Source organism: Acomys russatus, chromosome 9, assembly GCF_903995435.1.
Source record: "Acomys russatus chromosome 9, mAcoRus1.1, whole genome shotgun sequence".
Classification (NCBI taxonomy): Eukaryota; Metazoa; Chordata; class Mammalia; order Rodentia; family Muridae; genus Acomys; species Acomys russatus.
In genome coordinates this window covers 37,977,521-38,121,699 of record NC_067145.1, presented here as the reverse complement: position 1 = coordinate 38,121,699, position 144,179 = coordinate 37,977,521, and the positions used below count along the sequence as shown (strand labels likewise).

The 144,179-nt window shown below is 41.3% G+C and overlaps 3 protein-coding genes and 1 pseudogene across 3 annotated transcripts; all 4 read left to right on the top strand.

Moving 5' to 3' along the window:
- Positions 1-11,841: 11,841 nt before the first annotated feature.
- LOC127193619 (ankyrin repeat domain-containing protein 26-like) lies at positions 11,842-25,974 on the top strand. The gene is made up of 6 exons (XM_051150861.1): positions 11,842-12,095; positions 18,896-19,010; positions 19,167-19,340; positions 22,352-22,458; positions 24,719-24,779; positions 25,864-25,974. The coding sequence occupies exons 1-6, from the start codon at positions 11,842-11,844 to the stop codon at positions 25,972-25,974; spliced, it is 822 nt and encodes a 273-aa protein (XP_051006818.1).
- A 41,642-nt stretch (positions 25,975-67,616) lies between these two features.
- On the top strand, positions 67,617-69,749 carry LOC127193618 (ral guanine nucleotide dissociation stimulator-like). The gene is made up of 5 exons (XM_051150860.1): positions 67,617-67,787; positions 67,949-68,136; positions 68,698-68,745; positions 69,204-69,412; positions 69,703-69,749. The coding sequence occupies exons 1-5, from the start codon at positions 67,617-67,619 to the stop codon at positions 69,747-69,749; spliced, it is 663 nt and encodes a 220-aa protein (XP_051006817.1).
- Positions 69,750-76,410: 6,661 nt separating this feature from the next.
- Positions 76,411-77,606, top strand: LOC127193893 (uncharacterized protein C11orf24 homolog; annotated as a pseudogene).
- A 1,512-nt stretch (positions 77,607-79,118) lies between these two features.
- On the top strand, positions 79,119-113,553 carry LOC127193617 (uncharacterized). Its single transcript, XM_051150859.1, has 12 exons — positions 79,119-79,146; positions 79,831-79,976; positions 82,286-82,338; positions 82,717-82,816; positions 87,674-87,882; positions 95,301-95,502; positions 96,490-96,602; positions 101,067-101,196; positions 102,568-102,775; positions 110,985-111,140; positions 112,707-112,814; positions 113,408-113,553. Exons 1-12 carry the CDS (start codon positions 79,119-79,121, stop codon positions 113,551-113,553), a joined length of 1,599 nt encoding a protein of 532 aa, XP_051006816.1.
- The last annotated feature ends 30,626 nt before the right edge of the window (positions 113,554-144,179 follow it).

The following is a 144,179-nucleotide window of genomic DNA, read 5'->3' as shown; positions in this document are numbered from 1 at the left end:
GAGTCACATGGAAAGGGTGGTCTCCTTCTCCTGTTGAGGGTCAATTAGAAAAACAATAGCCCAGTTGGGCTTCCCAGGTCTGCTTCCTGAATTCCAGGCCCAGGACGGCTCCACTCAGTCTGTCACAGGGTATTCATGGGGTGCCCCAAGGGTAAAGCCTGCCGAGACTGCTTCCACCTGTGACAAAGCTTAATCTTTCCCACAGTCTTGTCCATTGGCTAGATCTGGGTAGGGGTTCAATGTTTACTGCATGTATTGTCCTTGGTTGGTGCCATAGTGTGAGCAGAACCCCTGGGCCCAGATCTGCCTGTAATAATGTTCTTCTTGTAGGTTTCTAGGACCCTCTGGATCCTTCTATTTCCCCATTCTCCCATACCTCTTTCACTTAGAGTCCCAATAGGATGTCCTCACATCTATCCCACTTTCCTGGTAGGTGAAGACTTTCATGGGACATGCCCCTTGGGCTAGTGTCCAGATATAAGTGAGTATATACCATTTGAGTCTTTCTGCTTCTGGGTGAATTCACTCATTATGATCATTTCTAGTTCAATCCATTTATCCACAAATTTTGGAAATTGCTTGTTTTTAATAGCTAAGTAGTGTTCCATAGTATAAATGTACCACAGTTTCTTTAATAATTCTTCTACTGAGGGACACTTAGGCTGTTTCCATGTTCTGGCTATTATGAATAAGGCCACTATGAACATGGTTGAGCATATGTCCTTGTTGTGTGCTGGTGCATCTTATAGTATATTCCAAGGAGTGGAATAGCTGGGTCTTGAGGAAGCTCTATTCCCAGTTTTCTGAGATAGTGCCAGATAGATTTCCAAAATGGTTATACAAGTTTGCATTCCCACCAGCAATGAAGGAGTGTTCCTCTTTTTCCACATCTTTACCAGCATGTGGTGTCACTTGAATTTTTGATCTTAGCCATTCTGATGAATGGAAGATGGAATCTCAGTGTTGTTTTGATTTGCATTTCTCTGATGACTAAAGATGTTGAGCATTTCTTTAAGTGTTTCTCAGCCATTAACTATTTCTCTGTTGAGAGTTTTCTGTTTAGTTCTGAGCCCCATTTCTCAATTGGGTTATTTGGTTTGATGGTGTCTAATTTCTTGGGTTCTTTATATATTTTGGATATTAGACCTTTGTCAGATGTAGGGTTGGTGAAGATCATTTTCCAGTCAGTAGGCTGTCACTTTGTTCTGTTGACAGTGTCTCCAGCCTTACAGAAGCTTCTCAGCCTCATGAGGTCCCACTTATTAAGTGTTAACCTTAAGGCCTGGGCTGTTGGTGCTTTGTTCAGGAAATTGTCTCCTGTACCAATGTGTTCCAGGCTCTTCCCCACTTTTTCTCCTAACTGGTTTAGTGTTTCTGGTTTTATGCTCAAGTCTTTAATCAAGACTTGAGTTTTGTGCATGGTGACAAATATGGGTACAATTGCATTTTTCTACATGTAGACATCCAATTAGACCAGCACCATTTCTTGAATAAGCTATCCTTTTTCCATTGAATAGATTTGGCTTCTTTGTCAAAAATCAAGTGACCATAAATGTGTGGATTCATTTCTGGGTCTTCAATTTGATTCCATTGATCCACCTGCCTATTGCCGTGCCAGTACCATGCTGTTTTAATTACTGTTGCTCTATAGTACAGCTTGAGATCGGGTATGGAGATTCCTCTGGAGGATCTTTTATTGTATAGGATTGTTTTTGCTATTCTGGGTTTTTGTTTCTCCATATGAAGTTGAGAATTGATCTTTCAATGTCTTCAAAATATCTTGTAGGTATTTTGATAAGTATTGAATTTAATCTGTAAATTGCTTTTGGTGATATGGCGATTTTCACTATGTTAATTCTCCTGATCCACAAACAAGGTAGATCCCACCATCTTCTGATGTCATCTTCAATCTCTTCAGAGATTTAAAGTTTTTTCAAACAAGTCCTTCACTTGTTTGGTTAGAGTTACTCCTAGATATTTTATATTGCTTGTGGCTATTGTGAGGGGTATAGTTTTCCTAATTTCTTCCTCTGCATGTCTGTCATTTGTATATAGGAAAGCTACTGACTTTTTAAAGTTAATTTTGTATCCAGCCAATTTGCTGAAGGTGTTTATCAGCTATAGGAGTTCTCTGGTGGAATTTTGGGGGTCACTTATATACACTATTATATCATCTGCAAAAAGGGATAATTTGACTTCTTCCTTTCTCATTTGGAATCCCCTTGATCTCTTTTTGATGTCTTATTGCTCTGGCTAGAACTTCAAGAACTATATTGAAGAGATATAGGGACAGAGGGCAGCCTTGTCTGGTCCCTGATTTTAGAGGAATTTCCTTGAGTATCTCTCCATTTAATTTGGTATTGGCTATTGGCTTGCTGTATATAGCCTTTATTATGTGCCTTGTATTCCCAATCTCTCCAGAACTTTAAGTATGAATGGGTGTTGGATTTTGTCAAATGCTTTTTCTGCATCTAAGGAAATGATCATGTGGTTTTTTTTCTTTCAGTTTGTTTATATGGTGGATTAAATTGATGGTTTTCCATATATTAAACCATCCCTGCATGCCTGGAATGAAGCCTACCTGGTCATGGTGAATGATATCTCTAATACGTTCTTGTATTTGTTTTGTGAGTACTTTATTGAGCATTTTTTGCATCAATTTTCATAAGAGAAATTGGTCTGAAATTCTCCTTTTTTGTTGAGTCTTTGTGGGGTTTAGGTATCAATGTGACCTCATAGAATGAATTTGGTAATGTTTCATCTGTTTCTATCTTTTGGAGTTGCTTGAAGAGTATTTGTATTAGCTCTTCTTTAAAGGTCTGGTAGAATTCTGTGCTGAAACCATGTGGCCCTGGGCTCTTTTTTTGGTTGGGAGACTTTCAATGATTGCTTCTATTTCTATAGGACAAATAGGACTATTTAATTTGTTTATCTAATCTTGATTCAATTTTGGCAAGTGGAATCGATCAAGAAAATTGTCCATTTCCCTTAGATTTTCAAATTTTGTAGCATATATGCTTTTAAAGTAGGATCTTATAATTTTTTCTATTTCTTCAGTATCTGTTGTTATGTCTCCCTTTTCCTTTCTGATTTTGTTGATTTGGATAGTGTTGCTTTGCCTTTTAGTTAGTTTGACTAACGGTTTGTCTATCTCGATTTTCTCAAAGAACTAGCTCCTGATTTTGTTGATTCTTTGAATTGTTTTCTTTGTTTCTAATTTATTGATTTCAGCCCTGAGTTTGATTATTTCTAGATGTCTACTCCTCTTGGGTGTTTCTGCTTCTTTTTTCCCCCAGAGTTTTCAGATGTGTCGTTAAGTTGCTTATGTGGGAAATTGTTTTTCTTTTTTTTTAATTTATTTTTTTTCCATTTTCTTTATAAAGGCACTTAGGGCTATGAATTTTCCTCTTAGCACCACTTTCAGTGTGTTTCACAAATGTATGTTCTTTCTTCATTTTCACTGAATTTCAGGAAGTCCTTTATTTCTTTCTTTATCTCTTCCTTGACCCCTGTGTCATTAAGTAGAGAGTAATTTAGTTTCCATGTGTGTGTAGGCTGCTTGTTATTTCTGTTGTTGTTGAAGTCCAGCCTTAAGCCATGGTGATCTGATAGAATACAATGTATTATTTCAATCTTCTTGTATCTGTTGAGGTTTGCTTTGTGACCTACTATGTGATCAATTATGGAGAAGGTTCCATGGGGTGCTGAGAAGAAGGCATATTCCTTTGTGTTTGGGGGAAAAGTTCTGTAGATATCTGTTAGATCCAGTCGATTCACGACGTTGGTTAATGTCATTATTTCTCAGCTTAATTCCTGTCTCAATGACTTATCCTTCCGTGAAAGTGGGGTGTTGAAGTCTCCCACTATTAATGTGTGGGGATCATTGTATGGTTTAAATGTTGTTAATAGTTCTTTTACAAATGTGGGTGCACTTGTATTGGGAGCATAGATGTTCAGAATTGTGATGTCATCTTGGTTGACTTTACCTTTGATGAGTATGAAGTGTCCTTATCCCTTTTGATTAATTTTGGTTGAAAGTCTATTCTATTGGATATTAGAATGGCTACACCAGCTTGCTTCTTGTGACCATTTGCTTGGAATATTTTTTTCCAGCCTTTACCCTGAGGTAATGTCTATCCTTGTGGCTGAGATGTGTTTCTTGAATGCAGAATAATGTTGGATCTTGCTTATGCATCCATTCAGTTAATCTGTGTCTTTTTATTGGAGAATTTAGTCAATTGATGTTGATCGATATTAATGACCAATGATTGTTAAGATCTTTAATTTTGATGTTAGTTACAGTAGGGAGTTTGTGTGGTTGTATTTTTGCAATGGTGTAGTTATCTATTTCCTGTGTAGTTTTTGCTGTAGCTTGTCCCTTTGGGCTGGAATTTTCCTTCTATTGCTTTCTGTAAAGCCACATTTGTGGATATGTATTGTTTGAATTTGGTTATGTCATGGAATATCTTGTTTTCTCCATCAATGGTTATTGAAAGTTTTGCTGGGTATATTAGTCTGGCCTGGCATCTGTGGTCTCTTAGGGTTTGCAGCATCTCTGTCCAGGCCCTTCTGGCTTTTATGGTCCCTCTTGAGAAGTCAGATCTGATTCTGATAGGTTTGCCATTAAATGTCACTTGGCCCTTTTCTCTTACCGATTTTAATTTTTTTCTTTGTTCTGTATATTTTGTGTTTTGATTATTGTGTGATGGGAGGTTTTTCTTTTCTGATCTATTTGGTGTTCTGTAGGCCTCTTGAATGTTTATAGACATCTTTAAATTTGGGAATTTTTCTTTTGCGATTTTGTTGAAAATATTTTCTGGGCTTTGGAGTCTGGTGTCTTCTCTTTCCTCAATGCCTATTATCCTCAGGTTTTGTCTTTTCATGGTATCCTTGATTTCTTGGATGTTATGTGTCAGGAATTTTTCAGATTTAGCATCATCTTTGATGGTTGCTTCAAGACTTACAATTGTTATCTTCTAGACTCGAGATTCGTTCCTCCATCTCTTGGATTCTGTTAGAGAAACTCGTCTCTGTGTTGTTTGCTTTCCTCTCTAAGAATTCTCTTTCCCGTTTTTCTTCTGTCCAGGCCTTTACCATTGTTTCCATTTTCATCTTCAGATCTTGAATTTTTTTATTGATTTCCTTCAACTGGTTGAATTTTCCTAGATTCCTTCCAGTGACTGACTATAGGCCTCTTTTATATATTCTACCTGTTTGGCTGCCTCTTCCTGCATTTGTTTTTGGATTTTATTTGTTTCCTCCATTATCATATTTATTACTAGGGATTTGAGGTCTTTTTCTTGTATTTCAATTGCGCTTGAGTTCTTCAGGTTGTTTTATTTACAATAGTTGGGATCTGGAGATGCCATATTGTTTTGGGTTTTGTTGTGCATGTTTCTATGCTGGCCTTTAGTCATCTTGATGTGTCTGATTTTGGGAGGTGTCTTCTGGAGTCCTTCACTGGTCATTGAGAGCAGTTTGTTGGTAATTTCAGGTCGAGATCCTTTGCCCATGGTGGTCAGGTAACTATTCCCTGACAGAGGCAGGCATCTTGGTTTTGGCTCCTGAAGGCTTTACTTCACACCCTGGGTTCCCCACTGGGTCAGCCAAGGTAGGTGCTGGTGCTCTGCAGCTCCAGTATCAGTTTGAGGTAGAGTATGTAGAACCAGTTTTCCTATGTTTGCCTGATCTTTGAATATCCTGCCCTCAGGCCCTGGGGCTTTGGGTTCTAGGCTCAGGCCACTCTAGACTGCCTGAACCCCTGTTGGCTTCTAGAAATTATTTATGTTTCTGCCTGCTCCAACCAGGTAGTGGGGACTATGTTCTACCTGCCAAGGAGAAAGCAACCACTGCCTTTTGATTGTTGTTTGTTAGCTAGATATTTGCCCTATCTCCTCTGACCTGCCCAGCCACTAACAAGAGTGTGAGAATCCCAGGTAGGCTGTGGAACGTGGCTAGGCTGGGACAGTTGTGACCAGTTGTGCCAGGGTAGTCTTCTGGGACTAGCTGTTTGGTTTCTGCCCAGCTCTGGTCAGAGGGCTGTTGTGGTTCTTGACTCCTGGCAGTGTCTCTGGTCTCAGATCACTCTGCTGTGGCTATGTATCCCTGATTTCAGCAGCTTGCAGCTTGCAGGCAGGGTCCAGACCAGGCTCTGGGGCCTGGATTGCTCTTCATTGAGTTTCGTTCTCAAAGCTTGCAGCAGCTGGGGATTGTACCCACCGCTGACTGGGTGCCCGACTGGTGCCTAGGCTTTCTGTGGGCTTGTGTGTGTCAGGGGGCCCGTTCTAAGGCCCCAATCCACTCTCATAGCTTTCCCTAGTCCAGGAGGTTTGAGGCATCACCGTCATAGATTCAGTCCCAAAACTGAGTTTGCCCGCCAAGCAAGGTTGCCATGTTTCCTTCTCAGGGAGCACAGTGGCTGGGACTGTACCCACCACAGACTGGGTGCCCGACTGGCACCTAGGCTTTCTGTGGGATTGCATGGGTCAGGGGGTGGTCGGAGGCCCCAAACCACCCTTGTAACTTCCCTAGTCCAGAAGGATATAGGCACCCTCGCCCAGATTCAGTCCCAAATTCTTAGTTCATCTGCCAAGCAAGGCTGCCTTGTTTCCTTCTTGGGGGCACACAGCAGCTGGGACGGTACCCACTGCAGACTGGGTGCCCTACTGGTGCCTAGCCTTTCTGCTTGTGTGGGTCAGGGGGCACAGTCAGAGGTCCCAATCCACTCTTATAGCTTTCCCTAGTCTGAAGGAGAGAAACCTGTTCTTTAGGATCCCAAGTGTGGGATCGAAACGGTCTATTGAGAGAACAGGTGATGTTAATTCACTAGAAGAGCAGCCACCTCATGCAGGAGCTTAATTGCTGCCATCTGGAAAGATTCCATGAACAGACTTTGGGAGGAGATATACAAATTAGCCCAGAACTGGCTACGGGGCCGATAGGAGACTTCGGGTAGATTTGACTGTTCATCTCTGCCCTTCATGACACTCCTAGAGAAAACCGCTCAAGGGAAGGCTTCAGAACTCTGGCTCCTGCTGAGGCTTAGGGGTCTAGTTACCCCAAGTTCCAGTGGAAGAAATCCTGCGGCTCCTGACCAGAGAATTGTTCCTCGGAACCGACATCCTTAAGGTTTTGTTTTTGTGTCAATTAATCCTCATTTCCTACTGTTTTGGTTAATCAGGTTATAATTGATGTAGGCTTGGTCAATAAGTTGTTAATAAAATATTTTGATTAAGAAAATTGAATCTACACTAGTCCAGGAGGATTGAGGCACCCCTGCCGCAGATTTAGTCCTAAATTTTGAGTTTGCCTGCCAAGCAAGGCCGCCTCTCAGAGCTTGTCACTTTCAGTCTGGGTCCTGTCCAGGCACTGGGGTACAAGTCTGTCCTTCTTCCTTGGGTGCTGGATGACCAGAGTTCTGACTAACCCATGGTCCATTCTGTGTGGATCTCTCATGACCAGTTATCCACAGCACCCGCGGTCCATGGGTCCAGTTAGCGTCTGTGGCCTCTTTCCTGTAGATCAGGCAGCATGTGTCTTCGTGGCCGCCATCTTGGCTCCCTAGCTTTTGTTTTTCATCTCCTTAATTGTGGTTACTGTGTCCACTCAGCATGCTTTTAGAAGGACTAGCAGTGTACCCAACAGATCACACTGGTGCTGTGAGAGGTTACAAGGAGACAGACCATCCTAGAGGAATGGAGAGGAAAGCCCCTGCTTTAACAGAGACTGGGGCAATGCCCGAGAGTAAATATAGTGTCTGCCTTTACCTGAGGTCCTGATGGCTAAGGTCATGTGCTTTGACCTTAGTGCTGACCAGGTGTCCCTAAAAGGGGTTTCAGCTTCAGATTCAGGCTCCTGAATCTCAGTAGCAGTACTTTTCAAGGTCTGATGAGGACAAATTGGAATGTCACTGGATCCCTGCTTCCCATGAGCACAAGGCCCAAGCACACACACCATTGCCTGTGTTCAGTGCACAATTTGAAGGGAGGAGGGGCCAGAGTTTCAGAGTTTCATGTTTAAACCATTCTGACTTTCTTGAAGGAATCTTGCTTCTGTGCTGGGGGACAGTGTGTGAGTGGCAATGTCATGGTTTCTTTTGTGTTTGCTCCTTTGTTGGTGGATATGACTGGAAACTACCCAGATGCACTCTGCATGCTGTTGTGGCTCTCCTCAAGACAAGTGCACGGACGACACCACCCACTGGTGTCCAGCATATGTGACCTTGGTCAGCTAAGGTGCTTGTGTCCCCTGAAGCCAGGGAAATTGTGCAGGACCTCTAGTGGTCACAAATCTGCTCCTCATAGCTTCCTAGGAATGAAGGTCCCTACCCATGAGTTACCATGACATTGTGCATGGGAAAAGGTCATATAAGTCTCCGTTCCTATAAGTAGTCAGAGAGTCCACCTCACAGCGTGGGAGTTTAACTTCAGTAAGGGATGTGCAGGGTCAGATGGGGTGGTGCCAGGTTGTGCAGGAAGTCAGCTGAGAGACTCCCATCCTGACTTGGGTGGAATCAGGCTTCCTGGTGAAACAGCGAGTCAGAGTGTGCCAGTCCATCACAGCAGGGGCCAGAGCCAGGAGGATCTGTGGACTGACTGTGACAAGATATTAAAGGAAATACATGATGGATAAGATATCTGTGTCCACACATGAACAGCAATGGAAGCTGCTCCCACAAGTCACAGATTAATTAGGTATGAAGACAGTGAGTCTTCACATAGTCTCTTTAGAGGTAATGAGGGACTGAGACATCAGAAGTTAATTATAGATAAAAATGGCATCTTAGATTTTATAAATAAATGAGCTGAAAGTGAAATTAACCAAGATTGATATCAAATATACAAAGGTTTATACTTAAAATGAAGACAGAAAAAAATGGAAACATTTCCAAAATAAATTTAGGAGTATCTAAATTACAGTAAGGAGCTACTGTATTTCTCTGTTCATGGATTGAGAGGCTCAACAGTCTCTCCAAATGGGCAGTTCATCTTTAGTTGGCATCATCATTGTTGGTACTTGCCAGCAGCAAAGCAAGGAACACTGTATCTTGGTTGTCAATTTCAGAGGCTACAGTCCATTAGAGCGAGGAGGGCAAGGTGCAGTTGATCAGTTCACACTCCACTGAGTCAGGAAGCAGAAGAGAATCAGGCCGCTTGTCTGTCTTCTGTGAATGTGACCAGATGCCAGATGAAAGGGGACAGTGCACATGCATGTGTGTGTTCCTCATCAGTGAATCCTCCTCAGAAGCACCACTGCAGGACACACACTCACATGCTCCTCCCCAGCCTCCTGCGGTTTTCTTTTTTTAAATATTTTTTTATTTATCTATTTTATTTAATGTTTATGACTGCTCTATCTGCATGTACACCAGAAGAGGGCATCAGACCCCAGGATATATAGATGGTTGTGAACCACCGTGTTTGTTGGGAAATGAACTCTGGACCCTGGAAGAACAGACAGTGCTCTTAACAACTGAGACATCTCTCCAGTCCCACTCATGGAGTTTCCTAAGTGCCCTCAAGTCTACGGTAAACACTGAACATGAAAAATACAGAATAGTGAGTGTGGTAGAAGAAAGCAAAACAGGACAGAACGGTTGGTGATATGTTCCCTACCTGCTTATTTCCCTTTTCATATGTGCTGAAAATGCCTTTTAGCTATTTGCTATTTACTGCAGCTTGATGAAAGTTGGTGTGGGAAGCATTCACCAAGGAGGAGGCAGTGGATTCCAACCAGGGCGCAGATGTTCCATGCTACAGTGAGAAGGGCACGTGCTTCAGAGCTAACAGAAACATGTGTTTCTGTTCCATGGGGCTGTCTGAGTTGCAGAGTTCATGAGAGTGGGACAGCCTTACTGTGGCCTCCTGCCACTGCCTTCATCCTGGCCCCACTCAGCCTTGCTGACTGCCTCGTTTGTTTCTGTTACTTACTGGTGAGGAGCAAAATCCATACAAAGTATTCTATGCTTTAATGTCTATTCCCAGACAATTATCAAGGTTCAACTAGACAAAACCCAAGTCCTGCTCGGCCTAGATATTTATAAGAAGGCAGGAACCTGCCTTTGTCTGAGTGGCAGATGGTCCTCCCGGGGTCTGTCATCCAGAGAGACATGCAGTCATACCAGGTGGTATTCCTCCTTTCCAAGGCTAATTCTTTTTTTTGTTGTTGTTTGTTTGTTTGTTTGTTTGTTTTTATTAATTTATTCATATTACATCTTGATTGTTAGCCCTTCCCCTCTTTCCTCCCATTCTTCCCTCCCTCCATCTTCCCCCCTTCTCCCCTCCCCTATGTCTGTGTTTGAGGGAGACCTCCTCCCCCTATATATGCTCTTAGAATATCGAGTCTCTTCTTGGTAACTTGCTATCCTTCCTCTGAGTGCCGCCAGGCCTCCCCATCCAGGGGACGTGGTCAGAAAAGGGGTACCAGAGTTCATGTGAGAGTCAGATCTCACTCTCCACTCAACGGTAGAGAATATCATGTTTGTTGGCTAGGTCTTGGTAGGGGTTCGAAGCCTACTGCCCATATTCTCCTTGGCTGGTGCCTTAGTTTGAGGAGGACCCCAGGACCCAGATCTGCCTGTCATAAAGTTCTTCTTTACCATGGGTATCCGAGTGAGAGTGCTGATAGTAGCTCCCTGTCCTAGTTCCTGGCTCTGTTGCTGTTCTACAATACTGAGGATAAACAAGACAAAGGAGGAGATGGTTTCTTTGAGTTTACAAAGGAAGGTATTAGGTGAAAGCAGGAAAGTGGAGGCAGAGACTACCACTGTTTACTGACTCCTTTCCAGGCTAATGTTTACTCACATTTCAATCTGACAGAATTTCCTAGATAAAATAATGAGTTTTAGGCCCCATGTGGAATAAAGTAGTGAAAATTAAAATATTGAAAATGTTCCTCAGTAAAGAAGACACATGTGACATCATGGAACCAGCAAAGGCAAGATTGCTCCAAGGGGAGTAGAGGAGAGAGACAGGCACTACTGGGCACAGTGGCTTTGTATTTCATCAAGAAAGGAGGTGCATACATTCTTGCTGAAAAAATGGCAAAGATGGCTAAGGTATCATGGCGCATGCATTTAATCCCTGTTCTTGAGAGGCAGACACAGGCAGATGTCTGTGAGTTTGAGGCCAGCCTGGTCTAAGATATGAATCCAGGACAGCCAGTGCTCAGTTATACAAAAACAACAACACTAAAATCTGTCTCGAGAGACCACCAGCCAAACAAACAAAAACAAGCAAATACCAAAAACCCCAGAGATATCACTCTTGCTTCTGCTTCTGGAGTCACCAAAGTCATTGTCTTTGCCTTGTTGGCATCCACTAAGCTCCCATAGACAATAGTAGGGACTCGGTGGCATATGCCTTTGAATGGAAGTCAAACAAAGGCTAGCTTGACTGACACGTATTAGAAAACTACTCCTGGAGACTGAACCAGTTCAGCAAAAGTTTTGTTTGCCTCCCAGAGCCTCTGCTGTTTGAAGGCCCGGATGGGTTGAGCTAGTAAGTGGAGTGCCCAGATAACGTCTTGCGCGTGCGCATTAAGCACGATAAGAAGCCGTGGCGGATCAAAGCTGTTGGACCTAGGCTGCCCCATTGGTGGGAGTGCGCGTGTCTGTATTTAGATGTGTTGCTTGGCAACAGTTGATAGAAGTACCTGTGCTGCTTGGACTCTGTCTTACAAGCTCCACTGTGGGTGCTTTCTTGTGGTCCTGGTGGTGGTGGTGAGACTCAGGTGGCTTCCTTTCAGAACTGCATTACTGTGTTGGTTCTGAGGGTGGCAAAGAGCCTACAGAGAAAGCAAGGGATAGGGGCGGGGTGACAGAGCTTGGTGGGGAGCTCCACCATGGGGAGGAAGTTCTTGGGCTTCTGTAATCAAGGGCAGTCTTCCTCGAGCTCATCCACCAGCCAGAGAGAGTCCTTCCCAGGCGCTGGGAGGCAGTGTGGGAGTGCTAACAGCTTCCGCTCCCCGAGACAGCTCAAAAGCTACACAGCCTGCGGAAAGATCTACAAGGCTGCCTGCCGGGGTGATGATGCCACGGTTATGAGCAGACTCAAATTTGGGAAAAATGGCATCAATGAACCAGACAAGAAGAACAGGTGACTGGGGCTGGGAGTCAGGAGCAAGGGGCAGGCTGGGAGGCAGGTGGAGAAAGAAAAGTGTCAGCCTCGCTAACTAACCAAGAGGAGGACTGTGGGAGGAGGGAACTGCCAAGGCTTTCAGTGGTGCTGTCCAGTATGTCAACATTGACCATTGTTACTAAGATGTCTTGGTCATCAAAGGTGGTAATCTCTGTGCTTGGCAGTTATTCTACTGTTCCCTGAAGGCAAGCCATCAGGGCCTCTGACAGTAGAGAGGTTCACCACCCAACTTCCTTGACAACTTGAGTTTCTTCATGTTTTGATATCCAGCCCTCCTATTTTCTGTGACTGCTTGAGGCACATGTTTCTCACTCAGGCACTATAGTAGGTTGACCTCATGCTCACCCACTTGTCCTGTTATTGTCTTCTTTCAACCCTCCATAGAAACTCAGTTTAGAATAACAGCCACCCTTTCAGTTAGCGTCTGAGTACAGCCATTTGGAAAACACTGAGAACCAATGTGGACTGTTCCAGTGATAACTTGACTCTCTGGAGTCATTTTCAGTGGGACTCTCCAGCTGGATTTCAGGATTGTGGGAACTAAGGTCTTAATATGTGTCCCAGGGGGGACCTGGTATGCATGGCTTGTCTTTGAGAAGTTTTGGCTCATGGTGGCTTGGTGGCTGCTTCCTTGTCACTGTTAGCCACCCTTTCTATTTGTCCGTGTTTACCATCATCTGAAAACTATACTGTGGCTTCAGCGTATTCCCCTACCTTTTGCAAACAATCATTTATTCCCTTCATTTTCTCAATCTGGCTATTAGAAAGAAATCACTTCTAGTTGCCACTCTTGTAAGATGGCACCTTCCTTTTTTTCTTTTTTTTTTTTCCTTCCTTTTTTTCTTATCTGTGATTTCTGCCATGAACGCATGAAGAAGTATTGTTACACATTTAACGGAAAAAAAATGTTTCTTTGGAACAGCCAATTTGTGAATATTTTACACAAAGTAATTTCTTTTTAAATTTTTAAAAAATTTATTCACTTTACATCCCAATTGTACCCCCATCCCTCATCTCCTCTGGGTCCTGCCCTCCCTCCTCCCTCTTCATCTCCCCCATCCCCTAGTCCTCCGAAAGAGGGAGCCCTCCTCCCCTACCACCTAACCCCACCCTATCAAGTCTCATCTGGACTGCCTGTTCCCTCTTCCTCTGCAGCCTGGAAAGGCTGCCCTACCAGGAGGAAGTAATCAGTGAGTGGGCAACAGGGTCCATATTAGAGGTAGCCTCTACTCCCCATATTATGGGACCCACATGGAGACTGTGCTGCCAATTGGATACATCTGAGCATGGGGTCTAGGTCCTTTCTATGCACGGTCCTTGGTTGGTGCATCAGTCTCTGCAGGCCATCCTGGGCTGATATTTGTTGGCTCTGTTGGTCTCCTTGTGGAGTTCCTGTCCCTTATAGGTCTTTCTATCCCCCAACTCTTCCATAAGACTCCCTGAGCTCTGCCTCAAAGTTTGGCTGTGAGTCTCAGCATCTCCTTCCATCCCCTGCTGGGTGTGCTCTTTCAAAGGACCTCTATTCTAGGCTCAGTCCTGTTCCCTCTCTTCAAGCACTTCCAGTGTCTGTTCTAGTTACCCTTCTGAATGAGCATTCTTCCTAGGGTGGTCCTTGTTACTTAGCTTTGTTAGGTCTGTGGATTGTGGTATGTTTATCCTGTACCTCATAGCTAATATCCTCTTATAAGTGAGTATATACTATGTATGTTTGTCTAGGTCTGGGTTACCTTATCCAGGATCATCTTTTCTGGTTCCATCCTTTTGTCTGCAAATGTTAAGATTTCCCTTTTTAATAGCTGAGTAGTATTCCATTGTGCAAATGTACTACAGTTTCTTTATCCATATCCATTCTTTGGTTGAGGATTCTGGTTATTACAAATAAAGTTGCTATGAACATAGCTGAACAAATGTCTTTAGTGTATGATGAAGCATCTTTTGGACAAAATAATTTCTTATATCCTATTTGTTCCTATATATTGATATATTCTGTGGCCACTTAATCCCTTACAAGTAAAGAACAGCTTTTAGTATAAAGCTGTAGATTTATTGTATAATCATTACATTATATACATCTAAGATTTATTACATCAAAATATTAAATGTCATCATTGTAATTGCATTTTCCTAAAATTAGATGGCCAAGATGTTTTTCACAGATGCATATTTTCCTTCACCTTCTGTAACTTTTCCTTAATTATGATTAATAATGAGTGCATTCAAAGAGAGATAAGGAAACCATGGCTTCAACATGAAAATCTGTCTTAAATATGCCCATCACTTTTTTTAAACAATAAAAGAAAGAAGATATTTAATGCTAAAACTACTAAACATTTGTAGTGACTGGTCCCAGAACAAGAGGAAGACAAAAGCTTAGGTTTGAGACAAGGCAATGAGAGAATCGGAATTATTAACTGAAAAAAAAAAAAGAGCTTGTCAAGAAAAGTGAAACATAGAAATAAGAGGAGACTAACTATGATGTTTTTTAAAAAGTTTGTATTTGCACATTGGAAAATTTTGGACATGGTAGCCATATATATACATATATATATACACACATATATATCACCTCTGAGTGTGCCTGAGAAACACTGAATGATTAATGTAAGTCCATATAAGAAAAACCACAATTTGAAAATACAATTTGCATACTCTATTACAACTTTATTCTCTCTTGCAGAGTCTGCATATTACTGTATTTGTTTCTCATTAGTCATTGACATATTTATTTATATTTCTGGTAAATTTTGAAGTTTGTCCAGAAGATCAATTACTCATTATGAAACTTTATAAAGGTCACACACAAACAACAACACCCCTACAGAGAGAGAGAGAGACAGAGAGAGAGAGAGAGACAGAGACAGAGACAGAGAGAGACAGAGACACAGAGACACAGAGAGAGACAGACACAGAGCGAGACAGGGACACAGAGCGAGACAGACACAGAGGAGAGGAGAGAGATGAGACAGAGACAGAGACAGAGAGACACAGAGACACAGAGACACACAGAGAGAGACAGACACAGAGAGAGAGAGAGACAGAGACAGAGAGAGACAGACACACAGAGACACAGAGAGAGACAGACACAGAGAGAGACAGACACACACAGAGAGAGAGAGCACACTCATATACATATGGACACACAGACAGAAGCAGACGGAAATGACTTCTGTCCAAAAAATGATTCTAGAGTAAAAACAAATGCTAATGTTGAAGTTTTAAAGTTAAATTCATTGACTCTTTGTTTGATATCATTTCTTCACCTTAAGTGAAGAGAAGGATTACAGACAGTATGTCATTTTTTACCCCATATGCCATGCTGATAATATAATTCTAATTTTAACCTCAAATGTTACTTGACTTATGATTTTTGAGATAAAATTAATAAAATTAAAAGTAAAATTTCACAATCATTAAATGTAAAAATTTATCTATTCTTTTTATCAGATACAATTTTTCTACTGCCTATAAATGTCTCTCGCCCTTAAAGTGTCCAGATTTCCCTACCCTGTGTAGAAAGTTTAAATAATAGAACTCAGGTCCAACTGAACCTCTGCCTCTTGCCTTTCAAATAACAATATTTCTGAAATTAAATTGTAAGGAGTAGCCATTTTGAAAAACTCTAGCAGCACCATGTTCATATTAATTAAACATTGAAACAACAACTTATTTCTTCACATTGTATAAATGTAAATATTGAATGAAAGGGTGCATAGTTTCTCACTTGAGTCCTGATAATTCTTTAGCTGAAGATCATAGACATGAAAGAGTTATTTCTCTTTATATCATTTTGTTATTATTATTTCCTCTTTACCTACCACACTACTCACATCTTAAATTTATTTAAATATTAGGAGTAGAATTCCCAGAATCATTTAGAATATATCATATATGATTTAATATAGGTGCCATGGCTTGTGATGTCCACCTACACTATGCGTTATGAAATCTAAAAAACACTGTTAAGTAAGACTGAATACATCATGAATTATTAGTGGCACTCTAATGCAGAGTTGTCAGAGTGTGCAAAGAGGTCACAAGCATAGCACCTGTGCACACTTCCAGTGCCAGGTACCAGTTGCCTAAAGGTGGAAGAATGTTAGGTTAAAGGCTCTGAGATGTGTGGTGAATTCAAAGTCGGACTGAGCTCTGTAGCAAGACCATGTCTCAAAATGAAAAACCAAAACATCTAAATACTGAGCAATTTTGTGGTAGAAGCTGTTGTAAATGCTTTGCATGTCCGCGTGTTGGATCCTCCTGCTATGTCGTATCATCTGATATTTTGAACTACATTTTATGTGTGAGGGGGTTTAGGGATGGAGAGACTAAATAATGGTGGCAACAGAGTATATAAGGTAGGATTGGCATCAAAGTTGAGTTAAGTTCTAATTCAGAAAGGTTGCTTTGGCCAAGAGTGTTGGATAGTTTAGATCAACTTGACATGAGCTAAAGTCATCTGATAGGAGGGAATAGATAAAAGTTATTTTTATAAAACTGTTTTTGTTGCTGGAGTGCATAATACAGAGTAAATCCTTTAATTTGTTTTGCTTTTGGCTCTCTTTAATCTGGGACACAGCTGCTCATTTTTTTTCTGAGCTTTCTCAACGCACATGAGTTTCACAATGACAGTGGCAACTTCTAAATCTTGCTTCATTTTATACTCTCTATAAACCCAATTTTGTAAGATGTACTATTGATTTTATAAAGAAAAAGAAAGGAAGATTTTCTTTGATTTCTCCTGTTGTTGTGAAATATATTACTTTGTTTTAAGTAAAACGTAAAAATCCAATTGTTTTAAGTTGATAAAATTGAAATCATCTATACCTGTAGGCTCAAATTTTAAACTTTGAAAGCATATACACTATACATGTGCACATATAAACGAAATATATTTTCACCTGTTCAAAGAGATACATATTCTAGGAATATTTAATATCTTATCACTATGTTACAATAGGATATTCATGAAAAATCAATCATAAGAAATCAATTCAATAAGCCACATGAATAATACTAACATATTAAATTCCTGCCTGCAGAAAAACTCTTGTTATTAAAACTATGAGTTACATATAAATAGATACTAGTTTTAGACATACTAAAGAACACAGTATTTGGGGAAGGAGTAGAGACAATAAGCTTATTTTATCTTAGAAATTTTACTTTTTAAATAGTATGAGAAACTTAGTGACAGATACTAGTTTAAGTATTGACCTATGTTCTTTATACTTAAAATCTTTGTCAAGTACTCCATAAAAGACCAAGTAAGCAAGCATTGATTAGTCAATTAGACATACGTATATAAGTATATTGGTTGTGCGTATATGTATAACATATAGATATGTGACTATATGAAATTATTAACGGTATGCTTCTAACATTTTAACAGAATGAAAGTGCTGTGTTCAATTTCATTTTGATGTGGCAATTAAAATATAAATAGATATAAAAATAAAAAAACAAACTGTTTTTGTTTTCCAGTTCCTCTCTTAGCCCAGCTATCACATAAGTAGTTGAGAGTCTTTTATTTTTGTTTGATAATAAGATTCACAACACAGTAAGATTGCAGTTATTACTTTAGTCTAAACCCTCTAAACTAACCAGATTTCTTGCAAGCATACATCCCAGAGATGCTTAAGCTTTGTAGCTTTGCTTGCTGCGCTCTCTCTCCTGGTACATGCTGGAAATCTGAGAGTTGTTGAATCCCCCACTTCCTTCACTAAGTCCTGCTCTTCGTTATTGGCTGTAAGCTGTTTAGTTGGCATAGCAAACATTCGGAGAGCAGTGTCTATACAACACTGGGACAGGAGATTTTCAGAAAGAGGATTTCAACCATATATGAGGGGGCGGGGCAGAGAATTCAGCATTTGGATTACACAATGCCCATATGCCTATAAGGAAACTCAAGAATATGTCTCCATAAAGTCCTGCTGCACGCAAGCCTACAGGGAATCTTCTTAGTTACTGACTACAGACAGAGGACCCAGTCCGTTGAAGTTGATACAATCCCTACATTTGTTGTCCTGAGTTCTATAAGAGAATAGCTTGAGAGTGATATGAGAATGCCAGTCAGCAGGGCCTCTGCATGGAGAAGGCATCAGTTCCTTTCTCCAGGTTTCCTGCCCCGCTTGAGTTCCTGCTCTCGCTGCCTTTGGAAATAAACGGATATGTAGAACTGTGAGTAAAACTAACCCTTCCCTCCACAAGTTACTGTAGACATTGTGTTTCGTCACAGCGATGGAAATTCTAAGGCAAGTTGGTAACAGTATAGTGGCATATTGCTGTTTGTGGGAGGACTGAGGAAGGAATTTGGAACACTGTCCGCAAAAGGCACTGAGTGTTCAATGCTTTGTGAGCTGCTCCATAGGAGCTGGGAGGATGAGAATGGAGGCCTGGCCTGGGAAATTTCAGAGAGAAATGGAAAGACTATTAGGGTCATTTGTCATTTCCTCCCCGTGTTCCTTTGATCATGGCATTTCTTCACAGCATTTGAAACCTAAATGGACATCAGGCGTGCCACTCAACATGGGCATTCTTACTTCCCAGGCATAAATGTATGTATCATGTGTCTAGAACTGCAAGAAAAAAAATTCTCTGATGTGGCTGCCCTAACTAATTGAGATGTGTGATAAGGGCTGATAAATATTGTCCATACATCAGAAGAAAATTACTTACATGTTAATAATATTTACAATTAGATGAATACTTGTGCATTTTTACTTAGTCTTGTTAAAATTCTTAAAATGTCCTCATTTTCACAGAACTATTTTGCATTATGCTTGCGCATACGGCCATCCTGATGTAGTGATCCTCCTAATGGAATGGAAGTGTGACATTGACCTCCGTGACAGTGACAACAGCACGGCACTCATTAAGGTAGATTGTAGCCAAGAGTTTCAGTAGGACATGGATTTGATGTTGATGCTGAGGATAGAGATGATCTCAGTTAAATGCACATTATTAGTGAACTCCATGGACCGTTTGTCTTGCTTTCTCGTCTTTCCAATCTCTTTCTTGCTATAATACCCACAGGCTTCACAGCATGAGCAGGAAGAATGCATGGCCATTTTGTTAAGATGTGGTGCCGACCCAAACGCAGCGGACAGCCGTGGGAACACGGCTCTGCACTATGCCGTTTGGAGTAACAACACCTCGATGGCAAAAATACTGCTGGCACACGGTGCTAACGTCAGTATAAGGAACAAGGTAGTGACCACACAGCTTTGATTTCCAGATTACTTGCACTGGAGTTGCCTTATTTTGACTTCTCTGCATATGTGTAAGGTTTGATTCACAGAACCTACTAAGGTTTGCTTATGGATATTTGAAATTTTCATTGGGATTGTGATATACCTCTTACAGATCAATCTCTGAAAAGTTAAATTTAGTATGTGAATACTCAGATCTCACAAACTTAAGACATCTCTAGCAGAATTTGGATTGATGGGAGCTTCTTCCCCCAAACTCTGCTTCCTAAAGTCACTGCACTGTCTTTTCTTTCTTTACTTCCCTGATGAATGTTATACACAGAATTAATGCCTCGCTCAGTTCAGAAGATCTTTCCAATTTCCTCGTGGGTACTCTCAGAACTGTAGCCTTTCAGGATTCCATGTTGTCTCATACCTTCAGTGCATTAGATGAACCAGCATCACAAAGACACAGGGTTTCTACATTAGAAGTGTGCAAACCACCAATCTGTCAGTTTAAGCCACGTGGTATCCATCTCAGCTTGTCTGTTCAGTTCATAGAGCCTTGGCAACACCAGCTAGCATTTGTAAACAGATGAAATAGAGTTTATTTTTTCCCTTAGGGCATGAGGCAGAATCCCTTAGAATTCAGGGTGGCCTTGAACCTTTTACGTTCACGTGCATGGCACTGAACTTGAATGTTCCTTCCTTCACCTCTGAAATGATGAGCCTACGGATGTTCGGCACCACGCCTGCCTGTGAAACCTCATCGTTTAGTTTCCTTTGACACTCTTTTCCATCTAAATACTTACTGCATTGACATCCCAAGATAATTCAATAGCAGTGGAGTAAAAAGAAGTGCTGGATAAGTTGTTCAAGGGCATATTTGAAATTTACCACATTCCATGCTGTTTTTTTTTTTTATCATGGTATTATTGTAAAGAATATGACAGAAAAAAGTCAGACACTGAAAGTAGCCAGACCCCAAGTCTGAGCAGGTCAATGAACTCCTGTGTGGTGAAAATTGTTATTCTGAATTATGGAGCTTCACATTGGATTTAAACTTTTACTATAAAGCATATTTTATGCACTTATCTACCACTAAAAGATGAAAATAACCCTGTCATAGATTTTTTTTGTTCTGTGTAGTTTTGTTTATAATTAGTTAAAGATTTCATATGTGAATGCCTTGTAGCCAACCATTCAGAGACCGCACTGAATAGCAGAGCTCGTGTGTTCTGCACTCAGTGTGACCCATAGAGACATTTAAGAGTTCTCCGTGAATTGGATGTACATTCAAATTTCAGGAGACCTGGCAAGAAAACGACTCCGAACTGCTATAAAAAAGAACCCACTCACCTGTTGTCTGAGCCCCTGTACTTGAGACCGATGTGTGCTTCAGTTTGCTAGGTGCTGACCCCAGTATTCCTTCATGCCATCGGGTTTACTTCTGGGAGTTTTTAAACTCAGAATTGGTAATTTATACCAATATGATAAATTCCATTTTATTTTAATAGTTAGAAAATGTATTTTAAAGACTTTTAATTTTTTTTTTTTTGTTTATTTGTTTTTTTGAGACAGAGTCTCTCTGTGTGGCCTTGGCTGTTCTGGACTCACTTTGTAGACCAGGCTGGCCTTGAACTCACAGCGATGTGCCTGTTTCTGCCTCCTGAGTGCTGGGATTAAAGGCGTGCGCCACGACACCTGGCCAAGACTTTTAATTCTAAGAAGTCACACCCCATTTGAATATCTATAAGACTAATAAATTTAATTGTGGGAATATTTGGAAAGCTTATGATTATTGCAAAGATAATTATATTTATATCCAGCATTATTTCTTGAACACACAGGTAGCTTAGTAACTCTCTGTCTCTCTGTCTGTCTGTCTCTTTGTCTTTGTCTCTCTCACTCTGCTGTCTCTCCCCTCCCTCCGCCCCCCTCTCTGTAGCCTTTGTTGTTAAGGGAACTTTGTCTCTGCCTACCAAATGCTGGGACTAAAGGCATGCACTCCCACACACAGTAGGTTAATATTTTCATTGTCCTAAAATGACCCACATGGATGATTATAAGACTTTGTATTAATAAACAATTTTACTATAATTTCTGTTTTATAGTTTGCCTAAAAATATCTTTAAGTAGTAACTAAAAAGGACATTGCCTAAAAATAAATTTTAAATAGATGTCTACTAGAGTCACTGAGAATTTTTAATAAAGAGATTTATCTTCTTGTAAGTGGAAAAATCACACATCCTTTGTTCATAAGCTATCAGAGTACAATCCATTCCTGTGTCATTTAATCCACTACCTCTGTCTTAGTAAAAAATTTTAAAACAGAGTGTCTACCACAGGCTTCTAATACCATAAGTAGAGTCTAATGAGTTTCTTCCTTACCCTTGAGAGATCACAGAGAACACAGCTCTGTCAATGCTGAGTCACTGAAACTGTGAACGTTTTCCATGAAAGCACCTTGTAGGAATGATTAGACAAGCCATGATATTTCTTCCACACTTGACTTATTGTGCTCAGGTTTGTAATATTTCTCTAGCAGCTGAGTATGACACTTATGTGAGGCTTGGTATCCTGAGAAGTAAATATTCCTTAGAATATGGAGAATTAAAACCTGATCTAGAAATGCAATTCATCTCATCACTCAAGGGAAATACCGAAACCATTTACTACTATAATTTATTCTTTGTAGCTGTAGAGGCAAAAAGACATAGCTCCTATCCTCAAGAAGCTCGCAGCAATCACATGACTCAAACACCACGTGAATGCCAGGGTAGGAGCAATGTTGATACTTATGCTTGAATGAGTGTCAAGAAATGGCTTTCTCCGGCAGATCCTGGCAGGTCGAGACTGTGCGAAGGGAACAGTGTACATAAAAGCAACAGGGGTGGTGGTGGTGAGAAGTGCAAGGCTAGGGCTCACTTCACCTCAGAAGACATGAGCTCCACTGGATCATCCAGGCAACTTCCTGTTATCTGAAAGACTCAAATTCTGAGAGTTACAAGTTATTTTTTTTTTCTGCAGGATGGCATCTCACCACTTATACTGGCTTTAACAGAAAACAATAAGGACCTGGCAAAAATTCTAGTTAATCAGAGATCAAAGCTAAAGGAAGTTGATGAACTGGACAGGTACAGTTGTTAACTCTTTTGTTTTTATGTCTTTTGGTGTTCTCTATTGAGTACAATCACTCAAGCCTGAGTCATTAAATTGGTATCAAGGACAAATACATGTACTTATTAGAATATCAACACATAGTTCAAATTAGATTGAGAACCAATTATCCAGACTGGGCTACACAACAAAGAAAATAATAGAATTCATGTTACTTTTTAATAAAGTCCAAAGAGTATTACTCATAATCTTATGTTTTTACATTATTGTCTTAATATTACATGAAGATGTTTAATAGTGGAGTTTTTAAAGTACAGGCTTTGAAGTATACATTTTAATATTATATTGAAAATGAACAGTTTAAACGTTTTTTAATGTGTCGCCCTTTTTGCTTGTATTTTAATATGTTTCTTTTTTAACATATACATTTATAGTATTAGACATGAATAAAATAAACTACACTCAGCAGGAAGAACCACAAGACAATTGAGGATTATATAAATGCTACATTCATAGTGATTTGACTATTTGTATTTGGCAAATTTGGAGTAAACATCTTTCCTATCTTATTGGTTCTAAATTTCTGAATGAAAATTCATTATTTATCATATTTCATCTCTATTGACTTAAAACATCTATCTTGCTCTTTTAGTTAGTTTGGCTAAGGGATTGTCTATCTTGTTGATTTTCTCAAAAATCCAGCTCTTGGTTTTTGATAGCTCAGTAGTATTCCATTGTGTAAATGAACCATTTATCCACTCTTCAGTGGAGGGATATCTAGGCAGTTTAAGAGCTGCCTGCTAGGCAGGCATTTGGGGTCCTGTGGTTGCAATGTGGCTACTTAGGAACCCAGGAGCTCTTTCTGTGGTTTTTCTGGGAGACCTATGATTATATCTGCTTTTGATCCTGACTGTGGGGTTGTCTCAGTGCTAGATCCCACAGATGCTGGTGATTTGGCAGTCCCCAGCTAGTTCTGTGCCCTAGGGAATTCAAGAGCTGCCCACCAGGCAGGTGTGTGGTGCTAGCCTTTGGAGGCTGTGCATCCATTTCTGTGGTGACCAGGGACTTTGTGGATTTTCCAGGGGGCCAGAGGCCAGACACACCTGTGCTCTACAAAATTTGGATCCCTCTCACCTGTGGGTCACCAGTGTTAGTGTTTTGTGGTTCTCAGATCAGTCCTTAGGTTGTTGAATAGTCACTGTTGTCCTGCTCAAACAAGGTGTGTTAGGAAGAAGAAGAAGAAAAGAAAGCAGAAGACGATAGCGAAGAAGAAGAAGACGAAGAAAGAAGAAGAAGAAGAAGATAGCCAGAAAAAGCAAAAACGAGCACGATAGAAGACAACCGAAGAAGAAGAAGAAGAAGAAGAAGAAGAAGAAGAAGAAGAACAACAAACAACAACAACAACAACAACAACAACAACAAGAACAAGAACAAGAAGAAGGAGAAGAAGAAGAAGAAATCCTCTTGGTCATTTAACTTATCTTTATTTCAAGAATCTGTGCCTTTATAGATCATACAGGTTGAGAAGTTATATGTGAAAACCTCTAGAGAAACATTGGTTAAAAACAAGCAGGAGTCTGCTTCTCCTACACTCTCTCCCCTTTATTGCACACCTATGGATAGTTTAGTGTTTGCTAATTTATGTGGACCTCGGCCTGTAAGACCTATATAAAAAAGCTAAATGCTGTTCATAAATTTAAGGTTTTCATAACCCTTGAGACTTCTCTCAGAAAATATCATATCCATTTGTTCTTTTTCTACATTTTATCTTGAAAAACTTTCAACTGTTTCATGAGACTAACTGTACATCTTGGACAAAATGAACTTGTGAGTTATTTTTACAAGTATACTCTGAAGAATGAAGGTGGCTAATTCTGAATTGCATAGCTTAGATTTGCAGCGGGGGAACTAGGCGCTACCCCTCTCTGCCTTGTGTCTTATTCACAGGCTTGTTTCAGCTCAGGTAGCAAAATTCTGTGAGTCATTAATGTGGCATTAGTGTAGCCTTCATGACCATGATTTACAGATTTTTCTCTTAAGCTCTGCCAGTACATTGATGTCATTCTCTTAATTAGAATTGCGAGTGAGATTTTACTGAATATTTCATGTGTGGAGAGAAGTTCAAGCAGAACACAATAAACTAAAGCTCATTTATAGGAGTAATGAAATGAAATGACATCAGTGTAGAAACCTCGTTTAACACATAGTAGCACAGCGCACAACAGTATTTTAAAGAAAAAAGCTCAGTCCTGTCTGTTGCATATTTTTCCTCTGAAGGAAGTCCATTGGATCCAACTCTTGTGGTTTCAGTCATTCATCTAAAGAATATGAAGACAAGGTAAAGTTCTTTTTTATGAGTTAATTTTCTTACCTCTGAAAGATGTTTGTGTGGTATTTACTTACCTGTCACCATTTTATTTGGATACTTTGTATAGAAAAAGTATTTCATGAAACCTTGGTTGATTTTACTTTCCTGGCATAAGATTCTTGTGCTCTGAGAGACTTCTGTGGCTTTAACTACTTCCCCTGTGCTCTTCTGTTTCTTTTTATTTAGCATTTATTAATTCTGCCTTTTTTTGTCCAGAAATTATGAATAGTTGCTTCTATATCTGAATCTTTCTTTGATTCTTCTGATTCACTGTATTTTGTTTTTTCAATACTTATCTGCCTAAAACAATTTGGTTCTCAGCCAGGTGTGTTCATGCATCTCTTTAATCTCAGCACTCAGGAAGAAGAGGTTGGCAGATCTCTGAATTTTGAGGCCAAACTGGTTTACAGAGGAAGTGGCAGCAGAGCCAATGCGACACTCAAAAAACTATTGTCTCAAACAAACCACCCACCCAATACTCCAAACATTTTAGCCCTTAAATTTACATTGCCCTGGTTATTTGTACATGAGAGAAAACATTGTCCACATGTGAATTTGTACATGATGGCACGATGAGACGAATATCTTATGCAGATAGTACTTATCCTCAAACAGATTTTACTGAACAGTTGTTAGGGGAAATTATTTACTAAAAACACATTAATAAGTCATTCTTTGAGACATATATAATAATGGTTATATTTTTAATTATAGTCAGTGAAGTTGTGAGTGACATATAAAAGTATAGATGACTACTTTATGTAATTTACTATCTCTCCCCATTTTGTCCATTATGAAATTTTCAGTAACAGACAAAGCAAAAGATTTAAAATAGGAATAACATATTTTGAGAGTAAAATTGCCAGATAATCTCATTTTAGGGCTCAGAGCAAAAAGAGCTCAGTTGTAACGGCCGTTAAGTACAGATACTGAAGAGTCACAGTAAATCCACGCAGGGGAAGAAACGTGTATATTTCCTGAGAACACTTTAGCACAAAACAGGACTGCAAAGCTTTGTTCTGGTCTATGACTAACATCTTCATCTCTCTTTTAGTACCAGAGGGTAATTCAGCTACTTATAGAAGATGCAAGAACAGAAGAGATGCAAGATCAGTTACAGAGGTACAATTTAAAGGAATATGACAAGGAATTTGAGCACCCATAAAAGAAATAAGCAGTGTGGTCTGAAATGATGTCAGTTCTGATAAGTTCACTTGTGTGATGCCACTGAGAAATTTCTGCCTGAGTTTTTTGAATCATGTAGCTTTCTGCTGAGGTGGAGCTCAGCAGCATAGTGCATGCTTTGCATGTTCAAGGACCACATATACAAGAATAGACATGCATACCATTAACTTTAGCTCATACCTTGCTGTGTGGGTAACAGACCCCAGCTCAAACAATGACGCTTACCAAACCACTCAGTGTGACAATTTTTAGAAACAAGAGATTATATCAGAGACTCTGTGTTATTTTAAAAATTGATCTGTGAGAATAATTGTTTTAACATATAACTTGTAGACTCGAAATTGAAAGTCCCAAGGTAAAAAATAAAACAGAACATCACACAGAAGAAACAGAACAGCTTCAGCTGACCTTGCTTGACACAAGTTTGGTAAGTCAGCCATACAGATATACACATGCTAGCAAGATGTCAATACACTTAAAATATATGAAAAAAGTTAAAAATAATATCAAACTTTCATCAAAGGTCACAGAAAATGCTACAAAGCACCAAGCCAACATGGTGCATGCATCAAAAACACAAAATCACAGTACTGCATCTCCTGTTCAACAAAGACAGGATGGAAAAGCTGAAGAGCCACAGACTCCTGTTGAGGAGAGCCAGGTTCATGACGGGTAAGGCCCTGGTGATATTTACCAGCCCATGTTATTCTCCAGTGAAGCTCATTTGAATGACGTCTCATGTCATTACTTCTTAAACCTGGGACACCCAGTCTTTCACAATCATAAGATGCTAATAAACAATCAGATATTATAACTTCCAGTTCTGCTGACAGCTTTTATTACAAAGAAATCCGTGGTTGCAAACGTGAGGATAATGCACTGAAATCAATCTTAGTAACTGAAATCAATGAACAGAATTTGAAGGGTAATTCAGTGAAGTATGTGTCAAAACTTCAAATATTTAACTCTTTTACCTAATTCTTTACTCTTGAAGAAGATCATTCTTAGAAAAAATTACTTGTGAAGACATGTGCACATGATGTTAGAGACATTCATGTGCTTTACATCTAACATACTACAGATGAATGTACCTATCACATGGATATATCATGTGCATTTCAAGGATGTCTAATATATACATTAAATATATTAATTGCATTATGCTCCATATGCATATATGCTGAGTATATTACTATCCATGGTGAAATCATAAATATTGTTGGATCTCTAAATAGTCATCAAAGTGTTGAACTTGTCACATTCACAAAATAATGTATTTTAAAGTTTTTACACAAAAGTCTTTAGACTATGGTAACAAGTTGTCAGATTGACACAACAGAGAAGACCATATTTATTCAATTTATTGTGTGTTAATGTCTAAATATTAGAAATCTTATATTAGGAGATTTACAGTGGACAAGGAACCTATTCATATCTGTATCTCTGTGGTAAGAGGTTATTTTTCAGGTGGAATATTTTCATCTAATTCAATAAGAGAATTATAATGTAAAAGATGAACTGTCACTCATAACATTTAAAAATAAGAAAACTCTATGTTTTCAGATTGCTTATTATCCAAATTTGACAAAAATTTGTTTTATGTAAAAATAAAAATCATATTAACATTCATTGCAAAATTATGTAATAAAAGTAGAATTTAATTACTCATTAAAGGATTCCATAGTATCATCATGAGAACCTATAATTCAATCAGAAGTGAAAACTAATGGTCTAGATGCTACAGAAATGGGGAAGCTTTGATTGTAAATGATAGAAAAGCAGCTGATGTTTTACAGTGTGTTGACAATATAGCACAGAGTTATTGGTGGGGGTGTTATAAACTTCTTAAGTATAATGTCTTTGCCTCCTTGCATTAAATTTGTCATTGACATGTATCTTGTTTCATTATTTGTTGACAGTGTCAATGAAATTAAACAGAAAATGAGATCTATTGAATTACATTTACAAAATATGTTTAATTTACTGAGTGGGTGTCCAAAATTGCCTAGATAGGAAGTGTTCTTGTGGTTATCCATGTGTGTATATGCTCATGAATGTTGAGGCCAAATGACAATCAACTGTCAAACCTCAGGCTCATGCATCCTGTTGAGTCGGGGTCTCTCATTTGCTGTATTTGGCCAGGAAGCTCCAGGGCTTTTCCTACTTTTGTCCCAACAGAGCTGTGATTACAAGGGCTCATGGCCATACCCAAGTTTCTAAAAATATTACCCTTTAAAGCTTGTGTGCACATGTGTGTACATGATCATGCCACGGTGCATGTGTACATCAGAGCACAACTTGTGGAAGTCGCTTTTCTCTGTTTTCTGTGTACATGCTGAGTATTGAACTCGGGTCTTCAGGCTTGGCCATGGGAGCCTATAGAACTGAGCCATCTCACCCGGCCACACTTGGCATTTTAATTTCCATTGGAGGGTTGAATCTAGGGGCTCAGGCTTGCAAAAGGGAAAACATTATCAGCTGAACAACCATTGTCTCCAGCCTTTAGTTTTGGAAACAAAAAGTTCAAGATAAGCATGGTGGGTGTTTTCATTTTGGTTTTCTGAGCCAGTGTTTCTCTGTGCAGCCTTGGCCATCCTGGAACTCACTCTGTAGATCAGGCTTGCATTGAACTCAGAGATAAGCCTTCTTGTGCCTCCTGAGTGCTGGTTGGTTCATAAGCTGAGGCAGGAGAACTGGAAAATTTGGCTACACAGACACTTTCTCAGGAAAACAAAACAAAATAAGAAAAAACTTGGTTTATGGTCATCCTGCACTAACAGAGCATTTTATCTGATCTCAAAAACAAAGCAGGGTCACAGTGGGTTAATAGCTGGACAGGGCACACCCCCAAATTATCTGTGATCCTATGTTATTAGCTATAATTCTAATAAAATAAAATGATGGTATGGATTTATCTTCTATTATGTAATTTAAAGTAATGTGAAGATGTTTCTTTTCCTGTATACAGTTCAATTCCTTCATATTAAGTAATTGTCATTGAAATAGCCAATACATTTTAGGGATAGCAGAAAACAAACATAATTTATGTTTAATATATTTAATATTTTACTGAAAGGATTTTATGTTTTTGTAGGTCCTTAGAGAAAAGTTCCAATGTAAAGAACAAGGTATGGAAAGTAAATTTAAAATATAATTATTAAAATATAAAATCAAACCAATGCATCATTAAACTAAACTTATATTATCAAATTATATTTGATTTGATAAACTTATCACATTAAAAAGTTAGGGTTATTTTAGTTATGTTAAGACACTTCTAAAAATTCATGAAGAAAGAGTAGCCCCCGTAAAGCTATTTTCTATGAAACATGTTTATATGTTTTCATTGTTTGTATAAGGTCTTCCTATGAAGCCTGACTGTCCTAAGCCTCAATATGTAGACCAGGCTGGCCTTGAACTCATAGAGATCCAGCAGCTTCTCTCTCTTGAGTGCTCAGATTAAAGGTGTGCACAACCGTACCTGACAACCTTTGGGCTAACCTTAAACGTGGATATTTACCACATCTTAAAAGATTCAGTGTCTGGTATAAATAATGAGAGGATATCTGAAATTTCTTTTCCTCACTTCCTAGGTCAAAGAACAAGTCAATCACATGTTTGACCCAACTGAACTAAGCCCACCATTGGAAAGAAACATAGAGGACGGTGAGGTGTTCAGCTTTGACAGTCTTTTGGCTCTTACAGAATGTCTCGAGAGGCAGAGGGAAGGTAGGAGTATTGCGTGCAGCCTCTGCGTGTGCTCTAGTGATGGGTTCACACACTGCTTTGCACAGCCTGATAGGAGAAGGGAGTATTAGAGTGCTGTTCATGTCACAGATGTGTTTGACATCAAAGAAGAGAGAGACCTAGTCTCAGCAAGAGTTGCCACCGAGCTCCAGTGAGCATGTGCAGTACAGATAGTCTGCTCATTCACTTTGCTTCAGTCTTGTGCTCTTACTACGTCATCTCTTCATTGTCTCTGAGGATAGACTGACATTGGACCCGTTTTTCCTGCTACTGCAACTCAATTCTGGAAAGCATAGCATCCTTTGGGGCCATTATTAAAATTTCCTATGAGAATTCCATACACGAATACTACAGTTCCTTCATTGAACCCTGTCCCATTTCCCACCACCTGCCCATGCCACTGGTGTCCTCCACATGCATTGAAATGCAGACCTCCCCTTCTTTATTACTGTTCAACACACACACACACACACACACACACACACACACAGATGCATGCACGCACGCACGCACACACACTCTAAACTGAGTCCATTTGGTGAAGCTTGTATGCTCACGTGTAAAACTGATGAGTTTATATTGTATGACTAACAAAGGGGCTCGTCTCTAGAGAAAACTCATTTCCCCCTCTCTCAGAAGCCATTGATTTCCTTTAGCTCTTCCTTTAAGGGTGAGGCCTTGTGGGACTTCCCTGTCCATGTTGGCATGTCAACTAGTACTGTCCTTTTGCAGGTCTTGTTTAGGCAACTGTAATGCTGAGGTTTCATGGGGGGCAGCATTTCTGTGTTGCCTGGAAGACGTTATCTATCTTACAGCAGGCATCTTAGCCTTCTGGTTCTTACGTTTATGCTCCCTTTTTGGCAATTTTCTATGAACCTAAAGTGTAGCTGTTGCATTGTAGATATATCAGTTTGGAATGTATACTCCACAGTCCCTTATTCTCTGTATTTTTGCCAGTTGAGGATCTTTGTTAACAGTTACTATGTGCTGCAAATAAGCTTCTTTAATGAGGGGTGACAGCTAAACTTAACTGTGGGTAAAAAGGCACATATCTAGAAAACAATAGTAGCTCTCTTCTAAAGGATGACAACCAGTCTACCCAATGGGTAGTTATCTGTATTTCTATCTCCAGTCATAAATTCTATCTTATTGAGCAGGCTGAAGTTTAATCACACCCCTGTTTGATTATCCCTAGAAAGAGGTCTAGTATTGTATCATTGGGGCTGCCTTGGCAGGCTGTATTCCCTAAGCTTTGCAGCTAGGTGGGACTATCGATTGCTTTGCTCATTAGGTTGCTTGTGCAGGATACTCTGATACTATCAGAGCTATTCTTTAGGAAGGAGACCTTATAATTAGCTCCATCTCACTTTCTCCTCATAGTGTCTGAGTCTTCAGTAGGTTCTTACCTTCAGTCACTGGAAGGCAACAAGTCAAGGGTAATAGCCTATATTGTTTTAAGATCCTCTTGTATACTGACCAACAACTCAAGTGTATATTTTATTTTTCTGGTGCTATTTGTTAGGTTTTAGAGAGACTACAGTTTATTGGGGAAGCCTTTCATCCCATTCTCTCTCTCTCTCTCTCTCTCTCTCTCTCTCTCTCTCTCTCTCTCTCTCTCTCTCTCTCTCTCCCTCTCCCTCCCTCTCTCCATATATATACAGATATACATAAATAAATATAAACATATGTACATGTATTTAATATAGTGTATATTTTACTATATAATATATATGTATGTGTTTGTACACACGTAGAGTAACATATGTATATTTGTGCACTTTAAAATACATAAAAATGCTTATTCCTGTCTTTTTCAGACATCATTAGCATTATTTATCTCTCCTTCCTTTCTTCCCTGTGTTCCTTTGTTCCCCAGCCCATGGCTAAAGTAACCCTATGTTTTCCACCTATCTCTTTTCATAGCACCCACATATTACCATCACCTTCTACAGAACTTATTACAGCTCCATACCCTCATGGTCCTTCTACTCTTCTGTCTCTGGCAGGTACCTCATCTTGTACGCACACATTTTACAATCCTGGGTCAGGAGATGCCAGTAGGAGAGTACATGCTATGTAGGCCTTTCTGGTGTAGGTTACCTTAGTGGGTATGTTATCTGGTTCCTTTCATGACTTCAACTTACTAACAGCTTAATAGAATCTCACTGTGTATCTGTACCATGTTTCCACTCTCCAGTCATCAGTTGAAGGATATTTATGTTGTTTCCATTTCCTAACTATGGTGGATAGAACATCACTGAACACAGATGAGCATACATCTGTGGAGTTGGATATCGAAACTCTGCGCATATGCCAACCAGCCATTCATTCAGTCTTGATATTTGTCTTGTCCCAGTTTTCATTCAGTATTAAGTTTTTATTGTTGTTGATATCCAGCTTTAATCCATGGTGGTCAGTAAGGACGGGAGGAAAATTGCTTTGTGTAATAATGTGTAATCAATTTTGGAGAAAGTTCTATGGGCGGCTGAGAGAAAGTACACTCTTTCCTGTTATGGTGGAAGATTCCGTTGATGTGTGCTGTGTCCATTTATTTCTAATGCTATCCTACTCCAGAGTTGCTATGTTTAGTTTTTGTCTGTAGAATCTGTTTCTTGATGAAGGTATGGTATTGAAGTTACCCACTATCACTGTGTTATGGTTAGTATGTGGTTTTAGATGTAGTGTGTTTCTTTTATGAAGTTGGGTACACATGCGTTAGAATTACAATATCCTCTTGGTGGATTTTTTTTCCTTTAATGATCATGTAGTCTCCTTCCTGATATCCTCTGATTAGTTATTTAAATTTTTATTCTTTTAATTAAAATGTAATTACATCATTTCCCTTTTTCCCTTTCTCCCTCCAACCTCTCCTGAGTTCCCTCTCTCTTACCCTTCTTTCATGTCTTCTCTTAAGCCAATAGCCTCCTTTTCCCTGATTGTTATTTATATATATATATATATATATATATATATATATATATACAACTGTATATACTAATATATAAAAAAAAGTCTGAGTCCATTCATATTGTGTGTATATGGATTTGGGACTGACCACTTTGTACTGGATGGTTGAGGTGTTATTGCTGCAAGAAACTAACTCTCCCTCCCTCAGTAGTCATCAGTTGCCTATAGTTTTTTTGTCTAGAGATGTCACCCATGAGAAAATCCCCTTTCCACAGTAGTATGTCAACTGATAATGACCTTGTTCAGATCTCTTTCATGAACACATTTCCACAAGAGGATTTCTGTTGTTTCACCCCAAATTCCCTAATATTCTGGCTTATACAGTCTTTCCCCTACTCTTCTCTGATGTTTCCTGAACCACAAACCCAGTAGCTGTGATGTAGATGTATCAGTCGGGGTTGAGCTCCCCATAACTCATTCCTCTCTGCACTATGTTCAGTTCTGGTTTCTGTATTGCTATCCATTTGCTGTAAACAGATGCTTTTCTCATGTGGTGTGAAAGATACACTTACATGGTTACTTTTAATTTGAAGTCTCTTTTGTAAACTATGGCAATATCTTTGCCTTCTTGCTCTTGATTCTGTTTGCTTGGAATACATTTTTCCTTCCTTTTACTCTGAACTGTTTTCTGTTCCTGAAAGGTGAAGTATGTTTCCTAGAAGCAGCAGAAAGGTGAATCCTCTTTTCTTTCTTTCTTTTTCTCTTTCTTTTCTTTTCTTCTTCTTCTTCTTCTTCTTCTTCTTCTTCTTCTTCTTCTTCTTCTTCTTCTTCTTCTTCTACAAGGTTTCTCTGTGTAGCCTTTGCTTTCCTGGACTCACTTTGTAAAACAGATTGGACTTCAACTCACAGATATTCCCATGGCTCTGTTCCCAAGAGCTGGTAATAAAGGCTTGTGCCAATACCACTTTTCTTGAATTATTTTTCTAGTCCAATTTGTTAGTCTATGTCTTTTGATTGATGTATTGACATCATTCATACCAGTAATGTCAAGAGTTATTATTGAGCAGTGTTTAGTAATTCCTGTTATTTTGTGATTATAATATTTTTCCTCATTTGATTAGCTGTTCTGGGATTATTAATTCCTTGTTCCTTCTTATATTTCATTAACCCGCCATTTACAATAAAGTTTTCCTTCAGTATCTTCTGGTGTTGGATGAAAGGGTAGAAATTGCTTAAAGTTTTCTTTATCATGAAATATATTTTCTTCTCTTTTGATTGTGTGATAGTTCTGCTGGATATAATAATCTGGGCTGACATCTGTCACATTTCAGAGCTTGTTGAACAACCATTCAGGCCCTTCTGGCTTTCAGCATTTTCATTGATGAGCCATGTGTTATTCTAAGGGCATTGCTTTATTTGTGACTTGGTAGTTCCATTGCAACTTTTTAATTTCCTTTCTTTGTTTTGCATATTCAGTGGTTTAATTGCTACTACATGTTACAGAACTCTCAAATAATCTTTCTATTTCATTTATAAAATGGTTTACATTCTTACTGTCATACAATAATTATATGATTTTTATGAAGCACAGTATGACATGTAAATAACTGTGTTTAATATGTGTTGATTTATCACCTAAGGTTTTTACTGTTTATGCAGATCTTAATATCCTCCCAATAGTCTGGAATAGCATTGACTCATATAAAAGATCAGTGGAACTTCAAAATCACAACTTTGAACTGCTTTATGAGAAAACTAAAACAATAGAAAATCATGTCAGTATACTACAAAAGAAGCTTTTAGAATCAAAAGAAACAAAATTACAGCCAAAGTTTGTGAAGCCTCAACAGCCAGGAGAAATGTCCAATTTAAGGTATGGTATCCCCACATTAGAGGCACACTGGACCAGTTACCATGCTAAAACTCTTCTACATTCCTCTAAAATGTCAGTTTTATTGCTGCAATGGTGATTTGAACCATTTTTTCTAGTAGTTACTTTTCCCTTTGCTGAGAAAATATATCCCAGAACAACATGAGGGAAAATGATATACTTTGACTCCAGTTCTAGGAGATTTTAGGCCATTCTTGCAAGCAAAGTCTGACAGGCATCTCTGTCAGGGTCAAAAAGAACGTGAGACGGTTGGTTTCTAATATTGCTTTTAGAGGCAAGGATCATGGCATGGACATAAAGAGGCTGTGATGTAAAGTGATGGGATGTGTGATCAACTGTCATCACATATAGCTAAAGCACCAGCCTGAACAACTTGAGTATACAACAAAAAGTAGGGAAGTTTGTAGAATTATAAGTACATACAGTGAAACTAGTGAAACCCCTTCTGACAGCTAACTCCACATATTTAGTGCAGTGGATGGAATTGAGTTGAAATATGCATGCATCATATATTCCTGCATTTGATACAGAGCATCACAATGACACAAAAGGTGAAATGCGTGTTTGTTCCATGGCCTATGCATTTTGTGTGATTTCTACATAATGCCACTAGATGAAAGAAAGCTTACACATAATTAGTTTTCAAAATACACAGAATTTATGCAATTAATACTTCAAATATTTATTCAGAAACTATGTGATATTTAAATGTTTTAGTACTAATAGTTACTTTTCATGTGCCTTTTAGGACTATACATGAGAATTCAAGTTTAATAAATACAGTCAGACAGAAAGCAGAGAACACTGAACAGCTTCAGAGAAACTCAGTGAGTATACATTTGTTAATAATTTTCATTTCAGTGTTACTGAAAAGGAATTTCTCTTTCTCTAGAAGTAGTAATGACAATATTTTAGGCAATATGACTTATCTGGCTGATGGTAAATATAAAAATATATTTGCTGCACTCTGTTGTTTCTGCTCATTTGTGGCAGGGCAGATCCCATAAAAATCATAGAGGTTTCTTCTCAATCCACAGACTTGATAATTTAGTAGTAGGATTTGACATTAGATAATGACTCAGAGCAACAAAAGCTAAATAAGTGTTCACCTGACTTTACAGAGTTCCCCTGCTATTCACAGATTCTTTCATAGAAGTTGAGATTACAGACTGCATTGTAAACATGGAATTGTAACAGTGATAAAGCCATTGTTTAGACAAGGTTTCCATAAGCCACCAAAATTCAGCTTCTTCAGTTAAGTTAGACAGATACACCTATCAGGGGAAGCAGACATTTTCAACTTGCTGATCTTTGTAATGGATGAAGAGATTTTGAACACCTTTGTAAAGTAGCTTTTATTCGTCTCTGTAATTGTCATCTTGGAAGTTTATTGCCTGTTCTGCAAACCTAGGCCTAGTCCTGGATGCTTCTAGCCTCCATACAATCCAATCTAGGCCTGCGATGTTTTCAGCCTCTGAGACTTTGAAAAAAAAACTCACCCTTTCATTTCCTTTGTGACTGCTTGCTCGCTGGTTCAACTCAGCTTTTCTGGCTAGAACTCCTCTTAAAGATGTGTAACTCAATCTGGCTTCTCTCTTGGCCTCAAACAAACTCTAGCAACCTGCTCTAATCTTCTGGCTCCTTCTCATTCTCTGGATCATTCTGTCTTCACCTGTGTCTAGCTTGTTCTCTCTTCTGCCTGACTTTGTAAAATTCTCCTGGTCAAACTGCCTCCTCTAACTCTCAGGCTCCATGCTACTCCGTTAAGTAGATTACCTTTCTTTCTTTTTTTTCTTTTCTTTTCTTATGAGAGTTGGGCACAGCCTATTTTGTCAGATCATCTCTGATTCATCACTTTGTCAGCCACTCAATTAAACATCACTTGCAAACATGGGTTCTTCCCTCTACAAAATAACTTTATCTTCATTATTTGAGATTAAAAGTGAGTAGTAACAGTGCCATGCCTATATTTCACCCAGAGTGCTTGGAATAAAGCCCTGTGCCCCCATACCTGGCTTGGGTCTTTAAGAAACCCAAAATGCCTCCTGAGTGCTTGGATTAAAGGCGAGAGCCAAGATAATCTGGATATTTTAATATCAAACATAGGGTTGAAAAAGTACATTTAATCCACATGAAGATAAGATAAGATAGATGAGGCCATGTGCTGAAGAATAATTAGGGTCCCCCCAAAAAGGGAGCACACCAAAGGAAGCAAGACATGGTTACCATATTTTTAAAAACAAAAATAAAATTGCAGAAAAGTTAATGGTAAAGAAAATGAATGAATTTGATATGTCTCGAGGACAGTGATTATTTTGAAGTCTGTACTTAGTTGTATCAGGCTTAAGAAATAAAAGAGTGTCTATATATTTCTGAAAATACTTTTCTTCATTTTGTCAGTCTGAAAATGCTGAAGACAAATTAAAGAAGTATACTGAGGTAAATCATACACTGAAATATAGATTGGAGGAAGGAATGAAGAAAATTAACAAACATGAAAATAAGCTAACCAGGTAACGTTTAAGATTTCAAGACATTTATCTATTTATTAAGTGAATACGCTGTAACTTTCCCCAAACCTACACAACCTTTTTTTTTTTCATTTTTACATTTACATAGATAAATTCTTCTATGTATAAGCATACTACGTCATATATTTTTGAACTTCTATTTCTGAGCACATTTCACACAGTTTCTTTCTCTTGGTAGTGTCATTTCTTTCTGCATTCCAGTCCACTAATATCTTAATGCCTGTTTCTGTGATTATTTAAAAATTTTTTTTCTTTAGAATCAGGTTTACAAAGAAACATGGTCATGCCCTACCCACCACTTCCCCCTCCATCTCCTCTGTTCACCTCCAACGTGTCCTCTTCCCCACCTCAAGATTTTAGAAGAAATAATCCATTTATTGCAGGTAGTGCTGCCTGTTTGTAATTACATGCAAAGATTTCAGGCTCTCCACTAAAGCATAGTAATTCTAGTAGAAATCATATTCAGAAAGAAAAGCATAGACAGAAGGGAGAGGAAGGGAGGGAAAGGGGGGGAGGGAATGGAAGGGAGGGGAAGAGGAAGGGGGAGAGTGGAAGGGAAAGAAAGAAAAGGAGAGAAAGAGAGAGAGAGAAAGAGGAGAGAAAGAAAAAAGAAAGCAAGAAAGCTGAGAAAGAAAAGAAAAGTTTATCTTGCTGACATTTTGGCTGGAGTGACTGTGTGCAGGTCTTACAACTCCACTGTGAGCTCATGAGTGTCAGCATGTCCAGAAGACAGCATTTTGCAGTGCTCTTCCCCACCGTCTGCTCATACATCCCTTCTTCCTCCTCTTCTGTAATGTTATCTGAGCCTCCTCTTCTGTGATATGTGTATGTGTGTTGTTTCTTTAACTGTCCCAGCACTTTGAATAATCTATGCATTGGTTTCTGTCTCTGCATAAGGCTGAGCGCAGCCCTGTTCTCATTTCAGATCTGATCTCCATGCTGGCTCTGCAGGTTATGCTGAAAAGGTTTCAGGATGTTTTTTTTTACAATTTTATAAATTTATACAATTGATTCTGATTACTTCTAAACCCTATCTTCTGTTGTCTCCTTCTTGTTAATCTCCACTCCTTCCTACAAAATCCTTCCTCACCTTCACATCTTCTTGTGTTGTTTTGGGATCCACTAAGATTAATCAGGACCATAAGTTGGTAGCTGGTGGGCTCAGCAGAGGACATACCACTAAGGACAATGACTTCTTCTCTCCCAGGATGCATTCATGGTCAGCGGTTCACCAGGCAAGAGTCAGACTCCATAAGCGCCTTCCCCATGACCAATCACTGAATGGGCCAGTCTTGTGCCAATTAATTGTAATGACTAAAGTGACAAGAAGATGTCATTACATAGCCTTTCTTCCTATCTTCCTCCTTCTACATTCTATCTATCTATCTATCTACCTATCTGTCATCATCATCATCATCATTATTATCTATCTATCTATCTATCTATCTATCATCATTATTATTATCTATCTATCATCATCATCATCATTATTATCTATCTATCATCATTATTATTATCTATCATCATCATTATCTATCTATCTATCTACCTATCTATCATCATCATCATCATCATCATTATCTATCTATCTATCTACCTATCTATCATCATCATCATCATCATCATCATTATTATCTATCTATCTATCTACCTATCTATCTATCTACCATCATCATCATCATTATTATCTATCTATCTATCTACCTATCTATCATCATCATCATCATCATCATTATTATTATCTATCTATCTATCTATCTATCTATCTATCTATCTATCATCTATCTAGCTCTCCTGTGAAGGTCTCTTGCATCTGAGAGTGCTAAACAATATTTTTAAGGTTGAGACATAATCTTAAAACAAACTCCCTATTCCCCTGGCTCTCCTGATTTTTCCTAGCCATCTTCCTCAATGAAGTCCTATGCAGAAAGCCTTCTCTTACACCTGTATCCTGTGAGAAACTATATGCTTTCTTCTAGGAATTTCAAGCTTAAGTTGTTTACATCTTTGATCCGTATGGAGTCTGTTGTGAGCAAGGTAGTCCGCATAGGTGTAACTTTGTTCTTCTTCGTTTGGACATGCAGTTTCCCCAGCATCGGTTGTTGAAGATGCTTTCTTTTTCCAGCTTATGGTTTGGGCATCTTTGTCAAATAATAAGAGGCTACAATTACAAGCAAATATGCTCAACTCTCATATTTTTGTTCTAGTGTTCTACAAGTCTATTTTGGTGCCAGTACCATATTAGTCTTATTACTATGACTTGTCAACTTATCCTGAGATCTGGGATGGCACTCCCTTCAGCACTGTTCTTTTTGCTCAGGGTTGTTTTTTCTGTCTGGGGTCTTTTGGGATCCATATGAAGTCTATTTTCTATTTCTATAAAGAATGAGTTGGATTTTTTGATTGAGATTGCATTGAATATGTAATAGCTTCAGGTAGAATGATAATTTTCACAATATTAATACTGCCAAATCACGAGAGTGACATGTCTTTCCATTTAGAAGTGTGTTTCGGGGCTGGAGATATGGCTCAGATGTTAAGATCACTGGCTGCTCTCTTCCAGAGATTCTGAGTTCAATTCCCAGCAACCACACGGCGACTCATGACCATCTAATAGGAGATCTGTGTGCTCTTGTGGTTTGCAGGTATACATGCAGGCAGAACATTGCATACATATACACATAATGAATAAATTATTTTTAAAAATAGAAATGTGTTTCTCTATCCCTTTCTTCAGAAGTTTAAAGTTTTCTTAGAAAGGTCTTTCACCTGCCTGGTTACGCTTCTTCCTACACATTTCATTTTCTTTGAGGCTACTGCGAATGGGGTTTTTCCGTGTTCTCTTTCTCTATACATTTGTTGTTGGTGTATAGAAAACCTGGTGAACTGTACAAGTTTATTCTGTATTCTGCTATATTACAGACTTTGTTCATCATCTCTACAAGCTTTTTAGTAGAAATTTTGGAATCTCTTATGCATAATATCATGTCATTAGCCAATCGAAATGTTTTGACTTCTTTCTCTAATTGAATCACTGAACTTACTGCTCTTGTCTTATTGATCCAGATAGTGCTTTAAGCACAGAAAGTGTTCTCTCTTTATCTCTTCTGGTTAATTTTAGTTTGAAGCTTATATTATCTGATATTAGGGTAGCAACTCCTGCTTCTATCATAGTACCATTTGAATAGAGTATTTCATGCAGCCTTTTAGTATAGATAGTAGTATCTATCTTTCCAAATAAGATGTATTTTTAAAAGATTTATTTATTATTATATATACAGTGCTCTGGTGCACATACACCTACAGGCCAGAAGAGGGCATCAGATCAAATTATAGATAGTTGTGAGCCACCATGTGGTTGCTGGGAATTGAACTCAGGACCTCTGGAGAGTCAGTCAATGCTTTCAACCTCTGAGCTATAACTCCAGCCCAGATGTACTTCTTGTAGGCAACAAATAGATGGATTTCTCCTGTCTCTTCTGCAGTAAAAGCCCATGCAATAAAAATAAAGATCAAAACAACCACTAATATGAGAATTTCAGACATTATATTTTGTTCATATTCTTTTTGATCCACCAACTCCTCCCAGATCCTAATCTCCTGGCCCACAAACTTCATGTACTTTTGCTTTCTTAAATACAAAAGCAAAACAGAATAGGGCATACACATAAACACACACACACACACACACACTGGAGTTGGAGTTGTGTTGCTCAACTACTTCTGATCACAAGCCCTGCCTGTGATGTAGTTGATGTGTCCAGTAGCACTACACTGATGAAAACAGATTTTCACTCTTTCAGCACATATCAGTTATAGATAGCTTGGCTGGAGGGTGAAACATTTTGTCCACCTTTTCCTCCCTGTGCTGGCAGTTTGTCTCACCTGAGCTTGTGTAGGTTGTATATGCTATAAAATTCTCTTGAGTTCATGTGTGCACTAACCCTGCTGTGTCTGGAAAATACTGTTTTCTTGGAGTCATAGAACACCTCTGGCTCTTATAATCTTAACATCCTTTTCTTCTGTGTAAGTTCCTGAGCCCCAATGGTTAGAGTTATTGAAGACATCTCATTTAGAGTTGAGTGCTCCAATGGCTCTCACTCTCTGCAGAATGTCCAGTAGTAGATCTCTGTGTTCATCACCATCTACTTCAAGAAGAAATTCCTCTGATGAGGGTTCAGCAATATACCCATCTGTGGGTATAACTACAATATACCCATCTGTGGGTATAACTACATGTCTTTAAGACTCATCTTGTTGCTGTACTAATTTACCAGGATAATTATAATGGGTTTGTCTTAGGGACCATGATTTAACTAGTCTTTGAATCTTAGCCTCAGTTCCATCTCATTGGCTAGGCCTTAAACTCAATTTTCAAAAGTGTTTGGTAACTCCCATTACATTTGCACCTCTTCTAAAAATTTTTATTTTACTTTACATCTCAGTTGTATCCCCCTCTCACATCTCCTCCTGACCCCACCTTCATTCCCTAATATCCTCTCCCTCCCTCTTGTAGTCCTCAGAAAGGGGAGCCCTCCTCCCCTAACCTCTGACCTCAGCCTATCAAGTCTCATCTGTACTACCTGTTTCCTCTTCCTATGTGGCCTGGCAAGGCCACCCTGCCAAGGGGAACTGATAAACGTGGTGGGGGCCAAGTCCATGTCAGAAGTAGGCCCTACCAGCCATACTGTGAGACCCAGAAGGAGACGGTACTGCCTATCTACTATATCTGAACAGAGGCTCTAGGTCCACATCATACATGGTCCTTGGAAGGGAGAATCCTCCAGAAGATCTTTTGTTGTACAGGATTGCCTTAGCTATTTGTTTTGTTTTTTTTTTCCAAATTAAGTTGAGAATTATTCTTTAAGATCTGTAAAGAACTGTGTTGGCATTTTGATGGGAATTGCATTGAGTCTGTAGATTGATTTTGGTAAGATGGCCATTTTTACTAGGTTAATCCCACTGATCAATGAGCATCATTTCCAACTTCTGGAATATTCTTCAATTTTTCTCTTCAGAAATTTGAAGTTTTTTTCAAATGGGCCTTTAACTTGTTGGTTAGAGTTACACCACGATAATTTATGTTTTGTTGTTGTTTTGTTTTTTGTTTTTTGTTTTTTGTTTTATTTTTGGTTTTTGGAGGCAGGGTTTCTCTGTACAACCTTGGCTGTCCTAGACTGACTTTGTAGACCAGGCTGGCCTCGAACTCACAGTGATCCACCTGCCTCTGCCTCCCAAGGGCAACTTTATGTTTTTTGTGGTCATTGTGAAGGGTGTTGTTTCCCTACTTTCTTTCCCAGTCTGTTAGTCTTTTGTATAAAGGAAGGTTTTTTTTTTAATTGATTTTGTATCTAGCTACTTGCTAAAGGTGTTTATCAGTTGTAGGAGTTCTTTGATATAATTCTTGGGGTCACTTATGTATATACCCACTCTCACAAATAGAAAGATTGAGACAGAAACTAAATGGAGAAATAATGAAACTAATAGACATCATGAATCAAATGGACCTAACAGATATCTACAGATCATTTCACCCAAGCACAAAAGAGTATACCTTCTTCTCAGCACCTCACAGAACATTTACACCTCTTTTATACCAGTATGCACACTTTGAAGGTATATTGCTTCCTTAATGTTTTTCTCAGATTGTTTACCATTTGTATATGAAGAAGGCTTCTGATTTTTTTTTTATGGAACTGTGGTAGTATATATTGAGAACCATATCAAACACAAAAAAATGTGTGCACAATAATATATACATTAAATATATGGATATGTGTGTGTGAGTGTCATGTGGCATCTTTAATTTTTCATTTGAAGGTTTTTATTAATAGTAAATCTTTTTTGAAAATTCCACACATGTATTTTATGTAATAAATCTAACATCAGTTTTAAAATGATCAAGCATGTGCTCTTTAAAGCTGAGTGTGCTGATATAAGCCTGTGATCCCAGCTCTTGGGAGGTTGAGCCAGAAGGACTTGGATTTCACCATCATTTGCAGCCACATGGCGAGACTGAGACAGCTTGTGTGACATGAGGCCCCATCTTCAAAATCAAGGAAAAAACAGCACTTACTCTTTCTAAACATTTCTGCCCCCTCAGGGTGAAGAACATTTTTCAAATGAGAGAAAAGAAGTTACTGGAACAAGGAAACAGAGAGGTTAGTTCTCTTGGAGATTTAAATACTAGTCAATTTCAAAGAGGTAATAAGATTAATATATACTAAGGCCAAAGGTATGTTTAAATTGATTTAAGAATGAAAAATCTGTTACTATAAGTCTTTCAATGGTTTTACCTATATAGCAGAGAATCATAAAATTTTTATAACCAGAGGCCATTTAAATTGTTATTTTTTTCTATTCAAATATATGCTCTACGTTTACTTATGTCTTTCCCCTTGGCATGTGATTTAGAGTAGGGTAGGCTGGGCATTTTGGTGCATACCTTTGTTCCCGGAACTACACTAGGGAGGTAGAGGCAGGTGGATGTTTGTGAAGTTGAGGCCAGCTTAGTCTCTATGTCAAGTTCCAGCTACCAAGTCTACATCGGGAGGTCCTGTCTCAACAGCAGCAAATTCAAAATAAAACCAGGTTGTATACAATGACCTAAGTCTACTTCACAGTTGCCAAGCAATAGACTCCCCCTTTCTCTTAGATGAGTTTTCTGTACTCAACTTCTCTTAGCCAACAGATATAGATGTATACACACTTTATATCTCTACACAAGAACCACAGAATAAGTGGTTTAACTTACCTGAAGAAGGTGTTGTCAAGAGTAGAAGCTTTGGAAATCAGAAAGCTGAGAGGATATGTCAAAGACAATGCCCAAGGCTGTAGACAGAATGTCCAACTTTCTATGTCATTTTGTATGATATGGAAAATTAATGTTCCAACATAACATATTATTGCATTTCAACATCAAGGAGCTAGAAGCAATAAGCAATAAGCTGTAGTAAGCATATCAGTAAATAGAGAACATGCTTTCAAATACTTTATATTCAAAAGACACATTTACTTTACCCTGGAGAAGACTGAAAATGAAACTAGGTATAGCTTATTGTAGTAGTGTCCAACCACATAGGATATATCTTTTTGCAGCTGAGTTTATATCAAAGCTTATTTTTAAAAGGATAGTAAATCCATCTCTTTCTGTGTATGCATCTATTTATACATATGTTTTGGTATGCATGTATCATGATGATCAGGTGGAAATGGTAGGACCACTTGTGGGGACCAGTTTTCTCCTTCCACCGTGTGGGTTCTGGCGATCAAACTTATGCTGCCAGGAATGGTGGCAAGCACCTTCATCTGCACAGCTCACTTTCTGTCCCGATTGTGGTCTGTATGTTAAATTGTCTTCCTGCCAACTTTCTACTACCTATAAACAATATTAATTTTTTGATCCAGATTGACCATGTCACAGCAAATCTGCACCAAGAATTATTTTCCTGTGAACAGCTGAAAAAGAAAGAGCAGTCTAACTGTCAGAAGCACGTAAGTTGGACAGCTGCCCGGGTGAAATGTCGAATACTTGAAGAAAGCAACAAGAAGCTCAAACAGGAAGTCTTCACCCTCAAAAATCACATGGAAAAAAATCTGATAGACAACACAGAGGCCGAAATATATAAGCAAGAGACCAAAAAAAGATCTAAACAGCAACTAGAGGAAAATTTTAATGGAATCTCTCTATTTTTAAAGGTTAATATCGTTATCTGTCACCATGATTTCTCATTACAAGCTATATATTCAATGGATATTTTACATGGGTTTTTTCTTCATTTATAGCAATTTGTTTTGTAGACTGGTCAAAACAAGACATCTATTTCTTCAGTTAAATATCACTGTTTACACTATTATTATTAGCTAAACACATTATTTAGGATATTGTTTTTAAAGAAAATACCTGATTTTTAGAAATACATAACCAAAATATAGCTGCTTAGAGAGAAGAAATAGTTATGTAGAACTCATAATGTTGTTCATAAAGTTTATTATTTAATAGGATCCCATGTATTGATATTACTTAAGTGTTCAAGTCATTTCTTAGCATGTACGAGGCCCTATACTTCATCTGTAGAATACAATTTTCATTTTAAAAATAATTCTTATCAGGGCAGTGATGGCACATACCTTTGAACTCCCAATTCTGGAAGTAGAGGCTGTGGGATTCTGAGTTCAAAGTCAGCCTAGTCTACAGAGCTATGAGGACAGCCAAACTACACAAAGAGAAACCCTGCCACAAAGAAACAAAAAAAGTCCCCTAATTTATTGCATTTGGCATTGGAGATAAATATTTCAAGTCCAGCACCTTTTTTGGATATTTAATACTGCTATCTGTGTCACTGATTCAATTAAGGATATAATTATATGTTATTATCGATAATACTGATTTTTTATTTTGTGTATGGTACATGTACAGCTGTGTGCCACATGGGTGCTTCGTGCCCTCAGAGGCCAGAAGAAGAAAAAATCAGATCCTTTGGAATCGGAGGTCTACACCTCCAGTGCTAGGAATTAAATCTGTGCCTTCTAGAAGGGCAACAAAACTGTTAACTGCTGAGCCACTGCTCCAAACCTGCATATACTCTTGTTTTATTTTTCCCCTGAAACTGCATGATATGTGGAGGTCAGAGGATAACCCAATGAAGTTGGTTGTCTCCTTTCACCACGTGGGCCTTAGAATCGAACTCGGGCCATTAGGCTTGTCATCAGATGCCTTCACTCATCATGCCATCATAGGTTTTAATATGTAGCTTTTGGTTTCTTTGCAGATCCAATCTGAAGCACGTAGTAAATTAGAGAAGAGCAAAGTGAAACGTCTTGCTTCGGTCAGAATTGAGATGGAATGCAGACTTAAAGAAACTGAAGCTATAATCTCCATACAGAAATCACAAAACGAGTCTGATAGACTGGACTTGCAGTCATACAAGAGATGCTCTGAAGAACGGAGACATCTTAACATGTTGCTGTCTCAAGAAATAAACAAGGAAGCCAAACTGAGCACCAGAAAATAAGGTAGATTGATTAACTTGGTGTTAACTCAAAACTTCAGTGAAAATTTTTCATGAAATCTATAGGAATGAAATGTCAACTCACTATAATTCTGCAGAAATAGCTGCAATATATGAATGTCCCTTAAAAACAAAACTTGAGCACAGATTACATTTCCTGTTGTGCTGCTGTGTTGCTTTCTTCTCTTAATTTTTCCTTAAAATAAAGCTTACATGTTAAGACTTCAGCTGCTTTCTAATTAGAGCAGCCCTCTTTATCATTTTTGTTGTGGATATCCACAAGTAGACAGAATGACAGTTCCAAGGCCACCAAGGGCAAGTACAAATAAGTACAAGCAGATGTAGCACCATTCCTCTGGCACTGGGTCACTTAACTCGGACTGTGGCCTCTGGGGTTCCCTTGAAGTCCTCTGGGGTTAAACTGTACTTTGACAGTTTTATGCTTCACCTAAATCCTGCTAATGAGTGATAAAGAAAAGGACTGAGAATGAAGCAAGTACAGTTCATGAATTGGTGAAGTCTGATTCCTGAGTCACTGTGGAAGTGTGATCCACAGTGATGCCCCCAAGTCTCCCATAGTCTCTTGGAGGAGAAGTTGCCATGGTTATTTTGAACCCCAGCTCATTTTTTTTTTTTTTTGCAGTTACCCCTAATGGCTGTGGCTCTGGCAGATTTGACAGTGCCAATTACTTAATTTACCCTAACAGGCAAAATGTATCTAGACCTAAAAACATCTTAACCCCTAAACAACTAAGCTTACTTGTAAAACTAAACTATCTGGTCTTCAACTCCATCAGAGACTTGAGAAGGTATAATTTGATTACCTTAGTATACCAAGAGAGCAAGTTAATTTTTCAAATGAGAAGACGACAGAGACATCTTCTTCAGCCTTCTGGCCCAATATATCTGACAGACATATTTGTGAGGCAGGAACTATTGAAGACTTGCTTACCCTGTCTTGGTGAAGTTTGGCCATTGATTCTACCTGCATCTAAGCTTACCCTTTTTGAGGCAAAATTCTGTTTGTGGTAGAAATGAGGACATTTTGCCCAGTGGCTTGTTTCCCACATTTGAAGCCATCTACATAAGGAGATTCTTTAATGCTCACCATCCTCTTTGAGGTAGGCTGGGTGTTGCCAGGAGTTAACCTGTCTCATTGTCAATGAATCTTTAAAATAAAAAAACCAAACAAAACACTTTTAAACACCATATTCTGTGTGTCTCTAAGGATTTTGAAGACCTTATCTATTTTACCTTATCTTTCTATAGAATCGTATCTATATATTGTACCTAAGATGTAAAATCTTGTGATAAAAATAGGCTAGTGATTGGCATGACCATGATTTGATCAACTAACAATGAACTTGTATAAGTTATTTATCCTAAACAGCCTGCAATAGCACTTTCAAAGTATTCTAAGTAAACCTTATATTTTAATTGAGTTATATAGGTACAATACCTCATGTTTAAGTAGAAATCTATATATGTGTAAAGAATAATCTTACATTTGAATTCTATACCACTGTATTTAAAATTATACTTAGTTTGCATCTATATACAAAATTCTATACCAGTGAACTAAAAATAACCTTGTGAGTGACAATTGAGGCCTTAAGTTAAGGAGTAGATTCACTAATCCACTTTTTGTTCTATCCTCCCTATATATGTATATATTCTCCCTTCTTTCTTTTCAACCCCTATATCCAAACCTAAGAATGGAAAATAAAGGAAAAGAAAGACATCCATGAGTCTAAACTTGCTTTCTCTCTAAATAAGGCCAACAATAACTTATAACCAACTCCCATTGTAAATAACCCTCTATGCGGGCATAGTGGCCCATACCTTTATCCCAGCACTTGGGAGGCAGAGGCAGGTGGGTCACTGTGAGTTCGAGGCCAGCCTGGTCTACAAAGTGAGTCCAGGACTGCCAAAGCTACACAGAGAAACCCTGTCTCAAAAAAGACAAAAAAAAAAAAAAAGAAAGAAAGAAAGAAAGAAAGAAAGAAAATAACCTTCTATAACTCAAGAAAGCAACTTAAAACTACCTGACTCCCTTTAAAGGAAATGGGGCATCATTCTCTTACGGTTTCTTCCAGCTTATCTGGGATGGCTAATACCTTTGTAGGGGCCCAAATAAAGTTGAGGAAATGTTTAAGCAAGATAGGAATACCATTTGGGGTTCAGTTTCTAAATGTTGAGAAATTCCAGGCTTAATGAGAGTCCTGTGTGAGACAAGACTGAAGTGCTGAACCAATAGAGATTGGAAGTTTTCTTTGAAGGTGTCCTGGGAGCCATCTTATTCTGATGAGGAACAGCAACTGAAGCACTTGGTGCTGGAACATGAAGGGCGCTGGGTGTCAGTGTCCAATGTGCTGAGAGGAATGAATCCTGTCAGGTCTGAGCCACTGTCAGTGTCCAGTTCTTTTGTTCTGAAAATGTATAATTTCTCACAAGCATTATACAGTCTTAAAATTATAAGTGTATAAAATGTGAATGATTCACAGAACAATTAAGGCTGGTTTTCTGTTCCTTGTGTGAGCAGAAGAAAAAAAGATATCTGTAAATCTTCATTCATGACATATGAGGAATGGCATCTAAGAATTCATAGGGGTTCTGTAGCCAACAAGAAGCATTGTCTATGCCTAGACATTCATGTCTCAGCCAGCCTAAGAGCTATTCCCACATAGTGGGATTAGCAATGTAAGCTACCTGCTTGTTCTGCAGTTTAAATTCTTCACATCCTGATTGTATCCCCCTCCCTCATCCTCTCCCAATCCCCCTCCCTCCCTCATCCCCTCTCCCTCCCTCACCTAGTCCTCAGAAAGGAAAGCCCTCCTCCCCTAACATCTGACTATAGTCTATCAAGTCTCATCTGTACTACCTGTGTCCTCTTCCTCTGTAGTGTGGTAAGGCTGCACTGCCAGGGCGAAGTGATCAAACTTCGATGGCCAGAGTGCATGTCCAAAGTAGTCCCTACTCTCCACATTGTGGGATCCAAAAAGAGACTGTGCTACTACAGCTGCACAGAGGATCTAGGTCCACGTTATACATGGTCCTTGGTTGTTGCACCAGTCTCTGTATTGTAGTGTAGTTATCCTGTATTATATAGCTAATATCTTTTTTTTTTTTAATTAATTTATTCTTGTTACATCTCAATGTTTATCCCATCCCTTGTATCCTCCCATTCCTCCCCCCCCCCCATTTTCCCATTATTCCCCTCCCCTATGACTGTTCCTGAGGGGGATTATGTCCCCCTATATATTCTCATAGGGTATCAAGTCTCTTCTTGGCTACTTGCTGTCCTTCCTCTGAGTGCCACCAGGTCTCCCCCTCCAGGGGTCATGGTCAAATGTGAGGCACCAGAGTACGTGAGAAAGTCGTATCACACTCTCCACTCAACTGTGGAGAATATTCTGACCATTGGCTAGATCTGGGAAGGGGTTTAAAGTTTACCTCCTGTATTGTCCTTGGCTGGTGCCTTAGTTTGAGCGGGACCCCTGGGCCCAAATCTGCCTATCATATTGTTCTACTTGTAGATTTCTAGGACCCTCTGGATCCTTTTATTTTGCTGTTCTCCCATGCGTCTCTCATTTAGAGTCCCAATAGGATGCCTTCCCCTCTGTCCCAGTTTCCTGGTAAGTGAAGGCTTTCGTGGGACATGCCCCTTGGGCTAGTATGCAGATATAAGTGAGTATATACCATTTGATTCTTTCTGCTTCTGGGTTAACTCACTCATTATGATCATTTCTAGCTCACTCCATTTATCCACAAATTTCGGGAATTCCTTGTTTTTAATAGCTGAGTAGTATTCCATAGTGTATATGTACCACAGTTTCTTTATCCACTCTTCTACTGAGGGACACTTAGGCTGTTTCCATGTTCTGGCTATTATGAATAAGGCTGCTATGAACATGGTTGAGCAAATTTTCTTGTTGTGTGCTGGAGCATCTTCTGGGTATATTCCAAGGAGTGGAATAGCTGGGTCTTGAGGAAGCCCTATTCCCACTTTTCTGAGATAGCACCAGATAGATTTCCAAAGTGGCTGTACTAGTTTGCATTCCCACCAGCAATGAAGGAGTGTTCCTCTCTCCCCACATCCTCGCCAGCATGTGGTGTCACTTGAATTTTTTATCTTAGCCATTCTGATGGGTGTAAGATGGAATCTCAGAGTTGTTTTGATTTGCATTTCCCTGATGACTAAGGAGGTTGAGCATTTCTTTAAGTGTTTCTCAGCCATTTGATACTCCTCTGTTGAGAATTCTCTGTTTAGTTCCAAGCCCCATTTCTCAATTGGGTTATTCGGTTTGGTGGTGTTTAATTTCTTGAGTTCTTTATATATTTTGGATATTAGACCTTTGTCAGATGTAGGGTTGGTGAAGATCTTTTCCCAGTCTGTAGGCTGTCGCTTTGTTCTCTTGACAGTGTCTCCTGCCTTACAGAAGCTTCTCAGCCTCATGAGGTCCCATTTATTAATGGTTGACCTTAAGGCCTGGGCCGTTGGTGTTCTGTTCAGGAAGTTGTCTCCTGTGCCAATATGTTCCAGGCTCTTTCCCACTTTTTCTTCTAAGTGGCTTAGTGTCTCTGGTTTTATGTTGAGGTCTTTAATCCACTTGGATTTGAGTTTTGTGCAAGGTGACAAATATGGGTCCAGTTTCATTTTTTTACACATAGACCTCCAGTTAGACCAGCACCATTTGTTGAAGATGCTATCCTTTTTCCATTGAATGGATTTGGCTTCTTTGTCAAAAATCAAGTGACCATATGTGTGTGGATTCATATCTGGGTCTTCGATTCGATTCCACTGATCAACCAGTCTGTTGTTGTGCCAGTACCATGCTGTTTTAAGTACTATTGCTTTATAGTACAGTTTGAGATCAGGTATGGAGATTATAGCTAATATCTTTTTGTGAGTGAGAATGTACCATGTGTGTCTTTCTGGGTCTGGACTATCTCAGGATGATCTTTTCTACTTCCATCCATTTACCTGTAAATTTCAAGATTTCCTTGTTTTTAATAGCTGAATAGTATTCCATGATGTGAATGTACCAGTTTCTCTATCCATTCTTCAGTTGAGGGACATCTAGGTTGTTTCCAGATTCTGGCTATTGTAAATAAAGCTGCTATGAACATAGTTGAGCAAGTGTCCCTGTTGTATGATGGAGCATCTTTCGGGTATAGTCCCAGGAGTGGTATAGCTGGGTCCTGAGATAGAGTTATTCCCAATTTCCTGAGAAAGCACCAGATTGATTTCCAAAGTGGTTGTACAAGATTGCAGTCCTACCAGCAGTGGGAGAGTGTTCCCCTTTCTCCACATCCTTGTCAGCATGTGCTGTCATCTGAGTTCTTGATCTTAGCCATTTGGACAGGTGTAAGATGGAATCTCAGAGTCATTTTGATTTGCATTTGCCAGAAGACTAAGGACGTTGAGCATTTCTTTGTTTCTCAGCCACTCGATATTCCCCTGCTGAGAATTCTCTCTTTAGTTCTGTACCTCATTTTTAAATTGGATTACTTGGTTTGGTGGTGATTAATTTCTTGAGTTCTTTTATTTTGGATATTATCCCTCTGTCAAATGTAGGGTTAGTGAAGATAGGCTTTGTTCTGTTGGCAGTGTCCTTTGCCTTACAGAAGCTTTTCAGTTTCATAAGGTCCCATTTATTAATGGTTGATCCTAGTTCCTGAGCTGTTGGTGTTCTATTCAGGAAGTTGTCTCCTGTGCCAATGAGCTCAAGGCTCTTCCCCACATTTTTTTCTAACAAACTTATTGTGTCTGGTTTTATGTTGAGTCTTTAATCCATTTGGATTTCAGTTTTGTGCAGGGTTATAGATATGGACCTATCTTCATTTTTCTACATGTATCCATCCAATTAGTCCAGCACCATTTGTTGAAGATGCTATCTTTATTTCCACTGGATGGATTTGGCTTCTTTGTCAAAAACCAAGTGTCCATAGGTGTGTGGGTTTATTTCTGGGCCTGTGATTCAATTCCATTGATCAACAAGCCTATTTCTAAACCAGTACCATGCTGGTTTTGTTACTGTTGCTCTATCGTACAGCTTGAGATCTGGGATGGAGATTCCTCCAGAAGATCTTTTGTTGTACAGGATTGTTTTAGCTTTTCTGGGTTTTTTGTTTCTCCATATGAAGTTGAGAATTGATCTTTCAAGATAGGTAAGGAATTATGTGGGTATTTTGATGGGAATTGCATTGAATCTGTAGATTTCTTCAGAGATTTAAAGTTTTTTTCATACAAATCTTTCAATTTCTTGATTAGAGTTACACCAAGATACTTTATATTATTTGTGACTATTGTGAAGGGTACAGTTTCCCTAACTTCTTTCTCAGCCTGTTTGTCACTTGTTACAGGAGGGCTACTGATTTTTTTAGTTGATTTTGTATCCAGCCACTTTGCTGAAGGTGTTTATCAGCCGCAGGAGTTCCTTGATAGAATTTTTTCGATCACTTATGTATACTATCATATCATCCACGAATAGTGATAGTTTGACTTCTTCCTTTCCAAATTGCATCCTCTTGATCTCCTTTAGTTGTCTTATTGCTCTAGCTAGGACTTCAAGTACTATATTGAAGAGATACAGAGAGAGTGAACAGGCTTGTCTTATCCCTGATTTCAGTGGAATTGATTTAAAGTTTCTCTCCATTTAGTTTGATGTTGGCTACAGGCTTGCTGTATATTGCTTTTATTATGTTTAGGTATGTGCCTTGTATCCCTGCTGTCTCCAGGACTTTTGACATAAATGGGTGTTGGATTTTGTCAAATGCTTTTTTGGCATCTAATGAGATGGTCATGTGTTTTGTTTTCTTTCAGTTTGTTTATAGGATGAATTACATGATGGATTTCTGTATATTGAACCACTCCTGCATGCCTAGGATACTACTTGGGTCATGTTGAATGATATTTTTAATGTGTCCTTGAATTCTGTTTGCTAGTATTTTATTGTGTATTTTTGCATCAATGTTCATAAGAGAAATTAGTCTGAAATATTTTGTTATGGTTTAAGTATCAAGGTGACTATGAGTTTGGTAATGTTCCTTCTGATTCTATTTTGCAGAATAGTTTGGAGAGCATTGATATTAGTTCTTTTCTGAAGATCTGGTAGAATTCTGTGCTGAATTCCTCTGGCCCTGGTCTTTTTTTGTTGTTGGGAGACCTTTGATGACTGCCTCTATTTCCTTAGATATTACAGGACTATTCGATTTGTTTACCTGATTTTGATTAAATTTTAGTAGTTGGTAGCTATCAAGAAAATTGTCCGTTTCACTTAGGTTTTCAAGTTTTGTGCCATATAGGCTTTTGAAGTAAGACTTGATGATTTTTTTGATTTCCTCATGTCTGTAGTTATGTCTCCCTTTTCATTTCTGATTTTGTTGATTTGAATACTCCTCCTCTGCTTTTTAGTTATTTTGGCTAAATGTTTGTCAGTCTTGTTGATTTTCTCAAAGAACCAGCCCTTGGTTTCATTGAATCTTTGAATTGTTTTCTTTGTTTCCAATTTATTGATTTTAGCCCTGAGTCTGATTATTTCAGCTGTCTACTCCTCTTGGGTGTGTGTGCTTCTTTTGTTCTAGAGTTTTCAGGTATGCTGTTAAGTTGCTAATATGACATCTCTCCAGTTTCTTTATAAAGGCACTTAGTGGTATAAAGTTTCCTCTTAGCACTGCTTTCATTGTGTCCCATAAGTTTGGGTATGTTGTGCCTTCACTTTCATTGAATTCTAGGGTGTTTTTAATTTCTCTTTTTATTTAATCCCTTGCCTAGATGTCAGAATAGGGAGTTGTTCAGTTTCCATGAGTTTGTAGCCTTTAGGTTGTTTCTTTTGTTTTTGAGTTCCAGATTAAATCCATGCTGGTCTGATAAGAGGCAAGGGACTATTTCAATTTTCTTGTATCTTTTTAGGTTTGCTTTGTGACCAAGTATATGGTCAGTTTTGGAGAAGGTTCTGTGAGGTGCTGAGAAGAAGGTGTATTCTTTTGTGTTTGAGTGAAATGTTCTGTAGATATCAGTTAGGTCCATTTGTTTTATGATGTCTATTAGTTTCCTTGTTTCTCCATTTAGTTTCTGTCTTGATGATATGTCTGTTGGGGAGAGGGGGTATCAAAGTCTCCCATTGTTAATTTGTTTGATCCACTGTGTGATTTAAGTTTTGGTAGTGTTTCTTTTATGAATGTGAGTGCTTCTGTATTTGGGGAATAGATGTTCAGATTTGAGATGTCCTTGGTGTATTTTTTCTTTGATGAGTATGAAATGTCATTCCCCACCTCTTTTGGTTAGTTTTGGTTGAAAGTCTATTTTATTGAATACTAGGATGGGTACTCCAGCTTGTTTCTTGCGTCCATTTGCTTTGAATACCTTTTTCCAGTCCTTTATTCTAAGGTAATGTTTATCTTTATTTCTGAGTTGTGTTTCTTGTATGCAATAGAATGATGGGTCCTGATTATGAATCCATTCTGTTAGCCTGTGTCTCTTCATTGAGGAGTTGAAGCCATTGATGTTGAGAGATATTAGTCATCAGTGATTATTAGTCCCCATTATTTTGATGTTGATAGTGGTTGTATGTGTGTGTGTGTGTGTGAGAGAGAGAGAGAGAGAGAGAGAGAGAGAGAGAGAGAGAGAGAACTTCCTTTCTTTTGTTTTTGCGAATATGGGGTTATTTATTTTCTTGTATAAAGTTACCCTCTTTGAGTTAGAGTTTTCCTTCTAGTATCTTATCTTCCGTAAAGCTGGATTTGTGGCTAGGTACTGTTTGAAGTTGGATTTGCCATGGAATATCTTGTCTTTTCCATCTGTGGTGATTGAAAGTTTTGCTGGGTATAATAGTCTGGGTTGGCATCTGTGGTCTCTTAGAGTCTGTATGACATTTGTCCAGGCCCTTCTCGCTTTCATAGTCTCCATTGAGAAGTCAGGTGTAATTCTGATAGGTTTGCCTTTATATATGACTTGCCTTTTTCTCTTGCAGCTTTTAACATTCTTTCTTTGTTCTGTACGCTTAGTGATTTGATTATTATGTGATAGGAGGATTTTCTTTTCTGGTCCAGTCTATTTGGAGCTCTATAGGCCTCTTGTATATTTATCCGCATTTCTTTCTTTAGATTGGGGAATTTTTCTCCCATGATTTTGTTGAAAATATTTTCTGGGCCTTGCAGTTGGGAGTCTTCTTTTTCTTCTATCCCTATGATTCTTAGGTTTGGTCTTTTCATAGTGTCCCAGATTTCTTGGATATTCTGTGTCAGGAGGTTTTTATATTTAAAATTTTCTTTGACTACTATATCTATTTCTTTAGTCATATCTTCTATCCCCGGTATTCTTTCTTTGGTCTCTTCAATTCTGCTGTTAATGCTTGTGTCTGTAGAACCTGTACTCTTCCCTGGGTTTTCCAATTCCAGGATTATCTCAGATTGCATTTTCTGTATGGCTTTTATTTCCTTTTTTTGGTCTTGAAACCTTTTATTTATTTATTTCCCCTGTTTGATTGTTGTTTCCTGTCTTTCACTAATTTCTTTAAGCAATTTGTTCAGTTCTTCCCTCTCTTTCTTTGCATATTCCTATTCTAGTCTGAGGGATTTTTTTTCCTCCTTTAAGGCCTCTATTATTTTCATAATCTCAGATTGTAAATCTTGCTCTTGTACCTCATCTGTGATAGCATCTCCAGGGCTTGTGGTGGTGGTGGGACTGCTGATTTCTGGCAGTATCTGGGGATTGTTACTCGTGTTCTTACACTGACCTCTTCCCATTGTGGTGTTGGAGCCTGTGGTTGGTGGCTGCTTGGACACCTGGAGTTTTCTGGGTGGCCTGTGGTCAGATCCACTTGTGTTCTAGTCTGTGGTGTCTGCTCATGGGTAGGGCCCATAGACACTGGCGTTTTCGAGAACAAAGGCTGTTACTGTACCCTGGGAATTCAGTAGTTGCCCGCCAGCCCGGCAAGTGCTCACCTAGGAACCCAGGTGGTTGTTTGGCCTGCCGGAGTTTTCAGTGGGTTTTCTAGGTGGCCTGTGGTCAGATCCACTTGTGTTCTCATCTGTGGTGTCTGCTTGGGGCTTGGACCCACAGACACTGGCATTTTCAGGAGAAAAGGATGTTTCTGTGCCCTGGGAATTCAGACACTGCCTGCACACCCGTAAGCTTGGTGGCTGCTTGCTTGTGTGGTGCTAGCTTTTAGATCCATAGACAGCCAGGTCTTTACCATGTGCACACAATTTGGAGCCCTCTCACCTGTGGATTACCAGTGCTGTTGTTTTATGGGTCTCAGATAGACCTTGGGTTGCTCAAATGTTCACTGCTGTCTTGCTGGTCAAACAAGGTGTGTGTTAGGCACTGCTATCTTGGGTCTCCTATTTTTTATTTTTTTATTAAATATTTTTAGATATATATTTATATTATTAAACATATATATAATAAACTACAGTAAGAAGAAACATGAAACAATCAGGAATTATATAAATTTTACATTCATAATGTTTTGGCTATTTGTATTTGGCAGCTTGAAAACATCTTTCCTATCTTGGTGAGTCTAAAACTCTGAATGTAAATGTCTATCATATCTCATCTTTATCAACTTAGAACATCTGTCTAGACCTATAAACCTCCTAACACCTAAACAACTTAGCTTAATTGTAAGATATGCTATGTGGTCTTCAACCTCATCAGAGACTTGAGAAGGAATAAAATTACCTGAGTGAACAGGGAGTGTAGGTTGGCAGCTTAGCAAAGGAGAAGTTGACAGAGACCGTTTGCCTCCTGAACAGTCATGCAAAATTATAACATTGGAGCATCATCTTCACACTTCTGAAGACTTTTTTTTTTTTTTTACTTTGGTTGGTTGGTTGGTTTTTCATGACAAGGTTTCTCTGTATAGTGATGGTTGTCTTGGGACTCACTCCATAGACTGGGCCAGTCTTTTTTTTTTTTTTTACATTATTTTTTTTATTAATTTATTCTTGTTACATCTCAATGTTTATCCCATCCCTTGTATCCTCCCATTCCTCCCCCCCCCCCATTTTCCCATTATTCCCCTCCCCTATGACTGTTCCTGAGGGGGATTACGTCCCCCTGTATATTCTCATAGGGTATCAAGTCTCTTCTTGGCTACTTGCTGTCCTTCCTCTGAGTGCCTCCAGGTCTCCCCCTCCAGGGGACATGGTCAAATGTGAGGCACCAGAGTACGTGAGAAAGTCGTATCACACTCTCCACTCAACTGTGGAGAATATTCTGACCATTGGCTAGATCTGGGAAGGGGTTTAAAGTTTACCTCCTGTATTGTCCTTGGCTGGTGCCTTAGTTTAAGCAGGACCCCTGGGGACTGGGCCAGTCTTGAACTCAGACATCCACCTACCTCTGCTTCCCAAGTGCTGGGACTAGAAGTGCACACCTCCACTGTCTGGCTACACTCCCATGAGTTCTTATTCTCTACATACCTTTTAAACAGTTTCAACAAATGTAACTATTTTGATATGTTTTAGTTTCCATATAACAGATATCCAAATTAAATTCTAGAAAAATATATGGCTACTTTTAACAAAAATTATGCAATATGAGATAGGTTTTAAATATCTAGTCTTTGAAACATACATGTACACACAGTAACATAGTCATGCCCACACCTCATTTCCCCTCCCTCAGCAACCCATGTCATGTATTCATTACAACTTCATGTCCTCCTCTTAGAATTTTGCATTTATTTATTTTTAAATTACTTTTAATTTGGTTTGGTTTCTCAAATATTCACTGCACTTATGAGCCATCCCATAAGTTTAGAACTCAACAGCAAGTGACAGATTGACTTCCAAATGCTTAACTGTACATAAAGTTTTATTTAAAGGGCTGAGGTAAATACTTATTTATGACACATATAAACTTGTAACCAGGGTAATATTAACTTCTATTAAGATTGGTAATTTTTTCTATTTTCTTAAATAAGAATGTGACCTATATTTTAATTTTCCTTATGGTATTTTACCTCCCCTAGCTGTTGTCATTATCTCTGACCAGAGTTATTTTGATTTCTCTTACTTAGTTTAAAAATAGTTGAATGATTTTGAGAGATATTTTTGTCATTTTAGAAATTTCTTCTTTGAATTACTTTGTGGTGATGGTTCACACATATTCATTTTAAACTATCCTGTGGCTTAAGTTGTGGATGAGCTTTTATTGCATGTTCTATATTTGGATCTTGATTTTCTGCAGACTGACAGAATAAGTTATATTTATATATACACATAAACACAAACACATATGTATGTGTATGTATACACACACACACACACACACACACATATTGCATTTTACAACCTCAAAAGATTTTTTTTAATCTTCTGTGTATGAGCACTTTGCCTAAACGTATTTATGTGCACCATGTGCATGCCTGATGCCCAAGGAAGACAGAAGAGGGCCTCAGGACCCCTGGAAATAGAGGTCCAGATATGTATAACCACGTGAGTTCTGGGAATAAATCCTAAGTTCTCTGTAAGATCAGAAACACTTCTTCACCACTAAGTCTTCTCACCAGCCTCTATTAAATACATTTGAAAGCAAACAGAAAATAATGTTTCCTTATGACTTAAAAAACCTTAGTGTTTCTTATCCTTCCTCCCTCGCTCTTCCTCTGTGTTGCTTTCCTTCCCCTCTTCATGGTTAAATCTGCCCTTCCATTTCTACTATTTTTCATTGATTGCACCAGTGTACTATGTCTGTGGTCACACATACACACACATACACACAAACACATACAACATATACTGGTATATAGATAGTTTGAATAAGGTTATGTCAAGAGGAATAACCACCACCCCCCGAAAGCTATTGACTACTTGTATGTTGGCTAGGAGAATCAAAGAGGCCTATTAAATAATGTAGTCTACAGTTTCTTCCCTTCATAATTAGAAAGTAAGACCCTATTCTTGAAGACACTACACACTTAGTACATAGGACAGCATGCTAGAATATATCTGAGTGTCCCATCCCCGAAGACTAGTTCTCATATCAATAAGGTAGTATGCAAGCTGCCAATGAGAAGCAAGCAATAGTCTGCCCCAGTTACAAAACCTCCAAACACAACAATGATAAGACCCCTGAGGCAACAGCAAATGGTGCACCGGTGTCACTTACATCTTTAGGGGTAAAGAATAGCTGTTTATGTGAACATAAAACCCACCCATTACAAGAGAATCAATACCTAGTGTTCAAAATACAGGCAACTACCCAATGTTAGTGAGGTGACAGACCCAAAGGAGAACCTTCTAGTGCCACTATTCTAAACCAGTGTAATTGCCAAACAGTTACAAATATGATCCCCTCGGATAAGTATAACTTTCAGCCCTCATCACAAAATCTTTCTGCAATACATAAAGACCATTACAGAAAACCACATTCGTCAAAATAAGGGAAATGCCTGAAGGGGCGAATAATGAAATACACAAGGTAATTGTTATGTCTACAACACAACCCCTATACGTAACAGTCGGGAGAGCCTCAGAAGTTGTGACAGGAAGATTTAAGAATCCTCATTGGGTCCTCCTTATTTACCATGGGCAGGCATCTGTGACAAGCTAGACCTCAATGAAAGCATTGGCTTCAGGGAGGATACAGAGGAGTCTCTGGCTGAGATTCCTGGTAGCAGGGGTCATAGAGAGTGAAAAGGACTCCCTCTAAATGGACAGCACTTCTAGTGGAGGGATGGGATCACCAATCCCCCCACAAAACTTTGAGACAAAATTTACCCTGCCTGCAAGATATGCAGGGATAAAAGATAGAGATGCGGGATGGAGCCTCTCAGAGGCCAGATATGCTAGGCTTCCGTCTGCAAGCATAGCAGAATCTCATTAACGTTGCCAGAGGTTGCCTCTCTCCCGTTGGGTGGGTCTCAGGTTGGGCCAGGCATTGATTGGACACTCCCTCCATCTCTGATATTGTAAATGATGCTGAGGCCCAAAGTCAGTGTAGGGAGTCATGTGTAAAAGTGGGGGGGGGGGCAGAAGGAACTGGAGGTGACAGGACCTCCACAAGAGGACCAATAGAGCCAACTAACCAGGGCTCACCGGTGTTTGAGGAGACTGAGGCACCCAACTGTGGACCTAGAATGGACTGGACTGAGGTTGCCTACACAGACCTAGCTGATGAGCAGGTTGAGCTTCATGTGGGTCCCCTAGGAAAGGCAGTGAGGGCCATCTTTGACATGTACTCTATTGCCTGCCTTCTGATTAATCACCCCTGGCCGAGCTGCCTTGGCAGACACATGGGAAGAGGATGCCCTCTGTTATAATGAAACTTGAGCTGGGGTGAGACGGGCAGGGGTGCTCCCTTTTCTAAGGAATAGAGAAGGGAGAATAGGGAAAAGAGGGACTGAGGGTGAGACTGGGAGGAGAGAAGAGAGGGGTCTACAGTCAGGATGTAAAGAAAATAAATTAAATAAATAAAAAAACAAAGTAGTCAACCTTGAACATACGGGCAGCATTAAACGCATTCAGCAGTCACATATCACTACTGTAATTAAAGAAAAGGAGGTCACGAATTGGAGGATGGGGAGAGAATGGGAAGAATTGGAGAGAGAGAGAGAGAGAAGGGTTGAAAAAATATGTATATATTCACATATACAGCTCTCAGAACAAATTTCAAATTTAAAGCATCTTTACTGTGCAGCTTCTTTCTTGAGTTTTGCATCTCAGTTTTTTTGTTTTTTTTGTTTTTTGTTTTTTTTTTTTTTTTATGTATTTAAAGGCCTCAGAGGTAGCTGGATTCCTGTTGTTCAGATTATCAGAACAGGTCTACCTAGTGTTCCTTACCTTATGTTGCTGCAACAACTTTCTTTTGATTCTCTCAATTGGCCTCGGTTTATGTTCAGCCTGGCTATTGGGGGAACATACAATCCCAGTCAGTCTGTGAGCACCGGTCATCAGGAGTCTCTCCATCAATGTCTACTCGGTTCCTAGCATTGCTATAGTACATGCACATATTCAAGGTGCTTCTGGCGATTTCTAGGGATTGCTGCTGCACTAGTGCCTCACTGATGCTCTGTCCTCTGCATGGGCCTTGGCTGCACTTCGTATGTTCTTTCTCCTTGGCTGGGGACAGATGGCAACACAGCCTCACCACACACGGTGGAGTGACCACTTCTTGTCACCCGTCCAATCACTTCCTCATCATGTTTCATGCTTAAGTGCATCATCTCTTAATCTGGGACATATTTCTGAGCCCAGGAGATTTGATAATGGAACTGCATAGCATCTTACCACTTATTAAAAGTTACAACGTCTATATTTATCATATCTCTCAGCCCCCTTGGATTTTAAGCTGACCAAACGCAGAAATAGTTTCATTTTTAAACTGAAAGCTTATCGTAATGCATTTGATTTTGTGCTTACTCGATATACAATTGTGAAGCATATGAGTGCATCTCAAATTGTACACTGCTTGAATATATACTGAAATAAAGTATTTCATCTCTTGTTATTTCACAACAGGTTCAGGTAGCCAACTGGTTGTCTATCATTCTGTAACAGACCTGAAAACCTAAACAAAAGATCACCTCAAACCACCTCCATATAAAACAAAGGTAAGGTCTACAAGGGGAAGAGTCAGAGTGAAAAGAAAGGAATCCTCTCCTAATGCTTTCTGAAGCACAGTTGGGAGAGCTCTACAGCTGGAGGAGGGAAAGCTTGGCTTTGAGGAAATGTTTTGTGTGTTTACATCATGCTACATATGTCAGGGAAGGCTGAACAGTTATGTTCAGTGTTTTGTAGGAAAGAGAGTTTTGAAGTTTTATAAAGTGTGAAATGACACCAATTAACCATACACATTTAAATAATTATTGGGCTCAATCTCATGTTTTCACACATGCTATGCAAGCAATCTAATGAATTACTATTATTTTTAGTTCTCTTTTCATTTTATTTTAGTGTGTGACTATATCTCAGATGAACAAAATCTAAAGATGAAACTTTACATAGTAAATGTATTTGTAAATTGATAGAATTTTGTGAGGATGAACTTTGATTTCTAGTGAATTTATAAGGTTGATTTGAAAGAATATCTTACTTCTCTTTCCAATTTGGAATCTTAGCCAATTAAATTTTCTATGGTATTTGCCAGATTATGTACTAATAATTTAATGATATTTTTCATTCTCTCTCCGATGTGAGGACAACATTGAAAGTGTAAAACATCGAAGAGTGAAATTTAAATGATGAAACTGCAAAGAAAGCACATGAGAATGTAGAGCTTGTTTTTAAACTGGGGAAAATTTAATATAAAAACAAGAAACAGTTTAAATATGATAGAAATGCCATCCATCTAGTTTTTGTTGTCTAACGTGATTATTGGTTATTGGCTTGTCCCTTTCAATCAGTGCACCTTGGCAGTTGGCTTTGAAGGCTTTGTCATGATGTTAATGTACAGAGGAGTGCTAACACTTTGTAGAAGGTGTTTGCAGCCTCATTCTTTCCTAGGTTCTTCTTGTATTAGTAATGTTGCACAGGGATATGTTTCAGGGCTCCTGGTCAACACTGAAGTTAAATACCTTTATTCAAGGGCAATATGTTAATTGACTACTTTGATGCATAAATTCCAGACCCCTGCTGGCTGTAATTTTCATGTTAACAGTTTCAATGTTTTGAAAAGCATGATGGGATAAGATTTTCAATGCTTACTAGACATGGATTGGGTCCTTGTGCACACCAAAATGATGAATACAAAACACTTTCAGTTATAGTTAAATTAAAAACAAGATAAATAAAATTCTCTTTAGTCAGTATGAAAGAAATCAGGTCATATACCATCTCACATAAGCATGACAATTTAAGGTGTAAATGCAGAAGAGAGCCAAAAGAGAAATTCTTTCCCCTTCTTGAGAAGTTGAATTATATTTTATCTTAAACTATCAAGTAGTTCAGAGGTACATATAATAAGGAAACTTATTTTCCTTAGAGGGCATTACTCTGTTAGATCATGCTTAAATTTTTTTACTAAGGATTAAAGAGAAGACTACTGATCACTGTACAAGGCAGATTTTCACACTCTCATCTCTGGTAAATGGCTTGCATGGGTTCTCTCATATAGTTCTTTTAATACAAAATTCTTAGAAATAAGTAAGAAGATAGTTCCTGGAGTCCTAGAAACATGGTCATATCTGCACAAAATACAATCAAAGCAATGTTTCCTTAGCATACTGTCTGAAATCATTTTAAAGGGGGGAATTTTGGATGAGTTGTGACAAAAGTACAGGCCTTGCATTAACATTGATTTAATCCTGTCCATTAGTGGCACTGCATTAACATTTTGATTCGGTTTTCAATTTTTTTTTCTAGCAATTTTTCTAAGTATAAGGAAAGTGTCTATGAAACTATATTTCTTATTTGATTAAAAATTTCCATAACAGTTAGCGCCTGTCATATGTTTTTCCTAAAATGAAATGAATTCTTGCCATTGAACACCTTAAAATGAGTGTTAGAACACATGTTTCACTATCTTTGATTTTGTTTTGTTTTCTTTTTTGAGACAGGTTTCAGGTTTCTCTGTGTAGCCTTGGCAGTCCTGGACTTCCTTTGTATGCTAGGCTGGCCTGGAACTCACAGAGATCAGTCTACCTCTGAGTCCTTGAGTACTAGGATTACTGGCACATGCCTCTGCGCCTGACCTAATTATTATTTTTAAAATATTATTTTCTTATTTCTTTCATATGATTTTTTTAATCTGCATGTTTTCTATGCACAATATGAATGCCTGATGTCTGTGGAGGCTAAAAAAGGGCAGTGGATCTTCTGGGACTGAGACTACACACGGCCATGGTCAGCCACTAGAGGTCTGGCAATTAAGCCAGGTCCACTGGAAGAAGAACCATTGCTCTTAGCGGCTGAGGTTTCTCTCCAACTCATGTTTTGCTAATTTTAAATTTCTGAGTTTTTTACATTATAGTTTGATTTGGGGATATGCATAGCTTTATATATCAGAACCATATAGTTCTACTGGTTTCTTATTTGTTTTCCTTTGAAATTTTTAGGTTATATAATAATGAATAGTTAAATCACCAGTTAATTTTTTTACATATGGATTTAACTCTGATAACTGGCCTTTAACATTTTTCTTTTGTGTTGCAATCAAATTCATGGGTGGCTGCATGCTATACACAAGATATATTTGTTTCTCCTGCCCGGTCAATGAGAATCTTGAAAATGCACTACAATTCTATAAAAGGTAAAACCATTACTTGAAATTTTTATGGTCAAAGTTGTTTAGCATATTATATTGAGTGAGGTAACCCAGACCCAGAGAGAAAAGTGCTCCATGTCCTCCCACATTTGTGGATCCCAGCTCATCTACAGGTATGAGTGTATAACCTGGAGCAACTGCGGAAGCCAGGAAAATAGAAGGGCACCATGGGAAGATAGGAGCCTAGAAGGAGATAGTAGGACGTAGATGCTACAGAGAGGGGAATGGGGGAAATGGTAGTGAAAACTGACTGTGGAAGGAGGAGGAAGTATCATTCAAATTGCCAGGGTCCAGCACAGATGCGGTGAGGGCTGGAAGAAGGGCTGAAGCAAGAGAAGGAAAGAATCAGATGCTGACACCATTTAGTTTCACTTCATGAGAAAGGGACAGAGAGGAAGCATGTCTAAAGATGGCTCCTCTGACAACCCATGTCTCTTGCAAGCTTTATTTATTTATTTATTTATTTATTTTTAATTTTTCTTTTATTTTGTGTTGTTGTCCCCACAACTGTCTCATTTGTTATGTTCTTGATTATTTTTAGATCAGAATAAAAAGGGAAATCAGTGGGGGGAAGGGTAGAAAACCCTGGAGGCCACAAGAAGACCATCAGAGCCAACGAACCACGGCCCAGAGGAGCTTGTGGAGACTAAAGCACCAGCACAGACCATAATAGGCATTGAAGAAAGAGAAGGCAAGCTTTATTTATACACAAAATCATTTCCCCGGAAACTTTAAGTATTGATTATATAGGTTTAATTCTTCCTTGGTTATATAAGTGTATAGGAACAAGAGAAATAAAGTGAGCAAACAGCAAATTTCATAGGAATTAAAAATTAACATTATTATAAAATAAGTTTTCTTTTAACTCAGAGTTTTCTTCTTTAAGATTGGTGGGGATGTGAGGTGTGTAATCCTAACATCATGGTTCCTAAAGCTGTTTACTTTGCCTTCAGGAAGGTACCAAGTCTGTCAACAATAGCCTGATCAAAATCTATTCCTGTCCATGCTAGTTTTTTATTTCTGAAGCTGAGCCTGAAAGCCTAGATTCAATGACAGTTTGTCAGCTTTTAAATTTTACCTAGGTTTTTCTTCTTTAACATTTCTTCTCAGATCCTCTATCTTATGCTTATTTATTAATTTATCATTTATTAATAATCTAAAAGTAAATCTAAATAGGTTCTATGGAAGACTCAATTTTCTGCATAGCTGTTTTCCCAGGGAACTTCTATTAGTTTTATTATTTTTTATTAACATCAGACTTTCTTACATTCTTCTAATTCCAGGCTTTGGAGAGAGGGCTTTTAACAGCAAGAATTATGCCCCAAGGGTGGTGAAGGGTCAATCCAAGACGTCCAGACCCTGGAAGTTTGTCAAACAGGCCTTCATGATGCTTGGTTGATGGGTCACTGGAACCTAGTCAAGCAGTGTCTCCAGGAGGATAGGAGAGGATGCTTGGTTGTCTGGGCACTGTCACTTTGTCAAGCAGTGTCCCCAGGAGGCTTGGAGAGGACACTTGGTTGCCTGGGCACTGCAACTTTGTCAAGCAGTGCCCACAGAACGCTTGGCCTCATCAACTGAGGGAAATGGGAGGAAGGAGAGATAAACAGCATTAAGGATGCTTGCAAAGCCCCAGGGAGCATTATAAGATTATTCAAAATAGATTTACTCTATCTGTGTGCATATATTGTTTAAATTGAGTCATGTTACATGTGGTGATAATGCTTCCACCAAGAGTCACAGTGCCATAAGAGACACCATTTTTGTATTGTTTGTCACAGAGAGGATACAGAAGACTTCCCAAACAACTTATGCTGTCTCAATTGCCCTTGGTTGCTTCCCAAAGCATGAAGGAAAATCATACTGTAGCCCACACCTCAGACACAGGATTGGAGGAGTCAAACGGGAACTGTTTGGGAAGGTTTTGATGAACGGCTCTTCTGCTATTCAAAGAAGCTAAGAAAGCTGCCAAAGGAGAAAAGCCACCAACAGTCCTACCCAGCTGTAAATCCTATGAACCTCAAAACTAACTAACCTGGCAAGATAACACAGTAATGCAATGGTGGTATTTTTATCTTGATTCAAGAGCAATAGTTGTCTTCTTGTGCTTAGGGCTCACGACAGAAAGAAATTAATACAGACTTCTGCAAACCTAGCCAATTTCTACTGGGTGGAGAGTAATAGACTAGAATAGAGAGAAATAGACTAGGAGAGCCTATTTCTGCTGTTTTCCTAAATCAGTATGGTGGCTAGCCATATTCTCTCTCTTCATCCTTAAATTCACAGGTGAAGGAATGTAGCTCTCACTCCTCATCAACCAAGTGTCTTTTTGCAACAGATGGAGACTATTATAGCTTACAATTCAGCAAAATGCATAGAACAAGTGACTGTGAGGCATGTAATCCCAACTATCTACAACACAACCCCTACCCCTAAGGCTCCGGGAACACCATGAAAGAGGAAATATAAAAACATAAGAAGAGCCAGATGACCAGGCAGTGTTCTGGGAGACAGCGTCTTCTACTCATAGCATGGAAGCCACATTTACAAGATCCCAACACTATGGTTCAACACATTAAAAACTTGTGCAATTTCATGCACTTACACTAAAAAGTATTACAGTTGGGAGTTTGAGTTGTTTTATACTTCTGTAATCAAACACCATGGAGTAGGTATGGCCTTGTTGGAGGAATTGTGTCGCTGTGAAGATGGGCTTTGAGGTTTTCTAAGACCATGCTCCACTCATTGTGGAATGAGTGCCCCTTCTTGTCTTCCTGGGCAAGCCAGTCTTCTCCTGGCTGCCCTTAGATCAGGATGCCAGTCTCTTGGCTTCTCCAGCACCATGACTGCCTGCAAGCTGCCATGCTTCCTGCCAAGACAGTAATAGACCAAAGCTCTGAAACTGTGAGCCAGCCCCAGTGAAATGTCCTTTATAAGAGTTGCCTGGGTCATGGTGTCTCTTCACCATGACACCATGACAGGTCGTCAATTAGGCTAATTAGGGGTGAGTTTAGGGTTAGGGCTATGAATGTCATTCAACAGCAGGGACTCAGACTGCAAAGCTGAGATGCTCCCAGACATCCCTAGGAGCAGTGGAATGGGACACATGTGTGTGACTGTGACTAGTTGTCCACCTGGGAGGAAGGGACCTGGACACATTTAGGGAAAGCTCTGTGTAGAGAGGGTACAGTAAAGGGACGAGCAGGAAGTGACCTCACTTCCTTGACAATAACCCAACAGTATATAGAACTCTGGTAGTTAGGCAGTCAACTGCTTAGAGCCAAGCCAACAGGCTCACTTGTCTGAGACCCTAGAGAGACCATAATGTTCTCTTGCTACCTTCAGACTACTCGAGACTCAGGCCTCAAGAAAGGCAAGAGAGGAGGCTGTGGTGGTGCCTGGAGGCGCAGGATTCACTCTTGCCTCCGACACCTCTGGCCATTTGTCCGGAAGAAAAGAGACATGGCCCAGGGAAGCCAGGGCCAGGGACACACTGTCAAGGTAACCTCTCCAAAGTCCCAGTCTCCTCTAGTTTTACTCTGTCTGCTTGGCAGTGTAATATTCCAGGGGAACTTGCAATGATAATAACCCATGAGAATGTTGCAGACCTGAGCCCGTTTCAAGCTTAGGCCTTGATCTCTCCTCAGGGTGCGCAGGGTCCTGCCCCAGAGGACCGGAAGGAGCCCTGTGGGCAGTCCTCCATCAGTGCAGACATGGTGGAAAAACTAGTGAAGCATCTGGTGCCTTCCCTGCAGGCTGGGGACCCCTTCTTTGTTCCTGCCTTCTTGTACACATACCGAAGGTTTGCCACCACCGAGCAGGTGCTGGACCTGCTGTTCAAGCGGTGAGTGTCCACCTCCAAGCCCAGAGGTCTCAGGTCCTCTCGTCGGTTCCGGGAAGGACTCTGTCTACTGTCAGCCTACAGTACTGTCAGGACCCAGCAGCACGAAGTCAGAAAATGCATCTCCCAGACTTGGCCCAAGCGAAGGGGCTGTCCAGAGCTGAGACCCTAATGAATGTGGCTGTCCCCTAGACCCTTGAAAAGCTCTCTCTCCCTGCCTTAAATTTTCTAGGCCTTGGTGAAAGACCTTCCATTTGTAAGTGATATTCTAGAACTGATATTGGCGTTCCCAAGAGCGACATGTAGAGATTCATGGACGGCAATCCGAGGGACCTAGTGCCCACCGAGATGTCTGGATAGAGGTGTTTGTGTTCACTTATTGCGTGAACATATTTGAAACACCTACTTTATGCAGGTGAACTAGTAATTGTGAGAGTAATCGTGAGAGAGAACTTCCAAGTTCTATACTTTGATACCTCTCTAGGAATCAGCCTGTACTCTAGATTTCTTTAGGTGGTGGGCCGGGGACTACACACAGGTGACATCCTTTCTATTCTCCTTTAGGTATGATAACTTCCGCCTTTATTTTGAAGAAGACGAGCAAGTAAAGAAGTAAGTTTGCTTTGGAACAAGAGGAAGGGCTTGGGTCCCCAATGTGGGGACACTTGAGTGCCAAGGGATGGCCGGTGCTTGCATCTCACATTACTTCTGGTTTCTACTAGCATATTGATATCCAAGCATAGTGATGCCTCAGAGTGAGAAGAATTGCACGGGAAGGGTTGTTGCAAGTGGAGAGCAGGTGGGAAATACAGGGGCTTGGGCACCCTTCTTAAACTGCACCCAGATCACAGCCCATACCAGGCAGACTTGCTTGGATGTTCTGCATTAGAGGCTGAGAACAGGGACTGTGGAGCTCCCTGCTCACACGGACAGCACAGTCCTGCTCACCATACCTATATGCACAAGGGCTGGACATCTTCTACCCTGTAGACATCCCTGCAAGGAGACACGGGTGTGTCAGAAAAAAAGCAAGCCTGGCCGCTAAGCTTGAGGCCATCTGCTTTCCCCAGGACCATTTGTACTTTCCTGGATATGTGGATGGACAAGAAACCTGATGAATTTTGCCAGTCCTCATGCCTGTCCATTCTGAGAAAGATGAAAGCCTACTTGATCAAGAACATGCCTTACTCAGACCTTATTGTTCGTGTCCACATGCTCCTGACCTATTTGGAGGAACAAGGGGCCGGCGAAGCAGAGAGCAAGGATGAGGAAGACTCAGGTAAGTGCTTGAGACCCTGAGTGTGAGGAGGGTTCAGTAACTGGTGTGCTGGCGGGGGGGGGGGGGAAGGTTTGGGAGGCTCCATTTTTTTGGGAGCTGTCACCCGGGCCTTCGTCTGGCCACATGTCCTTTTGTAGGACAGTGTCTGTTTGCATGGCAGACAGGGGTCACTTTTGTCTTTGGAAAGGCTGGGAGGAGGTCTCCTACTGGGGATCTGGTCTTCTCCTGCACCCCAAGTCCCACTTCCCTTTCTCAAGCTGCATCAACAGCATGTCTGTTTCCATCCTTAGATGGGTGGAGCCGCACTTCCACAGATCCAGAGCTTGACATGTGTTAAGAAGCAGTGAAACCAGCCACTCTGGGGCCAGAACTATCTTGTGCACCGGAGTCTGAGAGCAGAGAAATCACCCGAAGCTTCTGTGTCAGCTCTGCTGTGTTGGAGCCAGATGTGGCAGCAGAGTCCAGCCAGCACACCTGACAGCAGCTGTGGCACCTGTGTCTCGCCTCATCAGCAGATGCAGCGTGGCTTTCACACATCTCACCCTTGCTGCAGCGGGTCCACCTCTTGAGAGAATGGCCCCGCCACACCCTATCACCAGTGTGTGGTAGGGTCTATCTTATATCAGCTCTGCTGGCAGCACCGGTTCTGTTCCCCGCCCCCAATCACCTGATTGCAATCCAGCAGCTATCCCAGCCCCACAGCAGTTGTCTTCTCTCTGAGAAAAAGCCTTTTTGCTCTTCTGGTTCTTTTCAATGTCTTTTCAGTGGCTTTAAAAAAAAATTGTCAGTGCTCCTTTTTCATTGTCTTGTTTGTGGGCGTGATGTCCACTCCCCCTGCTTGCATAAGACAGTGTACCCAAGCAGGCGACACTGGTTCTGTGAGAGGCTCCGTGGAGAAAGACCATTCTGGAGGAAGGGCAGAAAAGGCCCCTGCTTTGGTAGAGACCTGGGTCTATGCCTGGGAGTGGTGCTAGAAATACAGCTAGTTGGGGCTGACTGCAGTTAGCCGAGGCCCTAAGGGTCAAGGTCATGTGCTTTGAAGTCAATGTGACCACCTGTCCTTGAAAGGGGTTGCTGCTTTTGGCCTTAGGCTTCTGAAAGTGCATAGCAGTACCATGTCAGGGTCCGATGAGGACAAATTTCAGTGTCATGAGCTCTCTGCTTCCAATGAGCACAGAACCAGACACACACTTGCCATTGCTCATATACAGTACATAGATTAAAGCAGTGAGCGGCCAGAGTTTCCATAGGTGTTTGATGCTATTGATGCTGTTTAAACCACACTGAAGTAATGCTTAGACTTTCTTCAATGCTGGGGACAAACTCTGAGTTACAATGTCAAGGGTTTTATAATTCTTCCTGTATTTTTTTTTTTTTTTTGATATGGCCTAGAGACAACCCAACCCAATTGTCTCCTCAAGACAATTGCATTGATGAGTACCACCAACAGGTGTACATTATATGTGACCTTATGCAGCTAAGATACTTGTCTCCCCGGTGAGGCCAGTCAGGTTGTGCAGGACCTCTAGGTGGTCACGGATCTGCTCATAACAGCTTCCTAGGAATGAATGGAACCCCACCCATCAGTCACCATGACATTTTTCATGAGAAAAAAAATTGTACAAGTCTCAGATCCCTCAAGGCAACTGCCTCTATTTATAGAGTCCACCTCATAGCACAGGAGTTTAGCTTCAGTAGGAGATGTCTGTGTAGGGTGAGATGGGGAAGGGTCCTGCTTGTGGAGGAAGTCAAGTGAGAGACCCTTATCCTGCCTGGGGTTAGAATCCAGCTTGCAGATGAGTCAAGAGTGTGCTGGCCCAACACAGCAGGGGCCAGAGCCCGTAGCAGCTAAAGAATGACTGTGACAAAATAATAAAAGAAATACAGGATGGAGGATATATTTGTATAGCCATACATGAAGAGCCATGGAAATTGCTCTCGCAGCTCACAGGTTAATTAGATATGAAAAAATAGTGGGCCTCCATGAGGTCTCATCAGACTTATTAAGGAAGTGCCACGTCATAAGTAAATTGCGAATAAAAGCTGTGCTTCAGATCTTTATCAATGAAAAAACTGAACCTGAAATTAACACAAGATCAATATCAGTAAAATATAAGAAGAACATATTTAAAATGTGCACATTGAAAATCAGAACATCTCCAAAATACATTTAGGACTCTCTAAATTATAGCAGAGACACTGTATTTCTCTGTTCATGCACTGAGAGTCTCTCCATATTGTCAATATTGCTTTAGTTGCTATCATCATTGCTGGGGGCCAAGCACTTGCCAGCAGCAAAGCAAGGAAAATCGTGTCTTGGTTCTGAACTTCAGAGGCCTCTGTCTATCAGAGCAAGGAGGGCAAGATGCAGTTGACCAGTTCACACCCCAGTGAGTAGGAAGCAGAAGAGAATCAGGGCGCTTGACTGGCTTTCTTCCGTGATTCTGTCCAGATGCCAGATAAAAAGGGGACTGTACACATCTAGTGTGGGTGTTTCCTCATCAGTGAATCCTCCTCAGAAACACCAGCACAGGATACACACTCAGGTGCTCCTCACCACCTCCTGGGCGTTTCTAAGTGCACTCAAGTCTCCTGTGTATAGTAATCGTCACACATCATCAGTCTAAACAATGTAGACTTCCTGTGGTCAAAAGCCTCCCATTATTGCTCCTTCCAGAATAGTCAGATCCAAGGAACATCTTACTGCAAGATAAAGCAACAGGCCTGTTTAACTGCAGGACAGTAAAGGAAGATTGAAGACTTTGCTGCGAGTGACCGAGAGGTGGCAGAAGCTTTGTGCTCTTCTGTAGCCTCAGCCTGACAAAGGCTGCCTACTAACTTTATTTTACAGTGTTCCTCAGGGGTGACCTTTTGCTCTTCAGCCTGTTTTCTATATTTCTCACATGCTTTTTACCCATTGGACTGTCTACTCTTGAGAGGTTACTCAGAATGCACTTGACCTGTCAACTCTCTTCATTGTACGGTTTGTTGATGAGACCCGGAGCATCCTCAACCTCTGTAACATCTACTAAGGAAGAGAACTCAGGGCCCCGATCCCAGTCACCAAGCTCCAAACAGCATCTATCCAGTTCCCTCTCAACCACAGGCAGATTCTTGTCACCAGCCTTCTCAACGCTTCAGGAAACTGGTGTTTCCTGTGGTTGCAATACTGCTTTCTGTTGCTCTCCGCTCACATGCTTCAGCTGGGTTTTCCCATGCGAGCACCAAGAACTCACCCCATCAGCTGGTGCTCCCCTCAAGTGTGAGGAGATGGAGCCAAAGCTGTCCTTAGATTGTTGACACTGACAATCTGCTCTTACCAACTTCTCTTAACCTTGGCTCCTTGCTCTTGAATAAGGAGACTATTTTCTTAACTCAAGCTAATGGACTGTACATAAGTGAAAGTGAACTCATTCCTTTTAGTGCTTGAGGGAAATGTGAGGGAGAAAACACTTGTAATGAGCACACACTTGGTCTGATGAAATTAGGGTATGCCATTTGTGTTCACATGTTAATTGCTTAGTCACAGGCAGACAAACATGTGGAACAGACTAGAAAATACAGAAACATCTGGATATACGTAGGAATTTGTAGCTCAACGCAAAGGAAATTTCCTATTCAGTAGGGGAAAAAAAGAATTATTAGAGAAAAAAAAGTCTTTTAACTGTAGGAAAGTTATTTTTACATTTTACAAAGCAATGCATTTCATATAGATTTTAATAATATAAGAAATGTGCTAGTAGAAAAAGTAAATCCTTTTTTAAATGGTTTATTTTTGATGTGTGTGTGTGCGCGCATGCCATGTGTGTGCAGGTGCCTATGGAAGCCAAATGAAGGTGTTGGGTCCCATGGAGCTGGAGCTACAGGTGGTTCTGAGATGCCCAGTGTGGGTTCAGGGAACGGAACTCACATCCTTTGCAACAGCATCAAGCATGTTGAACTGCTGAGCCGTCATCACTCCAGGCCCAGAAAAACCAAATTCTTATACTTACAGTTTTCATTTTCAAATACTTTACTGAGAATGACCTCAAAGGGACTTCTATATTTTGGTTACTATTATTGTTATTGTTATTTCGGTATGAGGGTCCCAGTGCTTGCTGAGCACACATATTCCATCATCGGCCTAAAAGAGATCATTGTGGAGATTAATTTGTTGAAATGAAAACCAATCCTTCTTATAGCAGAAAAACATGTTGACAAGAGAAAATCAACTTTTAGAATATTTACAGGTGTTAGGATGCATTAGGTTGTGTTAGGGTGTGTTAGGATGTGTTAGGATCTATTATGGTGTGTTGTGACGTGTTAGGATGTGTTAGGGTATGTTAGGATGTGTTAGTATGTGTTAGAGTGTGTTAGGGCGTGTTGGGATGTATTGGGATGTGTTAGGATATGTTGGGACATGTTTTGGTGTGTTAGGATGTGTGTTTGGGTGTATTAGGATGTGTTAGGGTGTGTTAAGATGTGTTTGGGTGTGTTAGGATGTGTTTGGGTGTGTTAGGATGTATTTGGGTGTGGTAGGATATGTTGGGATATGTTAGGATGTGTTTGGGTGTGTTAGGATGTGTTTGGGTGTGTTAGGATGTGTTGGGATATGTTAGGATGTGTTTGGGTGTGTTAGGATGTGTTTGGGTGTGTTAGGATGTGTGTTTGGGTGTGTTAGGATGTGTTGGGATGTGTTAGGATGTGTTTGGGTGTGTTAGGATGTGTTTGGGTGTGTTAGGATGTGTGTTTGGGTGTGTTAGGATGTGTTGGGATGTGTTAGGATGTGTTTGGGTGTGTTAGGATGTGTTGGGATATGTTAGGATGTGTTTGGGTGTGTTAGGATGTGTTGGGATATGTTAGGATGTGTTTGGGTGTGTTAGGATGTGTTGGGATATGTTAGGATGTGTTTGGGTGTGTTAGGATGTATTTGGGTGTGTTAGGATGTGTTGAGATGTGTTAGGATGTGTTTGGGTGTGTTAGGATGTGTTGGGTGTGTTAGGATGTGTTGGGATGTGTTAGGATGTGTTTGGGTGTGTTAGGCTGTGTTGGGATATGTTAGGATGTGTTGGGTGTGTTAGGATGTGTTGGGTGTGTTAGGCTGTGTTGGGTGTGTTAGGCTGTGTTGGGTGTGTTAGGCTGTGTTGGGTGTGTTAGGCTGTGTTTGGATGTGTTAGGCTGTGTTGGGTGTGTTAGGCTGTGTTGGGTGTGTTAGGCTGTGTTGGGTGTGTTAGGCTGTGTTGGGTGTGTTAGGCTGTGTTGGGTGTGTTAGGCTGTGTTGGGTGTGTTAGGCTGTGTGGGGTGTGTTAGGCTGTGTGGGGTGTGTTAGGCTGTGTTGGGTGTGTTAGGCTGTGTTGGGTGTGTTAGGCTGTGTTTGGGCCACAGGCCTACCTGTCCCACAGGAGGAGTATGTGACAGTCTTTCCTGTAAAGGGTACTTATTCACCAGTGCAGCCCACTGGGCCGCATTTAATGGAAGCACCTCACTGGTGGCCATGCTTCCTTCACACTGTGCAGACTCAGAGACAGGAGCACGTTGCAGATGGCACAATTGCATGTCCAAGACACCCGAAGGGCATTCATATCTAAAGTAATGCAGTGGGTGCATTTGCCCCTGCAGCAGCTCAAGCGTCCTGAATAAAAATATTTTGAGGTAATTTGTCGAAGTTTCTCTGAATATTTTGATGCTGTCAAGATGTAGTAGAAAGTATAGCCTCCTCTCCTTCCAGGCACTTAGGGTAAATATTTGAGAAAACCCTCAATTTGTTAAAAGTAAAACTCATATTTTTCAAAATATTTTTTCAACAAAGATTTTTAACATAGAGACACAAAGTCAGACCTGGAAAAAGGCTTCCTTGTAAAGAAAACAAAAAAAAAAAAAAAATATGTATTTTGCAAAATAAATAAATAAATAAAACAAAAACAAGACTAGAAATCTTGTTGCTGTTGAAAAATTACCAAAGTGATGTCTAAAGGTGAGGCTACAGCAAAAATAAGAAGACAAAGAAGAGGGAGAAGAAGAGCAGCAGGGACCACAAGTGTGAAGGGTGATTTACAACCAAAGCTATCTAGGGGGATTACCCAGAGGCAATGTTAAGTGAACGCTCAAATATTCTACATTCTGTGTGTCAAAATGATCTGGGGCTAACCATCATTATTCCTGAGTGACAAACATGGTGAGTCTCAGAAGGCCCAGGAGGTAGCACAGGAGCGACTATGTGGACATCTGAAGGAGGAGCAGAAGCACACTGGGATGTTAGCTTTCTCTCGGTAAAAGCAAGTCTGTAGATAAGAGCTGAAAGTTTGCTTTCAACTCCACAGTTTTGCTCCAGATTTGTATATGATAAAATTGAGTTACATTTTGAATTTCCTGGCTCCAGTTCTGTACCTAATCAGGGAAATTAGCATTCTTCGGAAGAAAAAATGCCGTATTTTATCATGTGGCCATATCCTCAGATGATGAGCGGACTGAGTCTTGTGGGTAATAAGCAAGGCTGGAGGCAATGGTTATTTATTTGCTTTTCAATTACTGTCCACTAATGCCCTCCACAATGACCTGGAGAGAGTTTTGAACAATCACAAAGTCAGGCTTCTCCTAAGTGCCTGATTCAAAAGACCTCATATGGTCTGTACATGGAGATTTAAGTGTTTCCTAAAGACCCTGACAACTCTTGATAAGAGTGTAACATGTGAATCCCAAGATCTCAAAAACTTGTTAAAAATTCTGTCAGCTTTGGAGTATGGTTATATACTATGCCTGAGATCTCTTTTCAATAATATTAGCCTAATGTTCTTTCTTGGCTTCCATTCATTGGCAAGTTAAAAGAAATACTACTGGCTATAAGGCTTAATATGGCAAGTACAGGATGCCTAGTGCACAGCTGCCCAAGGAGGACATCAGCCTGGCCTCCTAGTCTGCACTGAGCCACTGCTTCTGATCTCCAATCCCAGTGGAAGGCAACTGTTGACACCCTGAAAGGACTCAGAGACCAGAAATCCTGTTTCCAGCTTGGCAGCAAGATGTGGACAGCCCCGGTACTGGTTTGGATTTCCCCCATGCCATACAGTGTCTGTCGAGCCACACCACTTAGTCACTACCAAAATGTGGCCTATCACAGTAAACAAAACATGCCTAGGGACACAGTTACAAGGGCTGATACTACAGCTACTGAGAGAACAGCCACAGAGCCGCCTGCTCCCGTCACACCGACCACAAGGACCTAGGCAGTCAGCCTGAACTCTACCAAAGCAACAGCAGAGATGACAATGCACTGGACGGATACAAGCACTCCAACAACTGGAGAGGGTACAACAGACAGTGTGACCTCCAGAACCCTTGTGCCACCTACATTATCTGTGGGGCAGACTACCCATCACTACTGCTGGGCTTCCATCTCTCAGCACAACATGTACAAGAAGTGCCTAGTACAAATGCCAACACATCACCAAAACAGCCACAGTGATAACCGTGGCTCCACATACCATGACTGTTGCTGCAGATCCTCCCACAAGGACACTGAATCCTGGCAAAAGCACACCCACTAACACATCTGCCATGAGCCCCATACTCACCCCAGGTGTCCAAATGGAAGGTACCACCATTTAGGTGACAACAGAACAGCCAGTGCATAGCACAGTGGGTAGATCAACACTTAGTCCCTCAGACACCACCCTAGAGTCCACCACCACTCCCTCTGTGGCTTCAGTGTCTCCTACAGTAGTAACCACCACCTGCTCTGCGGCTTCAGTGTCTCCTACAGTAGTAACCCCCACCCAGGTACAAACCAGGGAGCTTCCTTCTAGCCTGAGTCCTGAAACAGAAGCCACATTCCCCACAATACAGACACGCTCTGCATTACCTACCCAGGGGCCATGTAGGACAGGTGGGCAGGCATATCCCTGACAACAGAGCAGGTGGAAACTAAAACCACAGCTAGTATTGCCTCCACTGGGCCAACACCCAGGAGCTCAGGGGACTTTAAGGTGCCAAGCACAGCCAGTTCAGCACTCAAGGCCAGTACCTAGTAGTCATCACTGAGCCCCTAAGCCCATCCTTTGTGAGCAAGATGTTACTTCTGGTGGTGATTGTTCTTGGGGTGACCCTCTTCATCGCAGTCCTGGTGATGTTTGCCCTGCAAGCCTATGAGAGCTACAAGAAGGACTACACACAGGCGGACTACCTGATCAATGGCATGTACACTGACTCGGAGATGTGAGGGCCCCTCAGGAGGCCGGCCTCTTCCATGGCCTTCTACATTGCCTCAGACCAAACTAGGTGCTTCTGGATCTTCTCAGTGCAATTTCAGAGCTGTGCCAGGTGCTTAAACACATTTAATTGCTGTCAGATCAACTCCATGATCATGAGAGAGCTGCCTTTTCATATATTTTTAATGATCACATATGCAGGAGTGGCCAGTGTTGGGGGGGGGGGTCTGGACCACTTGGCCCTCAGTGTCTGAAATCTTGACCAGAAGTAAAAGCTAATTATATTTCTCAAAAGGAAAGGAAGGAAGGAAGGAAGGAAAGAAGGAAGGAAGAAAGGAAGAAAGAAAGAAAGAAAGAAAGAAAGAAAGAAAGAAAGAAAGAAAAGAAAGGAAGAAATACTATTGGCTATAACTAATGGCTCACAGAATAATATCACATTTGTTACAACTGTCAAGTCACTTCAGTCAGAAAGTCTTTGAGAGTTGCTTTCTTTTAGGCTGCTCCTTAGAGATTCCTTGTCTCCTTGCTGTTATTCTCATGCTCAGGTCAACAACCATGAAGGGCAAGTATGTTAATCAGGGTTTTCCAGAGTAACAGAACTTATAGAATGGCTCTTTCTATAGAGAGAGAGAGAGGAAGGGGATTTATTTGAATGACTTACAGGCTGTGGTCTAGCTAATCCAACAAAACTTGGCTATGAATAGAAAGTCCAAGAATCCAGTAGTTGCTCAGTCCATGAGGCAGGACATCTCAGCCGGTCTTCAGTGTACATCGGAATCCCAAGGAAGCAGGATCTAAAGCCACTGAAGGAATGGACTCAGGCAGGCAAAGATCAAAGCTTCCTTCTTCCATGTCCTTCTATAGGTCTCCAACAGAAGGTGTGGCCCTCGTTAGAAGTGGGCTTTCCCTGCTCAAATGATCTCAATTAAAGGTGCATCTTCCTACTTCAAGATCTAGGTTAAAAGTACACATCTTCTCAGCTCAAGATCCCACCTCAAAAGTCTGGATTAGAGGTAGACTTTCTTACTTCAAAGTAAGGAGAAATCTCTCACAGGAGTGCCATCCATTTTTAGGTTTTAGTTAGTTCCAGAGGTAGTCAAGTCCAGATGACAACGAAGAACAGCAATCATAGCAAGCAAGTTTTCCTCCCAGAGGAGAGTCGTAGCCTATTCTGAACAGTTGTGTCTATCATGTTGGTAGACAATGGGACCATCAGCTTAGCATCTGTACCTAGTGGAAACAGCACTTTTAGAGGGAATAATCATCTCCTTGCTAGCTTAGTTTCAACAATTTGTCTCAACCAATTACTCATTTACTTAACAGCCTGGGAAAATCCAAAGTAAATGAAGTGTAAATAAGTCAGCGGGGTGGGTGAGGAAGGCATTCTGACTTTTCTGCTCCACACTGGGGCCCCAGTTTTGGGTGAAGTGTGACACTAAGGGAAGAAGTGATTCCACACGCAAATGGTTGTCTTGTACCCAATCCTTTGAGGAGAAGATGCACACAGCAAAGAGTCAAACGCAATGCTTGTGGCCTCAACACGGCACACAGGTAAACTGAGTTTCCTCTATGATTTGATTCTGGAGATTTTTAAAGCATTTTCTTTAATACAGCTAACAATTCATGTTCCCATTAGAATGCTGGGAAGCCTAATGGGGTTAGTTGTGGCTTTTATTGGGGGAGTTATGCTTCTCACAAAATTATAGAATTCTTTTCAGTGTCGTCCCTTACCAATGCAAGTGATTTAGTGGTTTTCATTATGCTCAAATTAATATATAAATATGTGTATAGAAATTTTAATGATATATTGTATTTTTATTTCTTATATACTTTACCTATAACAAAAGATAACTAGGGGGCTGAAGAGATGGCTCAGTGGTTAAAAGCACTGACTGTTTTTCCAGAGGTCCTGAGTTCAACTCCCAGCACCCATAGGTTGGTTCACAATCATCTATAATGTGATCTAATGTGCCCTGTATACATAATAAAAAAAAAAGATAACTGTGATAACAAAAATAGAAAAAGAAAATAAACATTAGTTTGAAATAGTGTCAGTTTACCAGGGTCACAGAACAGCATTCTGTGCACAAATACAATTCTATATCGAGCTTTTACATAACTGAAATATGAACCTTTCATCTTTTATAGGAGAAAACACATGGGTCGTTTAGTGAGGAGCAACCGCAGGTGTTCTGCTATATGTCCTTTAATTCATGTCCCATTTTTTTTTTTCAGTGACTCAATCTGAACAGCAGTGGCTGCCATTGGTATCCAGGTTCCTGATATCATCAATAGAAGCGAATCTCTTCAGAATCTGGCAGAAGGCTCCTCGTTCTTGGAATGAGTTCCAGGTTGTGTCCTCACAACTCTATTCCTTACATGTAAGTGTTTGCCACCCCTGCCCAGCTGAATAGGAACTGAACGAAGTTTAAAACTCCTTCATGCTGGAGCTACAGCACCCAGTTTCCTCAGATTTATCAAAGAGGTGATCATGGCATCTTTCTGCTTCAGCGAGGTTCCTCTGGAAAAGTCAACACTGAAGAAACCTGCTTGGGAGATGAGGAGATAGCTAGGTCACCTGTGGGGTGACAAGGCTGAACCCCTTTGGTGCTGTGGTTAACTTTGGAGCAGTGAATACCAGCTCCTACCTCAGAGAGGTCTGCTGCCTACAGACACAGGAGAGAAGCAAAAATACAGGGTTACTTGGCTTCGCAATTGCAGTGATGTTAACTAAATGTTTTGTAATGTGATGTTAACACCCAGCACTGTCAGGGCTGGCATTAAAGAATTTCTTTTGTTCTTTAATAAATTCAGCTGTTGTTCAAGAATTAGAATCTGAATAATATATGCCCCTCAACCTTCTTTATTTTTGAAAATAACCAATCTATACATTGTGGATTTGATTTGTATGTTTTGAGCATTTCATGTGGACAGTTATAAAATATTTAGCCCTTTTAACTTGCTCCTTTTAGTTAGCATAATACTCGTGGGACTCGTCTTCATTTCTTTCTTTTAGTTTGTGTGTTTGTTTGTTTTTTTCAAGACAGGGTCTCTCTGTGTAGCTTTGGCTGTCCTGGACTTGCTTTGTAGACCTGGCTGGCCTCGAACTCACAGAGATCTGCCTGCCTTTGCCTCCCCAAGATTCCACACCCAGCTTTCATCTTCATCTCTTTATGTTGCTATGTAGCATCTCTTGGGCATGGCGGCTCATATCTGTAATCCCAGAAGACACAGAAGGAAGGTACACTCAAGGTCAAAGCCAGCCTGCTATACATACTGAGTTTCTGGAAAGTGCTCCCTAATGAGATCCTGTCTCAACACACACACACACACACACACACACACACACACACACACATGCACACATACACACACACACACGCACACACACACACACATGCACGCATACACACACACATGCACACACACACATGCACGCATACACAGACACACACACACACACACACACACACCATTGTGTGGAGGCACCACCTACCTGTTCCTCCGTTGACAGGCATTGAGGTTGCTCTGCTGCTCAGCTCCTGCTAATAACTCTTACTCCACCAGCTCTGTGGCTGCTTCTTGTTTCCACGCTCCATGCTCCTAGGCTTTGCCCTCCCACCTGAGTTCATGGCACCATCTCTCTGCCTTTCCTCATGCTGTTCTTTCCAGCTTCCCTTATATTTTCTATTCTGGCCTCATTTATTTATGAACGAATCACCACTTTTTCTTCCATAAAGCCTTCTTTAACTGGAATGATTGCCCAAAGTCCATCTAGAACTTGTCTGTTTAGAACAGTTTATCTTTCAACTTTGCATTGACTTAACCTGCATGAGAGAAAATATTAGCTAAGTATAAATTGGGAGGAATATCAGATGATATATGACACTATTCTTAAATACATTAAAAAACATTTACCTAAGTTATAGGATAAAATCTATATCGTGCCAATACTTAAGGACAAAGGTGTAGTGAAGCTTTTATTTTCTGAGAAAAGTAATATAATGTCAAATACACCTAACAAATAGAGGATATTGTTTAATCAAATATTCCTGTTTGCCTCAAAATGGAAAAGTGTATACCTGTCTTTTTCCTTTATGTAGCCAGAACTGCAGCTTGTAGGTATAGCTGGTGAGAAGCCCCTGCAGCGGCTGAATCCACCTTTCCATATCACCTTAACCTAATCATGGTGGGTGGCAACACGGCCTCACATGACTTAGCTGGGACAGACTGATTGAGGATGCTTGATTCCACAATAGAGCTCACCGGCGACTTTAGCCTGACTCTGAGGGTCAGGTCACTTCCGTGTCCCTTCTTCCAGCAGGCGCCGTTTGCACTGCACTCTACAATCCCAGCTTGCTGAGTAGTCCTAAGAGCCCAGAAGGAATGGACTACTCTGAGTGGGCAGGCATACAACTGCCCAGTTGTTGTGTGGCTTTCTCTGCGGAGCTGTAACTAAATGTCTATTCATACCAGATACAGTGACATACCAAAGAACAAATCTGCCCGCGATGGGCTGGAATCAACACCCAGTTTGGGGGGATCACTAGAGAAGTGCGGGTGACTTGGGCACCTGCATCACTGAAAAGCCCTCTGCCAGAGCATTTGAGAGGAAAACACAAACCTGAGACAGACGAGCTCCGACTGGGGTCTAGCTGTAACTTTCCCCTGTTCTTCGCTTTGGTTGCAGGAGGCAATGGAGATGCTAAAAGCTGCCGAGAAGATGCGCTCTAGGATTCAGAGGTAATAGCTGCAACTTGAAAGACAGCCAGAGCGTTTGTGAAACAGGCAAGCAGAGCAGTGTGAGCAGAGGTGCACATGTGCGAGGCCAGGGTGAAACTTGTGCTTCCGGTCACTTGACTTGGATTATATAATTGCACGGGGCAGAGAATTAACTCAGTGGCAGAGTGTATATTTGCCTGTGTAAGGCCCTTATTTCATCCCCAAACACCACAAAAGTAAAAGGAGAACATAGGTATTCACACAGTCCCTAAACTTCATAACTAGCTGCACAACACAGCTAGAAAAATGACACATCTACCAAAAACAAAGACGATAACTTAGAAATTATGTGGTGTTTAAAACATCCAACTGTGTGAATAATTCCTTTAAAATATTTAGAATTGAACTTGAAAATTCCAACGTAACTGTCACAACTGAAAAACAAGCAAGAGAAATGGACGCTCCTGGTGAAGAACTGTTGAGTGCAGGAGTCGATGTGGTAAGTCAGTTTCATTGGTATTGTTCTTTCTCTAGTAGTATTCCATAGGAGTCCACTATCGAGCATGAAGAGGCTCATTGATAAAAATATTTGTTTTAATCATGTTGCAACTATTTATTAGTAGAGATGAAAGTCCTCTGGCTTTATAGATGTCCAGCAAATTAATTAAGATATACCATATTTAGCTTATTCTTATGTTTGTTTGTTTGTTTGTTTGTTTGTTTTTTGAGACAGGGTTTCTCTGTATAGCCTTGGCTGTCATGCACTTGTTTTGTAGACCAGGCATTATTTTTATAATTTCTCACATGTATACATTGCATACTAACCGCTCTCACCCTCACTCCTTCCCCACCCCTGTTCACTCTTCTCCCTCCCCACAAATCTTCGCACATTGCTGTCTGTTCATTTGATTTGTGACCCAGTGAGATTAACCAGGAGCGTAAGTTGGAGCCTTGTGGGCTCACAACTAAGGACAAGGATTCTCTCTCTCCAGGGAGTCTCTCTCTCTGGAGATTCTCTCTTCTTAGTTCCTTCTTAGGTTATGGTTTTATGATTAAAATTTCTAAATTTATTTTGTTATTTTGGAATTATGAAATTACAGCAGAAAGAACACAAGGTGATTTATGGCTGAGAACACAACTCAGTTTGCCTAGCTGTGCCAAGGTTGGTTTCCAAAGCACAGCACTCCACACCCACAGAAACCACACACACACACACACACACACACGCACACACACGGGACTTCCGAAGCTCTGCCTAATGCTTGGTAGTGAGTTTCAGCATCTGTTTCCATCAGCTGCTGGGCGGTGCCTCTCAGAGGACAGTTATGCTATACTCCTGTCTGTAAACACAGCAGAGTATCGTTAATGGTGTTAGGGCTGGCTCTCTCCCATGGGTGAATCCCAGGCGGGGCCAGGCATTGGTTGGACATTCCCTCGGTGTCTACTGTGTCTTTGTCTCTGCATATCTTGTTCAGGAAGTTGTCTCCTGTGCCAGTGGGCTCAAGGCTCATCCCCACTTTCTCTTCTAATTTAGTGTGTCTTGTGTTATGTTAGAGTCTTTGATCTGCTTGGACTTCAGTTTGTGCAGGGTGATAAATATTGACTTACTTGCATTTTTCTACATGCAGACATCCAGTTAGACCAGCACAATTTTTTGAAGATGCTATCATTTTTACACTTTATGGATTTGGCTTCTTTGTCAAAATAAAGTGTTCATAGGTGTGTGGATTTATTTCTGGATCTTCAATTCGATTCCATTGATCCACCAGTCTGTTTCTATTCAAGTACCACGGAGATTTTATTACTGTTGCTCTATAGTACAGCTTGAGATCTGGGATGAAGATACCTACAGAAGTTCTTTTATTATACAGGATTGTTTTAGCTATTCTGGGTTTTTTGTTTTGTTTTGTTTTTCCATATGAAGTTGAAAATTATTCTTTTAAGGTCTGTAAAGAATTGTGTTGATTTCCCATCTGCAAGAATAGCAGAGTGTCATTAATAGTGTTAATGGTTGGCTCTCTTGCATGGTATGGCCAGGCATTGGTTGGACATCCCTTCAATCTCTGCTCTCTCTTTTCCCTACACATCTTATAGGAAGGGTAAATTTTGGGCTGAAGTTTTTGCCGGTGGGTTGGTGTTCCCCTCCCTCTACTAGGGGTCCTTCCTGATTAGAAGGTGCCCTCTTTGTTCTCCATAACCTGTACTAGTAGGTGTCTCAGCTAGAGTCCCCCCCATATCCTTCCCGGAGCCTATCCTTCTCTTTAAGCATGTCCTCTGTCTATTCTATTTCCCCTTTTATCTGCTTAATTTCTGTTTTTGTTGACCTGTCCTTTGGTGAGAGTAGAGTGGTAACGTCTCCTACTATTAATGTGTGGAGATCGATGTGTGGTTTAAGCTTTATCAATGTTTCTTTTACAAATGTGGCCTTGCATTTGGGGCATAGATGTTCAGAATTGAGATGTCATCTTGGTGGATTTTTCCTTTGATGAATATGAAGTGTTCTTTCTCATCTCTTTTGATTAATTTTGGTTGAAAGTCTATTTTATTAAATATTAGAATAGCTACTCCAACTTGCTTCTTGGGTCCATTTGCTTAGAAAGCTTTTTTTCCATCTCTTTACTATCAGGTAATATCTATCTTTGTGGCTGAAGTGTGTTTTTTGTATGCAGCAGAATGATGGGTCCTGTTTATACATCCATGCTGTTAGTCTGTGTCTTCTTATTATAGAGTTGAGTCCATTAGTATGGATAGACATGGCCAGTGACTGTTAATTCCTTTTATTTTTCTGATGGTTGTGGAAGTGTGCTTGTGAGCTTATATTCTTTTGGTTTTGCTCTAGTAAAGTTATTTATATCCAGTGGGGTTTTGGGGGTGTGTGTAGTTAGCCTCCTCAGGTGGGAGTTTTCCTTCTAGTATCTTCTGTAGGGCTGGATTTGTATATAGCTATTGTTTAAATTTGGTTCTGTCATGGAATATCTTTTTCTCCATCTTTGGCGATTAAAAGTTTTGTTGGGTATAATAGTCTGGATTGACATCTGTGGGTTTGCAAGACATCTGCCTAGGCCCTTGTGGTTTTATGGTCTCTCCTGAGAAATCAGGTGTGATTCTGATAGGTTTGCCATTATATGTTACTTGGCCTTTTTCCATTGGTCCTTTCAATAATTTTTCTTCGTTCTGTATATTTAGTGTTTTGATTATTATGTGACAGTATGATTTTCTTTTCTTGTCCAATCTATTTGGTGTTCTGTAGGCCTCTTGTATGTTTATAGGCATCTCTTTTTTAGATTGGGTAAATTTTCTTCTATGATTTTGTTGAAAATATTTTCTGAGCCTTGGAACTGGGAAATTTCTCTTTCTTTTATTCCTATTATTCTTAGATTTCATCTTTTTGGATATTTTGTGTCAGGAATTTTTTAGATTTAACATTTTCTTTGATAGATGTATCACTTTCTTTGATTGTATTTTCTACATCTTAGATTCTTTCCTCCATGTCTGTATTCTGATGGTAATGCTTACTTCTGTAGTTCCTATTTTCTTCCCTAAGTTTTCCATATCCTGGATTTTCTCAGTTTATGGTTTCTTAGTTGTTTCTATTTCCATTTTCAGGTCTTGAACTGTTTTATTCATTTAGTTCACCTGTTTGTATTTTCCTGTACTTGTTTAAGAAATATATTCATTTCTTCTTTAGAGTCCTCTATTATCTTCATAAGCATAGATTTAAGGTCATTTTCTTATGTTTCAGTTGTGTTATGGTATCCAGGGATGCTTGCAGTGGGATAACTAGGTTCTGGTCATGCCATTGTGCCCTGGTTTTTGTTGATTATGTTCTTACATTGGCCTTTAGCCACCTGGTTGTCTCTAGCATTGGCTGGTTGTTTCTGGTGTCTGCTGGATTTCTTGGGGTTATGGGAAAAGCCCTGGGAAGGAGGCTGGAAGTTCCTGGATATCCCTCCTTGGGATGGTGGGTATGGTTATGGACTGACTGCTAGATCTCAGGAAATAGCTTGCCATTCTTCTCAGGTGGCTGTGTCCCAATTAGACCCAGAGGCAGGGGAATGAACTGGGAGTGTGTAGTCTATATGATCCTCAGGAACACAGGATTCCTTCAGGGGGACTCCCAGCGCCAGAAGCCCCACCACTCACTCACTTGCTCACTTCCCTGGTCTCTGAGCTCAAGCTGTCCAGACACCTAGTGCACTCTGTGCAGCCATCTGGAGCCTCAGAGCCTTTCCAGGCATGGTGGGAATAACTGGAAGGCCAAAGGCTGGGACCACTCATTCTGGCACCCAGGATCTCTCCTCTCACTTGGGAAAAACAGATAGTGGTGTTTTGGTGTCCACAGCACAGTCTGCTGTTGCTGTGGTAATGCTACTTAGATGTTGTGGGAACTGCGAGCCACCATCTTGGATCTGAGTACAGTCCAGCTAATCCAACAATAGTTGGCTGTGAATGGAAAGTCTAATAATCCATTAGTTGCTTAGTCCACGAGGCTGGACGTTTCAGCGGGTCTTCAGTTTACATTGGAGTCTTGAAGAAATAGGCTTTAGTGCCAGTGAAGGAATGGGCTTGCCATCAAAGAGAGAGCAAATAGGCAAAGAGCACAGTGCGGCATTTTTATGTACACATGTCGTTATCCATTGTTGTTATTTCTCCAAAAACCAGTGTGTTGTTTTTAATTATACGTATTATTAGTATTATCAGTATGCCCATCTAGCAATCAATTAAGACACTGACACTGGTTATATTTTAAAATAACCTTAGTTAGCCTGGGGCAGGACAGACATTAATCCTCTAAACCACTTCCCATAGTGGGGCAGGTGTGGGATCCCTGCCCCAATCCCATGCCATCTGCTTCCAATAACTTCTAGCAAGCTACTTCCTGTTCGCAATCCCAAATACTTGCTAATGTTCTTCATTAGGGCCGAATTCTCCATCCATGCTGGCCATGAGCTTCTTCTCCATCTAACCCATGGCTGTCTCCTTCTTTCTCCTCTCGGGACCCGCTCCTGTCTTCCTTCTCCTTCTTCTTTCCTGGATTCCTCTTTCTCTCTCTCTAAGCCCAGGAATCTTAGCCATGCCTTTATTTTCTGCCCTGCCCAGGTGGGATGGCTTTTTATTAATTAGCATCAAAATACATCAGACCATCCCCCAACACCAGTACTCTCCCAGTATCCCCTTCCTTCCTTTCGCCAGTCACCTTATTTTCCCCAGAGTTTCCCTTTTCAAAATGTATATCCCATTTCCGGCATACTTACAGATGGTGAGTCATGGGTGTAAACTGAATAAATTAAGGTTCATAAAGTTCACAAAAGTTACATTCTGATTTGTAAAAATCCACCCGTGTAATTTGTTCTAGGTGGATGCAGCCCTGGAGCAAACACCAGGGGAGACAAGGGAGGATGCTGCTGCAATGCCGAGTCACTCGGGGCTGATGAAGCGTGCAGCTGAGCTCTCTAAAATGAGAATGCAAGACGATTCTTACAAAGTGGAAGTGGAAAAATACAAGAAACTTTATCTAAAAGAACTAAGAAGTAACAACGCCTTACTTTCCCTTCTTCAAAATAGGTAAATGGGAGAAAATGCTAAAAGCAAACTGAGCTCAGTGCCTGACACTAAAGCACAGTTCTCAGCGAACTGGGTTCCTGGATTTGTAGACTATGAGAGCCAGATAGACTTTGTAATTCTGGGAAGTTATGTTGGTAAATGAACTTCCTTTGAAATGTAAGTTCAGGACACTTCTTACTCCTCCAGCCTTCACTATAAATCTTTTTCCCACCTTAGTATTCTCACCTAGTTGCTTTAATCTATTGATTTTTAGGTAAGTGTTGATGTCCTTGGTTACCACCGATTATAACTCGATTATCTGTGCTTTTATAACTATAAATATTACAAGCTTAACTACTTTGGAAGCTGTCAAGTGCTGCTGTCAAGGGCATATTCTGGCACAGGTAATTTAAGTTTCCTGTGATCTTCAGTATCGCCACTAGAGGGCGCAATAGAGTCACTTACCTTCTACCTTTCTCTCTCCCAGAATGCATTGCTGGGAAACAGGAAAAGAGTAACCCTGAGTTGAAAGGAAGTGAAAGTTCCTGCTGGTTACCATAACTCCTTGTTCAGTGTGGATGGGAGTGTGTGCTGGACAGAAAGGGCAGCCCCACCTCACGGCCATGGTAAGGGAGTTCTGAGCTAACTGCCCAGGCTGTTTCCTTCAGTTTCTTATTCTCTCTCCATCTTGGCCTCCTTTGGACTCCTCTCCTGCGCCAATGGCTCAGTTTCTTCCACTTCGGTGCAATGTACAGATGACAGAAGCAAGTGCTTGTGGGTGTCTTTGAGGGATTTTAAACAAAATTATTAAGTTGTTGAGAATTTCATTCATGTATACAATGTATTTTGACCGTCTTCGTCTCCCACCCCTGACTTCTCCAAGATCCGCGGCCACCGTCACCCCCAGCCGCAAATTACTGTCTGTTGTAGTAGTAGTGGTTATACACTACCAAGTAGTATCCGTATACCCATGGGTCTGGGGCCGTTCACTGGTGGATTGATCCATCTACCGGGGACTACAGCCTTAAAGAGAACTGATTCTCCCTCAGAAGCCATCACTGTCAATAGCTCCTCTATGTGGGAGATTTGAGACCCTCTCCCGCTTCATGCTGAGATGTTGACTGGCTTGGTCTTGTGCAGGCCACTGTGAGTTCGGGAGGGTGGCAGTCCTGTCATTCTCCTCACTGACCTTTAACTCTTGCCCCTCTCATCTGTGTTGTGATGTTCTCGGAGCCTTGTAGGTAGAGATTGATAAAGAAGTCCCATTTGTGACTTAGCACCCCATCGACTTGTTGTCTGTACTTTAGCTAGCTGTGATAGTTTCTACATTAACCACTATCATGGAAATTTTTCCAGTGATGTCTGAGAGTTGTACTAATCTATACTAATTTAGAGGGCAACTTGATGGCATGTCCATTTAGCAAAATAATAATAAGGGTTTTATCCCCATGGGGTCTATGAGCTCTCCAACCATGAGTTCTTGACCAGATTAATATTACTACACATGTGTTTTCTCTTGTGAAGTAGGAAGTAGACCTATATCCAACCAGAAGGTAGGTAGTTACCCCCATAAAGTGTATGCCACTATTGTTTTGATGGGCACATCTTGCTGTGCTGATCACTATCATAGCTTGCAGCATGTGCAGCTAGATAAGACAGTTGATAGCACCTTCTGGTACTACAGAAGTTAGCCAGAGGGGAGGAGGCTTCCAGGTCAGTATCAACTTGATTTCCCAGTGCTAGTGTGAACGGGATTGTTTCCCTGATTTCTTTCTCAGTTTGTTTGTCTTGAGTGTGTAAGAAAACTACTGAGGTTAACTTTATAACCTGACACATCGCTAAAAGCGTTCATTAGCTTTAGAAATTTTCTGGTGGAATTTTTGGGGTCTGTCATGTCTAGAATCGTGTGATCTGCACATAGGAATCCCTTGACAGCTTCCTTTCCTGTGTGTGTCCTCTTAATTTCCTTCTCGTGGCTTGTTGATGCAGCTAAGATATCAAGCACCATTGAGCAGGAGAGACAACAGCAGGCACTCACAGCCTCCTCTTGCTCCGATCTTGGTGGGAACGATTCAGGTTTTTCTCCGCTCGCTATGATTGTGGTTATTGGTTTGCTGTACTTAATTAGCCTTTATTATTTTTGCATATGCTTTCTCCAACCGTAGTCTCTCTAGAATTTTATCAGAAGGGAATGTTGGATTCTGTGAAAGACCTTTAATGACTCTAATAAGATGATCATGTAGTTTCTGTCCTTGGCTATATTTATGTGGTAAATTGCATTTATTGGTTACATATGTTAAACCATCTCTGCATCCCTGGAGTGAAGCCTACTTGATCATGGTGAGACTGGCCTATCACTCTCTTCTTTTGTTGGGTCTTTACTTAGTTTGGCTGTCTGACTCCATAAAAAAAAGATTTGGAAGTGTTTATTCCTTTCTTTATGGAAAAATAAATATGAGGAGTATAGGTGCTAGTTTTTTAAAGGTCTGGTAGATTTCTGTGTTGAGTCCATCTGGCCTTGGGCTTTTGGCGAGGAGACACATTTTAAATTTTATTTTTATTTTTTATGTATATGAGTAGTTTTCTGGCATGTATGTATGTACAACACATGTATACCTATTACCCATGGAGGGAAGGAGCTATGTCAGATGCCCTGGAACTGGAGTTACAGTTGTGAGAGACCATGTGCATGCTGGGAACTGAACCATGACCGCTATCAGAGCAAGTGCCGTTAATCTCCAGCTGTACTTGGGAGATTTTTAATTACTACTTCTATGTCATTAGTGGTTTTGTATCTGCTTAAATTATTTACTTGATCTTGGTTTATCTATGATAGATCCAATACATCAAGAAATTCATCCAGTTCTTTCAGAATTTTTCAATTTAATAGAATATAATTTTTAACTACATCTTCATGATTCTCTGAATTTCCTCTGTGTCTATTGCAGTCTTTCCCCTTCTTGCCCCTAAAAATTGACTCTTCTCTTTGATTCTTTTGGTTAAGTTGATTAAATGTTTGTTAATTTTGTTTATCTTCTCATAGACCCAGGTCTTTGTTTCATTAGTTATTTTTATTGTTTTTGGTTTATTTCTACTTCATTAATTTCTATCCCCATATTAGCTGTTTCCTGTAGTCAGCTGCTCTAGGGACTGGTTTCCTCTTTTCCCAATTCCTTAGTGTTTGTCTCCTGGTTGGCTGTTTACTGTCTCAGATTTTTGAATGTCGGCACTTAGAGCTGTGACTGTCCTTCTTAACCTGCTTTATCATATCCCGCCAATCTGGGTATATTGTGTTGATGCTAGTTTTTAAACCCTGGTTTATTTGGGGTATTTACTGCCTCTATCTCCCTTCTCACCTCAGTCCCTTCCAACACTCCAACACTAGGTATGAACGAGGTATGAGAGAAAGAAGGTTAGTGGAGAGAGGGGGTGTAGATCTCTTTACTTTCCCTGCATGTTTCTGGTTGATTGAACGAACTAACTAACTAACACTCTCTCTCTCTCTCTCTCTCTCTCTCTCTCTCTCTCTCTCTCTCTCTCTCTCTCTCTCTCTCTCTCTCCATCGTCTCCAAACTGTCAAACCACCTCTCTCTCTGAGATCTGGTATTTATACCCTTCAGAGTCCTCAAGATTAAGCTAAATGCAACTGGCACGAGGCAGTTATAGCTATGGACAAACTAAAGCCCAAACTAAAATCCCACACTTGGTATTAAAACAAAAACACGTTCACATAACATAACTGAGTTTTTAAAGAAACCAAAACTCCCATTACAATATTGTGTTTTCATTTTGATTTAATTCTAGGATCTTTGAATTTTTCTGCTTGGTTTCTTCAGTGGCCCACTCATGATTGAATACTGTGTTTCTTAATCAACATGAGTTTGTGTGTATTCTCTATTCTTTCTGTAGTTTCCCATGCTGTTGATTTATAGCTTCATGTGGTCATGATCAGGTAGAAAGTGAGACAGTGTTTCAATTTTCTTAAATTTGTTGAGACTTGCTTTGTGTCCTACTATATGACTTATTTTCAGAGGAAGCTTCATGAGCTACTGAGAAAAGTGTCTTTTTGTGGGTGTGTTTGGGTAGAATGTGCTATAGTGTCTTTTAGGTCCATTTTGTCTGTGATGTCATTTAATTCCTGTTTCTTTATTCCCTTTTTGAATAGATGATTCATCTAACTGTGAACTGTGAGAATTGACATCAACACTGTTACTGTGTTGGGGTTATATCTGATAATGCTTGATTTACAAAATTGAATCTGCCTATTTCTGGTGTGTTTATATTTATAGATTTAATTTCCTCTCGCTGGATTATTCTCTTGATCAGGATGAAGGACTGTTATCCCTTTCTCTCTTCTGACAAGATTTAAAGGTTGTTTTTTCTATATTAGAATGACAACACTTATTTACTGGTTTGGAATACAAAATCCTATGATCTCTGATGGTAAGGCATATTTCTCAGAGGCAGCAAAAATGAGAATTCTGTTTTTTATCCAGTCATCTAGTGTGTGTCTTTTGATAGGTGAATTGAGACCACTGATATTCACAATTATTATTGAAAGGTGTCTTAGTTAGGGTTTCTATTGCCATAATGAAACATCATGCCCCAAAAGCAAGTCAGGGAGGAAAGGGTTTATTCATCTTTTACTTCCACACTGCTCTTCATTGTCAAAGGAAGCCAGGACAGGAACTCAAACAGGGCAGGAACCTGGAGGCAGGAGCTGATACAGAGGCCATGGAGGAATTCTTCTTACTAGCTTGCTTCCCATGTCTTGCTCAGCCTGCTTTCTTATAGAATCCAGGACCACCAGCCCAGGAATGGCACCACCCACCATGAGCTGGACCCTCCCCCAACCAATCACTGATTATGAAGAGACCTGAAAGCTGGATCTTATGGAACCATTTTCTCAGTTAATGTTCTCAACTCAATTAAGGTCCCCTGACTCTAGTTTGTGTCACGTTGACATAAGACACACATAAGTCAGCACAGATGTGCTGCTTCTTGTAATTTTGCTGATTTTGCAGTTTGGGGGACTTTCTCCGCACTCTTGTTTAATTTGTCTCCATCATTTTTCTTTTCCTCTTACAGTCTTTTGAGTTGTTCGTTTTCCTTTCACATTGAAGTAGTCCTTCCAGCATCCTCTGTGGGGCTGCCTTGGTGGTCATGAGTTCCTCTAGCTTGCTTTTATTATGGAAAGTTTTTTCTCTACCTTCAATCAGATGGATAGTTTTGTTGGGCATATTAGACAGGCAGTGGGATCTTTCAGGGTTTTAAGGGTGTCAATTCAAGGCTTGCTTTCATGGTTTGAATTGAAAACTCAGCAGTCATTTTGGTGGTCCTTCCTTTGTTTTTGACTTGGGTCTTCTGTTTGGCAGTTTTGAACATACTTTCTTTGTTCTGTACATTTAGTGTTTTAACTATAATATAAGGCATGGAGTTTATTTTCTGGTTCTGTTTGAATGTTCTGTGTGCCTCTTTTTTTCTGGGTGGACTTCTCCTCCCTTTGATTTGAGATATTTTCTTCTGTAATTTTCTTAGAATTATTTCTATGATTTTTGCATAAAACTGTTCTTACATGGCTATATGTCATGGCCTATGCCTTTTCCTGAGGTAGTAAATGTCTTTGACTTATTGTGTTTTTTCTTTCCACCATCATTTCAGTTTGGGTTTTCTTTGGTATTTATATATAATTATTAAATTATTTTTTAGTGTCATTCAACTGTCGATGTTCTTTTGGAAAATATCTGAGTCTTCTTTGAGGTTTTTTTTTTTTTTTTTTAACCTTATCTACAATCATTCTTTTTTATTCTCCTTCTGGAATTTCATCAGAGTCATTTTTATTTGGAGTGTTGTTGATATAAAATTGCTAATTTCTTAAGTGTATTTTTACTTTTTATGCATGTAAGTGTTTTGCCTGAATGTATGTATGTGCATCACATGAGTGCCTAGTGCTCATAGATGCCAGAAGAGAACACTGGATCCCCTGGAACTGGAGTTACATATTGCTGTAAACTGCCATGTGGGTGCTGGGAACTGAACCCTTGGTCCTCTGGAAGAGCAAAAAGTACTTTTAATCTCAGAGCTATCTTTGCACCCTAAGACTGGTAATTTTTAGAGGTAATGAGTCATCTTGGGTTTTCATGTTATTTGTGGGTTTTCCCTGGGATCTGCCAGTCAAGATGACTTCTTTGTTGTTTTAATTCAGGCAGCCCACTTCCTTCAGTGGATTTTTGTACAGTGTTCAGGAGTGTCTAGGTTGTAGTACAGTTGTGTTTGTCTATTAGACTCGTGTTCCAGGTACCAGACTTTACATCTAGCCGACCCCTACAGTTGAGTACTGCCTGCAGCAACAGTCACTGTCCAGTGGTTACCCCACTCTGCTGCGGAATATTAAAACAGATACTTGTCAAGTCTGGATTGGTTTAGGGAGTAAGCAGGCCAGATAGCAAGCACTCTGTATGTTAATATGCTAGAATTAGTTGGGGGGAAAAAGGAAAGAAACCTGGAAATCACGAAGAGACTAAGTGATTGGTCTCACGTCATGTTAGATGGGAAATAGAGGAGAGGACACACATAACAATGGAAATAATTAAGGCAAAGGGGAAAGTGGGTGAATATACAGTCAACAGTGACTATACTGAGAAGGTATATATATAACATAATATAGTAATAAATTTTTAAAAGTAAATTGTTTTAAATATATGTATATTGTGTGTACACATATGTGCATACACACACACACATATATATATATGTATACACACACACACACATACATACACACACACACCAGCACACCAGGCCAGCCTCTGGGCTTTAGGAGATATAATAGTAAGAAGAATAGCTCTGGTCCCTCGGTCAAAGAATGGATCAAGAAACTGTGGTTACATTTACATTATGGAATACTACTCAGCTATTAAAAACAAGGGAATCCTGAAATTTGAGGGCAAATGGATAGAACTAGAAATGATCACCCCGAGTGAGTTAACCTAGACCCAGAAAGACTTATTAAATGTGAGCTTGATTTAAAAAAAAAAAAAATCAAAGTTGATTTCTTCCATAGGCCATGGTTTTAACTGTTAAGTAACACATCGTTAAACTGTTCTATATCATTTGATTCATTGCTTGGTTCAAATTTTCCCTAAAAATAGACATACTATTTTTGTTTTCTTGTCTTTGGGACAAGGTCTCACTCTGTAGATGAGGCTTGCTTGGAACTCATAATCTTCCTGTCTTCACTTCTCAAATGCTAGGATTATAGAAATGTCCTGTCATGACTAGCTGTGTTTCCTGCCTATAACTGTGTGTGGTTGGTGCCCTGCCACAGCTTTAGTGTTAATGCCCCATCTGACTCTAAGGTACAAGTCACGCTAAGAACCTTGTGGTCATTTGGGGGGACGTAAGACATACTCAGTGTTTACGTTTTTCAATCTGTTCAGGCCTTGCCAGAGTCCAGAGCGGTCCAGTGCAAATCTTGAGGAGGAGCTACAGTGGAGCACCTCGGCAGTGGTGGCTCTTGGAGGGCCCCACCCTCAAATGGCACATCTAACAAGAAGCAGCATGGAGCCACAGGGAAATGTGCCCCACACGCCCAAAGGCCCAGAGGCCGGCTATGAATTCCCAGAAACTCCTAGAAGCTGGGTGAGCTACATCATCTTCCTTTGGGTTTTCACTTCCTTGCATCACTCAGTGCCTAACTTGGGTGAACTCCTGAAGTATTTAGTTGACTTCTGCTTAGTGACACAATACTGTGCATAAGGAAAAGAGAAAATTTATAATTAAAAACTTTACTCCAACCCAGCAGCAGATCAAAACAGATGCTGAGACTCACAGCCAAACACTGGGCAAAGCATGGGGAGTCTTGTGGAAAAGTAGGGGGGAGGGTAGAAGCACCTAAAGGGGACAGGAGCTCCCAAGAAGACCAACAGAGCCAACTAGCCATGGTCCAGAGGTGCTTACAAAGACTGAAGCACCAACCAAGGACCATGCACAGACTGGACCTAGACCCCCTACACAGATGCAGCTGATGGGCAGCTCAGGCTTCGTGTGGGTCCCTTAGTAAGGGGAGCAGGGACTGTCTCGTCAGGCCACAGAGGAAGAGGATGCACTCAGTCTTCACCTGACTTGATGTGCTGAGGTAGGGTGCGCCTCTCCACTGCCCTCCAGAAGGAGAGGAGGGAGGGGGCTATGACCAGGATGTAAACTGAATAAATAAATTAAGTAATTAAATGTACCAACAAAAAATTATCCCTGGCTCTCACTGTCCATTGATACTGCTTATCACTTGTTTTAATACTTGTAAGTAGTCTGGGCGTGGTGGCATGTGCTTTTAATCCCAGCACTTGGGAGACAGAGGCAGGCGCATCGCTGTGAGTGTGAGGCCAGCCTGTTCTACAAAGCGAGTCCAGGGCAGCCGAGGCTAACACAGAGAGACACTGTCTCGAAAAACAAAGACGGACACTAATTAGCTTTCTTAAATTCTACACCCACATTAGGTATTAGAAAATGGGCATGAATGGGATTTCCGGAGTCCTAAAATGTTGTAAGAAAGATACGCAAGTCTCCTTAATAAAATAATAATAATAATAACAACAACAACAACATCTTTCTCCTAATTTCTTTCCAAAGTCTGAAGATAGGAAAAGAGTGAAGAGAGAATTGGTCGACTCCGTACGTTCTCTACTCTGTGCTTTGCACCGAGAAGCAAGGAGGACTAAAGAGTTAGAAACAGAGTTAACTGAGTAAGACTTTAATATTTCTGATCTCTTCAACCAGTATTTGACTTAACTATAATGTCATGAAAACCTAAATACAAATTGGCACTGAAAGCCCAGCATTGTAATATAGACTTCAGACACGCAAAGTGCACTGCAAACCCTTCTTTTTTTAAAATTAATTTATTCAGATTACAACTCATATGCTATCCCATCACTTGTATCCTCCTGTTCCTCCCTCCCTCCTGCTTTCACCCTATTCCCCTCCCCTAGGTCAATGACCAAGGGGGACCTCCTTCCCCATTATATGGTCATAGGCTATCAAGTCTCATCTTGGTAGCCTGCTTATCCTTTCTTTGAGTGCCACCACGCCTCCCCACCAAGGCGAGGTGGTCAAACATGGAGCACCAGAGTTCATATCAAAGTCAGTCTCTGCTCTCCACACAACTGTGGAGAATGTCCTGTCCATTGTGTAGATCAAATAGTCCTATTTCTCCTATAGAAACAGAATCAAACCCTTCTAAGTGTCAAAATATTACATTTACACTGTAATAATTTTTAGGACAGGGAGAATAATGCCAACTGCATTCTTCCTCATCTACCTCAAATTTTGTTTTTATCATCCATTTTCTTTCCTTTATCCTAATAATACCATCGCCATGCCTGATGTCAAAGCACTTTGGAGCTCCAGCTTTGTTGACTGCCACACAATTCTCTTCCTTGAGCTGGCTCCACACCCAGTCTGCTGCCCTCTTCAGCATCTTGGGGTCTCCAACATAATCAAGCTTTCCCTTTCACAGTTTCATGCGCCGGCCTCTCTGGGCCACCATGCAGGGACACCCCTGACATATGCCTGGCCTTAGCAGCTTTCCTCAGCTGTGGAGGGAGATTCCACAATCCCTTTCTTGTATTCTTTACGCTAAAGCCAGAACCTTGTGACTGAACCTGCTAAGTTCTGCTTCTTGCTGGGGCTGAAACTTGGCCCCTCGCTCAATTGCGTTTGCGCCAGCTTTCTGTTGTTCATTGTTTCACGCTGGTTTTTTTTTTTTTTTTTTTTTTTTTTTTTTTTTTTTTTTTTTTTTTTTATCGAAGGCCAGCTTTGACATCACAAGGCAAACTGAGGTGGGGTGTGGAGTCAGCAACTGCTACCTCAGCAGACTTTTATCTGAAGGAATAAAGCTTGATTCGCTGGGGCGATGTCTCCCTGTAACCACTGAAATACTCTTGTGACTTACTGGAGCCAGTACTCTGTGGCCAGCAAAATAGAAAAAGTAAAGGGGGAAACAATCAAACACACCACACACACACACGATGGATGAAGCAAGCTTCAACGAGTTCCAACAACCTCACACACACACATACACTCATGCACACACGCACACACACACAAACACACACATAAACACACACACACACACATTTCATGGATCGAGCAAAGCTCCAACCATTTTACATATATACGTACAAATTTGCACATTGAGTGGATGAAGCAAAGCTTCAACCAACTTTACATATATATGCATATACATACATATATATTGGGTGCATGAAGCAAACTTCTGTGAGCAAACGCCAACAACTGTGCATAGACACATATATACATATAGACATTTGGTGGATGAATCATTCTCTGCTCCAGCAGCAATGCCTGAAAAAGACCAAGCTCTAGTGTTGTAAGTGCCAATGATGCTGCCCAGTGAGAGGCTAGACGCCCCCTAGACTTTTCACACAACCCACATATTATGAGGAATGTGGTGACAGTGAGGACAGCAAGCAGAACAAAGCTCCACGGCAGCATGAAGTCCTCAGGACGCATAGTCCCTGGGGCTCTGCCTCCCCAAGGCTCACCCGCAGCGGTTGTGCTGACCAGTGGGATGAATTCCACGTGTTCTAAAGCTGTTTTGATGTTCCTCTGGCACGGCCCTTGACGGTTTTTAATTGGGTTATTTGTTTTCTTGGTGTTCAGGGTTTTGTTGTTGTTGTTGTTTTTTTTAACGTCCTTTGTATATTCTGGGCACTAAGGCTTTGTTGCATGCATAGCTGGTAAGCATTCTTCCCATTCTGTGGGTTGACTAGTCACTTGGGTGACAGTGTTCTTTGCTATACTAAGTCTACAGTTTCATGGGCTTGCCTTTATTAATTGTTGGTCTTAATGCCTGCGCTATTGTAGTCTTTCTTAGAAAGCGCTTCCCTGTTCCAGTGAGTTCAAGAATATTCCCCACTTTCTCCACCATCAGAGTCAGAGCCCAGTCTCATGTTCAGGTCCCTGGTCCATTTGGTGTTGAGTTTTGTGCCCAGTGAAAAGGATTGAGTTTCATTTTTCTTTGGGTAGCTATCCAATTTGACGAGCACCATTTGTTGAAAATGATGTCTTTTCTCCAGTTTTTTTTTTTTTTTAGGGAAGGAAGGTTTCAGGACAAGATTTCTCTGTATAGCCTTGGCTGTCCTGGAACTCACTCTGTACGGCAGGTTGCCCTCGAACTCACAGAGATCTGCCTGCCTTTGCCTTGCCGAGTGTTGGGATGACAGGCATGGGCCACCATGCCTGGCTCCTAATATGTTTTTAGCGTCTATTAAAATCAAGCAGGTGGCTGTAGGACTGTGGGCTGATACACACACGGGTCCTCAGTTTTATTCCAGTGTTTGGTGTCTGTTGTTATGCCCAGTGCCATGCTGTTTTTATTACTGTAGCTCTGTAGTATATGCCTTGAGGTCCAGGATAGCAACACCTCCAACAGTACTTGATCAACATATATAGACACTGGATTAGCTGGTTGAGTTTGAGTGTGCACCTGAGGTGATGGTCTAGGGATGGCTTACCTGTCAGTGTGGTAACTAGGGGACCTAAATTTTATCCCCAGAAGCCACTATGAAAGGAGAGAACTGACTCCCAAAACTCACCTCCTAACCGCCACATGTGTGTGCACCATAGTACATATGTTCCCCCCAATAATAATTGGAATATTTTTTAAAATTAGAAAACTCTTCAAATCCATCTTTTTAAAAAGGCATTTAACTGTACTTATATGTTGTGTAAGGACTTAGAAGAAAAGGTGTGTACATGTTCGGTTACAGATGCATTTCTCTCAAGTGTTTTTGGTGTGCAGTTGAATCCTCGGTCAGAGAACTTACAGCCATGGAAGGCTGAGGTGTGTGAGGGGCCCATACACAAAAGTTCATGCGTGTCATAAATACAGGGTGAGACAAACTCTTATGCTTCCACTGCCAGGCCAGACCTCAGGTATTTCCTGGGGCCTCTGCAGACCCACATGGCTGCATTTATATATATTCACTGAGTGCTTGAGTTTGTCTGCTGAGTGTAATTGACATTCTCCCCTGCCCTGCCCCACACTTAACTGTTTCTGTGCACAGTTTTATTTCCTGTGTTTAGTCAGTATTGCGTTAGCAAAGACATGTAGATTTTTTTTTTTCAAAAAATAGTCAAAATTCTTCACTTACTCTTTCTCTGTGGACTTACTTCCTCCAAACCTCTTCTGTCTCACTTTCCATCTCTTTAGAGATCTCAAAGACTTTTTCTGTTTGTTTCCGACTATGAATGTTCTCGATACTTGTGCCTTGTGCTGGCACTGGGCTCAGACTGCCACTCATAAGCACAGCCTCTAGCATTAAGCTACACCTCCCAACCTCTCTGTTGTTTTCTTGGGTGTACTTTCTTCTTATAGATTGTATTCTATGGTTACCAAACCATATTTTTAGACCCATTTTTGAAAACATTATATAGAACTATGGTTTTCTTCTTCACCCTGGCTACTGACTTCTGGACTATAGCTAATATTTCATATTAAGTTAAAATTCAATGTTAATATACTGAAATTGATAGTAATCATTATAAAGTTCTGTATATAGTTATAATATTAACCACTTGTCTGCCTTGCATATCAATTGCCCTGGCTAGTCTTATATCAATACTTGATATAAGCTAAGAGGAGGAAACCTCAAATGGAAAAAAAATGCCCAATAAGATCCAGCTCTACCAGATGAGTCTATATGGCATTTTCTGAATCAGTGATCGATGGGGAAGGCCCAGCCACTGTGGGTGATGCCATCCCTGGGCTGATGACTCTGGATCCTATACAAAACCAGACTGAGCAAGCCAGGAGGAGTAAGTCAGTAAGCAGCACCCCTCCATGGCCCCTGCATCAGCTCCTGCTTCCAGGTTCCTGCCCCGTTTGAGTTCCTCTCTTGGCTTCTCTTGATGGACTACGATTCAAGACACACATTCAAAGAAAACCTTTCCTCCCCAAGCTGCTTTGTTCACAGTGTTTCATCGCAGCAATTGTAACCCTAACTAAGACATCAATTATCTAAAATTATAATATAATCCAATTGGCTTCAAATTAAGTTACTTGAGTCAGGATTTCAATTTGCAGATGTTCCTCACATTTGATAGAATATAATGTTAATTTAAACAATTACTAGGTATTTACTCTTTATTTAAAAAAAACCCTCTCCTCCTCTACCTTCTTGCAGAATGAAGAAGATCTTTAATATGCCTCCAAAGAAAGGGCATGGGTGTGAAGGCAAAGGGCACCGTCTTCATGAAGTTTCAAAAGCCAGTCAAGCTGAAATGAGAGTTCCAGTTACCATGTTAAGGCTTGAAGTAATCTGTCTCCAGTTGTGGGATCAAAATCACTTAACCTTGGGAAAAAGAAATGTCTGAAAACTTCTAACAGCTTGAAGATTGAACTATAGTATTACATGGCATCAGGGAAACACGTGTCTTTTTTACTAGAAGGGCACAGGATTGATTTCTCATCTTAAAACTGGCTTGTGGATAGAGCCAGGCAGTACACCATGACACTGCTAAAATGTGCAAGTAGGAAGTCATGGAGCTATAGCTGACATGGCAGGAAATGTAAGTGCTGAGTTACAGAACTCAGTAGCTGCCAGTGCATGCACAGCTAAGCCTTCCTCACCTTCCCCCTTTTCCATATTGCCTAGTTTGATGAGAATTCTGGAGACACATTGGCATCCTAAGAATTTACAGGAGGAGCCGGGCGTGGTGGCACATGCCTTTAATCCCAGCCCTCGGGAGCCAGAGGCAGGAGGATCTCTGAGTTTGAGGCCAGCCTGGTCTACAAAGCAAGTCCAGGACAGCCAGGATTACAAGAGAAACCTTGTCTTAGAAAGAAAGAAAGAAAGAAAGAAAGAAAGAAAGAAAGAAAGAAAGAAAGAAAGAAAGAAAGAAAGAAAGAAAAGAATTGAATTTACAGCAGAAAGATTCTGTGCAAAATCTTCTACGTAGTCCTAGAATGTTTTTATGGGCATCTGGCTCTTCTCATCAGCATTGCCTCAAGGTGTTTGGTCACCACTATGGGCTGGCGCTCTCTCTCTCTCTCTCTCTCTCTCTCTCTCTCTCTCTCTCTCTCTCTCTCTCTCTCTCTCTCTCTCTCTCTCTCTCTCTCTCTCTCTCTCTCTCTGTTTTCCAGTCTCCTCCTTAAAGACCACTAACTTCTGTGCAGGAAGTGGCTTTTACTGAGTCATTTTCAAACCAATCTTTCCCTTTTTCCTATTAAGTTGCTCGATTTAGTGGCTTCAGAGATTTGTTTCCTTTCTGCATCTGTGGTTTGGGAAAGTTTGGGGAAACAGTTTGTCTCTATGCCCGTCAGCTGAGGTTGGGGCAGCTTTATGTCTCCAGTGCAGGGGTGATATCTAGTTGCTGTGAACGTTGCTGTTATCTTGGCTACCAATTCAGCTGGGGAGGCAGCTGGAACTCCTGTACTGGAAAGCCTGGATTGCAGTGTCACTTGGGTAGTAGTTGGAACCCCTCCCCCACCCCCAAGCCATCTCTGCAGCCCTTAGGAGCATAAGCCCTATCACAATTGTTACTGATTTCAAATATTCAAAACTATAAATACTTATTATGCACTTAACTTGTTCTCTGAGTTACTGATGCAAAGCAAGAATATTCCACACAGAGTGAGTTGCTGGATTCTGATTTTAAATAATACAACACTTTCATTTGTTTTAGGGAGAAGCAGCCACTGAAGAAAACTTAGTGTGCATTCGAGAGAATCCAAGTGCATCCTTGACCCAGATGAAACTTGAAATGAAAAAGATCGAATCTGCCATCGCTGAAGTGAACACCCAAGAGTACTTGGTTAAAAAAGAGCTGGAAGTAATTAAGCAGCTCTATCGAGCAGAGTTAGCACAAATAGACAGCATGTCACTGGAAATGAGTGAGTAAGTGGAAAAGAGCCAGAATAAGCGATGCTCATGCCTTGCCACAAAAGCACAACGCCCAGAGAACACGGCTCATGAGATCCATAGACTGTGAATGCTCACTGCACAGTGTAACTCTGCAATATATGTGATAAATGAGCATCTTTTAAAATGCTAGTCCAGAAAAGTTTAATCGATTTAATATTTATTTATTCATGAAAGTCTCTAGGTAACAGTTTGCATTATTATAATTTGTATTACTACCAGTTAAATTTCAGAGTTCCCATAAGTATAAACATCAAAAGCTTAAGTGCTTGGGGAAGATTATAACTAAACCCAAACCTTCAAGTCCTGGTGACACTACTCTGGGCACATTTTGACAAGGGCAATTTAACTTTCCTGTGATTTTCATTGTTACCACTAGAGGGAGCCTGGAGAGTGGCTGCCACCTGGACTTGAATTTTGTGTTGGGTGATATATATGAATCTATTTGCATTCTTCTATATGCAGATATCCACATAGACCAGCACCGTTTGTTGAAGATGCTTTCTTTTTTTTCCGTTGCATGACTTTGGCTTCTTTGTCAAAAATCAAGTGTCTGTAGGTGTGTGAGTATATTTCTGGATCTTTGATATGATTCCACTGATCACTTTGCCAGTTTTTATGCCAATAGCATATGGTTTTATTACTGTTTCCCTGTAGGACAGCTTGAAATCAGGGATGGTGATACCTCCAGAACGCCTTTTATTATACAGGATTGTGCTAGAGATCCTGAGGTTGGTTTGTTTGTTTGTTTGTTTGCCATATGAGTTTGAGTATTATTCTTTCAAGATCTGTAGATGGCTTTTGGTAGGATGGCCATTATTACTGTGTTAATCCCACGAATCCATGAGAATGGGAGATCTTTCCATCTTCTGATGCCTTCTTCAATTTCTTTCTTCAAAGATGCGAAGTTCTTGTAGTACAGGTCTTTCACTTGCTTGTCTAGAGTTACACCAAGATATTTTGTATTACTTGTGGCTACGGTGAAGGCTGGTGTTTCCCTAATTTCTTTCTCAGTCTGTTTATCATTTGTATATATTGGAACTACTGATTTTTTTTTTAGTTAATTTTGTACCTGGCCACATTTCTGAAGGTGCTTGTCAGATGTAGGAGTTCCATGGTAGAATTTTTGAGGTCACTTACGTATACTGCCATATCATCTGTGAATACCGATGCTTTGACTTCTTTCTTTCTAATTTGTGTCTCCTTTGACCTCCTTTACTTTTTACTTGTTTGTTTGTTTTGGGTTTTTTTAAAACTTCTGGCTAGGATTTCAAGTACTTGAATATATATTTAGAGAGTATACAGCCTTGTCTTGTCCCTAATTTTAATGCAATTGATTTGTTTCTCTCCATTTAATTTCCTATTGGCTATTAGCTTACTGTATATTGCCTTTACTGTGTTGAGGTAGGTACCTTGTATTCCTGATATCTCCAAGACTTTTATCATGAAGGAGTGTTAGATTTGGTCAAAGGCTTTTTCAGCAGCCAATGAAATAATCATGATGTGGTTTTTTTCCTTTCAATTTGTTTATATGTTGAGTTACATTGATGGATTTTCATATGTCCAACCATCCTTGAATTTCTAGGATGAAGCCTACTTGATCATGGTGTTTTTGATGTATTCTTGGATTCAGTTTGTGAGTATTCTATTGAGTATTTTTGCATCAATGTTCATGAAGGCGATTAGTCTGAAATTCTTTCTTGGTTGAGTTTTTGTGTGATTTGGGTATTAGGGTGACTATGGCCTCATAAAACGAATTTGGCAGTGTTCTTTTTGTTTCTGTTTTGTGGAATAATTTAAGGAGTATTGGTATTAGCTCTTCTTTAAAGGTCTGATAGAATTCTGCACTAAAATCATCTGGCCCTGGATCTTTTTGGGATCAGAAACTTTAATGACTGCATTTATTTTTTCAGGGGCTAGAGGTCTTTTTAGCTTGTTGACCTGATTTTGATTTAAGTTTGGTACATAGTATCAAGAAAATGATCCATTTCATTAGATCTTACAATTTTGTGGAGTAAAAGCTTCTGAAGTAAGACCTAATGATTCTTTGGATTTCCTCAGTATCTGTTATTATGCTTGCCCTTCTCCCCCCTCCACCACCACCACCGCCACCGTGTGTCATTTCTGATTTTGTTAATTTGGATATTCTTTCTCTGCCTTTTAGTTAACTTAGCTAAGGGTTTGTCTATATTGTTGATTTTCTCAAAGAACTAGCTCTTGGTTTTGTTGATTCTCTGTATTGTTCTCTTTGTTTCTATTTTATTGATTTCATCCTGAGTGTGATTATTTGCTGCTATGTATCCTCTTGCATGTGTTTGCTTCTTTTTGTTCTAGAGCTTTCATGTGTGCTCTTAAGTCACTAATATGAGATCTCACTAATTTCTTTATGAAGACATTTAGTACCATCAACTTTCCTCTTATCACTGCTTTCATTGTGCGTCATAAGTTTGGGTATGTTGTGCCTTCATTTTCATTAAATTAATTTCTTTATTTCTTCCTTGATCCAGTAGTCATTGAGTAGAGAGTTGTTAAGTTTCCATGACTTTGTAGGCTTTCTGTTGTTGTTGAAAACCATGATGGTCTGATAAGATACAAGGGGTTACCTCAACTTTCTTCTCTCTGTGGAGACTTGCATTATGACAGAGTATATGATCAATTTTGGAGAAGGTTACATGAGGTGCTGAGAAGAAAGCATATTTATTTGTGTTTGGGTTTAATGTTCTGTAAATATCTGTTAGGTACACTTGTGTCATAATGTCTGTCAGTTCCATTATTTCTTTGTTTAGTTTCTGTTTGGAAGACTTGTCCATTGGTATGAGTAGAATGTTGCAGTCTCCCACTATTAATGTATGTGGTTCAATGTGTGATTTAAGGTTTAATGATTTTTTTTTTTTACAAATGAATGTGCCCGTGCATTGGGGACATCATCTTGGTAGATTTTTCCTTTGATGAGTATGAAGTATCCTTCCCCATCTCTTTTGATTAATTTTTGTTGAAAGTTTATTTTATTAGAAATTAGAATGGCGGCTACAGCTTGCTTCTTGGGTCCATTTGCTTAGAAACCCTTTTTCCCAGCCCTTTACTCTGAGGTAATGTCTATCTTTGGTGTTGAAATATGTTTCCTGTATGCAGCAGTATGATGGGCCCTTGTTTTGCATCCTGCTGTAGAGAAGAGAAAGGCTATTAATGTTTATTATTAGTAGCTTATAATACAGTAGCTACTATTAACCCGCCACCATATCAATAAAAGATGCTGATAGAAGGTTAAATAAGCATGATTTCACCTGGGGCTGTGCAGATATAAACCCGCTAAGCTACCTTATTACCTGCCACCCCCACATCCCATGCCATTGGCTTTAACCATTCCTACCTGGGATACTTCCCATCCATAATTCCATAAACACTTGCTTATTCTTTTCATCTAGACTGCTTCTCTGCACCACCACCTCTGAATAAATTCCTCCCCAGCCATGTGGTTCTCTCCATGCCAACCCATAGTGGCCCCACTTCCTCTTCTCCTCTTGTACCTGTCTTCCTCCTTCCCATGATCTTTCTGTCCTTCAAGCCTTCGAAATTTAGCTCTGCCTCTCACTTCTGCCCTGCCCAGGGGTAGGCCCTTTATTTAGCCAATCAGGGATAATTTGGAGGCAAGGTTACACGGCATTACTTGGGGCATGTGATAGACTGCTCTTAAAAGGCAGTAAGCAGACTTGGGGAGCAAAATCATTAACAATTAATGCAAAGCACCAGACCATGCATTAGCAGCATCCATTCTGGTAGTCTGTGTCTTTTTATTGATTTCATTGATGTTCAGAGATATTAAGGACCAAGGATTGTTAAATCCAGTTACTTTTCTGACAGTGGTGTACATGCTTCCCTTCTTTAGGTTTTGCTGACATGAGGCTATTTATTTCCTGTGTTTTCTTGGATGTAGTTTGCCTTGGTGGGTTGTTGTTTTCCTTCTAGTATCTTCTGCAGGGTTGGATTGGTTTTTCTTGAACACTGCGAACACTTCCGTGAAGTTGGAAATATAGGTGTTTGTTTTGTTTTTAATCCAAACTAACCCTGAGTCTGCTATAGTCTCACTGCACAAGACAAGAAACTTGAAAAGCCAAGACAATACTCCTCTAAAAACTATTAATCCACAAAAATGTACTTTATCTATAATGAATTAGTTGATAGCCCAGAAAATGAACTCAAAAGAATGACAGTAAGTATGCTCAAAGAAATCAAAGAAAATTCTGAATGAATTTCAAGAACTTGCAAACAAATGGCTGAATAAAACAAGGAAGTCAGTTCAGGATCTATAAGCAATAGAAACAGTGAAAAAATCCTTCAAAATGTTGGAAATGAGAGTTTTTATGTTAAAAATAAGTTTCGTGGAAACCTCACCAAAAACTTGTAACCAGGGGAAATTAGAATATCAGGGCTTCTGCACAAAACCTAAGTCAACATGGATCAAAGACAGCAACATAAACCAGACACACTGAATCTGTTAGAGGAGAAAGTTGGGAAGAGCCTTGAGCTCATTGGCTCAGGAGACGACTTCCTGAACAGAACAGCAGCAGCTCAGGCTCTAAGATCAACTTAATAAATGGGACCTCATGAAACTGAAAAGCTTCTGTAAGGCAAAGGACACTAACAACAGAACAAAACGTCAGGCTACAGATCAGGAAAAGATCTTTACCAATCCCACATCCAGCAAAAATTAATGCCTAAAATAAATAAAGGACTCAAGAAATTAAACAACAAACAAAACAATCCAACTAAACAATGGGGCTCAGAGTTAAACAGATCTTCCTGGTCTAGGCTGCCTCCTGGGAACACGTTGATATCTGAAGGCTGTGCAGAACTGGCTCCATCCCTCACATGCAAGGGAGGTAGCCCCATCCCTCACGTGTGGGAGAGCTAGCCCTGAGGGCATGAAAGCAGGAAAGCTGATCCTGCCCCTGGCCAACTTCAGTACTGGGGAGAGCAGCTCCCTAACATTGCAGGAGTTGTGGGTGAGCTGGCCCCAGGATATGAGCATGGGAGATCTAGCCCCATTACTTCCATGCAGTGGCGTGAATGAGGGAGAGATACCCTTTCTGCCCCTCTCCCCTCATCACTGGGAGACCAGGCTCTGAGGTCAAAGCAGGAGAGCTATACCTACCCTTTACCTGTTGTAGCACTTAGGAGAGCAGGCCCTGCACCTTTCCTGGACAACAGGGTAGAGCTGGCCCTGGGTGTAAGAGTGGGAGAGCCACTGGGGTGACCAGCTCAGATATCTCTCAGACCCAGATCCAGGCCTTTGAATTGGCCCACCCCAACATGTATAGCATCATGGAACTACTGGAGTGCATGAAGGGGCCAGTCCTACAGATCCAAACTTCAGCATCTCCATGACATAAGGCAACAACAGGATATCTGAGCGGAGTCCCAGTGAGATTCCAGTATTGATAGAGTAGCAGAAGCCAGGGGCCTCAGACCTGACCAATGAGTCATTGCAATGAATACTTGAAGCAAAGAAGCGTGGACTAACAGGAATACCTACACACTGCAGCACACTACAGTTTCACAATAAGATTTTTTTTCTCTGTTGTGGGGGAGGTTGTAAGGGTGCAAGGTAGTCATGAGGGGAAGGAGAGATAGTGAGATTGAGGTACATGATGTGAAATTCACAAAGAACCAATAAAAATTACATAGAAGGAGGAAAGGAAGGAAGGAAGGAAGAAAAGGCAGTACCCATCGAATTGTTGCCTCCAAGAACTGTTTTTTCCCATCAGAGATGCTGTGTCCCTCAGAATAGTGATCCACACTGGCCTGGCAGTTTGAGGAGACCACATAGTATGTGTCCCTTGCAATGACAGGCACAGCTTGTGCCTTGAAGGCTCACAAAGCCAAGTTAACATCTGGAGCCAGACACTTCAGATAACAGAATACGCTTTGGTGTTTTAGATGAAAGTTGTTGTCTGTGCCCTTGTTAATGCTCTTTGTTGTAAGACAATCAACACCACAGATGCAATAAAACATTTATGGGTAGACACTAGAGCAGAAGTTCCCAGTCATGCAAATAGAACCTCTGGCCTGAGTGGAGACCTAACATTCCACTGGGATATGTTCAGTTGATCGAGGGACCATCCCTAAGAAGGGATAGGCAGAATAATCAGTGCTTTAATGAGATACTATGTTTTCCTTGCTGGAGTCCCCACCCCCACCACCCAGTGCAGAAGCTTCTGGGCTGCAGTCACGTAGGGTTGTACGTCTGCCCACTCCTCTTGAGTCACTCAGAAGAGCTTAGCTTTTCTTCTTCCAGTCTCTTTTCTAAGCATGCTTTCCTTAGCAGTTCTCGCTTTCATTGGCTTCCTCATTATTTCTCTAGCTCCCCCTCCCCCACACCTCCACCCCACCCCACACACATACACAGTGTGGCCGATTGTCTGGCCTCCATGCCAGCTTTAGTGGCAAGCCTCCTTTCTGTCCCTGTTCCACTCTCCTCTGGGCAGCAGCTGACCTTCACAGCTTGCCTGCCTGATGGCTGTTTTTCTAAACTCTAATAAAATTGTCCTTGTGGTTTCGTTTGAATCCAATTTTAACTTCTTCTGTTAATGAGACTAAGAATCCCAAAGGGAGACCCTCAATTTCCCCCATATCGTAAGCTGGAAAAGACAGGTAAGCTCCTGAAGAGCCACTCGCCATGGTGGAACATGTACAGTGTGAGAATAGAAAGTGCTGAGTCGGAGCCTGCAGTGCCTACTGGCCCCTTCCTACCTGAGGTGCAGGCATTTTTATTTCATAAGTATTGTCTGTTGGAAAGAAGCTTAAATCCTTCTGTGTGGCCACTGTCCTGAAGAAGGCATCAAACAAAAGATCTTTGCTTGCACCATCATCTGAAGGCTTCCCTTTTAAGACTGCAGGTGATGGAACAGAGTGGCCAGCTGGAGGGCTTTTAAAGGCAGGCGTCAGGGGCTGACAGGGCAGGAGGTCTCCTCCCTTGCAGATGGGCATGGGTTCCATTCCAATGAGAGAATCAGTGGTAGGAGTTCCACTTTCTTCTTTTACCATACAGTTGTTTTTTTCCTCCCTCCACAAGATTATCTTTCCCAGATAATGGAACCTACTAGTAATATTTTGATCTTGGACTTGCCAGCCTCCAGAAGCATAGAAAACACGTTTCTGTTTTTTATAAATTATCCACTCTCGGGTATTCCACTGTAGTTGAGCAAAGGAACTAAAGCATCCTCCTTTAAAAAAAAAAAAACAAAAAACACTTCTCTTAAGGCAGGGAGATGAGCGATAGAGTATAGCCATGTGAAGACCAATGACCTGAGGAACCCATGATGGAAGAGGACCAACTCCTGAAAGTTGTTCCCTGATCTCCAGACTTGCTGTGACACACATATGCCCTCATTTCATTCACATACATGCATCACACACACACACACACACACACACACACACACACACACTGGAAGGGGGTGGTGGGGAAAGATTGTGACAGTCCCTGTGGCTTTGGCTGAGGGAGGTCTGAAAGGGGCAAGGAAGGCAGCATGTTCCCATTTTAGCCTATGGAACTGTGTTTTTGTCAGCCTTCCCCACTGACTAGTGACAGCTAGAGTAAACCCACTCTCTGGAAGCTAGTCAACACGGCAGCCACAGAACTCTGGGAATTGGCAAACCAGCGACTGCTATAACTCAGGTAATTCTGCTCTCAGAGCCCAATCCCAGGTTTTCCCTAAGTGCTACTCAGATGGCAGGGAACCCAAAGCTCCAAACACAAGACCAGTGCCTCGTGGACAGTCACCTAGCTCTTGTTTCTTCGTGGTTTCACCTTTGTTCCTTCCTTGGACAGGATGTTGGCTACAACAGGGTTGAACCTTGGGAGATGATGACGGACAGCACTGGGACTTGTGGCTGGCTTTGATAGAGTCTGTGAGCAGGCGTTTGGGACAGAGGCATGGAATTTTCCATGTTCGTTATACTTCCTATGCTTAGTTATTTGGGTCATTAAAAAGTGAGACGGGCGATTCACCAGTGAACATAAAAAAACTCTGGTTCTGAAGGAACTGTTGAGGACCCTATGAGGGTGCTGGTCATTTTCCTGCATGGCCACAAGATGGCGCCAGCGTTCCATTTTAAATATATTGCACCTTAGTTTTTATTTTCCACAAGATTATAATCTGTTAAGTGGTTTGATTACAGTCTTCCCTGGAATAGAGATTATCGCAATTTCGTTCACAAGTAAATTAGAGTGTAACACTCAAAGCCAGAGACGGGCACATTTTGAGCCTTTCTCCCGCCAAGTAACTTATTTTTACGAAAAAGAGGAGCCACTTGATGGCAGTTCCCAGGGAGGCGGTAAGCAAAGCAAAGGCAGCGACTCCTCCCGGTGCAGCGTTTCTGGGTTCCGATGCCAAGATCAACAGTCGCCACGGGTTGTTTCTAATTACTCTTGTATTACTTTTTCTCGATTATTCCATAAATGGATTTCAGATTTCTGAGAGTGTCTACAAAATGAAATTTGGCTGACCACCGTTCTCTGATCACATTGTGATGTCGGTTTTAAAGTGACTTTGAGACCGACCATGGAATCCTGCTTTGAGCTCAGCTTTGAGCACCCTCAGCTTTGAGCTCAAACCCCTGCTGATTTGGGCTGAGGCCTGGAGTCAGGGAGATGGCTCCGGATTAAGCATGTCTGTTATATTTTACCCCCGTGTTAATTTACAAGCGTTAGAACATCTGCTCAAGTGACTTCGGCCCGAAAATGGGTTTTCTTTTTTTCACTCAACTGAAAGGTCCGCAGGTATCCTGGCATCCGGGAGAGTCGAGCTCTGGGCTTGATATCATTAGGGCTTGATGATTTTTCCCTGTGTCCCTCCTCTCCGCCTCCCACTGCCTTGGCTTTGTGTTCAAGCAGCTCATTAGATCTTCCAGGACTTCAAAGCTCTCTCTTCGAGGCCAGCAAATGACTGAAGAGGTTCTAGTCTCTGAGGAGACCAGTTACAGTCTCCTGGGGACCAACAACCGCCCATTTACACAACCATGAGCCCAGCTCCTGGGCCAGGAGGACGTGCAGGGGTCGCGGGTCCAGGGCCTTGGGGTGGTGAGAGAGTTCACCAAGCACAAACGGTTGGAATAAAGAAGCACTCCAAGTTAAAATGGGGGTGGGGTGGGCACTGCTATGAGAACTGGGGTATCAAAGGATCTTGTTTCAGAAAACTTGACCATAACCCTGAGCCTCAGAATGAAAAATACTAGATTCAACGAGCTGTTTATAATTCCAAAAAGACTATTTTAGTATTTGTAAAGCTCTGGAAAATGACAAAGCTAATAGGCACGTGGCTAACTCCATCTCTTGCCCTGATACTGACTTGGGGAAACCCAGGTCCAAGGCTCAGGAACAGGGTAAGGTTCTTCATTGTCCTCCCATGCTTCCCCAGCCTATGCCTGGCCCTCACCGTTGAAAGCATAGCTCTCCAGTTCTTCATCAAGGACATTTCAATGTTCCAGAACTTTCTTACACACCTCTGGCCACTGTTGTGCTTCCTGCAACTGAAGTGCTTGATATTGCCTACCTAGCTTTCAGCACTTTAACTCAAAGAAAAACCTGATAATATCGACTAATCCTGTGTCTGCTGGCTGTCAGGAACTGAGTGTGCCGATGCCTTCCTCAGCTCTGTGACAGATGCAAAAAGAATGGATGCATGGCGGAAGTCTGCATCTGAGGCACACCGTAGGGGTGTGTCGGTATTTCCTTTCCTCTGAACATTTTCTGATTCGGACCAAGGGGCCTGCTTGCCTGATCCATACTCTGAACATATTGTCATTCGGGACCAGTTCTGCAGCCTGTGGCAGCACAAGTGTGCTGGGGCGTCTCAAGCTTCCTCTGACCATGTACCTGAAGACCTCCTGTCCACTCTGTAGAGGGCACCGGAGACAGCCTTCGCTGCTCAGAGTGGCAGTCTGATGCAGAGGCGGACGTGACAGGGAACTGCAAACTGCAGCTTATTGAGATTCTAATTGGCGCGGAGTGTGAAGAGGCCTATACATGGTTCGGGGGAACAGACAGCAACTGAAGGGATGGACGAAGAGCTGGCTCTCAGAGGAGTGTGACTGGACTAATGAGGCGGCGGCTGAGTTAATTTGTAACATATTTGGTGAGACAGTGTGCGACATCAAGTATCATCTATAATTTATCAAAGAGTCTGAGGAGGAGATCCGTGGCCTAAATATGTCCATGGGTCCTAATTGTTCCTGCAGATGTTTTCATGTACTCGGGTATCTCACAAAGGCAGTGCACAGCACATAGAAAACTGCTCTTTGACAAGGCTGGGAAAAGGCTTGGCCTCCCAATGAGGAAAGAGGGCACGCATGCGCACACACACGCACACACGCATGCACGCACGCACGTGCATCTGCAGGCTTTACCAGCAGACAGACAAGTGGATAGTACAAAGTGAGAAGACCAGCAAGTGAAGAGCTGGCCTTAGAGTTGTATTCTGTGAGAAACAGTTGACATGGGGGAAGAAAGAAAGCTAGTTGGAGGTGTTAGCATGCCCAAGGCAGGGGCTGAACTATCGGGGATACTTTCAAGACACTGGGCTTTGGTCTCACGCTGTTTCCAGATTCTGGCTTGGCAACTTTCTGGGGCCTTGAAGAGCTGAGTGAGATGGGGACAGATGTCGTGGACCATCTCAGTCGGGCTGTGGCCACTGTGCTGTGTGATCCTGAGCTGAGGGCAGATCTGTACCTGCTGCTGTTCTGGACTTGACTGTCACTGACTTCAGTCTCACAAAGTGAGTTGAGTGTCCAGCGATCAAGTGTTCATCGGATGACGCTCTCAGCAGGTGTCCAGAAGAATAAGAGAAAAGCTCTGGACCCTTGAATAAGGGCATCTGCTGCCAAGCCTGAAAAGCCTGAGTACCATCCCCAAGACCCGCATGGCAGGAGCAAACCAACTTCTGAGGGTTGACCTCCGACCTCCACAGATACACAACACATGTAACACACACACACACACACACACACACACACACACACACACTGTTCTAAAAATGTTTTTAAAAAGAAAGAAAACTAAGGCATGTGTGTGCGTGTTTGTGTGTGTGCGTGCATGCACGCTACGTCGTGCGCACACGCATAGGCAGCTCAGCCATATTCTGGGCATCCCTTGAGAGCAGCCATGATGACCATAGCACCATGCTGACTTTACCTAATACTTATCTATTCAGCTTTAAATGACCCCCACTGATGAGAGTCTGCATCTCCTTGAGAGAGCTTGAGAAAGAAGTGAATGAGTTTGTTTTTCAGCATTAGTTCTTAAGGCTATAGAAGAACATCTTCATTTTTTAAAGTTTATTTTATTAGTTCTTTTGGAAATCCATACGATGTGCTCAGATCATCCTTTTCCCACCCTCAGCTCCTCCCAGAGTCACCAGTTTGCCCTGGTCCTGGGTTCTTTATCTGCACCTGCATCCTGCTATTCCTCATCATCTCCTTCCGTTTTTCGTAGTGATTGAGTGAAATCAGAGGTCAATCCCCACCTCACCTAATACCTTGGATTTTGCTTTGCTTGTTTTCTCCAGCTGTGGCTCGATCCCAGGACATGGTAGATGTTAGGTTAGGCCACATCCTAGCTCAGCTAGCCTGGACCAGGCATCATTTCCAGACTCTTCTCTTACAGATGAACTTCTAGACATTGTTTCTTTCGTGTGCTTCTTAGGCTAGTTTTATGTCAACTACACATAATCTGAAGTCATTTGGGAAGAAGGAAGCTCAATTAAAAAAAACACCCACTGGATTGGCCTATGGGTGAGGCTGTGGTGCATTCTCTTAATAGATGATTGATGTGGGAGGGCACAGGTCACTCTGGTTGGTGTCACCCTGGATTGGTCATCCTGGATGTTATAAGAAAACAGATTGAAGCCAGGCACCTGTAATTCCAGCACTCAGAGAGGCAGAAACAGGCAGATCAATGTGAGTTCAAGGCCAGCCTGGTCTACAAAGTGGGTTCAGGAGAGCCAAGGCTACTCAGAGAAACTCTGTCTCGAAAAACAAACACACAAACAAACAAGCTTGAGCAAGCCATGGAGAGCAAACTAGTTAGCAGTGGCCTCTGACTCCATTCCTGTGTCCAGGTTCCCACCCTGACTTGCCACCACGATGGGCCGTGATGTGGACATGTGCGTGAGTGAAATCAGTCCTTTGCTGCCCAGGCTGCATATGCGCATGGTGTTTTACCACAGCATAGACACCATGATTGAGACACCATCGTCTTATTAGTGCTGTGCCAGACACCTTGTCAGAAGCTTAAAGCAGCAGCACTTTGTTGTCTTACACCTCTAGAATCTGAAATCGGCATCACCAGAGGGGGGAAAACATTTTGGTAGACCATATCCCTTCCAGACACTCCCTGAGAGAACAGTTTGCCTGGTTTCTCCAGCTTCCAAAGGCTAGCTGCTCTCCTCGGCCTTGGGCCATTCCTTTGTTCTCAAAGCCGGAGTGTCTTTCCTGCATCCCTTTCCTTGATCCTACATCTCCTGCTCCCTGATCTGCTTTGAGGAGTTTTGTGATTGCATGGGAGACACATGTTCCAGCTTCAGTTCTTTTGCCAAGAGGTTGTGTCAGGTTGACCGTTAACCTGGCCAGCACTCCAGAGCATTTGCGTATAGGAGGTCTGCTGATTAGTAACATGATTCTATCTGCAACTTTAATTTCCTAGATCACGTGACATACACTACAGGTTCCAGGAATGAAGGTGTAAGCATTATGGAGGGTCCGTCATTTTGCCTAATGCAGATATAAACTTATGGTCTTCGTGGTTTTTGTTTGGTTTGGTTTGTTGTTTGGGTTTTGTTGCTGTTGTTGTTTTAGTTTTGGTTTTGGTTTTGGCTTTGTTTGAGTTAGGGTTTCTCTGTGTAGCCTTGGCTGTCCTGGAACTCATTCTATAGGCCAAGCTGTCACCAAACTAAGAGATCTCCCTGCTTTTGCCTCCCGAGCTCTGAGATTAAAGGTGTGCGCCACCACTGTCATGCTCTTCATGTTGTACTGTACAACTTCAGCTGAAATGTATTCAAGAATTTGCCTACTCAGGAAATGTGAGAACTTACCATAGAAATCTAAAATGTGGCCTGCAATTAGACTAATCATTCAAAATATTTTTCATTAAATTTTATAGTTGTGGTGTTTAGATCTAAACCATAAGCCACTTCTGTACCTTAAGTGGAAATACAGAACATCCATGTCAGACCCTCTCTAAGTGTAGGCACAAACATACTCCACACTGGTCCTACTTTCATTTCTGTTGCTGCAGTAAAATACCCTCACCAAAAGCAACTTAGGGGAGAGTTTATATGGCTTACAATTCCAAGTGACAGTCTGGAAGGCGCTTCAAGCAGCTGGTCACATCCACAGTGAACAGCAGAGAGAAATGGATGCTTACTTGTGTTCGGGCCCCTTATAGATCAGCATCACCTGCCTAGGGAATGGTGCCACCCACAATAGGTGAACCTTTTCAAATCAATCAACGCAACCAAGACAGTCTCCCACAGGCTAAGCTGATCCACACAGTCCCTTGCTGAGTCTCTCTTGCTGATTCTAGACTGTGTCAAGTTGACACAATTAAAAGTGACCACCACACCCTCCAAGTGCTTCCATTAGCTCTTCTTTGTTGCTAATCTCTTGACTTGAAGACTTCTTTCTTTGGCTAGTTGAGGGTGGCTTAGCCAAATAAAAGCAAATATCTATTGTTGACTGGTACCTTTCAAGATTTACTCTTTTCTTCTAGCCAATAGCAACAAGGACAAACTGAGAAAAACACATGTGAAGGTTGGGGCTTTGCCCAGGAAATGAGCTGCAAAAAGGGCTTTACTCACAGACACCATCATGAGAATGACTTCATTGGAATTAGAATTTGGATAAGAAAATCATGCAGCTTTTTTCTGAGGGAACACAGGGTGCCTTTGAACATTCTTCAAGCTCACCAGAAACTATAATCCTGTTATCACATTACACCAAGAAAACAAGACAGAGGTGTTGGACTGTGGCTTGCTTGGAAAATACTTATATGTGGGGTCCTGTGAGATGAATCAATTGTAAAGGCACTTTGCCACAGACTCTGATAAGCCAAATTCAGTTCCTGGGACCCACACAGTGTATGGGCAGAACTGATTTCTGCCCTCCATATGTGTGCCATGGTAATGCACTATGCATACACAGCAAAGGAAGGAAACATTTGTATGTAGATGAAATATGTCAACAATTAGGCAGAAAACTTGCAAAGATTATTGAAAAGAGTACTGAAATTATAGATAATACTTGTTCTACCAGCAAAGAAATCATGTACTACATTAGCTTTTGTAAGTGTTATTATTAGGAAATTTTTGGTAGGTCCTCAATAGTTTGTTCCCCTTTGACTATGCCCCCACCAGGTTGTGAAATAAGCCATTGTTTCTTATTTAAGTTGTCACAATTCTGTTCCAGAAATATCATAACATTCATTTCAAATGGCATTGATACAGAAGGAAATGAACTATATTTTTGGGTCAGTAATCTGAAAAATTCATAACAGCCTGCCCCCTCCTTGACTCTTTGAGTTGCACTGCGGGAGATAGCTCACACGTCATTTCCATCCGTGCTGATGAAAGATGCAGGTGTGCCTGTCCAGGGAGGGCCATTTGGAGCTTGCTATCTGAATAACAAACATCCAAGAAGATGGCTTTGTAGACATAGCCAGTGTGGGCCGAAGACAGAAGTGAAGGAAGAAAGTTCTGTGTTTGCTAAGGTGGGCGTGTGTTTGTATGATGCCATTAGTCATCTGCTCAGAAAAAACACTGATGGGAAGACCGCCCTGGGAAAAAAGCAATCCAATAGAAAGAAAAAGGCAGGGGTAAGGGAGGAGATGTGTAAAGTGAAATCTTACAGAACTGATAAACCTAGGGTCTCCAGGTTGGCACGGCAGTGTTGTGTGGTAGGTGTGACTGACGATTCGCTGTTACCTCCCCCACTAACAGCTGAAAATTATGCATACCTACTAAGAGACTCCTAGGCTCACTCAGTTTCACTCGAAAAGTCTGTTTCTTCAATAAGTGATTTCAAACAACAACAAGCCCCTCTCAATAGCTTCATCAGAGCAATTGATTCTTGGCTCAACGTTTCTCTGGCTTTAGGCTTTTATTGACTAGCTGTGTGTTTTTCCTATTAACATTTCTTTTATGATTTCCATAGCAGTTTAACACCTGGCCTGCAGTCCTGGCTGTGGAGGAGGAAGACTTGGTAGTTATTTCATCTCACTCATTTCTGGATCTTTTCAGATCAGGCCTTGATGATGTTCCTCCTCACGTCCTGGAGGGTGGCGATTCTCTGAGTGATCTGACAGTCTCGCCAGCTTCCTCCTGAAGCTGTACGCAAGCTTTGCTCTGTTAGATCAACACTACTGGCGAGGAATGGGCTGTACTTTGTGAAACCATTTGGGATGCCTCCGGACGTCTGGCACCCCAGCACCAAACATCATCACCTGCTTTCCCTCAAGTATAATCCCGTACTTTTTACTACAGTTCTCTGTTGCTAGATATTGCATTTTGCATATCCCAAAAGCCAGTCTATCTGGCAGTGACGTGTAGTGTCTGGTACAATAATTCCTCAAGAGGGGACAAACAGGCACTGACGTTAAGAAAAATGTGCCTTTGGGGTGGATTTTGGTGTCACAAGGCAGAATTCTTTCATTTTTCTCCTCTGTTTTCTTTAAAGAAAGAAAAAGTTCTCTATAAAACAAGTTTAATGACACCATATAAAAGCATCTCCCAGCCCTGACCTGCGCACCCGAGGCCTGGAGGGCTTGAGCATCTGCCGAGGGAGGACTTGTCACAACACTCTAACAAGCCACAGGCTGCTCCTCAGAAAGTATCCTCCAGGATATCATCTGGCTCTTATTATTTTCTACATCTTAAAAAAATCCCTACAGTGAGCCCTTGGATATAATAAATTCTCTTAAAGTAACTCAGTATATAATTTTTCATCCATAATTCATTTTGCTAACAAAGCTGAGGCTGACCCCAACAGATTTTGGCAAACAGAACAGCATCGTAACGAAGGTAGTCTGTAGGACGGTGGGCACGTCCTTTGTGCTAGCCCGCTCTCTAGCCTAAAATGTATTGCTGTGATTGTACATTTCACTTCTGCCCCAGTTTGCTCCTAGCACCATAATGGCAGTGCCCCGCTCTTCTACTAACCCTTATGGTGCTTGATGCTGATGCCCAGGCACACACATATCCTCTCAGGACAGAGGGACCCGCTCTGTCTTCCTAGCCGCATGGGAACTGCCACTGCATCCTGCTAAGATAGTTCATTCTGGGTCTTTGCTTACTTATCTTGGGCGTTTTCCTTATGGGTCTGCCCACCATGGAGACGCCTGGAAACACCTGTGAGATGAGTGGCCAGCACACTTTTAACACTGGCCATTGAGCCCCAGGAAGGTAATGCTACTGAGTCTTAAAGAGAAAGAAGTGTTGTGGCCAAGGGATGGCTCCGTGGTCAACCGCATTTAGTGTTCTTGCAGAGGATCTGAGTTGGGTCCCAGAATGGAATGCACATGGGAAGACTCACAACTTGCCTCTCACTCCTGCTCCAATGTTTCTGGCTAATGTGGACCCCTGTGCTTATGTGCTTACACACACACACACACACAACCACACACAATTACAAGTAATAAATATAAAAGAACAAAACCCAGAAAGTGAGACCGACTTCCGCCTGCTCCCCCTCTTCCCATGTCGGTTCTGCTCAGAGTCTCTTATCCTGACTGGGCTGGAGTGCCTGACAAGAAATGCAGTCCTGGTGGCCCTGCCTGGACAGTCCCTACCCTGCCTCTTGAAGATGGTCCTAGCAGAGGGGTTTTGCACACACAGAGATCGTGGTGCTACGCATCGTACTGCAAGCTGGTGACAAGACTTTCAGTTCTCCCAAATTTGGTCATATCTGTGCTGGCAAACACCCTGCCCCCTCATCCCCACACAGTACACAAGTGCTGAGAAAATCCTGCAATTCTGAAGCTTTTTCTTTCCAGAGAAAAGAATATAGCCTTTCAAATTGTCTGCCTTAGAGAAAGCGGGCTCTGTTGTGTCTACTAGGATTGGAAGAATAATAAGTAAAGTTGCTTTGAATCAACAAATGCCAGAAACAACAGCTTCCCTTCTGCACAGCAGTGGATAATATGAAATCTCCTTTTTACTCACAGCATTTATAGAAACAACCAAGGATGTGAACATGACAATTCTGAATGCTGTGCTGTATGACTAAGTTGTCACCTGGGTTTCATAAGGCCAGCAGATGCTAACAGCTTGGAGTATTTAACTGTGTACTTTGACAAACATCAGCCAACCAACTTAAGCTTGAACTGCTCATCCACCTGAGGGTTCTGCTCCAGGAGAAGAAAGAATAAACTGGTGTGTGTGTGTGTGTGTGTGTGTGTGAGAGAGAGAGAGAGAGAGAGAGAGAGAGAGAGAGAGAGAGAGAGAGAGAGAGAGAGAGAGAGAGACAGACAGACAGACAGACAGACAGGGAGAGAGGGAGAGAGACAGAGAGAGACAGACAGACAGAGGAGACAGACAGAGACACAGAAAGAGACGAGAGAGAGACAGAGACTGAGAGAGAGAAATGAAGAAGGGTCACTATCCTTGTTTGCTTTCTATTGTTGTGATAACCATTGCTATCAGAAGCAATTCAAGACAAAGGGGTTTGCTTGGCTTACAGGTCCACCATGCAGGGAAGTTGGGACAGGAACTCAAGGCAGGACCATGAAGGCGAGAACAGGAGCAGACAATGGAGGAACATGACTTGCTCTCCTCCCCACCACCACGCAGGACTTACTCAGCCTGCATTCTTGTATGACCCAGGACCATCTTCCCAGGGGTGGCATCATTCACGGTTGACCCTCCCACATCAGTCATCTCAGGAAAATGCCCCCACATGCTAACCTGCCGGCCAATTTGGTAGAGGCATTTTCTCAATTTTCTCTTCCCTGATGGTTCCAACTTGTGTCATATTGACAAAAAAACAAACAAATGAGCAAACACCCAAGACAGTCGCCTTACCTTTCAGGCTCACAGCATAAAGGAGCAGTATAGTGGTGGCTTACTGTGGAAACTTGAGAAAAATGCTATTTAGGAAACTGTTTAGGAACTCCAGACAATTGGTGCAGTGAACTTCAGCATATTCTGCAGTTGTTAATTGTCTAAGAATATTTACTCAAAAAAAAAAAAGTCCTTAAAAAAAAAAAAAAAACCCAAAGTGATTTCAGAATCCATTAAGCTCATGACAGGAATAAATGAAGTATTATATTTGTTGAGTTATGAAGAGAAAAGAAAACTCCCACACATTTGGAATTACTGTACTTTAAATGGTACTTTAAGAAAATAGGGAGACATACTGACAAATCAGAGCGATGGGTGTGGAAGTGGCTTCACTATAGCTGTTAGTGAATCTCCTACAACCCATAACTTAGATTAAATGGACTTTTCCTGCAGTGCTGTGGATAGAATTTAGGGCCTTGTACCTTGGTGAGCCTGCACTCTGCCAGTGAGCTGCATGGCCAGGCTGACAATAATTTTAAAAAATATAAACTGCTAAAGTCTACTCAAGGAGAAACAGATAGCTAGGTATTAATAAATAACTGAATAATTCAGTGTGTACTAAAGAAGGTGAAACATCACCAAAAGTACTGTTTTAAGTACAAGTTTAAGGAAAAAACACTGTCAGTTATCCGCAGATATTTTGGAGTCCAAGAGGAGAAGAAAATCAGTTCAGCCCTATGAGGTCAGAACTACTCTGCACCCTGACACTGAAAACATGAGCTGCCAGAAAGGAATGTGGCAGACAGACTACCACTGCCCAAAGACACAGAAGCAATACCCGAGGCAAAACACTAACTACTGCAATCGAGAAAGCAAAGCAAAAGAAAAGAAACAAATGAAAAAACCATAAGGCATCCATCACGGCCCTCTGGCTGGACCCTAGGAATGCAGCTTAAAGCACAAGCACCAATGAGTGCAGTTCACAAATACCGAACAACCCTGATCAAATCTCGTATACAATCAATATAAAAAATTCAACAACTGGGGAGAGAATGATGTTTCCAGAAATAAGAAGCGACGGGTCTACAAAACGGAAGAGTCAACAAATAATGGCTGAGGGCCTCCTTGAGACCGACAGAGAAGTCAGTACCATGCTGGAAATCCTATCTCTGCAAAGAGATGTGTACATGGGCAATAAGAAAAAGAAAAAAAGACAGATATGCAAAAAGACTGTATGGAAAAGCTAGGGTTAAGAGGTGGATTCAGCGATGTTATAGGCTCTTTATAAATCAGTTCTGTCTATGCATAATTAGTGATGATCAATTAAAACTGAAGTTAATAATATTCCATCATTCAGCATTGTGCCACGAAGCACTAAATAATTGGGGAAAGACCAAAGAGAGCATGTTTAAGATCTATATACTTCAGAAAATTTACACTAAAGGAATGGAAAGAAACAGCTAAGCGAAGCGATTGGCTGTGCCTGCAGATTGTCACATCACACTCAGTGTTAAGACATCAGGTCTTCCCCTACTACTTTATATACTCAATGTAAGTGTAGCAAAATGCTCCATGGATTCTTGGAGAAACTCACAAACAATCTAAAATATATACAGAGGGGCTAGAGAGATGGGTGGGAGGTTAGGGGTGTGTCCTGCTCTTGTAGAAAACCTAGTTCAGTTCCCAGCACCCAAATGAGGCAGGTCACAACTCCCTGTAGCTCCAGCTCCACGGAATCTGATGCCCTCTTCTGGCCTTTGCAGGTACCTACACTCATGTGCACCTACCTACCCAGCCTCCCAAATGTACATGATCAAAAATAAAAAATCCTTAAAGCATGGATAGAAAGGAAACCAGAGTACAAAGGCAATTAGGAAACAGAAAAAGTTTAATGGCTCTGAAGAAAATGCCTCTCCCACCCTGAGCCATCCCTGCATGCCTAGGACACAATGTTGTCGGGCTCAACCCCATGCACGTCGTATGCAAGTAATCGCAGCCTCAAGAGTTCAACTAAGAGCATTCCATCTCCTCCTCTGCCTCCCTGTTCCCTCCTCCACGATGCTCCCAGGGCCATGGTAGGAGCTGAAATAGAAGTTCTGTTTAGGCCTGAGCACACAGCGGTCATACACTCTCAGCGTTTTGACCAGTCATGAGTTTTTAGAGTAGACACAGACACTGACAAAAAGAAGCTTCTGTGACCAAAGCTGACAGGGTCGCCGATCTATGAGAATAATCATAAATGTGTAGAAGGAAATTTGACAGGCACATCTTCTCCATGTAGGAAGGCCAGTGAGGGCTTATGAGCTCTTGGGTCATGGTCTTTTGGCGAGGTCTAAAGCTTCTTTTGAACTCACATCTGAGGCTTTGGGGCCATGAGCAAATGAGACAAGGGGAACCTGGACACGGCAATGCAGTCTGATAACTGAGGTGGCTCCTCTGGAAAAATGTCAGGCAGCAGACACAGCAAGGATACCTGCACAAAGGTATGACTCATACCCAGTTCACAGTGGAGTGCTACATTCAGATTGTTTGGTCATGGTTAAATGTCTTTAGTCATCACAATTCTTGGCACTACACATACCCGTTGGCACTTTTTCCGTGATTGGCAGGCACACAGCATCAGTAGTTTAATGTTAAGTGTCTTTTAATGTGGGTAGATGTAGAGCATGCATTTAAAAAAAAAAATCTCCAGATTGTCAGAGGAGGAGACTAAGAGTCTAGGAAAATATACTTAATGGGCTTTCAAGGAAGATATTTAGTGTTGATTTCACAAAAAGAGGTCAATTTAGCCTCAAGGTGGCAGCAGAGTTCTGCTTTGAAAGCTTAAATAAACTGGCAAAATTATTCTTTTTGGTTTCATTCAGACTCCAGTCCTGCTCTCTGCCTGGCCCACTAGACTGTGTCACATTGCAAGGCTGTGGAAGTGCTGCTGACCTGGGACCTCGGGTGGCTGAACCGTATCTGCCTTAGGAGAGAGTGGCTCTGCCTGGCTGGGATTTGCAGCCTCAAAGCACAGCTACAAAATAGCTACAATTGTTCACCACCCAGCAGTTGCAGTGCACTAACTTTTGTAGAAAATGTGTCTTTCCTAATCTGGCTTTGTCTGGTCTCTTGATTCTAGATGATGTGATTTATACATTGACATCTTAGCAATCAAGATACCCAGGTGCTGGAAAGCTGGCTCAGCGGTTAGGAGGACTTGTTACTCTTGAACAGGACCTGAGTGCAGTTCCCAGCACCCACCTTAGATGGTTCACAACCACCTGTGATCCAGTTTTAGGGGATCCTATATGCTCTGATGGTCGCCTCTGGCATCCACATGTACCTGTGCATTCACACAGAAATGCACACACAAACAGATACTTTTAAAAAGATAACAATGTGTCCAGGGCCATATAAACAGACAAACTGTTCACCGGGCCCTCTCTCCACTCCCTTTCTCTGTCTCTACACTCTCTCTTCTTCTCCGTCTCTCTGTCTCTGTCTCTGTCTGTCTGTCTCTGTCTGTCTGTCTGTCTGTCTGACTGTCTGTCTGTCTCTCTCTCTCTCTCTCTGTGTGTATGTGTGTTACCCCTACCCCCTTTCCTTCTCCCCCCATGCTCATTTAATAAACTTCTCTATAACATTAAAAAAAAGATAACTATGTTGTGTGGCTTTTGGGTATCAATAATTCTTTCCATTAATTGGTGTCCTTGTGGCATTTTAAAGCAGAAATTGGCATTCTCACAGTGTCAGAGAAATAACGTGAGGTCAAATGCTTCATGTCTCCCTTCTTAGGTTAGAGTCCTGAGAGTTTCCGCCTCTCTCACGCTGGCGTCAGGACAGACTGGCTGCATTAGATGCAACTGTAACAAAGCAGAAGTGAGTTCTAATTAAGCTTTTCTTTGGGATTTTTCTTTTAACTTTAGCCAATTCTTTGGGCTTTTAAACCAGAAAAGGGTTCACTTTTCAGAGTGGAATTAGTTTCGAACACTTGACCGTAAGCCACTCAGTGTCGGGGACTTTATTTATCTGAGTATTTGGTGCTCAATAGGAGGCAAATCCTGGCTGATAGGGTATAGCCAGCCAATGACACACAGCTGGTGACGCTGTGGGATTTACAGGAGAAACTAGTCCTAGCACTTTCCTAAGCCATTATGATCCCCAGCAGCATTCCCAGCACTGCTCCTTAAGCCATGGACAAGTGTGGCTCTCATCACTCATCAAAGCAGCTTCCTTTTGCAGCAGACGGAAACCATTCCAAGAAGCTACAACTGGTGAAAATGCAAGGAACAACTGACCTTGCAACACTCAACCCCAGCTGACACATCTACAGTATGACCTGAGGCTCAGGGAGTGTTGCAGAAGGCTGTGTGTGTGTGTGTGTGTGTGTGTGTGTGTGTGTGTGTGTGTGTGTGTGTGTAGACCTTAAGAGTCTGCTTCAAGGTATTTCTGCTACATAAGACAGGGAAGCTACAGTCAAGAAATCTCAACAGTATAGCTGCCTAAGCAAGACCTGAACAAGGACACCACCAGTTGACTGCCAAGGTGGGTGGGTAAATCTCACAAGACTCACATTTAGATGAAGAACTCTGCACAATTAATGACTGCTGAGAGAGGGACAGTTGGTCTTTCCACAGGTTATTCAAAACCAAATGGTCAGCTCTAAACACCTATACCGCGAGCAACGCAAGACGGACCCAGCTGGCTGTATTTATATAACTATATACAATGTAATAATAACAATCAAAGAAAATAATGGAGGAGATGCACGATGGTACAAGGATGGCCTTGGGGGTAGAAGAAGGAGAAACAGTGAGAGAAGAGAACAGAATATGATAACTGATTGAAGATGATCAAAGTATGTTATGTGCATGTTTAAAGGTCATAATGAAACCCATTCACTTGGAAAATTAATAAATACTAATAAAATGAGGAAGAGACAATTCTGATGTTACTCAAACTAGGGAGAAAGCAAAGACCTAATGTATCTTTTTTGTTTGTTTGTTTTTTGAGACAAGGTTTCTCTGTGTAGCCTTGGCTGTCCTGGACTTGCTTTGTAGACCAAGCTGGTCTTGAACTCACAGAGCTCTGCCTGCCTTTGCCTCCCAAGTGCTGGGATTACAGGTGTGTACCACTGCGCCCTGCGGTGCTGCCTGTTCTTATATTCAAGTGTTCTGGCCAGTCTGCCCTAGTTCCTTAATTCATGTAATCAAGATACCACAGGCATGGTGGCTGAAGCAGGTTATGCAGATGGCGGAGGCTGAAGGCTCCACTCAGTGCCAGGGTCCTAGCCAACATATAAGCATCTTTCTGCTCCTTCTTGCCTAGCTCGGCTTCTGCCTTCTGGTGTCCCTGTCTTCCCTGGTAGGCACTGAGAGAGAATAGATGGGCCTCTTAGCTGGCAAGTGATCCATTACAGAGCATCATGTCTCCTTTCTCATTGGGGCATTAAAGATTGAAGGAATACATAAACTGCATAAAGACGAGGCTTCAAACCTGCACCATGAATCCTTAAGAAGGAGGCCTGGGGGCAAGGCAGGAAGCTGGAAAGTAGTATGGGCTGACACTGACTGTAAGCCATGAATATAGAGCTCCTACTGCCAGGACATGTGTGAGTGCTGCACAGGGCCCAAATGTTGATGCATGTGAGTACTACAGAGACTCACATGACTGAAATGCCTGTGAACACTAGAGCAGGTGCAGACCCATACTTATGACACCCAATGAACCATCGCACCTCAAACTCATGGTCTTCTGTGGTCCTGCCTCATGCTTCTGGTTGGTCACAGGACATAACTGCACATTGGGATGGAAGTATTTGTGGGCTGCCATTTGCTTTGGGGGAAAGCACAAGTAGGAAGGTTCTTACTGACAGACACGATGGAGGCTGTCAATGCTGAGAGTGAAACTGTCAGGCAAGGTGACTTTGTGGTGGATTCCTTTTCTCCAGTAAACCGAACGTCTCATTTCCTGTAGCACGGTAATGCCAAAACCAGAAGGCGGGAGGAGCAGAAGACAAACCGCTGCTTAGGGCAGAGAAGATACAGGCTTCTTGTATAGAATCAGAATTCTGGTTGTCATACAGGGCAGAAAAGAAAGCCAGAGATCTTCAAGTCACCTTCAAGATGAAGAAGACGAGGGACAAACTAGGCTTGCTGTTCTGAGACAGCATTATACAAAGGCAGAGTGGTGTAACAGTCAACTAGACTGGGCAGGACGGCCGCATCTGAAGAAGTCTCACAGAAGAACTCCTCGAGGGAGTCTGATTCTCACAGGTTGCAAAGCACAAGCACTATCTTAGGTGCATGTGTCGGCTTTGAGACAAAGATATCTGGGTTCAGCTATCAGCTCTACCTCTTAGCATTTGTGTGATTTAAAGAAAGCTATTTAACTTCTCTGGGTCATATTTTTCTGATCTCTCAAATGTATAAAGTAATTCCTAGTACATGAGATTCTTCTGATGATGAACTTATTTTAAATGAGAAATTATTAATTATGCATGAAACCCAATAAGGACAACATGATCCATAATTACTATTGTTTGAAACAGTTTTACCATTAGGTTGTATTCCTTTATTACTTTAAGGAATATTTGTTACAAAGCATTAATGCCCAGCCCAAATACTCACCTATAAAATTATAATGTACTACCCTCTTTTGCTGAGTCTACTGGAAATTGAATTTGCTAACAGAGGCTTTAAAGAAAGCAGTTGACAACACAATGAAAGGAAGCAGTAAGGAAATAGTGACTCATTCATGTGATCAGAGCTGAAGAAAAAAAATTAAAGAAGAGGGAGGTGTGCTGGTATATCTGTGAGTACTCACTCTTGTCATGGTATCTAATTAGGAAAATGCAATTTGTAGAGAGGCGATAAGAACGCAAAACTCATGGTGCTGGTGGATGGCTCTGTAGCCACATGCACTTGCTGCTAAGCTTGACAACCTGAGTTTGAGTTTCAGAATCAACATGTGGCAGAAGACAGCAGATTGTCCTGTGACCTCTGCAAGCCCTGGCATGCTCATGCACTTCACCCCAATAAATAAATAGTTATATAAATAAAATGAAAAAAATCAGACTGTGGCTGTGGTCAAATGGCAGAGACCTTGTTGAAGCTGTTAGAGGCCGGCATCTCCATTGCTGCCTTCACAATCAATTTTAATATGGATTAAATCAGTTACTTATCTGTTAAAGAACACACCTTTAATCCCAGCATGCAGGAGGCAGAGGCAGGTGGATCACTGTGAGTTTGAGGCTAATCTGGTCTACAAAGGGAGTCTAGGACAGCCAGGGCTACACAGAGAAACCCTGTCTCAAAAAAAAAAAAAAAAAAAAAAAAAATCCAAGAAACCAAAAAACAACAACAACAACAAAAGGAGAAATTCTGTGCCTCTGTTCTTTATGTCTTGTTCTTTTTTTCCCCATGATCTTGATATTTGTATTTCTTAGCTGAAGTAAGATGTATTCCTATTGTTCAAACTGTTTTTCAAATCAACAGACGACATTATCTTCTGAGACCTAGGTCCATGTGACTAGAGGAATGGGGCTTTCTGAAACTGGCCAACCACAATGATGTCAAGAACCTTTAACAATGCGTTTGTACTAAATGCTAATGAGTGATGTTCCGCTGTTGTATTGGGCTTTGCTTGCTTGCTAAGGTCATGAGGGACCTATAAAAGAATCCCTCTGTTGTGGCTGAGGGCTGCTTCCTTTTCCCACCCCAGTGGAGAGCAAGTTGGCCCAGCTGAAATAAACTTTTCACCTTGCAGCATTACTCTCTCTAAGGGCGTGTGGATCTCAACTCAGAAACTTAATCACATTTCAAGAGTCCATTCTATTTCATGTTGTTGCATGACAAACACTCAATGTGCATTAGGCATCAGTATTCATTTTGTCCCTTTCTGCCATCACTTCTAGGATAAAGACATTTACAAAAGCAGCTCAGCCATTACAGAACGTCTTGTGGATGTTAGTCAGCCTCCTGGAGTGCACCGGCAGCTTAGCTTCAGGCTCTCAGACTATTGACTGGTAATAGAACATGGCTACACAGTCGCAGGCTGGTGAGACTCCCACACGTTGTCCTGTGGTCTGTTTGTGAGACTGCCCCCCACTACATAAAAGTAGATATCATTAAATTTATTTATGTGTATAGGTGTTTTGTCTGCATGTGTGTCTGTGTACTGCTTCCATGCCTGGCTCCCACAGAGGACAGAAGAGGGCATTGGGTACTCCGGACTGGGTTACAGATGGCTGTGGTTTGTCACATGGGTGGTGGATATCGAAGTCATGTTGTCTGGAGGAGTAGCCAGTTATCTTAGCTGCTGAACTTTACCTCCATATGTTTTATTTATTTGTTTGTTTGTCTTAAAGGCCTTTTCTGTCTTGTTCCTTGCCTCTGGAAAGGTAGGATCCTCATGTTTTTTAACTGTTAGAACAGGATTAAATTCTGGAATCTGTCGAACACGGAAATCAATGGGGGAGCTTAGTGTGTGGTTCCAAAGCTATGTGTGTCACAGGAAGTGAGGCATGCTCACTTGCTGTGTAGAGGAGGTGAGAAACCATGCTTGGTAAAGGGTGAGCTTACTGAAGCTCTTTTGCCTGGGGTGTTTTACGCTAATTTATGCGTGTATTTACAGGTATATGTATGTAGTTCACTTCCCTCTCCCGGAAATTGATCCTTCTCTACAGGGCAAGCCCATCACCTCCCTATTCCGTCTTGCCACAAGACTCAAGCCTTTGTAGGTGACCTTCTGAATACTTTCACTTTCAGCAGCAACATGCACATCAGTTGCTTTTAAAATTAAGGATGTCTGGTGAAACTGTCATATTATGAACTCACAGCTGAACAGGACAATCTTGGTGACTCGGCCGAAGGGTGAGATCCTCAGAGGAAGTAGATTTTGCACAGAACCTAGCTAACTGCTTTTTCTCTTAGGAAATGAAAAGAGAAATGATTTGTCAGAGATTCTAGCATATGTGGCATTAACAATTAACTTTGCATCAAGCTAATGCAGCTGCGTATACGATGTAAAGATTACAAACATTTCCCACCAAGTTTGCCTTTGAACCAGTTACAGTAGTGGTGTCTTACTTTGCTTTAAGAAATATTACAAATAAACTAGGTTACTGTATTGATTAATGTTCATCCCACATATTAGAATCTCAGGTTTTATATTTTCAAGGATTTGACTGTGGTTAGTTCTTCTTGCTTGGGTATATAAGTTGAATAGGAGCTACACGACTGCTCCTCAGGCAGTGTGTGCCTGTGTTCAGTGTTTGCCCCAGGCCTCCTGCCACATGTGGGATAATAAACTTAACCATTTACATTTGGCAATTCACAAAAGTGTTGTTGTAGGACTGGAGAGACGGCTTGGTGGGTAAGAGTGCTTGCTACATGGATGGTTAGTTCTAATTGTCATCTTGGAGGAGTCAAGTCACTTGGAAGATGGGTCTCTGGCCATGTTTGTGCAGGATTGTTCTGAATATGTGAACTGATACAGAAAGACCCATATTAATTACGGGAGGAGCCATTCCCTGGGCAGTGCACCCTGGACTGTATCAAGTAGGGAAAGCAGGGTGACCGCTAGCATGCACGTGTTCATTGTTTTCTTCTGATGGTGGACTGAATTTTCTCTCTCTCTCTCTTAAGTTGTTTTGTCAGGGTATTTAATCATAGCATCAGGAAAAGAAACTAAGGCACAGTGAAAACATGATGTCATAGTCATTGCTCTATTGCTTTGAAGAGATACCGTGATCACAGCAACTTTCATAAAAGAAAGCATTTAACTGGAGGCTGCCTTACAGTGTCAGAGGTTTAGCCCATTATCAACATGTTGCAAAGCATGGCAGTAGGCATGGCAGACATGGTGCTGGAGAAGAAATTGAGAGCTATATCCCAATCCACAGGCAGAGATAAGCTGGGCCCAGCATGTGTTTTTGAAACCTCAAGGCCCACCTCAAGTGACACCCTTCCTCCTAATCCTTCTAATCCTATCCAAGAGTTCCACTCCCTGGTGACTAGGCATTCAAATATATGGGCCTAAGGGCGCTATTCTTACTCAAGCCACCAATAGATGAGGGCCTAAGTTCCAATCCCATTACTCATTGAAAAGCCAGGAACACTGAAGGGTGCCTGTAGTGTTAGTGTTGTGTCTGAGTAAGAGACAGAAAGATTGCTGGAGCTTGCTGGCTATCAGCCTCGCTGCAGGCTCAATGGGAGACCTTGACTCAAGAGAGTAAGGCTGAGAGCGATAAAGCAGGGTACCCGACATCCTCCTCTGCTTGTGTGTGTACATACCCCCACAAGCATGCACACATCTAACACACACACACACAGACATCAAAACATTCAAAAAATATTTAAAGAACTGCCATTGTGTGTTAAAACGAGCATAGGCTGTTTGGCCAGATGCTGTGCTCATATCCCACATCACCAGTATCCTTGGCCGATAAGCGTGGACACACTGACAGGGAGAGTTGAAGGCCTGTCTCAGGACAGTGCTGGTACAGTATAAAAACTCCAACCTGGGTCATTGTTTCCTGAACAGCAAATCATGCCAGTGTTCTTAAAGTGTCCATAGTGGTTCTAGCTATGGGGACCCGTTCTGATGTCCACCTTTGTGCCCATCTGGTGAAACAGACACATTTAAAAGGAATTTTGGGGTACCTCTGTGCTGTCCTGTTCCTCTAGCACTTTTTTGAAAAGGACAAAGCAGGATGGGGACACGAATCCAGCACTCAGCTTGCCGCTCAGAGACAGTCTGTGGTGCGCTGGCTTTGTGGTCATTAGACACCTTTCTCGGTTTTGATTTTTTTTTTAATATTTATTTATTTATTATTTGTACAGTATTCTGCCTGCATGTTTGTCTGTAGGCCAGAAGAGGACATAGATAGTTGTGACCTACCATGTGGTTGCTGGGAATTGAACTCAGGACCTCTGGAAGAACAGACAGTGTTCTTAACCTCTGAGCCATCTCACCAGCCCTCAGTTTTGATTTTTTGGGGGGTCAGGGCCCGGTTTTGATTCTTTAGAGAACTAGTCTAGCACTTTGCTGCAGCTTCATTAAAACTAATTAAAGTTAGAGACTTCCGAACTCCCAGCTTAGTCTTAGAGATTAGACGTTTAGAAGGACGCCATTAGTTACGGCAGCAGTTCCAACTTCCCCATGACAGTGTATTTACTAAAAATAAATTAAAATAGTTACAGGCTTTGAAAAAACAACTTTCCAGAGTGAAGCTTTGGAAGTGACAGCATCCAGGCACTAATTGTGATAACGGGCAGTGTGGAGGCATATGGTAGCTTTTACAAAGCCGTATAAGCAAAGAGTCCAGATGAACTCGTTAGACATTCTCATGTCTGCCGTGTGCGTGCCGTGTTGCTGCCTTAGTCTGTGGAGCCAAGGGTTCTTCTGGGGACAGACCGTGTTACAGATGGAAAACATTATCCGTTATTTTCTGCTCTTGATGAAAATGTTTTGCAATCATATCCATATACATTGCTATGAAACCATAGCAAGGAAAGTATTCATAATAAAATGAACTATTGGTATGAAATGAGGTTGACATTAAAACAAAAATAAATAACTGCTGGATCTTGACTCGAGCAGCAATTTGAATTTTTAAATTGCTCAGAAATAACTGACAGATTCCATCTACCTTCTTGGGTATTTACTAGACTATTCTTTAGTCTTTTAGCCTTTAACAAGGAAAGGTTCTCTCTTATCCTAAGAAATCACCCCTCAGTGCTGAGAATAAGTTCTTACAAACACAAACTTATTAACTCACCAAGAATGAACATTCTGACCTGGTCAGTCAAGAGAAGTCACTGGAGCTGTGTCAACTTTAAAAATTCTTTTCTTTTTCTTTTCTCCTTCTTCTTCTTCTTCTTCTTCTTCTTCTTCTTCTTCTTCTTCTTCTTCTTCTTCTTCTTCTTCTTCTTCTTCTTCTTCTTCTTCTTCTTCTTCTTCTTCTTCTTCTTCTTCTTCTTCTTCTTCTAATTGTTTGAGAATTTCATGTGTGCCTGTCATGTATTTTAGCTAAATTTAAAATTTTAGACCCCTTTCCCCAACTTCAATCTCCCCCTTCTTCCTCTTCCTCCTCCCTCTTCTTCCTCCTCCTCCTCCTCTTCTTCTTCTTCCTCTTTTGAGACAAGGTTTTCTGTATAGCCTTGGCTCACTTGCTCTGTAGACCAGGCTGGCCTCAAACTCACAGAGATCCACTTGCCTCTGCCTCCCAAATGCTGGGATTAAAGCTGTGCACTGCCACCACCACCCAGCTGCTGCCTCCCCCTCCTCCTTCCCCTCCTCCTCCTTCTCCTAAAGCACTTTGGGTGCCTTATGTGCATGAGTGTGGGGCCAGAGCAGGAGCAACCTCTCAGGAGCTGCATCCTTGACGAAAACCAATTCCCAATCTCCCCACAGCGTCAGTTGCCAATAGTCCCTCAGCTGGACGTGGAACTATCTGACCCAACTGTCCCTCTGGGATCTGGGCTGCTTGATCTTCTTCAGGTTGAAACCTCTAGTTTTGAAAGCTAAATTCAATATGAAAACAATCTTTGTCATAGTCACAGATTTGTACTTTAAAAAATATGAATTGCAGTTGATATATTTAGCATCAGGAAGTTGCAAGGAGCTGGTTTATTCAGACTCTGGTAGGATAGGTGTCTCTGTAAAATGTTTAAATTGCTTTATTTATTTATTTATTTATTTATTTATTTATTTATTTATTATTTTACTTTTGTAAGGTACATTTATATGCACACTACAGTGGATATGTGGAAATCAGAGGGTGTTCAAGAAAGCAGGCTCTCTTCTTCCACCACACAGGTTCCAGGAACTGGATTCAGGACATCAGCATTGGCAGAAAGCACCTCTACCTGCTGAGCCATCTCGCCAGTCCTTGGTTATGCATCTTGCTGGACTATCACAGGTTGAATAATAGCAGCAACTACAGCTTCGTTTTGGGCCAAGCACCAACAGTGGACATTTGAGATTCCCTCCTCTTTCAATGTTGAGTATAGATTCTTAATTTAGAAATTTAGAAAAATCACACACCATAGAGAATGACAGCACATACTATTTTATTTTCTGTGATTATACTTTAAATTTCTAAAAAAAAAAAAAAAAAGTTTCCAAGTTCCCCCCCCCCACGTCTCTTTCTCTTTCACCTAGAACTCGCAGAGATCCATCTACCTCTGCTTCCCTGAGTGCTGGGATTACAGGTGTGTGCTATGGTGCCAGGTTCCAAATTTTCATTCTTGGAAAGCACTTCCCCGGTTTCCTCGGAAATCACAAACTTTCTGTGTGGGCAGGAGAAATCCCTTTCTCTTAGGCAATTAGTTAAAAATGCTGTGATTTCCAAGGAATTGTTCTTTGCCTTCCGTTCACACAGAGAGCTTCTAAATGCAGGGCAAATTCTACAGAATGAACAACACATGTGCTATCCAACCGCACTAGTGAGTGATAGGTGGTGTGCAGAGGCGCGAGCAGAGCTCGGAGGCTGTGGGGCCCAACCCTACTCTCACGTATATATTTGATGTCCAACACTGCATACACCTGGAGCATACTGAGTGATAGGTGCCCCCAGGAAGATTCTATGTCACTGGGTAAGGAAGAAAGTTTGGAGTCTGTACTTGTAAGCATTTGTGGGGATGTCCAATGACCACAAGAGCTCAGAACCCCTGGGGTAGAGAAACAATGGGCACTATTTTGGTAGTTTGTGGGAGAAAGTCTTTTTGAGTAAGTAACATAAAGAGCAGCCTGCATAAAGAGAAAGGGGCAAAATTTATATGACCTGCCTTCCAGCTAGATGGACCCTATGGATGAGGCCCTGGGTCCCGTGGAGGTTTAATTTTCTTCTGGGAAAGGAATGGAAGGTAAGCTGGGGAGAGGACCGGAAGGAGGTAAATTTTGGCATAGCAGATTGTGGGCAGGAAGAAAACAGCTCAGTGTGGATGTGGGCAAGGTGGACAAGCACCAGGCCCTCCGAAAGGCGAGGGGAGTAGGTGGGTTTGCTGTTGTACATAGTAGCCCGTGTTTTAAAATTGTTCTCCAGAAGTAAGAACTACAGATTAGTATCAAGTGAACATGAAGTGGATGTCATGTAGGGACTGGCTGCTGTCAATCAGGCTAGAGGACATCAAGGATGCTGGCAGTGCAGGTGATGGGAAGAGGTTGCCTTGGAGATGGCTGGAGTGATGGGAGGGGCCATCTGCTAAGCTGACATCAGTCTTACACTGGCAGGGTGGAGGTGAATACTGTTTGGGAGCATGTTAACATTTGGGGTGAAATTATATTAGAATAATAAATCATGTGTTTTAGCTTTTTAAATATCCTCTTTTGACAAACAGCATTGGTCTCTTGATTTACTTTGTTTATTTCTTGCTGAGAACTGAGCAAAGGACTCCACACGTACTAAGTTCACATGCTAAGCAGCGAGCTACATATACTTTAGCCACCTTAAGAAGGTTGTTGATGGTGGTACTTTGTGATAGTGGGGTTTAATGCAGAGCCTTTTACGTGGTATCCAATACTTCACCCCTCAGCATTGTCCTCCTAGCCACTGAGCCATCTTTCTTGAGCACCCTTTTCCAACCCACTTTGCTTTGCTTTGTTTGTTTGTTTGTTGTTTATAGTCGGGGGGAGAATAAGTTGTCCAGGTTGGACTTGAGTTTACTCTGTAGCTCAGGGCAATGTAAACCTGTACTCTTTTTCTTAGGCTCCCTGGCATCTGGTATCAAAGTTCTCCACCACCAGGCCATCCTCTCACAGCTTTTGTTATGAACCCAGCCTCTTGTGCCTACTATGCAGTATGTCAGTCACAGAAAGAAGTTTGTTTTGTTTTGTTCTGCTTTCCAGACAGGGTTTCTCTGTGTAGCCTTGGCTGTCCTGGACTCACCTTGTAGATCAGGCTGGCCTCGAACTCACAGAGACCCACCTGCCTCTGCCTCTGCCTCTGCCTCTGCCTCTGCCTCTGCCTCTGCCTCTGCCTCCCGAGTGCTGGGATAGCAGGCCTGCACCACCATGCCTGGCCACACAAAGAAGTTTCTAAAGGTCAGTTAGACCCTGGTGTAAAGTTCCAGACCTCTTTTAAGAGAGTGACTTGTACTGTACAGTGTGGTTAGGAGTGAATTAGTGTTCATAAATGTCTCCTGGTAAAACATACAAACTAGTGGTTGGTCTTGGGGAGAAGGCTAAGTCAGTGAAGTCCTTGCCCGTGAGCACGAAGCCCTGCATGCCACCCCCAGAACCATGTAAAAGCCAGGTGTGGTGGCAAGCACTTGGGATCCTGGTGCTGGGGATGTGGAGACAACAGGAGTCTCTGGGATTGTTGACCATCTGTCTTACCAAACCAGTGAACTCCAGGTTCTGTGAGGGGCTGTAGGTGGAGGGTGATATAAAGAGACACTAGATGGCAACCTCTAGTCTCCACAGGCACTCACTTACAAACCGTGCACACACACACAAAATAAAAAATCCCCAAAATCTGGCTATGGTTCAGTGCCACTCGTTACCTTCTGTAGTGATTTATTTGTGATCAGTAGGAATTCAAGCCTCAAGTAGGTACCTGTCAACATGCACACAGAGCAACAAAACTGCCCTGTGCAGATCACATGCTGCAGTTTCATTTATTGATAATTTTTCTGAAGCTGAATTATAGATAATAGGGTGACTAAAAGCACTTTTCAGTTGTGTCTGTTTGAGTCTTTTTAGTTGCTGCTGATAATTGTAAGAATTTGATAGGCACACATTTTAGCAGCCGCGTGTCAGTGAAATCCCTGTGATGTTTTCAGGTTTGTTATCGCTTTCTGTCGACTTCTCTCAGAGTTCCTAAAGCAGAGCTGGCTGTGTTTGCTAAGGAGCTTTGTTACATCACGAAATGTTGGCTGTATAGGCCTTCCAAGCGTACTTCCTTCTGGACTAACAAAGCAGCTTTTGATGGCCATGGGCTCAGTGCACAAGGGTACAATTCCAGGGGCGTCCTGTTCTGCCCTAGACTCGGTTATCAGATCACCTCCCCGTGCTCATCTTCCTCTTCCTCCTTCATCTTTTCAGTTATGAGAGTAGCTGAAAATGGAATGTTTGCAGTGAACACCGATAGTGAAATCTTGCTGACACAGGGAAACCAGCAGGACTGGCTTCCTCGAGTAAATGGGCGTTACATTGTAGACATTACTGTCAGCTCCATTTTACAGATGAACAAATGGGCCTTCGAGAGGAATTCATTGTCCCTCATCTCTCCTGCCAGACTGGAACAGCTGGAAGTTCCACACAGGTTCTCCCTGAACCATTTCCATTAAACCACCCAGAGCAGCCCACGTGGCATCCTTGGTGCCGCGATGAAGTGCGCATGTCTCGTCCTCAGCAGTGCCAGGGGAGACCCACCGTGCTCTGGACCCTCGGGAGACCGTTAGTGCACGTTCTGGGCTGTATCTCAGAGAGCTGAGAGGCAAAACTATGAGAGCCAGAGGGACTCAACCAGAATTTACCCCGCAAAAAATGCTCTGCGAGACAAAGGAAATAACAGTAACTTGCCAATAAAACTCCCTTCCCTGCCCTCCTCTCGCTGACGTTTGGCTTTTAGTAAGGACGGAACATCTATATGTCACAACCTAGGCTTGAAAGGAGTCTCTAGGAGCAAACAGATCACGCTGCTTGTGTGTGTGGTACAAGTAAATCATTGTCTCTGTTTTGACGTTTTTATGTATTGTGAAGTTTCATAATAGCCGAATATAGCTGTTTTTCAGGTTGTAAGCATCTCCAGCAGGAACGTTTTTGTCTTGAAAGCTCTGCTAGCTGAGAAACATCTACAAGCTCTGGCAAGTGTTCCCACTCACAAACAACCTTGTTCTTTCTCAAACTATTCTCCTCAAAAGACATACATTTCTTCTCACGCCTTGCCAAGGCTTAGGTTCTCTGAACCCGCCGCCTCCCACAATTCCTCTCCAGCCCAATTCTCCTTGTCACCTCTCCCGATTAATCTTGGTTCTCTGCACCTGAACAGGGGACACATGAAAGGCTGTGATGCACTAGACGGTACTTTGGCTTTGGACTGCCAATCCCAGGCAGGCCCAGGTGCTCAGTGATTGAAGTTGAAATAAACTCTGGCTCTGTTCTAGCTTTTGGGTTGGATCTGCAGGAAAACTTCTTTGTAATTTGTGCCAGGGAAATACAATTTTTTAAAAAGTAATCATATGCGGGGGAATTGTCTAAGCGGCAGACAGCCCTGCGGTCCTTCCACTGGGATGTCTCAAGTGCAATATTACAAGGGGAAAGGTAAAGTGGAGGGACACGACCAACAAGGTTTTCATATGAAACACATGCTTACTGAGACTGGAATTAAGCATGCCTTTTAACGGCCTTGGAAATCATGGGCCCCACAAAGCAGATGCTCTTGGAGTTACTGTTTCATCTGTGGCGGCGTCCTCCTAGGTCATAAAAACACTGAAGGTGATGCAGTAAAAGACAGAGCGCAGTCTTACAGTTTCCATCATCAGGAAATTTGGGGAGATTAAGAATGAGATTACATCATGAGACTACGAGGTCATGTAATTTCTTTAAAACCTATGTAAGGTCCTGAAGAGATGGCTCAGTGGTCAAAAGCACTAACTGTTCTTCCAGAGGACCCAAGTTCAAATCCCAACACCCACAGGGCAGCTGACAACTGTCTGTAACCCCAGAATCTGACACCTTCACACAGATATTCATGCAGGCAAACCACCAATGCACATAATAATAATAGTAATAACAACAACAACAGCTACAACAAACCTATCTACAAGAGTACTAGACGCTCGGCTCAGAGGTTTTCCATGGAATGTGTGAGGGCCTGGGGTTGATTACTAACACAGGGTCAGCAAGATGGATGGCCTAACAAGTAACAACACTTGCCATACTAGCCTGAGGGGGTTGTTGGGAATAGCCGGAGGGGGGCGTGGTGGTGGGAGGAGTGATAGGCCCTTCTTTCTTTAGTTTCTCTCAAGATTTTGGTATATTGACTAAAAGCTAGCTGCCACAACAATTAACAGAATAATTTAAGTTGCCGTACCAAGAATTGGCAAGGAAGCAGAAGTACAGGAAGCCACGTGTGTATGGGATGAGATTTAAACTGGTGTGACAACTTCGGGAGCTGGCTCAGCTTTACGGTAATGTTCAAGATAAACTCATCCCATGACTCAGAAGTTTCGCTTGTTTTCCATATAGCACCTCAAGTTTCCTCTCTCTCTCTCTCTCTCTCTCTCCCTCTCTCTCTCTCTCTCTCCCTTCCTTTCTTTCCTTCTTTTACATCCAGATTGCAGTTTCCGCTCCCTCCTCTCCTCCCAGTCCCTCCCTCCACCTCTCCTGTCCCTGCCCCCATCCACTCCTCTTCCATTTCTCTTCAGAAGAGGACAGGCCTCCCACGGATAACGACGACCGGTCATGGCATATCAAGCTGCAGTAAGATTAGGCACCTCCTTTCTTATCATGGCTAAACAAGGCAACCCAGTAGGAGGAAAGGGGCCCAAAGGCAGGCAACAGAGTCATAGACAGCCCCGGCTCCCACTGTTAGAAGCCCCACAAGAAAACCAAGGCAGATCTCTGTAAGTCTGAGGCCAGCCTGGCCTACAACACAAGTCCAGGACAGCCAAGACTACACAGAGAAACCCTGTCTTAAAAAACCAAAAGAAAAAAAATTCACTCATAAGATTGACCAGAACTAGAAACAAAACGGCAAGAATTAGAAGAGGAGGAGAATCTGGGTGTAATAGTGCACACCTGTACTAACAGCACTCCAGGAGGCAGAGGCAGGTGGATCACTGTGAGTTCCAGGCCAGCCTGGTCTACAAAGTGAGTCCAGGGCAGCCAAGGCTACACAGAAAAACCCTGTCTCAAAAACAAACAAAGTAAATACATCAACAACAAAACCAAAGGAGGAGGGGGGAAAAAGGAGAAGGAGTTGGAGAAAAGGTGAAGAAAGTTAAGTTTCACACAGGAATAAAAAGGGGTGAATACAAGTCATCTGCCTCAGGAGGCAGAGGTAGGCGAACCTTTGTGAGTTCGAGGCCAGCCTGGTCTACAAAGTGAATCCAGGACAGCCAAGGCTACACAGAGAAACACTGTCTTGGAAAAAAAAAAAAAAGTCACCTGCAATCTTTATGCATCTTATGGACAAATTAAGAAAATAGTTTTTATATATACAGTAAAATTATATTTTTAAAAAGGCACCAGCTATTATTACCATAGAAGTTGGAAGATCAATGACCTCTCATGGAGAGGTGTGGTGTGTTAGGACCGCTGCTCAGGAGAGATGCTAGAGGGTGAGCAAGTTTCTATTTTCGTGATACATGGTGTGCACTTTTAGCTATTGGATAAGCATGCATGCGCATTTATGTATGGATAATATGTGCAACGAAAATGTATATTTTGTGATTGTGAGAGACAAAGACAAAGAGATTGATTATTGGCTCAGTTCATTTGGTAGCAATAAACTTACTAACCAAAATAAAGATTTGCTTTAAAAAAAAAAACACAGGTTAAAGATGAGAAAATACGCACTCAGTTATGAGAAGTTTTTACTATACAGTTCAAACCTAGACAAGGTTTATGATGCTACAGCACCACTGATCTGCAGCATGCTGACCCAGTCACCGCCTTGCTCGGCTGCATTCTTGCTGAACCCTCTTGGGTCCATAGAGACTTCTGAAGCAACCACCCCCCTGTTTTCTCTGAGAAGTAGAAAACTCCAGACCAAAATGTTTCTGGATCTTTCTTCTAGCTGAACTTCCTGTATGACAGAGAAGAGAATGACTCTTACCTCCTCCCATGCCATTTGTCTATGCCTTGGAAGTCAAGAACTTGTGGAGCATGGCAGTGAGAGGGGAGAGTAGTCTGACTTTGGGTTATGTGTGTTGAAGTTAGAGCTACGTGTCTACTCTACACAACTGCAGGCACACTCTCTTGGCTTTTTCCTGCATAATTACAAGACAAGCTATAATTTTACAGCTATATATAATCTAACTGTAAACAGTACTGAGTTATTTGAGAAACTTTTAAACTCCTCCAAAGACAAGCGAAAATAAAACTTAAAACTACTGCCGAGAGCATGTGCACACACAAACACACACACAGAGAGAGACAGAGACAGAGACAGTGTCAGAAAGGCACAGAGACTGATTTTTACTAGAATTATTTCCTTTAATGGAAACAAACACATCTCTAAAATTCTAGTCAAGCAAAAAGATCTGTATGTTCTGGAAGCACAATTACAATGAATAGTCAAGTAAAAGGAAGTTAAGGGAACTTGAGGAGCCTTTCTGGGAAGAATATGTAGCTGAGTCCATACACGGAGTAAATACATGCATTCAGGTCATGACATGACTGATTTGAAACAGTCTTCAATTCTCTAATCATCTTGAAAATATGCATATCAGGTCACAGGAGTTGGGTTTAAATATGACTAGCGGGTGAAATTAGGTAAGAAGAAATAGAGACTGCGTGAAAAGACTGCCCAAGGTGATTGGTTTATATGATAAAACAATATTTTAGGACATTAATAATTCCATAAAGGCATTTTAAGCTTTTTGTCAAGTGTGTTCTTTGACAATTTCATAAACATGTTATGTGAATTCTGATTGCTATGAACACCTCTAAGATCAACACCCCCTAATCTCTATACCAGCTTTAGTCCTAACACCTCATCAAAGCTCCCTTCTGCCTCTACTACCTTTCGTACGAGTCTTCTTTCTGCATTCATGACAGTTTTCTTGTTGTTTTGGGGGCCACTGAGTTAAACCAAGGTCACCTGTGTGAACATGGGCTCGGGACTGTTCTTGGGAGCCTCATTGGTTCCTTAGTGGGAAGAGACACAGTAGTGTCTCAGAGTTTTCCAGGAGCCTACAGTTCAGCAGAAAGCAGGTAAGCTTTGTTCTGGAAAACTGCAGGGACACTGTGCTCTGGTGAGGGACACTGTGCCTTCTCTGTGGGTGTGAGTCATGTCACTCCAGGTCAGTGGCTTCAGTTGTCTTTGTGTTCCTGAAACAGGCTAGTGAACCAAAGACAGAGAACAGGAGGAAAACAGGAGGAACCACAGCATTTACCATGCTTGGGTTTTCTATACTATAGCGTACAAAACTCTTAAAGGTTGGCAGTTCTTGTCGTTGTTGTTCTTGTCGTTGTTGTTGTTGTTGTTGCAGCATAATATAGAATGAGATTCTCACACTCTATAAATCTGGGGGAGTTTCCTTTTTATCTGTTGATTAGGGGCTGGTGATATATATTTTTCCACTATGGATTGTTGGAAAGATAAAAAAGTAATGAGTTGTGAAAGCACACACTACATCACAGACAAACTGTGAGTCTGCTATTGGTGGCATCCTGTTTTCCCAGCATCCTTTGTTGTGGACACACTGCTAACCTTGTTGTTGGATCACAATCAGCAATGGTAGGAGGCACAGTGGGAGAGGAAGAAGCTGAACAGGAACACATCAGTGGCTCAGTTCACAAAGTTCCTAACCACACCCTTCATTAGATTCATAACTGGGAAGAAGTTCTGAGCATTACTGTGTGGGAACAAACACATTTCTAAGCATCCCTACCACTAGCCCTGAGTGCTGTCATTGTAGCTTAGAACTAAGGTACAGGACTAGTGTGAAGAAGGACTCTTACTCAGAAGCAACCCCTTTTTTTATGGTAAAGCATCTGCCCATGTACTGAGTCATGGATACGTGGAGCTGTTTGGTTTACTTAGTATTTCTAGAGACCAGCAGGACTGAATAGCCCTTCCTCATGGCAATAGTTTGAGAAAGGTAATATATCCTTGAGTGGAGTGTGGATACGACAGAAAATACATCTTTTGTCAATATAAAAGGCTCATGATCTGAGCCAGTCGGTGGTGGTGCACGCCTTTAATTCCAGCACTCGGAAGGCAGAAGCAGGCAGATCTCTGTGAGTTCGAGGCCAGCCTGGTCTACAAAGCAAGTCCAGGACAGCCACGGCTATCATAGACAAACCCTGCCTAGAAAAACAAACAAACAAACAAAATCTCATGATCTGAATCCATGAGCACATGGGAACACAGTCATAGTTAAGGAAAGATTCTTTGCAGCTGAGAGATATTCATATCTGTGAAGGTGTTCCACAGAATGGCAGCCAAGGATGACCAGCCTAACTTGTCTCACCACTAAAGGGTTCCAAGGGACCACTTGAGTTGGGATAGCTCTTTGCTGTGGGAAACTACCTTGCTCATTGTAGGATGCTTAGCAGCATCCTGACCTGCCAGAACTGTTCCACAAGTTGTGGTAACACAAACTGTCTGCAGATTTTGCTAAAAAATCCTTGGAAGATGAAATTGCTCTGGATTAAAAATTGCTGCATGAAAGCCACTCATTTGATTTACTTCTCAAAAGTGTTCTGTCTGCTCCTTAAAAGGCGTGGCTATGAAGGGAATGTGGTCTGCCATATAATCAGCTAGCAAATTTGAAGTATCAGTGACATTTGATAATTTATAACGTATTTCTGCATTCAATCCTGTGATGGAGAAGGAAGAAAAAAATTGTAGGGTATTTATTATGAGTTATCTGCTAAAAGGCTTACTTCAAATACATTTTCATTCCCCACCCAAGCAGCTTTGTTCATGGAGTCACCTCCCTTACTTTTTTTTTTTTTTTTTTTTTTTTTTTTTTTTTTTTTTTTTTTTTTTAAGAAGAGCCGAGCTTAGAGACATTAGGTAGTCCCCCTAGGGAGTCTGCTGTGCCCATCTGTCTTGGAGATTTACTACTCTTCATCTCATACCCATAGTGCCCAGGGCACACCGAACCAACTGTCTATGTGTCAGGATTAGGCATATTGTAATATCCAGAGTCATTATATGGCAAAATTGTACTCTTCTATCATACTATTTAAGAGTCTATCTGTAATACCAACTTGCAGCATATGCTATTATTGTTTGAGTGCCTCCTGAAGCTGCACATGGAGCTAGATCCTCAGCAGGGCAGCATTGATTTCTGGTGTCTGACTTTAAGAGGTGGGATCTAGTGTGTGCTACTGTCAGTCCTCACAGGCACCAGGAAAAAGTGGATTTAGTTCTCCTGGAACCTCCATTAATTTCTGGAAGAAAGTTGTGACAAATGAACAACCTCCTGGGCTGATGAGTAACATGGCTTCATTGTTCTTTGTGGCTGCATAAACTCCGTGGTAAACACTCATTTTCGTAAAACGTCCTGTGGCCAGGGCGTCTTCAGGATGTGCTATCAGTTCTGTGGCCAAGGCGTCTTCAGGATGATGTGCTCTCAGTCCTGTGGCCAGGGCATCTTCAGGATGATGGGCTCTCGGTCCTGTGGCCAGGGCGTCTTCAGGATGATGTGCTCTCAGTCCT

What these genes read in the sequence shown, in the direction of transcription:
- LOC127193619 (XM_051150861.1), top strand. Translation starts at nt 11,842, where the DNA reads ATGGGGAGGAAGTTCTTGGGCTTCTGTAATCAAGGGCAGTCTTCCTCG. An exon ending in GAACCAGACAAGAAGAACAG is followed by an intron (nt 12,096 to 18,895) that starts GTGACTGGGGCT and finishes TCATTTTCACAG; the next exon opens with AACTATTTTGCATTATGCTT. An exon ending in ACAGCACGGCACTCATTAAG is followed by an intron (nt 19,011 to 19,166) that starts GTAGATTGTAGC and finishes TAATACCCACAG; the next exon opens with GCTTCACAGCATGAGCAGGA.
- LOC127193618 (XM_051150860.1), top strand. Translation starts at nt 67,617, where the DNA reads ATGTTCTCTTGCTACCTTCAGACTACTCGAGACTCAGGCCTCAAGAAA. An exon ending in GCCAGGGCCAGGGACACACT is followed by an intron (nt 67,788 to 67,948) that starts GTCAAGGTAACC and finishes CAGGGTGCGCAG; the next exon opens with GGTCCTGCCCCAGAGGACCG. An exon ending in CTGGACCTGCTGTTCAAGCG is followed by an intron (nt 68,137 to 68,697) that starts GTGAGTGTCCAC and finishes ATTCTCCTTTAG; the next exon opens with GTATGATAACTTCCGCCTTT.
- LOC127193617 (XM_051150859.1), top strand. Translation starts at nt 79,119, where the DNA reads ATGCTTGTGGCCTCAACACGGCACACAG. An exon ending in CAGCATGTCACTGGAAATGA is followed by an intron (nt 102,776 to 110,984) that starts GTGAGTAAGTGG and finishes GTTTGATTACAG; the next exon opens with TCTTCCCTGGAATAGAGATT. An exon ending in TGGCAGTTCCCAGGGAGGCG is followed by an intron (nt 111,141 to 112,706) that starts GTAAGCAAAGCA and finishes TCCACTCTGTAG; the next exon opens with AGGGCACCGGAGACAGCCTT.